The 118765-nt window shown below is 47.8% G+C and overlaps 2 protein-coding genes and 1 non-coding gene across 3 annotated transcripts in view; all 3 read left to right on the top strand.

Annotated features, from left to right (window-relative positions):
- The window catches only part of TMEM108 (transmembrane protein 108), a 381281-nt gene extending 341150 nt beyond the window's left edge, over positions 1-40131 (top strand). Inside the window, exons 4-6 of the mRNA XM_024131877.1 lie at positions 24261-25694; positions 34723-34877; positions 39784-40131. Coding sequence (XP_023987645.1) covers positions 24261-25694; positions 34723-34877; positions 39784-39906 — 1712 coding nt within the window. The 3' untranslated portion in view covers positions 39907-40131. The remainder of the gene's footprint in view (positions 1-24260; positions 25695-34722; positions 34878-39783) is intronic.
- Positions 40132-43687: 3556 nt separating this feature from the next.
- BFSP2 (beaded filament structural protein 2) lies at positions 43688-113556 on the top strand. The gene is made up of 7 exons (XM_007118144.2): positions 43688-44313; positions 82893-82975; positions 88727-88883; positions 89876-90037; positions 104301-104432; positions 111028-111248; positions 113266-113556. Exons 1-7 carry the CDS (start codon positions 43825-43827, stop codon positions 113267-113269), a joined length of 1248 nt encoding a protein of 415 aa, XP_007118206.1. The 5' UTR covers positions 43688-43824; the 3' UTR covers positions 113270-113556.
- On the top strand, positions 70419-70491 carry TRNAE-CUC (transfer RNA glutamic acid (anticodon CUC)). The gene has a single exon. It is a non-coding gene; the product is annotated as a tRNA-Glu (tRNA).
- Positions 113557-118765: the final 5209 nt, after the last annotated feature.

The following is a 118765-nucleotide window of genomic DNA, read 5'->3' as shown; positions in this document are numbered from 1 at the left end:
CTGATTGCCATGGCTAGGACTTCCAATACTATGTTGAATAATAGTGGTGAGAGTGGACATCCTTGTCTTGTTCCTGATCTTTGAGGAAATGCTTTCAGTTTTTCACCATTGAGAATGATGTTTGCTGTGGGTTTGTCATAAATGGCCTTTATTATGTTGAGGTAAGTTCCCTCTATGCCCACATTCTGGAGAATTTTTATCATAAATGGGTGTTGAATTTTGTCAAAAACTTTTTCTGCATCTATTGAGATGATCATATGGTTTTTATTCTTAATTTGTTAATATGGTGTATCACATTGATTGTTTTGCGTATACTGAAGAATCGTTGCATACCTGGGATAAATCCCATTTGATCATGGTGTATGATCTTTTTAATGTGTCGTTGGATTCTGTTTGCTAGTATTTTGTTGAAGATTTTTGCATCTATGTTCATCAGTGATGTTGGTCTGTAGTTTTCTTTTTTTGTGACATCTTTGTCTGGTTTTGGTATCAGGGCAATGGTGGCCTCATAGAACGAGTTTGGGAGTGTTCCTTCCTCTGCAGTTTTTTAGAAGAGTTTGAGGATAGGTGTTAACTCTTCTCTAAATGTTTGATAGAATTTGCCTGAAGCCATCTGGTCCTGGACTTTTGTTTGTTGGAAGATTTTAAATTACAGTTTCAATTTCATTACTTGTGATTGGTCTGTTTATATTTTCTAATTCTTCCTGGTTCCATCTTAGAAATGTGTACCCAGATGAATGGATAAAGAAGATGTGGTACATATATATAATGGAATATTACTCAGCCATAAAAAGAAATGAAATTGGGTCATTTGTAGCGATATGGATGGACCTAGAATCTGTTATACAGAGTGAAGTTAAGTCAGAAAGAGAAAAACAAATATCGTATATATGTGGAATCTAGTAAAATGGTACAGATGAACCTATTTGCAGGGCAGGAATAGAAAGGCAGATGTAGAGAATGGACGTGTGGACACAGCAGGGAAAGGGGAGGGTGGGATGAATTGGGAGATTAGGTTTGACATAAATACACTACCATGTGTAAAATGGATAGCTAGTGGGAACCTGCCGTTTAGCACGGGGAGCTCAGCTTGGTGCTCTGTGCTGACCTAGAGGGGTGGGATGCAGGCGGAGGGAGGGGATATATGTACACATATAGCTGATTCACTTCCTTGTACAGCAGAAACTGACACAATATTGTAAAGCAATTATACTCCAATAAGAAAACAAAAAGAATGACATGCTGGGATGGGGATGGGGAGCACCTCTTTCCAGAATACCAGAAGGCCGAGGACAAAGATGTTGCTCAAGGGATACCAGGGTATTGATAATTCTGCCTTCACCACCCACTTCCGTGAAGTTAAAGTTATGGGAAGCAGTCTGATGCTGATTGTGGCTCAAGAGTTAGGAGAGCCTGTTTTTGTAAGGATTCCTTAAATGGAACCACATACATTGTTAGTCTTAGTTCTTCCAAAATGAAGATGTAAAACCCAAGGCTACCAGAGCAGTGACATAGCAAGAATCTGGTGTGACTTCAGACATCCTAAGGATCCTATCCATCAGGGAAATGGAAGCCAGGTGTCCCATGCCCAGGATTGCCAGATCTGCTTCTGCCCTGTGCAGTCTCCATCTCTGGCAAATCAGGACCTTAGATTATCTGACTCAGAGTGGGCATGTGGGGTCTGCCCCAACTCTTACCTCCCTCCTGCTTCTAGATTGACAGAGAAGTACTAGGTGTGAGATGTGAACTGGGAAAAAGGTGGTGCAGTGGGAAGAAATAATCACCTCTTACACACATGGAGGCAGCTTAAGAGCCAGCCAAGAACCTTGTTGCTTCCCCAGTTGCTATGTTCAGGTCCTCCCCTTCAGAGAAAGAATAGTGTTGTGTCTTGCCTACTATCCGTTTTAATCATACAGCCCATTTCCCAATCTTTGCTTCCCAAGCACCAAGCAGGCACATGATTTCTCCCAGATATGGTTCCTTGACATTTGGGAGAAGCAACGATTTGCTTTAAGGTTGCTTAGCAATGAGACCACGGGAAGCAGGGCGAGCAGCATGGTATTTCACAGGTGGCTCTTGCTTCCCCTGTTGCCTTTGTTTCCACCCTCTGTTTCGCCTCATTTTAGTCTTCTTACACCTCTGTAAAGTTTTGATCTCAGTTTTTATGTTACAGAGGCTTATGTTTGTGCCCATCCTGTTGTAAACAACCTTGAAGCCTTTTTGAAAGTGTGAAAGGCATACGTCAGAAGCAAATTTTATCATTTCAGACTTCCACGTCTGTGATAGGAGTGTGGCGTACACCACATCTGGTGTGTGCCAGTGAGGCTCTGAGCTGGGGACACATCTGGAGATTGACTCGCACGGAGGCACCCAAGACACCTGTCAGGCATCTGACAGACCCCTGCCGTGCTAGAGAAGCACAGAAGGATGAGCTGGTACCCAGAACATCATGTCACTCAGCCTCATCTCCAGGGGAGCATGGCCAGGAAGCTTGTTTACTACATTGGGTTGTACAGAATAGAAATATTAGGGTTTTGATATTGGATTCTAGCAGCACTTTTGTGAAACAACATAAGGTGGAAAGAATAGGAGATTGGGTTAGAGAGACCTGAGTCTGAATCTCAGGCAGGAGAGAGACACAAGATCCATAACCAAGAGAAGAGACCCACAGTACAGCATGTGCTTTCCTCACCACACCAACAAGCACCCACGCCTCCCTAGATCCCTGCACCCCCTCCCCACCAAACAGAACCTGGCAGGCCCAGCTAGGAGAAGGGCTTAAAGGAGCCAAGCAGCCTCCTTAACTGTAGCAGTAGTTGTCAGATCTTACTTTAAATGTCATATAACCATTTTTTACACAGATATAAATTTCTAATTTGGCTTTTTCCTTTACACATTTCTTTGGCATATGTGCTAAGCACATGTTTGGGAAAAAAACTAGTTTAATTCTGATTTTCTTCCTTTAAAATGATCAGCGCTTCACACTCCTTTGCACAATTTATTATGTAAACCAGAAGATTTTTTTTTGAGCTCACGGGGCGGGATGAGGGCAAGTGTGAAGATACAGTTTTTGTGGGTCATTTCAAGTTAGCACCCGCAAGAATACCATAGTTAGACCTGTTTCCATCCAGGTGACTTCCAGGGCACAGATATTCGGCTAACGTATCTGAATATCACTACGCAGCATTTGGAAATGGTTGCAAAGAAGGAAGATGCTACAACATGCTGCTTCAAGGCAGTTGGTTTTTTTCTTTACCTCCTAAAGTTTGAAAGTAGGACTTTGTTTAAGCACACATCTTCCTCTAGGTTTATATTGTTCATTTTAACACCTCTGTGACTGGGATGCATCTTTTTTTTTTTTTTTTTGCGGTACGCGGGCCTCTCACTGTTGTGGCCTCTCCCGTTGCGGGGCACAGGCTCCGGACGCGCAGGCTCAGCAGCCATGGCTCGTGGGCCCAGCCACTCTGCAGCATGTGGGATCCTCCCGGACCGGGGCACGAACCCGCGTCCCCTGCATTGGCAGGCGGACTCTCAACCACTGCGCCACCAGGGAAGCCCTGGGATGCATCTTAAGGTCACTGTCAGCCAGACAGCACTCCAACAGTGATCACAGCCCACGCAGGCGAGTGTCAGCTGTAGTTGTTCACCTCGTCATCTCTCCATTTGAGGCACATGCATCATTGGAACTATGCATGTTTAACTGCTATTTTAAATTCTTCCAAAAGATTCACTGTGACTCAGCATTGACTCAGAAGGTTGCTTTGTGTGCAGAGGGCATCAAAGCAGAGCAGCAGGGCAGAAATTTGATATTTTTGGAACAAGTGTACATCATTGTAAGAATAGTTTCCATTCCATATTCCAGAGCAACAACCAAGTTCTAAATGGGACTAAAGGAAAGAAAACCCTCACAGAGCAGTTGAAAATGGGTTGTGTTTTGTTGCTGAAATGCTTGCAGAAGGATTGACAATTATGTACTGCATGATGTAAGTGAAGGGATGCATGATGAAAGTGTCTGGATAAGTCTAAAGGAGCTCTCTCAATAGTATAGAATAAAAATTGTAAATTTAAGAAAGCATTGTGTTATAGTGGAATTGGCAGTATTTTTTCTTTCTTACTGGTACATAAAACAATAGTATGTTGCTTCTTATGTTTGATGAAATATGGTACTTAAAACAGAAGAGCTAGAATTTCCTTAGATAAGTATTGTATCTATTGCTTGGTTGTTAGCATGAGAAAACTTATAAAATTCACTCCCAGAATCACACGTCTGGCCATAAGCTGACACATCCTCAGATGGTTTCAATGTGAACAACAAAGATTTCGTGGAATCCTAGAATAAGGAAGCTGTAAAGGAGTCTTGGGGATGCTATGGTCTTACACATGGAGCTGCTGAAGCCCAGAATCCAGAAGCCTCCATTCAGTCACTGGACGTTTATCTAATCAAGTGGACCATGAGAATGTGAGGCATGCATGCCCTTTTCCCAGTGCTCTAGGTGGACATTTGGGGCTTAGAAGGGAGGTGAGGAGAGGGGAGAAGTGGGAAGGGATGAGGTTTCAGGTTGGGTGGCTGTTCATTCAGCCCTTATAGGGTTTGTTTTCTATGGACGCCTTCTCAACAATTCCCCTCTCACCTTTCCCTCTCCCTCCACCCCCATCTTCTTTCTTTGCTTTTGGCCACTCCTCTCCTTCCTTCCTGCCCTCCTTCTAAACCTTGAGGAGACAGATTAGTTGGTGTGGGGAAGGGAAAGGGACATGTATGGAGGAAGCAGCACAAATAGGAGGCCTTGAAGAAACACTTTAAAAACTTAACTGGGGGAATTCCCTGGCGGTCCAGTGGTTAGGACTCCACGCTTTCACTGCCAAGGGCCTGGGTTCAATTCCTGGTCGGGGAACTAAGATTCTACAAGCCATTCAGCACAGCCAAAAAAAAAAAAAGTTAACTGGAAACTTTTCCATCTCAAGTCCTACCGTACTCTAGAGCAGGAGTTGGCAAACTACAGTCTTCTGCCTCTTTTTGTAAATAAAGTTTTATTGGATCACAGCTACACCTGTTCATTTACATCTTGTCTATGTCTGCTTTCACATGGCAATAGCTGGATTGGGTGTCCTCAAAGCCCAAAATGTTTACTAGTTTGGTCTAGACAAATGCTTCCCCAAGAGTTTTCTGCAGAATTCTACTTCTGCAAAATGTTAAATAGGTATTGCTGGAAAGAAAAAGATTCTCAGGTCAAATCATTATGGAAACTCTGCTTTTTAATCAGAGGACTTCTTAGAGCCTTTAATAAGCTAACATGCACTCTGAATTTCTGAGAGGTAGCTAAAGTATACAGCATTTTCCCAAGTTTATTTAGGAACCCTTTTCTTACAGAGCACCTAATGGGTATAGAGTTCCTCAGGAAACTGGAAAATGACTCTCTAACAGTATCCAAGGTATATTATTAAGTGAGAAATCAAGGTGTATGCATTACCCACCCATCAGTATAAAGAGTGAAAAGGGAAAATGTAGTTAAGTGTTTGCTTGTGAATGTTTCAATCATCTCTTGAAAGATCCGTCATGAACTGGTAACACCATTCAGCTTGAGGTGCATTGGAACTGGGAGGCAGACTCTTCACTGTATTGATTATCCACATTTTGACTTTGGGATCATGCCAGTGTACTTCATTACCTAAACAATTGGTCTGTCAATGAACATAATTAAATTTTAAAACAAAAATGTAAAATGGTAAACCACTTTGGAAAACAGTTTGGTAGTTTTTAACAAAGTTAAATATACACTTACCATATGTCCCAGCAATTCTACTCCTAGGTATTTACCCAAGAGAAATGAAAACATATGTCCATGCAAAGACTTGTAAACAAGTGTTCCTAGCAGCTTTATTTATGATCGTCCTAAACTGGAAACAACCCAAATGTTTATCAGCAGATGAATGAAGATACGAATTGGGGCATAGCCAAGTGATGGAATACTACTCAGCAATGAAGAAAGAGAAGACCACTGAGACAGGCAGCAAGTGGATACATTTCACAGAAGTCACACCAAGTGAAAGCCAGACACAAAAGATTCTATCTAAATTCACTTATGTGAAAATCTAGAACAGATGAAACAGACCTATAGTGATAGAAATCAGATGGTTGGTTGCCTGGAGTGGGTGTAGGGGAGATCTGACTGCAAAGGGACAGGAGGGAACTTCCTAGAGAGATGGGAATGTTCTATATCTTGATTATGGTAGTGGCTAAACAAAAGGTTTCTTTCTAAACAGAAAGAAACAAATGTGTCCCTGAATCACTCCAAAGGGAGCAGTGAAAGAGGAAAGAGTGTTTGATAATGAGAAGATAGAGTCAAGTTAGCCCTCCAGGGTGGTTGTAAACAGGATATGTCTCCATCCTATAGTGCAGGAACCCTGGAGAAATGGAGACAATTGAACATACTCTGCCTGCCCCAGTTCTTTGTTTGCCAGCTGTGGGTTCTGGTCTGGAAACCAGACCAAACTTATTACAGGTCACCTTTCCTGAGCTCATAGTGGAACTTAGAGCTCATAGTGTCACAGGTCTGCCCAGATGCAGGGGGAGGGAATATAGACGCTATCTCTAAATGAATGTCAATATGACATTGTAGGAAGAACCTGTGGGGTGAGATATTTTGGTGTAGTCACGTTTGGAAGATATAATCTAGCACAGTAGTAAAATACATAACCTAGTACCTGGAACATAGTAAGACCAAATAAACAATACCTATCTGAGCATTACTACCACCACCAGCACTGTTACTGCTATCACTTTTACTGTTAATATTATAGGTTACTGCCAGCAAACCTGATGTACCTGTCACTGTTGGTGTTCTGGTGCTTGCCCTTCCCATGGTGGTTGAGAGCCCCAGAACCAAAGCTATTTCCAGGAAATTGTTTAATGGAAACCCAGCTGCTGGCCCAAAACTTCTGCATCATAATTCACAGTGAGTGAAGGTGGTATCGTCATTGTGAGATGGCTGTGAGTACACAAGCTGTCAATAAAATGAAACCTGGGGGTCAGAGAGCAAAGACAGGCTTCCATATAAAGATGTGTTTGTTATATACCTGCAGCCTCCTCCACAGTGACGCTGCCCCATGGAGCGCCTTCTTCCCAGCTCTCCCGTCCCACTCTCCTAGGGAAAGAAATGCGGCATGAGCCTGGCAAGTCCTTTAATTCACAGTGGGTCCTACCCACACCACAATCATGGACATCTCTGGACTGGCAACCTCTGTACAACCCCACTGAAGACTAATAGCAGAATTTGGACTTCATCAATTAAAAGGCATTCATTTGGTAGGAGCCCGGGAGAAAATAAAGACCACAAATCCAAAGTGCAAGATCATGAAGTCAGCGTAGAATATTTTCCTAATGGAAAAAGACCTCTGCAGCCACCCCTAATCCTCCACTGGCTTATGGTGCTCTCCGGAAGTGGCTGTATTTAGAAGCTGACCCACTTGGTACAGGCTGACTCTGGAGCTGCTGCTTCTCTCTTGCAGTCTGTTTCTGAACCTGGGCTACGCAGTCGGCTCCACATCCACAACCCAGGGAAGAACAACCACCGTTTGAGGTTGCGCTTTACAAATGCAGATTAATTTCACTGCTGGCAGACAGCTCAGATTCCATTTGTTCTTGGCTCACTTTATGTTAAAAAGCCGCATAGCACAGGGAGATCAGCTCAGTGGTTTGTGACCACCTAGAGGGGTGGGATAGGGAGAGTGGGAGGGAGGGAGACGCAGGAGGGAAGAGATATGGGAACATATGTATCTGTATAACTGATTCACTTTGTTATAAAGCAGAAATTAACACACCATTGTAAAGCAATTATACTCCAATAAAGATGTTAAAAAAAAAAGAGGGGATGTATGTATATGTATAACTGATTCATTTTGCTGTACAGCAGTAACTAACACAACATTGTAAAACAACTATACTCCAATAAAATTAATTTAAAAAAAAAAAAAGGTACAGAGGACGAGGAACCCAGCCAGGCCAGAGGACATTGTTTCCAGAAAAAGCAGCATCTGAAGGAGCCAAGCAGAGCAGAATGAAGCATTGCTGTAGCTCACCTGACTATTTTTATTTCAAATTTACTAACTTCCTGGACCATTTTCTGGGTGGCCTCTGCACCTACCTTTTCTCCCTTACTATCCTGTGGACAACATGGTCTCCTCCACTGATTCCTCTGCACTTCCTTCGGGCAGTACCTTTCAAAAACTTTGTGATATTGGAATCACCTGGAGGTTTTATTTAAAAAAAAAAAAAACGCAACAGATTGCCTAGGCTGTTCCCTGAGTTTCTGATTCAGTAGGTCTGGAATGGAGACCCAAGAGTCTATTTCTAGCAAGTTCCCAGGTGATGCTGATGCTGCTGGTGGTCCACACTTAGAGTAGCTCTTCTGGCGGCACCTATACCTCTGTCATGGTACCTGTTATATTCTGCTTTCATTGTTATTTTTACAGGAAAGACTTAGATCACTATTGTCCAGTGGAAATGTGACCTACATATACAATTTTAAATTTTATACTAGCTACATTAATAAAAATGATGAAATTAATTTTAACAGTATATTTTATTTAATCAAATATATCCAAAATATTATCATTTCAGCATGTAATCAATACCAAAATAAATATTAATGGGATAGTCTACATTTTTTGTACTAAGTCTTCAAAATTACGTATGTATTTTACACTTATAGCACATTTCAACTTGAACTAACCACACGTGGAGTGCTCAGTAGCCACATGTAGCCAGTGGCTACCATATTGGGCGGTGTAGACTTAGAGCGTGCTTACTGTGTACTAGACAAGGTTATAAACCCTTATATATTAACTCATTTAATCCTCACAATAATCCTAAGAGGTAGACAGTGTTATTAATCTCATTTTACAGGTAAGGAAGCTAAGGCACAGAGAGCTTAAGTAACTTGCCCACGGCCACTGAGCTAGAAAATGGGGACAGCGGGGCTGAAGCTTGGTAGTCTGGCTTCAGGGTCAGTTACATTTCCACAGGGCCCTCCGGCTCACCCACAATGTAGGGAGGAAACATTATCTTTGTGCATCCCCATAACACAGACCATGCTTAGCTCTGATAGGACACCCAGTAAATGTGTGCTGAATGAATTAAATGAGACAGAGAGGAAGGTTTTGTCAAACATCCAGCCAGTAGGATCAGGTAGCCTCTAACCACCACTGTATGCAAGTGGGTGAGAGGGAATATTTTAAAATTAAATTTGAAATTGTCTATTCCCAGGTTGCTCCCAGGCTAATAGAAAGATGTGAGAAAATACACAATGACAAGAATAAAGGTCTTACATACTATCATTTATAGTGGCATTCACGATTAGGGTGACTGAAACCAGGAAGGGGTACACTGAGAGAGGCTACCCAGAATCGGTGAATCTAAAGGGGTGTCATGTGAAATGGAAAGAATATGGTGGAGTAAGGCACAGGAAAGGGATGATAAAAAGGAAGAATCGTCATCAGCATTGATTGGATACTGTTTGCTGCAGACCTAGATCCCAGGAAACAGACTATGAGCTGCAGATTTGCATACAACATCTTTTGGAGGGCTTCCCTGGTGGCACAGTGGTTAGGAGTCCGCTTGCCAATGCAGGGGACATGGGTTCGATCCCTGGTCCGGGAGGATCCCACATGCCCTGGAGCAACTGGGCCCGTTTGCCACAACTACTGAGCCTGTGCTCTGGAGCCCACGAGCCACAACTACTGAAGCCAGCGAGCCACAACTACTGAGGCCCGCATGCCTGGAACCCGTGCTGCGCGGCCGGGGAAGCCACCACAGTGGGAAACCCGCATGCAGCAATGAAGATCCAGCGGAGCCAAAAATTAAATAATTAATTAATTAATGGGGGGTAAAAAAAAAACACCTTTAGGAGAGTAAGGGCATGGAAAGAAGTGGGGCTGTGATGTAGTCACACCAAAGGCCTCAGCCAACCCCAAGGAGAGCTCCCAAGCTGGGATGGTCCTCCCAAATTGAGGCAAGGGCACCAGTCCTTTTAAGCCCACATGAACAAGTCACTGGATGCAGGTTTCCCAGGAAGGAGGTGTCACCTTGACCTGAGAGCAATTCCTAAAGAGAAACTCGGCTGTGTATCCTCAGCTGCTAACACTCCTAGCAGCGATGGAATGAAGACCTCCTTGTTGGGGGCAGAGGAGGACTCTGGGTGGTGGACCACTGTGTTCACTATACCAACTCAGTGCAAAATCTAAAGAACCAACAAGAGAGCACCACGGTGAATGGAAATCATGGGACAGAGTCCCAACATAGCCAGCTTGTGTGGGAAACTGATGCAAGGCCATACAATTAGTGAGTTTACACATAGTTCTGTTTGGTTCCAGTGTCTGTGTTCTCTCCATACCTCTCCAGGAAAGAGGAGAGAGGTAAAGAATAGAACTTAAACACCCTTTATTACCAAGTGTCCTGTTCCGAGATCTGTAGTATTCAAACACTGTACGTTCTAGAGTCTAAAATCTGGACTACGTTTGGGGGGCCGCATTTCCCTGTGTGCCTTGGGTACCTGGCTTGTTGGCTGCAGTGGCTGGAGTGAGGGAGAGAACAGCTAAGGAAATTTCAGTGACAAGAAACCATCTTCCCTTCTCCCCCTGCCTAGGAGGTAGGGGCAGCTTCCTTTCTCCTACTAAGCAGGGTGTCTACAAAAGACAACATCCCAAGTGGGGCTTTGATGGCGGTCCCCATGCCACCCACAGTATTGACCTGGGGATCGGAGCCTTTGACAGATGTACCTCAGTTTCGATCCTGACCTTATTTTCTTGGGTTCAGATCAAAGGCAGGGTTTGAACTGTGTGCCTGGAGTGGAGCCAGACCAGAGTGGAACAGCCTTTGAGAGTCCAACGCAGCATAATCACCCACTTGTCCACTCCAAGGCCTGCTGAAGCTAGGAGTCCTTTGATCAGGTGGTGAGCTCGCTGGGAACAAAAGTAAGCAAGTGTTACCACTAAAGGGCTTTTGCAGCTGGCAGTGTCCACTGAAAACAGAAAAAGAGAAGGAAGGTAGAGAAAAACAGAAATATTACGTGTGTATCACGGGTCCCCCTTGAATGTGTGACCTTGAATAAATCCTTTAACCTCTCTGAACCTCAGTTTTAGAGAATGAGACCCACCTCGCAAAATTTAATGAGTATTAAATTAGTTTGCAGGCGTGAAATACTCACAAATATAATATGCTTAATAAATACATGTTCTTATTCTAAACATTAGCACCCTATAAAGTGTTTCCCACCTGTAGATAAACTTACCTTTTCAGAATTTGCCAGAATTTTCTCTGCCAACATGCATTTTATTACCCATGGTGTGGAATGGGTAATGACAGCCATCTCCATGGCTGAGACCAGGATGCCAGTTTACCCAAGAAACACAAAGCCACACTCAGCCCTCAGTAGATGTTTGCTGAACATGTGAATGAAGAAATGGATGAATGGTGGAATGATAGTAGGAGGCTTTGGGTTTTCCTCCAGGAAGGCTTCCTGGGTTCCTCCAGCTTTTGTGGGTTCCCTGCTTTCCCTGCAAGCTGCTGCCCATAAAATCTGCTCCATCCAACATAGTCCTGGATTACAGCCCACCTTCTGTTCTCTACTTGTTCTGTGCTCTCATCTCCTTGGCTTGATGTGGACAAGATGATTTTATTATTTTTTCCTCCAAAAAACTACCTCCAAGTCCACACTGAACTATTCAGTTACCTAAATTCACAAATTTATAGTCCAAAAGAGAATAATAAAGAGGTGGAGGGCAAGTAGCAAGTACCCTTATAATTATATAGGACATGGGTTGAGATTTGTTCTTTTTTATCTCATAGGGTTTTGTGAAGTTTGAGTAAGATGACATATAAAAATTTTTTAGTAGAGTGCCTGGCACATAGTATGTGCTCAATAAATGGAGATTTAGAATTAGTGACAGTATCAGTATTGGTATTGGGGAGAAGGAGGGACGAGGTAGGAGGAAAGCTTTCATCCCCAAGCATGCACAGCCTGGAGGGCTGACTTTCAGAATTCAATTGTGAAATCTAACTCGTGCCCCAAACCTAAATTATACCTTGGAGTATGGGCATCCTGCCTTGAAATGGGAAATTGGACAGTTTCACAAGGATGCACAACTGTGTTGCCTGAGCCGTTTTGTTCCAGGCAAACTGGAACAGGTGGTGAACCTTTGGCAACCGAGGAGAGCAGTGCCAGCTGGCCTGCAGCCTGCCCGACAGGACCCAGGCCAGAATACCGAGCAGCCTTGGGCTCAGGAGCAGCGGAGCCAGTGCCGGAGAGAGCAGGCGCTCCTCTTGACGTCAGCCACTCCCCAGTCGCCCCAGCCTGCCTGCCCTTCCCCCCAGGCACCTTGCTACCTCCCTGCCAGCCTCCTTCCTCCTCCTGTCCTCTCCTCTCCTCGAAAACTCTTTTGTGAGGAGGGGCACGTGCTGAGAGATGACACTTCAGACTGTCAGTAAGCCCAAGAGGATGTCAGGTCGAAAGCCCCAGTGCCCTTTTTAGGTAAGTGACTCTTAGGCGTGATCAGGCCTGGACTCTGTCTTTTTCTTCTCCTCCTAGCTTTGGAGAATTCTGAGCTGAGGATAGGCAGATGCCCCTGTGCTCAGGCAGGTACCTCAGCCTCTTTAGGCAGGTCCTGGGACTCCCCAGGGCTTCCTCAGGGTCCGAGAGGTCCTATTATAGTTGCTGAGGCGCCCACTGGACCAGACCCCAGGCTGTGGGGCTAAAGGCTCTGGGGGAGTCATTTTATTGGATTTGTAGGAGCCACAGGTTCAGAGACACCATGGCTGTCTAGGGCACACCAGGCCCTCCATGGGCTGCCCTGCCAGTAGCCGCCCAATACAAGTCCTCCTGTTTGGCCTGCTTCCTTTCTGGTTGCATCCAAACCTCCCGAGAGCACACGCCTTGAGTTAGCAAGCCAAATCTGGGACTTGTCTGTAAAACCCAAATCCTGACAAATGCTCTCACACAACCCGTTAGAGCTTTGGAAGGACAATGCAGGCCGATTTGCTTAGGTAATGAGGAGTGGAACTGGCAGTGGCGGGTGTGGTTGTGAGAGGGGTCCTGGCAGGGATCTGCAGGAAGCTGGTTTCATCCACCTCAGCCTCTCCTGCCTCCCTGTCTTATGGGATTTGTGTTCATTTGAACCTATTAATGTTAATCATTAAAACAAGCAAAGTGAAAACAAGATGCACACACACACACACACACACACACACACACACACACACACAGGACTCACGTTGCTTACTGTATTCTTTTGTTGATATTGTCTTCGAAATAAATATCTGTAATTTTGTGGCAAGCATTCAGCTGCAAATACCTCAAATGCGTGGAATTCTCTAAGTCTTCTTTCATCCTCACATCTTTTTCAGAAAACATTATTGTGCTTCTAGTATGAGTCAGCCAGTGAACTAAGTTCTGGGGCTCCAGATGCTGAAGAAGCTCACGGGCCCAGGGGACTGTGCTAAATGTAGCAGAAGCTAAAACAACAGTTTCCACCTGTTGCATCCAGGCCATGTGTGGGGCCTCTGTGCCTCTTCATGTCCTGTTCCCACCCCTGAAAGCACCCTGCCATTAGGCATTATCTTCCTTACGTACAGCGAGGAGAACAAAGCTGAACTAATCTGCCTGAGGTCCCACCACTAGGAAGTTCCAGAGCCAGAATGGACCTAAACCCACTGACCCCAGGTCCATCCCTGCCCTCCCACCACGCCCTTGGCTGAAGGGCTGCGTGGGGAGAAGGGCCACATATGAACGGGAGCAGAGTGCCCTGGGAGCACTGGTCAGGGAGCCACCACTTCCAACTGGACGAATTGAGGAACTATGATCTCGTCAAGACAAGGTGACAGTCAGGTTGGGTTTTTGGAGATGGATACATGGTCACCCAGCAGGAAAGGGGTATGGGCAGAAACTTGGATAGGTTGGGTATCCGTCTGTATCCAACACCTCATACCTTTCATGTTTAGATGGCGGGGCAACGTAGCCCCGTGGTAATGATACATAAGCTTTGATTTTCATGCAGCCTGCTTCCTTGGTCAAGAGTGTTTATATTACATGTGTGGCATGTAACATAAACTGAATCCTCAGTTGGAATTTGCACAGGTTAAAAAACTATGTGTTCAAGCGGTCAGTCTCCCTGACGATTTCACCTCCAAACTCCACACTCTGAATGAGAACACTTTAAATGGTGAGAACCAGAGGGAATATATACAGAGGCAGCAATAGTCTCTAGTCTCTAAGTGGACTCCAAAATGTGTCTGTGGGCACGTGATCTCACACCAGGGTGCTGGGAAAGTTGCCCACAAACCTCCTTCCAGGAGCCACCCTCACACTGTCCCTGCTATCTGACCTCCGTGGAACTTTTTTTTAATCTCACAGTAGCTTTGAACTTACAGGAAAATCACAAAGGTAAAGCAGAGAGCTCCTATATAGCCTGCACCCAGTTCCCTCTGTAATCAGCATCTTACATTACTAGTGTCCACTGTCACAATTAATGAGCTAGTATTGATACATTATTATTAACTGAAGTCCATACTTTATTCACATTTCCTTCATTTTTCCCCAATGTCCTTTTTCTGTTCCAGGACCTCAGCCAGGATTCCACATTATGTTTAGTTGTCATGTCTCCTTAGGCACTTTTGGCTGTGAGTTTCTCAGACTTTCCTTATTTTTGATGACCTTGATTAGGAGTACTGGTCAGCTATTTTGTGGAATGTCCCTCAATTGGGATTTTTCAGATGTTTTTCTTATGGTTAGACTGGGAATATAGGTTTGGGGAAGGAAAGCTACAGAGGTAATGTGCTATCTTTATATCCAGGGTGCATACTATCACCATGACTTGATCACCTGGCTGAGGTAATGTCTGTCAGGTTCTCTCCTGTAAAGCAGGGAACATTTTTATGAGTCTTTTCCATTTAGTTTGGGAGAGTACAAAGCAGTCTGGACTGGTGCATTTGTGTTCTTTCAAATGATGTCAGCGAGATGTTACCTGAATATAAATGATCCTGTTATTTTATTAGAAGCTGAGCTGACCTTTTCATCCATCTAATTCTGATTTTCATTGTTGTTTGGAGAAAGTCTTTGAGAGAACATCTTTGGTGTGTAGGTTTGTTCCCCTGTCACAGCTGATTTTCTTCCCTTCTAGAATGGCAGCCCCTTGAAGGAAATGGTCATGTCTTCAATATGTGGTCACATAATACTAGTCTCCACCTTTATTCCATCTGTGCCCCCAGCCCACAAAGTACATGCATGCCAGGAGCTTCATGCCACTGCTAGTATGCATTTATTCATTCCTTTCTTTAGGGGAACTTGTAGCTGTAGATGAGAGAAATCATGATGCTGTAGAAAGAGCCCAGAAATGAGATGTTTCCCTTTCCTTGAGTCTGGGCAGGAGAGGACAGTAAGGGACCCCAGGTCAAGATCAGCCTGTTGAGCTCCAGCACTTAAAAACCCTGATGTTTAAATCCAGAATGGTCACTGAAAGAACTTTAATTTCACTTCTACAAAGATGATATTCAAGTTACTATTACTGCCTAACAAACCACCTCAAAACTTAAAACAACAGTAATCATTCATTTTGCTCATAAATCTTTAGTTCGGGCAGGGATCACTTGTCTCTGCTCCACCCAGGCTCGGCTGGGGTAGCTCGAGTGGGGCTGAAGAAGGCTCACTCCCCTGGCTAGCAGGTCGCTGCTGGCTTCATCTGGAAGTTCAGCTGTGACTGAAGGCCTGGGACCTCAGCTCCTTTCCACATGGGCCCCTCGGTGGACTACTCAGACTTCCTCACAGCATGGTGGCCGACTTCTGAGAGTAACACCCAAGAGTAAGGACTAGGAAGAAGTTGTACCATCTTTTATGACCTGGCCTCAGAAGTCACGTAGCATCACTTCGGCCATAGTCACAAACCCGCCCAGATTCCAGGGGATGGAACACAGACCTCACCTTTCAGTAGGAGTGCTGAAGTCACATTTAGAAAAAGAGTAAGCTGTTTGGGGTGTGTTACAGTGGTTATTTTTGGAAATACAAGCTGGCTAGTGATTGATTAAGAAGAGGGTTTTTTTCCAGTTTTATTTAGATATAATTGACATAAAACATTGTATTACATCATAATGATTTGATATGTATGTATATTGTGAAATGATCACCACAATAAGTTTAGTTAACATCAATCACCTCACATAGGTATAAATTTTTTGTGTGATTAAAACTTTTAAGATCTGCTCTCTTAGCGACTTTCAAATATACAATAAGTATTGTGAGCTATAGGCACCATGCTGTGCGTTATGCCCAGAACTTATTTATTGTAACTGGAAGTTTGTACATTTGACCACCTTCCCCCATTTCCCCCACCGTCTATTCCCCACCTCTGGTAACCACCAATGTGTTCTCTGTTTCTGTGAGTTTGATTTTTATTTTAGAGTCCACATATAAGTGAGATCATATGGTATTTGTCTTTCTCTGTCTGACTTATTTCAGTTAGCATTAATGCCCTCAAGGTCCATCCATGTTGTTGCAAATGGGAGCATTTCCTTCTTTTTTGTGGCTGAGTAATATCTTTCTCTGTGTGTGTGTGTGTGTGTGTGTGTGTGTGTGTGTATGTGTGTGTGTGTAATACCACATTTTCTTTATCCATTCATCCATCAGTAGAAACTTAGCTTGTTTCCATGGCTTGGCTATTGTAAATAATGCTGCAGTGAACATGGGGGTGCAAATATCTCTTCAAGATAGTGATTTTTGTTTCCTTCAGAAATCTGCTCAGAAGTGGAATTGCTAAATTAGTTCTATTTTTAATTTTTTGAGAAACCTCCATCCTGTTTTCCATATTGGCTGTACCAACTTACATTCCCGACAACAGTACACAAGGGTTTCCTTTTCTCCACATCCTCACTAACACTTGTTATCTCTTATCTTTCTGATAATAGTCATTCTAATGAGTGTGAGGTGATATCTCATTGTGGTTTTGATTTGCATTTCTCTGCTGATTAGTGATATTGAGCACCTTTTCATGTACCTGTTGGCCGTCTGGATGTCTTCTTTGGAAAAAGATCTATTCAGACCCTCTACCAATTTTTTAATTGGATTATTTGGGGGGTGTTGCTAATTGAGTTGAATGAGTTCTTATATTTTGGATATTTAGGAAGGTTTCTTATTCTTAAGCAAAGATTTGTTGTGGCTAAGGTGCTGGACTAGATATGGGGAAATATCATTGATCCAGACACAGTCTTTGCCCTCTGGCAGCTTAGAGTTCAGACGGGGAAACAGATATTTAGACATTTAGAGAGATAGGGGCTAGAACAGGGGGTAGGCTTAGTGGTTGCAGGCACAGAAGGAGGGGCTCCTAACAATGGCTTCAAGGCCCAGGAGGAGTTCTAGTTGGAAAATGCTTGTCCCAAATGGAACTGAATGACTAAGGCAGAGGAGCAAAAGCTGAGGATAAAAGGTGGTGTGGTTACCAAGTGTTTCCGCTTTGGAGGAAATTTTTTTTTAATTGTGGTCATCACAGCCGTTACTGTTGTTATATCACTGCCTGTCTTCACAAAGCGTTCTTCTGCTCACGTAGGACATTTTCCTGGATCAAAACTTTCTCAGTACCGAGGTTCTGGAGCAGCCAGGGTCAGAGAAAACTGGGTTTAAATCCTGGTACTGCTACATGGTGGCCGTTCTGACCTTAGATGAATGACTTAACTGTATGTTAGCATGGAGATGATGGGAGGACTCACATTTATCATTCTTCCCTAGTTCCTGCTCCCAGGAGAGGACCTGTACAGTGCTTGTCTCTGTGTGCGTGTGTGTGCGCAGGCGCGCGCGAACTCACACATGCGTGCACATGTTTTTGTTAGGAAGCTGTGATCTGTCAGCCTCCTAGAGTTGCAACACGAGGTGAGTTCATAGGTGTGTCTGGGGCACCCAGGCCCATCTCGCGTGGTTTTCTTGCTCACATGTGTTCTAGAGATTGTACTCTGAGTAATAATTCCCAGTGGAGTCATGGACCTCATCAGCCCAACTGTGAAACCCGTGATCTCCAGACATTTCTGGAACCCACCAGGTGATGGCCTCAGGTATCTCTAAGAACTAAGCAGAACCCTCTGTGCTTTAGCCCTGTGACCTGAGGTGTGTCCCCAGCAGGACTTGATGGGAGGGAACATTTGGAATGTGGCTGCTTGGAAAGAGGGTAGCGGCAAAGATATGTACCCAAAACTCCTTTTTTTCTTTGTGAAAATAATCTCCCTTTCATAAAGAAGCCCAAGGTCACAGGCATGAGTACCTCTTCAGAGCAGTCACCCAGCTCACCCTAAAGTCAATGATGCATATTTATTTCTGAGTGAGGGAAACCATGCTCTTAGGAATGAGGAGGTTTTTGATCTTTAAAACAAAAGGGAGGGCTTCCCTGGTGGCGCAGTGGTTGAGAGTCCGCCTGACGATGCAGGGGACACGGGTTCGTGCCCCGGTCCGGGAGGATCCCACATGCCGCGGAGCGACTGGGCCCGTGAGCCATGGCCGCTGAGCCTGCGCGTCCGGAGCCTGTGCTCCGCAAAGGGAGAGGCCACAGCTGTGAGAGGCCCGCGTACCGCAAAAAAAAAAAAAAAAAAAACAAAAGGGATCACTGAAGTACGGAGGATGGAGCACCAAAATACCGGGCCCACAGTGATTTAAAAAGAACCCTGTGGGTTGGTGCATCATAGTGGGGCTGGCGGGGCAGTGTGTGGCCCAGGGCAAGGATTCCACTTTGTTGGGGCTCAGCCTTCTCATTGTAAAGTGAATTAGATACCAGAGAACCCTAGCGCCCCTTCCAATTAAAAGACAATAATCTTGAAATGTAAAGAGCCTGTTTCCTGGCAAGATGGTATGTTATTGCCCACGTAGAAAACAGACTCCCTGATGGTCAGACTTGGTGTGCATGGGTTCTCTTTCTCTTTGTCATTGAAACATCAGATGCAGAAGCTAAATTCCCAAGTATTCGATTACTTATTGCTGCAAAACAAACCCCACCCAAACGTGGAGTAAGGCAGTAACAATTGTTTATTTTGTTCATGAATGTCCGGGTTGACTGGGCTCAGATAGGTGGCTCTGTCTTGGGGTCTGTGTGGTCGAGGTCCGGTAGTGGCTGGACCAGGCTCATCTCCGGGGCTCCGCCTCTCTCATGTCCAGTGCCTGGCTGGGGCTGGAACAGCTGGGGCTCCTCAGGCCTTTCTGTTGCTCTTCACACGGTCTCTCCACATGCTGGCCTCGAGGTGGCTGGACTTTTTACATGGGCCTGAAAGCCCCCAAGAGAAACCTGCAGAGGCTAAATGACCTTTTCTTCCCTGGCCTCAGAAACCACGTGGTGTCACTTCTTCCCCATTCTGTTCATCAAGGAGGTCACAAAGGCCCAGCTAGGTTCAGATTCCACCTCTTAGTGGGGGCAGTTTTGGAGAACTTGCAGACCCAGTTTTAAATCACCACACCAAGCATCTGGGATGGCCATGCTGACATCTTGCTTAGTGATGGGGGATGGCTTAGAAGACTTCTCAGACTCCTGTGGTTCTGTCACAGGATTTAGAGGCAATGGAAGAATATCTGGCAGTGGAAACCTAATTTAACTGGGAGGGAAGCTCTACTTAGCAGATATTTTAAATCACGAGGAAAATGAGATAGGATTCTATTTATATGTGCAAGGGAAAACGTATACATGTAATAAATGTGCATGTGTGTAAGCAATTTTACGATAAAAATTATACAGGTAAGAGGAAAGAAAAGTCAAAAAAGCAGTAATAGAAAATCAATTCCCAAAAGATAGTGGACCATTGCTTTTGAACGTGCAGAGCAGAGTGATGAGTGAACACGGCTGAGAGTGTGGACTCCGGGGCCAGGCTGCCAGGTTCAAATCGCAGCTCGCCGTTCCTGGCTGTGTGGGAGGAGGCAGCTTCCTGTGCCTCTCTGTGCTGCTTTTCCTAGGTTGCAGTGGTGAGCTAATGATAGTACCTGCCTCATCAGGTTGTTATGAGGATTAAATGTGTCAGGACAGGCTCAGCCTTGGAGCGGCATGTGGCATGAAGGAAGCACTCAGTACAGATTAACCATTTCTCTCTTCACCAATTCCCTCCTTGCCTTTGCCAGATGCAAACATCATGCCCAATATGGACTGTGGGCAGCCAACCAAATAAACAGAAGGAGGAAGGCCTTTCCTTCCCTTGGGTCCTGGGATCATGTATGCATTGGAATTCTAGGTAGGGGGAGGCCTTCCTGTGATATCGGGGCACCCATCAATCTGTGGGTTTCCACCCCCTACACTTGTCCTTATTCTGACATGCATTAAAAACCGGTTCCACATTTAAAACACATCAAGTTAGATTTTAGTTATAGTCTCTCCTATATATTTGGAATTAGAGCCTCCAGAGCATATTGTGCAAATATATGCAAATGATATGCAAAGAGAAAGTAGCCCCAGATTGTGGGGAGGGGAGTGAGCAGGCCAGCACAAAGGACCTGGAGTGGAAATTTGCATCTGTTAGGGGAGCCCTGGGTTGAAGGCCTTGCACAGTTATTGTGCCAGTATGTGCCCTTGCATTCAGTCCTTAACCTTTTGTGCCAGAGAGGAGAGACGATTTCCATAGTGAAGGTGACAGTGGATGTTGAAGGAGGCATTTGGACAGTGCAGTGTTGTAGCAATTTTTATGATACAAATGAAAAGTTGCTTTGAAATACTGGCCATGATCCACGCTGTGTCCCTAACCAGCTGGGTTCCTGGACAAATCAGTTCACTCCTTCCGTTGCCCCCTCTGTGAAATGAGGGGATTGGACTAAGTTGCCTCTAGTGCCCTTCTCACTGTACCAGCTAAATGTCATCCTCCAGGTGAAAGCCCTCTGCACCCAGGATAGCAGTATCCATTCATTGTACCAAAGTTTTAAAGCCTAAAGAAGAAAGCGCTGGGAGGTAATTTGCCCTAACAGTCCTCCTAGAGAGAAGAATAACTTCAGGGGATGCTGGCAACTAAAAAGAGCCGCAGCAAGGGCAAACATGTTTACTTCCACTGTTAGTCTTGCAGGAAGCACTCCTGTCGCATATTTCCCAGCTGGGAGGATTTTAGCCCCTGAAATGCTCGTGGTGGGAAAGTCAGGGGAATTTCTTTCCCTGAGTATTTTAAAGACCAGGTTGCATTAAGCCCTCTGCCTCTAGAGGCTGCAGAAGTTCTCCTGGAGGCCAAGCTGCTCCTCTCCCACCCGCGGCCTGTCCCTGGGGTCCATCAGCTCCTCTCTGAAAGCTTTGCGCAGCCCCTGACACTAATGCCAGAAGGCAGCAGTGTCCTTGGTCTTGGGCCTTGAATTGTATGGAACACATCTGTGCTCCACCCCAGAAATCCTCTGGGCTCTTAATTGTAACTCCAGCAGCCTCCAGCCAGGCACAGGTGTGAGCTGACAGCCCCATCTGGGGCGTCTCTGACTCAGCCACTTGGGCCTCGAGGAGGAGGCAGGAGGCGGGGTGGAGTACTGGGCCACAGGAAGGAGGGCTGCTGGCGAGAGGTGCTCCTCTCACAGTTGGACATGCGCCTGCTCAGCTCCTCAGAGACCCCCAGTGGATTTGAGTTGCACCCTGATCAGCTGATAACCTGCCCTGGGATTGACTTTCCCTGTTTCACTCATCTCAGACCCCCACCGCTGTCCGCTACGGTCACTTCCCAAAATAAACCACCTGCACACGAGCCCCAGTGTCCGCCTCTCCTTTGTCAGGAATCTCTAAGGTATGACAGGTATATCAGTGTGGTCAGTCTGCCATACAAGTTACCACAGGCTGGGGGCCTTAAACAACAGAAAGTTTTCTCCTCCCAGTTCTGGAGACTGGAAGCCCAAGATCCAGGTGCCCGCAGGATTACAGTCCCCTGATGCCTCTCTTATAGGGTTGCAGGTGGCCAGCCTTTCATGTGTCCTGCCTGTGTACAGGCATTCCTGGCATCTCTGTGTCCTGAGCTCCTTTTCTTACAAGGATACCAGTCAGATTGGGTTAGGACCTACTCCAACGGCTTCATTTGGCCTTAATCAGGTCTTCAAAGGCCCTGTCTAACATACAGTCCCATTCTGAGGTGCTAGGGTCAGGGCTTCAACATACGGATTTGAGGGGGATGTGTTCAACACTTACAGTGAACCAGGGTGCTTATGAGCCAAACAGAGGCTTATAAGAGAATGTCCCTTAAAACCTCAGTAGTCACGACCACCAGCTCTAGGAGTAGCTTGTCCCTGTTGTGCTAAAATGCCAGGAAGGAGCTGGAATAACCCTGACCCGGTCAGAGCACGAGCACGTTGTTCCTTCTGTGGCTGCACCGTTCCGTCCTCTTCTCCTGCCTCACTGCTGGTGGGCGACCAGGAACGCCTGGGTGTCATATACCCCTTCTGCTACTGAGGGGCTTTGAACACGTGACTTAATCTCCCTCAGCCTCAACTTCCTGCCCCTCAAGTGGTTGTGAGGGTTAAATCGAGATTGAAAGACAGGGCCAGAGCCGGTGCTCAGCGTTAAACAGATTTTAGGATTGACCCGGAGAAGGAGAAAACACTGTTGGTGTATGGGCTAGACTATGAATGAAAGTTAGAGAAACTAGGTCGCTTAGGGCAAAATGTTGGTCCTGGAGATGTGGGTGCTGCCGTCTCTGCTCAGTCTGCAGTCCCTCAGCCTCCCCCACCCACTAAGTTAGACACGCAGGGTGAGGGGACACTGGTCCACCCCACCCTCCCCTAGTTGGAGGAGGCCTCAGTGCTGATCCTTGTTTCAAAGGAGTGTCAGGAGGTCTCCTCCTCCTCTCTGCTTCCAGAAACTCACCAGGGCCCCAGATGTCCCCTGTCAGCTTTGCTGACCACCGCAGGCTCCCAGGAATCACTGCCAGGGCCCCTGCTTTGACCATTCATCCTGCTGGAATCTGGTGGGGGAGGGAGGTGCCAAGAGAGTTACCAGGCAGAGGCCCATCTCTACCATTGTCTGGGTGGCTAGCAGGGCTGAAGGAAGGGCATGCGAGTGACCAAGCAGGGGCCTCATATGAACAGGGCGAGTGCTCAGGACAGAATCAGGCCTTAGAGGTTTGTCAGGCGCTCCTCGGCAATATGGAGCAGCTCTTCCCGGCCTGTGTGTTGTACGGGGTGGCCAGTCTTCCCGTCTATAATCTGGATAGATCCTATGTCTCACATTGATATGAGGTGTTATTTTTAAAGATAGGCACATACTGTTGTGATTAATAAAATCCATGCATATTTAGAAGAGTTTTTAAATGTATAGGTTTTTGTCCTTGTGCATTTTTTCTCAGTGAACTAAAAGCACACACACTCACCATCATGCACATTCCATGGTTTCCTTCTAGTGCTCAGAAGGGCTCCTCCTGCTCTAAAAGGCTGGGCACCACCGGTGGTTTTCCACAGAGTTCAGCCTCATGAGCACATAGGACAAGCAGTTAACATGACAACAACCATACAACCAGCTGGTGTTCATGGAATGCACTTGTCCTGCAGGCTCTGTGCTAAGTGCTTAATAGGCACCAGATCTGGTCACCCTCTGAACCCCTGTCCCTTTCTGCCTGTCAGTCTCCGATGGCACTGAGACGTCTCTGCCTTGTTTTAGGATTGTTTGTGGATCTGTATGAGCTCACCCAGGGCCAGAGACTGCCATGTTCATTTTTGTGTCTCCAGGGTCAAGGAGGGGCTAGACCCTCCTTAATCGTTTGATGGGTGGTCCTGAATGAACAGAGGTCTGTCGTTTGTGCCTTTGTCTAGTTCATAAATGGAAGAGTCAGAAGAGGCATGGCAGCTGGTCTGCTCTGCCCACCCAAGCCCTACTCAGTGGCTCAGGACAGCCCACACAGAGCTGCTGGCTTCCTTGTGGCCGCGCTGGCCTTGACTGCTCCCTGGTGCAGAGGGCCAGCAGGCACTCAGAGGCCACAAGGCTTCTTCCATGCCCTTACCCCCAGCCTGTTGTGAGCAGCTGCCCTTGGGCGGAGGGCCATGGCATTTCAGAGGTGTTTGGGAAAGGACGGGCCTGGCTGGTTTAGCCAGCTCTGCTTCCCCTGTGGCTGGGTTCTCTCTGGGACAGGTGCTGGGTGGCACCCACCTGCTGAAGCTTCCCCACGTCCCCATGGTCCTGTGTCTGATGGGCGTGGACCTCAGGGATGCTCCCGATGTTTCCCTTGAGTTCCCAGGCATTTCAGTTTCGTGGGTAAGGAAGGCCCAGGGCCAAGCTGCTCCTGGGCATTTCACCTCTCTGCTCTCTGTCTCCCTTGCAAGGCTTCCTCCTGACCTTGGCACTGACTGAAGCACTGGTATTTGCTGCCCAGGAACCATCTCCCAGGGAATCTCTTCAAGTCTTCCCCTCAGGCACCACCCCAGACACCATGGTGACAGCACCCCTCAGTTCTACCAGGCACTCCTCCGTGGTGGCTGCCCCCGCTTCCATGGTGGCACTGACCCCTCATCCCGACGGACCCTCCTCACAGGCTGCAGCTTCCATGGCAACGACAACACCCCATCCAAGCGGACACCCTCCTAAAAACGCCATCTCCACCATCATGGCGGCGGCAACCACCCCCCATTCAGAAGGCCCCCTGTCCACAGGGCCACTTCCTGCTGCCATGGCAACCACGTCCTCCCATTCAGAGGGCCGCCCCCCGGGCCAGGCTGTGCCCACCATCCTGCTGACAAAGCCAAGGGATGCTACCAGCCGTCCCCTCACGGCCCCCTCCCGGGCTACCCCACGCAGGCCCCCCAGGCCCCCTGGCTCCTCCCGAAAGGGAGCCAGCAGTTCACCACGCCCTGTCCTGCCTGCACCCAGCAGTCACTCCAGAAGGAAGGAAGGCCAGCGGGGACGAAATCAGAGCTCCACACATCTGGGGCAGAAGCGGCCCCTGGGGAAGATCTTTCAGATTTACAAAGGCAACTTCACAGGGTCTGTGGAGCCTGACCCCTCCACCGTCACCCCCAGGAACCCACTCTGGGGTTATTCCTCGTCTCCACAGCCCCAGACAGTGGCCGCAACCTCGGCGCCCAGCAGGACCTCGTGGGTACGACCCAACACTCCCCTGGTGTCTGCAGAGGACAAGCCCGGCCTTAACAGAGCAGACCAGGGGGGTGGTCCCACCTTCACCAGCCAAGGAGGGGAGCCGGCCACCACAGCAGCCTCAGGCACCCCCGCCAGTCCACATCCTGCCCCAGTGCCTTCTCAGCACCCCCGCGGTGACCCACACGATGGCCCCAGCCACAGTGACTCCTGGCTTACTGTCACCTCTGGCACCAGCAGACCTCCATCTGCCAGCTCTGGGGTCTTCACGGCCACCATGGGGCCCATTCAGGCTGCCTTCGATGCCAGTGTCTCAGCCCCTTCCAAGGGGCTTCCTCAGGGAACATCCTCAGCCCCGCAGGCCCCAACCCGCCCCCCCGGGGTTTCAGAAAGCACTGTTTCCCTAGCCAAGGAGGAAGCTGCGGCCACCCCTACGCCCACCATGACTGGCAGGGTGCCCAGTCCTCTCTCCACAGTGGTGTCCACAGCCACAGGAAACTTCCTCAACCGTCTGGTCCCCGCTGGGACCTGGAAGCCTGGAACAGCAGGGAACATCTCCCATGTGGCCGAAGGGGACAAACCCCAGCACAGAGCCACCATCTGCCTGAGCAAGATGGACATCGCCTGGGTGATCCTGGCCATCAGCGTGCCCATCTCCTCCTGCTGTAAGTGCCTCAGCCTCTCTCTCTCCCCCACCCACCCACCACACCAGCTTGCCCGTCCCTGGAATCCCTTTGCCCCACACGTGGGCAGCCCCCACCAAGTGGGCTGCAAGCTTCCCAGAATCCTGGGAAAGGAGGTAGTAGAACAAGAATCAAGGATTATCCCCACCCCTGGTCCTTGGCTGGTCAGGCCATGGCTCACATGCCCACTGACGGTAAATGCACAACTCCAGGAGCTGCGGAGTCCAATCCGACTCTGCATTTGCAGAAAGAAACACCAAGCTGGGGAGGGGATGTGGTTCTCCCAGGACCCCAGAGTTACTGAGAGGCAGGGCTGGGATGTGAGCTCCGAGCACCTGTCTTCCAGCCCAGGGCTCCTGTCGTGACACCACCCTGCCTGCTCTCTCCTGTAGCAACATGGCACCAGCACACCGCAGGTTGAAAACTGGTGCTTCCAAACTTACGGCCTCTGAGTAGCAGAGCCCTCGCCTTACTCCCCACCTCCCTTCCATCGCCCTTCCTGCTGTTCTTCTCCTCTCTCACCTCTTTTCCTCCCCCTCCTCTGTCTTCCCCTGAGAAAGAAGAAAAGATGAAGCTTTGATCTTGCGGGGAGTTCTATTAGCCTTGATAAAAACAGAGTTCTTGTAGCTAAATTGAGGCTTGAGAGTTACATGTGAATTTAGCAGTCCCTTCCCCCTGTTTGGTTTGTTCATGGGTGGTGTGAGCTGATGCTTTGCGGACCTTGTCGTTGTCTTTTGCTCTCACTGGTATGTGGGCAAGGGCTCCCCCAGGCCACCAGCGCCTCCTTGCTGCTGCCCATCACTCCTTTAATGAAGAGTCGAGGGGATTCCCCACTGAGGGCTCCATGAAGAACCTGATGCAATCACTCAGGACCCAGGGCTTCCTTTTCGGCTTCCCCGAGTATTCGATCCTCAGTTCTTAGCATTCCTCTGATGGCCCCACAGGAATCCACTCTTTACCCGCCACTCCCCAACCCACACGGCCATCATCCAGGTACCCCCTCAGCCCTTCCAGGGGTGAGAAACCCCCTGTGCTCCCCACTCATCAGCCCCTTCTCCTGTGACCCCTCGGGTTGTTTCCAGCTCTCCTGGGGGCCTGAAATTCACCTTTTGTAATTCCCACTCTTTGGTCCTAACCTGTGCCCTCTGAAACCATACAAAAACAAGTCCATCCACCAACCCCTGAGATACGTGAAATGGCTCTCAAGGGCAGGTTTCCCTTTTCCAAGCTGCTTATCCCTGTTCCTTCGAGTCTCTTCATAGGGCCGCCTGGCCCTGGCCCTGCCCCAATCTGCCCCTCTGACAGCCTCCAGTTTACGCCTGCTTCCCCAGAGGGAGCACAGCGTTGCACATGCCCTGCCATGACAAAGGAGAGCAGGTGGCGGTTGCTCTGTTCTGGACACTTTGGTCACATCCAGGCAGCCTGCACTGCGTCAGCTCGGTTGACTGTAATGCCTCATGTCACACCATGGGCTCAGCCCAATCTCAAGGGGAACGAAGCCCCAGAAGCTTTCCACAGAGGAGGCTGTTAAGCCAGGTCTCCCAGCCTTTCCTGTTGTGGGTCGATCGAACGTCAGCAGAGGAGGTGTGTGCCTTTAACATTAAGCTGATGTCTGCTTGGCACTGTACTCTGGCAAGATCCTCTTTAATCTGGAGTCTGGACTCTTTCCAGGAGCCACATCTCTCCCAGCTCCCCAGCTCCTTCTAGTTGATAAGCAAAACAAACTTTCCATGTCAGGGGTAGGCAGCCTACATCTGCTCAAGGCCTCAGTGCAGGAAAAGTGAAAATGTTTGCAGGTTGCATATTTCATTCTTTCATTAAGCAGCTGTATTGTCACTCATGGAAGCACAGAGGTATTCATAAAGCTGTAATTGCCCACGTCTAAAACAGAAGAATGATAATGAGAAAATGTAGTGCTGTTAGCCAATAAATTATTAATAATGGTCATATTTGAGAAGTAACCACATTAGAGACAGCTTTCTAATTTTCCATTCTTTCCATGTGTCTAGAGGCTCTAGTTTACAAAGGGAGTTCCTATTATTTTTAATCATTCATCCTTAAAACAGACTAGCCAGAGGAATAAAACAAAACAGAAAAAGCAAACATACCATACAGGTGGGGAGTAAATCATCAAGTGAAGTAACTTGCCCAGGGTCCCAGTCACACATGAGTCAGCCCAGATCTGGTGGTGGAATCCGTTTGACTCAGCACAGCATTTCCTGAGCGCCCACTGTGTGCCAAGCACTGTTCCAGCACTAGGGACCCGGAGGTGGCTGCTGTGGCTCCCCACACCCCCAGCTGCCAGAGCCCTCTCCCCACCTGTACCCCCACGGGCCACACCCACCTGCGTTTGCAGTTCTAAAAAGACTTCTCCAGCCCTTTTGCTGTGTCTGAGGTTGAGATTAGATCAGGTTTTACTGCAAAGTGGAAAACCCATGGGCTGCCAAGACAGAAGCAAGGACGCAGCCTGGAACTGCACCACGAGAATGCTTCTGGCCCTGACAGCAGCCTTCAGCTGTGGGCATAGAGCATATTACTTCATAAAGGAAGATTGCCCCTGGGAACTGCAGCCCCCGCTTCCTTTGGTGTCTGTCTTGCATTTCCACCATCCTCAGGCCACAAGGTTCCAGCCTAGCTGCCTCCACAGACAGCTCCCTGTCCTGTGGGACCATCATTGACCCTGTGAAGGTGATGATGAGAGGGGCATTGAGAAAGCAGACACTTGTCCAACTTGAGAACTCTGTGCTCTTTGGAAGCACAGATGAGTAACTAGCCAGGCTGTTTTCATAGCCTGGCGCCACTCGAGTCATCAGGCAAGCAGACGTCTTCCAGGGCTAAGGGCCCTTGTATTTCAGACTTTCCCAGAAGCTACATTTATCCTAAAGCAAACTCTCCAGCCCTCAAAGAAGGGTGTCCTCCTTTGCTAGTTTGCCAGATATTTCAGGTGATCTTTGTTGGTAGCACAGTGTGTGCATAGATTTCCTCATCTGGCTTTTCAGAGTAGCCCTGGCCCTGGTCCTGCTTTTCTGCATTCAGCAGAAGCCAGGCTTCAGAGGCCGGGGCTGCCAGGCAGGCTGGCAAGTCCCCAGTTTCTGGTGGAAGCAGAGGGTGATCACAGCAAGTCTCAGGCCTGCCCAAGAAGGGATGTCACCACTTCCACCCTGTCCTTACAGATCGTGAGCCCCGCCCAGTGGCTGGATGTATATTGTGCCAGGTCTGAGAAATGCTTTGTCTCCTGAGCCACACTGGAGACAGCTACACACAGTTTCAGATGTGCTGAGAACCGAAATTGATTGGATCCAGGCCACATTTGGCTGGGTCCCGGGAGCCATGTGGCTCCTGAGCCGGTCTCTGCTGCCACCATCAGGACATACAGCCCACCACCTCCTACTGGAAGCCTCGGCCTGGCACTGAAGGGGTCCCCGCTCTCAGCTGTCAGTGCTCTGGGTTTTCATCAGCAGGTCAGTTGTGTGGCTCTACCAGGTTCCCTGGCCTGTCCTGCACATGCCACATCCATTCTTGAGAATGTCATCATCCAGCCTCCTTGAAAGAGATGGGGGTTATATGGGGTGAAAGCAGGAAGCGAGGCCAGCTACGGATGTTGTTAATCATCAGTCCAAGCTGAGCTGTCCAAAGCTGAGTAGCGCCTCTCGCTGACCCTGGACCTGTGAGGGTCCACGTGCACCTTGCCTAGAGCAGGTTGGCTTCCTTCCAGATGCACAGTAAATGCCGTTGGAGCATCAGTGCAGTACTCAGAGAACACATCCTTGTGCCCATATGGCTCTTGGCTATATTACCAGCTGTTCTGTGAATGTTACTGAAAGCTGAATGTATCTGTGTACCTTGTACTCACAGACCCCAATGACTTTGTAGTTATTATATTAAAAAACCTGGGTCAGAAGTGCTTTTCCTGTAAAAAGAAATAGAAGGGATTAGAACAGAAAGGAAGTTTGACCAGGAGGTTGTCTCCTTGGGGCTTATGAGCCAATTGAAGGAAGTGGGGAAGCCTTTGGACAAGGCAGGCTTGTCCGGGGGTGTCCCGGAGGTGGGACCAGAGTGCCGTGGCCATGCTCTCACAGCTCTTCCCTGTGCTTCCTGACCAGCGCCCCCTGCAGGAACCTCCTGGAGCTTCCTCAGGCACATCCCTACCCACCAGGGCGGGGAGTCAATGAGCCCCCAAAACTGCTTTCCCCAGGCCCATGGCCTCTGTCCAGCCTGGTCTCCTTCTACATCCTGAGGGCCCCCCTGGCCTCCTCCCCAACCTCCAAAGCGGGGAAATGACTGTCCACAGCTGGGCTGGCACCACTGGACTAATCCCCCTTAAGGGTCTCCGGTTTCTCATCTACCTAATGAGGGCCCAAACTGAGACGTCAGAGCTCCCTGCCCTCTCTCACTTTCCTAACTTTAAACCCATGTGAATCACTTGAGAGGGAGCCTGCTGTGATAGGAAGCCTTGGCTTGGGAATCAGACACACCTGGATGTAACCCCAGCTCTGCCATTCGTCACCTGTGGGACTTGGACAGGTTAAGCCTTGGGCCAATGTTTTCTCACCTGTGAAAATAGGACTAGCGTCCGCTGTGTTAATTCAGGGCCTTCAGGAGGCAGATACCAAAACAGAATTAGGCCTGCAAGAGATTTATTGGGGAAACACCTGTGCAGTCTTAAGGAAGGGGCTGGAGGAGGCAGGGAGAGCCTCAGACCACAGTGCAGGTATGACACCTGAGGACGGAGAAGGGGCCAGAGGGCTGGGAAGGAAGAGGCTTCCCAGCAGTGCAGTGCAGTCCTAAGGAAGTTTCTGCCAGGTGAGGGTAGTCCTCAGTCTGTTAGAGGAGTCTTCTGTCCTGCAGGAACAGGCCTGCATAGTCAGCCACGGCTGGGAGCAGCCCGGGAAGCGTGGCCCCGGCACACACGTGGTGGTGAGTCCAGGGCCCGGTGGGCGGAGTGGTCCCTCGGCTGTGCCCCTGCAGCAACAAAGCTGAGCAGGCACTCCCAGGGCTGCAGCAGCCTCCCCAAAGGCTTGCTGCGCACAGCAGAGCTGATGCATCTGAGGTCCTATCACAGCATCTGCCACGGAGAGGTGCCGGATGAGGGCAGTGGTCAGATAGTGATTATATTCATCTTGTTGTCAGGATTTGCCACGCATTCTCCAGCAGGCCATGGAGAGCACTTTCATCAGGTATTTGAAAAGCAACCTCAGGGTCCTGTATGCTCTCATTTCCATTTCCCATCACACAACAGGTCCCATCCCTGAAATGAGGCCCCTCCCAGAAACGTCAACATAGTACCTGGGCTCCATCTTCACATCAGCAACCCTCCTCCTTCCCGTCGTACATCTGACAAGCTACAGCCGATTCCCCACTGACATGCCTGGGAAGCCGAGAAAGCTTGCTTCACCCTCACTCCAGTTTCAAAACTAGGAAATAGGGATCTCATTGACCTCCTTGAGAGTCTTGACAGCTGTTCCCTCTGGAGAAACAGAGCAGTTGAAGCTTTCAGTGGCATGGGACAGGGGGTGGCTTACGCCCTGTGTGTGCACAGAGCTGTGTGGTTTACGCAGTGCTTCCACCTGCCTCAGGCACACCCCGTCCAGTGCTCAGGATGAGCTAGGACAATGACCATCAACGTCAGGGTGGCAGAGACCTGGGTTCAAGCTCCAGTAATTAGCTGGGTAACCAGGATCAATTCTGTCAACCTCCGTGAACTGCAGTTGCCTCTTCTGTGAATGGGAAGAGTGCTAGCACCTTCCTCAGGCAGCTATCTTGTGGGTTAAATCAGACGGTAGAGCACCTGGGAATATAGTAGAGATTCCATAAGTCTGATTGTACTTTTCTTTCTGGGATGAAAGTTCAGACCCCAAAATAATGAAAGCGCTAAACCACATTTGGGGACCTGGCCTTGAACCACCCAACAGTCGTGCAGCCCAGTTTTTCTTTCAGGATGTCTCTTTAGGGATGATGCTGAGAGAACAAGAAGGAAACTCTTATTAGTTAAGCACCAGGCAGTGCGCTCAGCATTTTGCATTCATGATCTCTAACTCTCCTTACAACCTGGCGGAGTCCGTAGTGATCAGCGTGATGAAGTGACACCTAGTGTAACTCACAGCAGAGTCAGACTTGAACCCAGGTCTTTTGGACTCCAAGCCCGTGCTCTCCCTGCAGCTGGGCTGGCTTCTGGTATGTAAGCGAAATGGTGTTTGAGAGGCACCAGGAACTCCCTGATAGACGTGTAGTCAGGCCTGGGGCACTAACAACATGGGAGGGGGACAAAGCTAGGAACAGAACTCCCCCGTTCCGACCCCCAGCCCTTCCCGCAGGGCAGGATCCTGGTCCTGCGTCCTAAACAGGCCCAGGCCCTGGAGCAGGGACAGTGTGGGCTCAGAGGACCTGGATTCTACAACCTGCACCCGCCCAGGTTAGCAAGGGGGTTCATGCAGCCTAGCCCTCTCCCTGTGGCTTAGGTTTGCCCAGCTTGAATTCCCCTGGGCTGCTTCACCATCCCAGTCCTGGAGCAGGGTGAAAAGTAGTGACCCTGAAGAATAAAGACTCCAGAAACGGGAAAGGGGACCTGGGGCCTCTCCCCAGTCCCACCACTTGCTGTGACCTGTGGCAAATCAGCTGGCTGCTTTGGACCAGAGTCTTCTCATCTGTAGAACAAGGAGGTGAGCCTGAAGCTAGCAGATTTTCAGGCTGACTCTGCAGCCTCCCTCCTCACCCCTTCCTCCTTCAACCAGTTGAAGAAAGGGCTCTTTGGGCTTCCCTGGTGGCGCAGTGGTTGCGCGTCCGCCTGCCGATGCAGGGGAACCGGGTTCGCGCCCCGGTCTGGGAGGATCCCACATGCCGCGGAGCGGCTGGGCCCGTGAGCCATGGCCACTGAGCCTGCGCGTCCGGAGCCTGTGCTCCGCAACGGGAGAGGCCACAACAGAGGGAAGCCCGCGTACAAAAAAAAAAAAAAAAAGAACAAGTTCAATAAATAGAAAACATTTACAAACATAGTAGATATCCCACAAAGCTTGAAGGAATCTCTGCCAGCCGGTCTAAAATTTCTTTTCGCTCGAATATTCAGAAATCGACTTTCTATTTTTAAAATTTTTTGTGGGGACCTGGAAAAATGGTAAGCAAAGTAGAAGTCTTTTTGATCAAAGCAGATTGGCTAGAATGGAAATTTGCCCAATCTCTTGACTTTGCCTGGAAGCCTATTTAGGTTGAGATACCAGCAAGGCCAACAGCAGAGAAGAGCTACAGAATTCCCCAGTCAGCCCGCAGGGCTCTCGGTTCTGGGCCCTGAGGTCTCAGCCTGTGTGGATGCCAGCTTTTGCATCTTCCCCACACCCTGGCGTTCACAGGCCCCCAAAGCCAACCAAGCCTTCGGGCTGTGGTAGACAGAGATAGCCTCCACTGCCCCCCGATGGCCATTGCCACCACAGTACCAGCCTTTGTGGGCCGCTCAGCATGGGCGCCCCACAACTCCCCAGTGCCGATGATGGGTACCCGCCAGGTTGTTGGATACAGCCCTGCCCACCCCTGTCCGAGAGTTTCACCAACCCTGTGGGCTCTGGTGATGGGAGCCTGGGCAGGAGGTGCCCAGTCTTCATTTACCGGTTTCTCCCCAAGAGGGCTCCTGTCATCCTGGTCATTGCATCACCTGTTCCCCTGTGTGACCCTGGACAGGCCACCCCACCCTCCGACCTCGGAAGCCTTCCCTGTCAGCATGTCCAAGCCACTCTGTTCATACCTGGTTCATCAGCAACATCCAAACATGCTGCTTCCTCCCGGGGCCCCCGAGTCTCCAAGACTGAACAGACGATGTGGCACATCGAGCTGTGTGGAGGCCGCATCAGGCCCGCCTGTGCAGTGCGGACTCCACATCAGCGTTTGGCTTGTCTTTGTGAGGCAGAATCGTAGATGGTTGAGAGCATGGACTTGGGAGTCCAGATGTCTGGGTTTGCTCTTGGGCAAGTCACTTCACCTCTCTGAGTCTCCGTTTTCCTTTCTGTAAAATGGGGACCTCATGGAGTTACGTAGAGGATTAAATGAATTAATGTTTCTAAAGTGCTTGGAGCCACCTGGCACATAAATGCTATAAGACTGTTAGAAGCTATTTGTTTTTGACGATGATGATGAGGCCAGAGCAGCCATTTTATCAGGGTCCAAGACCTCTGCCCAGAGATTTACTCTGTGAACCTCTGCCCTCTGTGGAAGTCAAGGCTCATTTTGTAGAATTCCCTGGGCTCTTCCCGTCTCTCTGCCACGCTCTCACTCTGACTGAGAACACTCCTTATCAGTCCCACGGTGCAACTTGGTGCACACATGCCATTCTCTGCAGCCAAGCTCTGGGGAGCCCTCCCAGCGAGAGAGCAAGGCCTTTCCTTGGATCAAACTCACTGAGTGGCACTGCAGCATGCACAAGTATCCAAAATTGCATCCACGCCTCTTGCCCCTGAGCCTATGGAGGGAGCCTCCAAAAATCGCTCCGGCCTCACCTCCCACCTCACTCTCCCATACCCACCCCACTCCAGCCATGCGACTCTTTCCTCACACACAGGCAGCTTGTCCCCACCTCAGGCCCTTTGCACATGCTGTTCCCCCCCACCTGGGACACACTGCCCCTGTTCCAGACATGGCCAGCTTCTTCCCCAATTCCAGTCTCAGCTGTAAGGTCACTGCTCAGGCAAGCCTTTCACGATGGAGCCTCTCCCCCAGCTACCCCCTGCTGTCCCTCTCACGTTTTCTTTTCTTTGAACAGTTCCCTTGTATATTGTCTGACCCCCGTGCACCCCTCCATCCACAAGCTAGGAGGGAAGCTTATGAAAGCAGGGCAGTCTTGTCTTTCTCTTCTCTCCCCCTCTCCCCAGCACCCTGCACAACGCAGGTGATCAGCGTTTATAGATATTTGTTGAGCAGATGAACAAACGAATCAACGAGCAGGGCAAGTGGCTGGATGTGTAACCGTCATGGCCTGCCTGGCCCTGCTCGCCACCCTCCCGCTCTCTAACGCGGACCCTCTCGACAGCCGTCTTGCTGACCGTGTGCTGCCTGCGGAAGAAGAAGAAGCCGGCCAACCCCGAGAACAGCCTGAGCTACTGGAACAACGCCATCACCATGGACTACTTCAGCAAGCACGCCGTGGAGCTTCCCAGGGAGATCCAGTCCCTTGAAACCTCTGAGGTAACGAGCCCCAAAGCAGGGGCTGCCCCGGGGAGGGCTGCCGCTGTGGGAAGAGCACAGGCTCCAAAGGGAGCAGAGCAGCTGCCCGCCTCTTAGCACCCCGCTCCTCCGGGCAGCGCAGTCCTGGAGGCTGTGAGCCCGCCCCAGCCCTGCCAAATGGGCCCCTGCGTTAGCGAGAGTCCCCGGGGACCTTCTGCTTACGTTGACGTTTGAGAGGAATGGTACTTGGGACTTGGGGTTTCTGGGAACAAGTCAACGACTGTTCACTGAGGATCGTTTGGGGGCAAGCACTCTCTGGGGACTGTGAAGGTGAAAGCTTGCTCTCAAGGGGCCCAGTTTCCAAGATTTGGGGTGAGGTACAAACCCTGACATCATTCAAAGCAAACTAGGGGGCTACAGGGAGAGGTACAGAGCTGTGGAACCCAGTGGAGGAAAACTTCACAGTGCAGGTGCTGGGAGGGTGAGTATTTGCCTGGAACCCCCAGCCGGCCAGTGAGAGAGCTGCGCTTTGACCCAGGTCTCCCTGACTGCAGACCTCTTTCCACTCCCACCGGAAGATAGGGCAGAGGCCAGGGTGCAGCTGGAAAGGTAGATGGATTAGGCACGGCCTTGGATGGGGTTGAATGGAGTTTGTGCTTTAGTCTTGGGCGGCGGAGGGTCATTGAAAGTTTTGCCCTTTTTGTGAACTAGTTGTAGAAAGATCGTGCTGATGGTCTGGTGAGGGCACGTCGTCAGTGAAGGGATAGGGAGGAAAGGAAGGGTGGTTTAGTGGATGGATGAATGGATGAGAGGACAGACAGACATACAAAAAATAAGTAGGTCACCTGGGACACAGTTGAGATGGCCCTGGAGAAGGATGGCAGACGTCTGAGTAAAGGCAGGGGTAGCTGAGAGCTTCTGGAGGAACCGTCCCCTCTCATCCCTCCAGCAGCCAGATGAGCTTTTATAAACAGGCATGTGATCACATCACTCCTGTACTCAAAACCCTTCAGTAGCTTCCTGTTGCTGGTAAGTTAAAGTTCAAAGTCTGTTCAGGGCCTGCCGGGTGGACTTGTCCCCGCCCAACTCTCCAGCCTCACCTTATGCCCTCTCCCTCTTGTTTGCTAAGCTCCGGCCACATTGCATTTCTTTTCATTCCCTTATGGCACCAAGTTACATCCCACTCCAGGGCTGTGCACGAGCTGTTCCCTCTCCTGGCATGTCTTCTGTCCCTCCCTGGCACCCCCTTCGCTGTTCGCCTCAGTGACTCCTACCCACCACTCAGGGCCCAGTCCAACCGTCACTTCCTCAGAGAGCCCTTCCCTGTCTGCCAGGCTGGGTTCACTCTCCTGTCATATGGTCTCAGCTCCTGTGCTTTTCCACTTATCAGGGTTGTCATTGTGCAGCTACTGGTCTGACATTATCGGTTAGAATGTCCCTCCCCCACTGGAATAACCAGTTATCCCCACATTGCTAACGCCAAGGGCCATTCTGGGCACTCATTCTACTCCATCTACCAGCAGCATCGGCACAGTCGGTCGTCTCCTCCTCAGAACGTTTCTCCGCTGGCATCTGGGCCCCACCCTGGCCCGTTCTCCCCACCCACCAGCAGCTCCTCCTCAGTCTCCGTCGCTGGCCCTGTCTTGCCCGGCCTCCGGTCACGGGAGGGCGCGCTCAGTGCTTCCACTGCTTCTCTTCTCTTTCCTCTCAGCTCCACGCCTTTAAATCCCACTCCTCACCGTGACTACCAAGTTCTGCTCTAGCCTGGCCGTCTCCCCTGAGCTCCAGACCCGTGTGCCCAGCTACAGATGCACGTGTTTCTAACAGGCATCTCCAAGCCAACAGCCCGAGACTGAACTCTCGGCTTCTCCCTCCTGCCCCGACGCCCAGAAGGCCCCCTGGTGTTTCTCGTTATTAGATGGCACCGCCGGCCGCCTTCTCCTCTCGCACACCCCACCTCCCGTCTGTCTGCGGCCCCGTTGGTTCTTCCTCCACGTGAGCAGGGCTCACCACTTGCACTGCGACCCCTCGCCCAGGTTGCCATCATCCCTCGAGTCGTGGATCACTGCCATCGCTCTGCAAACAGCTCTCCACGCTACTGGCTACCCGCCACGGTCTGTCCCAAACAGAGCAGCCAGATGATCTTTCCAAGGCAGGACCTCCCGTCAGCCATGGCTCCCAAGCTTCACAGGGCCCTCTTCACACTTTGGACAGAATCCAGATTCCTCTTAGCAGGCGTTTCTCGGGCTGGCCCTGCCCACCTCCTCCCCCTCTGCCGGAGAGCACAGGCCCCAGCCCAGGAGTGAGCTCGTCCTGGCACCTGTCTGAAATGCTCTTCTCCCGGCTGCCTCCACCCCTCACTTCCTCCAGGCCTCTGCTGCAATGCCACCTCCTCAGGGAGGCCTTCCCTGACTGCTCTACACAGGTTAGAACCCCACCCTCCAACCCCTGGTGCTCTGTCCCCATCCCTGCTTTGAGCACTTCTCGCTGCCTGCCATTGCACCCTTCTCTCTCTGTTGACTGGTGAGTCACCTCACCTACTAGAACATAAGCTGCCTGAGGGCAGGAGGGTTGTTTGCTCTGTTCACTGCCCTATACCTAGCTCCACGAACAGTGCCCAGCACATGGTAGGTACTCTGTAAATGGTTGTTGCATGAGTGAACTTTACTCACGATTTACCCATTACCCAGCCCAAAGCCTGACACACAGTGGACGCTCAGTAAGAAGCTTTAGCTGAAGGACAAACAGAGGGACAGGCCTCACAACGGCATTGACCTTTAGTGTGGCCGGGGTGTAATTTGGTGGCAGAAGTGTTCCTGAGAACTGTTAGAGTGAGTGAAAAAATAGGTAACTTGGACAGGGGGCTGGCCCACTTTGAGTGTGGGCCATGCACCCCTAGATCCTAAACTCCTCATATGCTCTTTACAGATTGGTAAATGAAAACCAAAGCTAGAGGACGGTGCCGGTGAGCGTACTGTCGCAAGGGCCCTGCTTGCAGAGGCCGCAGTCAGGACCCCAGGGTCAGGAGGCTGCAGCCGCACCAGCGGCAGGAAGCTCTGCCGGCTTTAGAGTGGGTGTCTCACCCTCCCCTCCCAGCCAGCCCCCTCCTCTCGTTCTGCTGTATTCTCAGTAACAGCAGCTGTCCCCTCCCTGGCCGCAGACGCCCTGCTGCCCACCCACAGAGCGACCACAGTCACAGGACCATGAGCTCACCGCCGGGCTGCCAGAGTTGGAGGCTGCCAAGTGCTTTGCCTAAGCAAGTTTCCCCAGTGCCCTGCTCCCCTTCTGGGCTGATGAAAGCCACAAAACCGAATCCGGGCTGTATGGGCAGAGTTGTGATGCCCAGAGGCGCCCGGAAACTTTTCCATGCTTTCTCTTCTTTTTCCCTCCCCTCCTTCTGTTGTCTTCTTTCCTGCCTTAGTTATTTTCTACATAACTTCCTCTTTTCTACGCAGAGTAACTTCTCCCACGTGGTTCACCCTTGAACGCTTGCGTTGTGAGAACTGTAAAGCCGCAAGCCAGATCTCAGGCTCCAAATTTCCCGTCCGCAGCTCAACCCCAAAGCCCAGTGGAGAAAGAGGGTTTCTGTCCCCTCGCTGACATGCCACCCTATGCTCCTTACTTAGACGGCTGGTCCCACATCCACCCTTTGGATGGGCACACAGCTGATTCCAGACAGTGAAGGAAATTCTTGTCTTCTGAAAAGACATTTTACAACAAATGACCTTTCTTCCTGTCTCTCCTTATTACCCAAGTAATACATACTTGTCAAAAATAACATGTTTTGTTTAAAAATAAACTTCAGAGTATTCATCGTGGCTTCTTAAAACGAAGCCCTTTCTAAGCTGGTCTGGCCTAAGCCGGTTACATCTAGGCCTGCTGCTGAGTCTTTGCCCTGAAATAGCCTGCAGGCTCTGAGCCTTCCGTTGTGTAGAATTGGAACAAACTGTGGCTTTTTTCTCTACGTTAACACCTGGGCCTGAGTCTGAGAACAGCCATTTTGTGGCCCCCAAGTGCTTGCAGTCCTTGGTAGCTGCAGCCGAAGCCATTCAGATGACCCGAGCAGATTATCTGTTTCTAGGCTTTTCCACTCCTCAGGCTGTGTAGGCGACTGAATTTTTCACTCACCACCTATTGTGCAGTCACACAGAGAGTCAGATCCCTTCAGCTCAGCACATCTAGTGCTACGAGAAATGGGCCGAGAATTCTGACCAGGCTATGGGAGGATTCGGGAGGGTAGAATTAGCCTTGGAGGCTCTGACAGGTGGGCGGCAGGAGAGGAAGGAGGTGGGCAAGCGCAGGGTATGTTCAGGAAAGAAAAGTGGTGAGGCCTCCCGGAGGTCTGTGAGAGAGGGGCAGGAAGGAGAGTCTGGGGCCCAAGTGGACCCGGTTTTGCCCACCAGAGCAGCGTGGAAAGCAATGCCACCTCTGGCAACCTGAGGTGGAGGTGATTCAGGAAGCAGGAAGTCTTCTTTGGAAGCTGCTATAAAAGTCTGAAAAAAGAGCAGAAAGGGCTCTGTACCCCGGCATCAGCAGTGAGGGTGGTGAAAAATGGTTGTGGTGGGGAGTGAAATAGGTGAAGGGGATTAAGAGGAACAAACCTCCAGTTATATAATAAATAAGCGTCAGGGATGTAACGTACACCGTAAGGAATATGGTCGATAATATTGTAATAACTTTGTATGAGGACACACGGTTATTAGACTTATCGTGGTGACCATTTCATAACGTGTGTAAATGTCAAATCACTATGTAGTACACCTGAAACTCACATAATATTGTTATGTTGGCTATATTTCAATAACTTTTTAAATGTTTACCAAGCACTCCCAAGTGGAAGTAAACGTCCCCGTGGGTCCGTTTCTTTAAGAATGGCCACCTGATAACCCCTACCCAGCTCATGCCATCTGCTCCCTGTGTCCCCCAGGACCAGCTCTCGGAGCCCCGCTCCCCAGCCAACGGTGACTACAGAGACACGGGGATGGTCCTCGTTAACCCCTTCTGCCAAGAAACGCTGTTTGTGGGAAACGATCAAGTGTCGGAAATCTAACTGCAGCAGCCCTCGCTTTGCCATTCCCTACCTTTCGTCTCTAAATTATCAATATACAAATATATATTATAAATATAATCTTTGTGTAACCCTGACTTGATGAGAAACATTTTCAGCTTTTTTTTCCTAAGAATTGTCAACATCTTTTTTATAAGTGTGGTTTAAAAAAAAACAACTTGACAGAACAATCCGTGGCTTTATAAAATAAAGGTATTTATAAGCAAAGCAGTTGCATTGATTGCTTCTCTTCATAACTGTCCTTGAGCATGTGGGGGTCCCAGCAGCCGCAGGCAGGTGAGGGGAGAGACCGACTTGTACAAGTTGATGTTAAAACGGCCAAGTGCACGGCCTCTGAGGCTTCTTAAAGCTCTGGTTCCTCTGGATTCAATGTGACGGACCCCATTTCCGCCCCCTCCTCCACACACCACCAGTGACGGAGCTGGGCCGCCGCCTAGAGGGACACCGGCGGACAAGGAAAGAGGGAGCACCTCATCCTCCCAGGCGCCCCGAGCCTTGCCACGGCACATGGGATTCGGAGGCAGGCAGGAGCCGGAGATCCCGGAGGCATCCTCAGGCCACGCCCCCTGACCTCCCACACAGGGAGCGTCCAGGAAGGACTGCTTTCCCCGGGCGACCGAAGGCTCCCCTCCAAGCACATCCCTGCATCCTCCCACCACCCACAAATGCATTAGACAGCGTGCCTTTCTCTGGAGAGGGTTTGGATGCGGATCCCAGCCCTAGAGCTTCGGAATGCTTGCTCTTCTCCAAGGATCCAACGTTTGGGGGTTCACCTTCGTTTTCTCAAAAGGCCATCACATCACACCGCTGAGGAACGTGTTTGTGGAAGAAACCTTGGAGTGTAGAGCTGTAATTTTCTAAACCTTCCTCCCAGGATCTTAAAATAACAAGATTGCCAAAGCAGATGGCTCAGGAGGAAGATGTCATTGTATTCTTCCTCAGCCCTGCAGGCCTGCCTGGGGGTCACGGGGACTCACCCTCACTGCTGTCTCCATCGGTGGTCACCTGCTGCCCCGTGGGCACAGGGCTCAGACCCCCAGAGATGTGAGAGCGGCTTCCAGAGATGGCTGCTTCTCCATTTTATCCCTACTATATAGTGGCTGGGAGAGAAGATAACTGCTTTGACCTTCCTTTCTCTAAAAGAAAAATAGTTTGATAGTATATTTTGAATATAGATGTTCTTATAGTCAGATTGGGACCTGAACTTGAATGTTGAGTCATATGTTCGTGTTATTGCTGTGGTCTCTTTATCATAACTTTTTCCTTTCTTCCTACATTTTCCTTTAAAAAAAAAAAAGATGGCCTTCAAAAGTGTGTGTTCTCAATGTCCTATGAACCTACTTAAACGTGAGTTTGGTGATTGTCTGTCTTCAAAGACTCTTCAACCCACAAAGAAGCAGGTTACGTGTTGCTCTGAGATTCATTTCCCAGCGTGTTACTGTCTGATCTTTCAACCTTATCATAATATTTCTGTCGGTGATTGCATTTAAAATATCAATGTGTGTGTGTATATAGAGAAAGAAATCTGTTTGAAAAGTAAAATTTATATATAATATATGTAATCAGAGATACATATGTTATATATACATATGTGGGATGTATGACTTATTTTTCCTTATCCACAGAATTCAGCTACCATGTATATATAAATAAACTTATTTTATTAGCCAGAGGATTAAGTTGCTAATACATTTTGCATTCTTTTCATTTTTAAATAACGTTTAAGTCTCCCTTCAGTACCAACACTACCTGGTCCATCTGTATTTTTTAATCTGTTTTAACAGTAAGTTGGATTTTTATCAGAGTGATGAGCTAATAGCCATTTATCATTTGATAAAACAAATTCTTTAGAACATGTTTGGGATTTCTCCTCCCAAAAGTCATTTGTCTTCAGGTCTTTGGAGATACTGGTGTCAAGACACACCCTCCTCCCCTTCCCTGGGCTCAGGACTGTATTGTAAATATCTTTGGTCAGAGAAATCTGAAGTTAACCTCGCCACTGAGTGTCACCATTCTGTAGAGTAACAGTGCCTAAACATGGCACCTTTGCAAACAATGTAATCAGTGGCTTGAGCTCTTCATTTACCCTTGGATGATGCATCCTAGAATTCCTGCAGCTCCTGGGACCCATCAGCATCACCTGTTTTAAGAGGATGTTATTATAACACAGACTAATGGGAGCCACGGGCCTTCGGGGTGCACCAGAGGTGGTGTTCTCAGCAAGAAAGCCACATCTAAATAAACAAGGGGCACTGCCAGCCTTTACTTGATCAAGTTGGTTCCTTAATCTGATAATCATATAACCAACATTGATATTTATAAAGTACCTTCCATGTCATTTCAAATAGAAAAAGTAGAAGGAAGAAAGAAAAAGGGAGGAGCACATAGAATATTCCAGAATATTTAACTCTGCCTGTGTGACATTGGGAGGTACCCTGTTTTTTGGGTTTACGGAGACAGAGGGGGTCCTAGATAAGTCACTGGACTGGGAGTCAGAAGAGGCCTTCTCATCCCGGCTCTGCCACCTCCTGGACAGGGGACCTTGGGTGAGTCACTGCAGCTCTCAGGTTGTCATCACACAAGGGAGAATAGGTGATCATAGGACACGTGAAGATACTTCTGGAGTTGTACACTGCGCAGCCAAAATGTCAGTGCATGTCAACCCTGAACCTACCTCCTGAGGTCAAATTGAGAACTCAGTGAAGTAAAGCATGGAAATCTGCCCAGCGCTGGATGGATTCAGCTGACCCCTTCCCCTTCTCTCCTCAAGGTACATTCCCACATTGCAGGATCTGGGGTAAATATCCAGCTCTGGGTTTTGGATACTTCATTTCTCTAGGGTTAAACTTAAATGCAGTGGGTTTTAGGTCCATTTTGTTATCCTGGGGGCTGCAAGATCCTTTCTGGATACTGAGGGCCTAAGTTAAAGTCTAGAGGGTGTCATCCAATCCTAACTTGGAGCGCCCTTAAAGATTACCAGAAAACCTCTTTGTTTTTATTTACTAGTTTTCTGGCAGTTGGGGAAACAGGTGTGGGGAACATCTGGAGCATAACAGGTGGCCGACATGTGTGGGACCTGAATTTGCCCACGGTCCCTTGTCTAGTGCATGAGAGAGTTAAGAGCCCAGGCCAGTGCATGGAAAATAAGGTCCAGAGAGGTGAAGCAGTGTGGCCAAGGTGAAGCAGCGTAGCCAAGGTCAAGCAGCGTAGCCAAGGTCAAGCAGCTGATGAACACAGTGCGGGGGGGAGGGCGGCAGGAAGGTGCCAGGGAGGGACCTGAAGCTGCTGCCGGGACTGAGGGAGGGGGTGTGAAGGAAGCAACAGGCGTTCTTTGTTTCTCTGGAGTCCCTGGGGCTGCCTCCCACCAAGGCTGGTTCACAGCCATCTCCAGGCACACCTCCACAGTCACACACGCAACACAGGTAAGGCTGGAGAGCCCTGACATCAGCCCTGGAACACCTGGAGTCAGTCCTGACTCAGCCAGTCGCTGCACTTGTGATCTAAGGTCTCTGAGCCTCAGTTTACTCACCTGTGAAGTGGGGCTGCTGGGTGCCTGCCTTGCCCTCTCAGGTAGTGAAATACACAAGCCCAGATGAGCCACCTTCACAGCCTGCACTGATCCAGCCTCCCCACTACCCGCAGAAAAATCTAGGAGGTCATGTGCACAGCCTGCACATGACCCTGCGGAGAACGCCTGAGGGCCTCTCTGCACACAGCCCTGGGCGGGCCGTTTCCCTTTCAGCTTGGTGAATGGTGGAAACTCATGGAAAACAGCAGACAAAGCAGCCCTGGCACAGGGAAGCTGCCAGAGAGGCCAAGTCACGGGGACGCTGTTGGGGCTGGAAACCAAAAGCCACTGGGCTCTGCAAACCCACTAGGCACAGCAGAGGCAGAGCGGTGATGAGCACAGGGCGAGTGGTGGTGGACGCGCCCGCGGGGGCCAGCTCCAGCATGCCGCTCCAGAGGCACAAGGCATCCTTCAGGGGAGCACAGTCATCGTCCTCCCTGGATAGCCTCCCAGCCTCCAGGACTATTGCCGTGGGTGGTCTTGCCCGAACACCCAGGGTCTATGTAGGGATGACACCCAGTGGGTGCACAGGTGGCCTGGGTGCCCGCGTGACCCGCCGGGCCCTGGGCATCAGCAGCGTCTTCCTGCAGGGCCTGCGGAGCTCAGGCCTGGCCACGGCACCCACTCCAGGCCTGGAGAGGGACCTCAGTGCCGTCGAGGACCTGGGGGGTTGCCTGGTGGAATACATGGCCAAGGTGCACGCCCTCGAGAAAGTCAGCCAGGAGCTGGAGGCACAGCTGCGGATGCACCTGGACAGCAAGGCCACGCGCTCAGAGAGCTGCAGTGCCCTCCGGGCCTCATGGACCAGCAGCTGCCAGCAGGTGAGTGCCTGGGAGAGGATGCTGACAGCTGCCTGCTGCACCTCTGGAGGGTCATTATCAGAGAGCAAGGGTGCCAAGGCAGGGGGCAGGGAAGTGAGTGGTCTGAGGCCAGAGAGACTGACCCTAACCCCTTACGCTTCCGTGCTAAAAACGTTAATGACAATAACAATAACAGGGGCCACCATTTACTGAGGTGTACTCGGGGCCAAGCCCACGCCAGGCCCTGTGCAGGCACTACCTCCTCTAGGGTTCAAAGCAATGCTGTGCAGAGGCTCATTCACTGATTGCATTCTTAGATGAAAAAACTGAGGCGCAAAGAAGTTATGTGCCCAAAATCACACAGCCAGTCGGGAGATGGAGCTGAGATTTGAACCTGAATTTTTCCAGGTCCAAAGCTTGCATTTGTCCCATCAGCCTGGGCTGACTCTGTAACCTTTGTGTTAAGAACGGGTTTTTACAGCCATCGTCAAATGGAATACCACTGAATGGATGTGGCATTAAAAACAATGGAGGTGTGTTCCTGTGTCTGTTTATACAGGGCTGTCCCGTAGAAATCTGAGCCATGCAGGTAATTGACAAGTTTACTACCCACAGTAATAAAAGTAAACAAAAACAGGTGAGGTTAATATTAGTATATCTTATTTAACTCAATATATTTTAAATGTTATTTCAACATGTAATCAATATAAAAAGTATTAATGAGATCATTTACATTCAAAGAGAACTTCTGCAATGATGGAAATGTTCTATATCCTCACTGTCTAGTCTGGTAGCCACCAGGCACCTCTGGCTATTGAGCACTTGACCTGTGGCTAATGAGACTGAGGAGTTAACATTTTTCTTTCATTTTCATTCATTTAAATTTAAATAGCCACATGTGGCCAGTGGCTACCTTATTGGCCAGGGCAGGGCACAGAGGTTTCCTCTCTGTCCCTCACTTGGTCAGGACCTGCTCTCCAGGGTGATTCTGCAGGGTGCCAAGCTCATCCGTCACGTCTGCCTGCAGCCTGTGGTTCTGACGCTGGGGCCGCAGCCAGCTTTGCACAGCTCATCTGTCTCTTTGTGAGTGGCTGGCTTCTCTCCTCCCCGCCTCCCACAAATGCTGGCCTTGGCATCCCTCTGAGCTAAATCAGCCTCTAGCCCAGCCAGGAACTGCCAGCTCAGACCCTTTGCACCCTGGGGCACCCAGCATGCAGCCCACGGGGGGAGCTCACGGACCTTCATTCGTGTGTGGCTGGGTGATGCTGGGCAGACACACTCAGGGGCTCCCCATTTGCCCCTCCTGCCTCCCACTTCACCCCAGGATGCTTCTCCCCCACCACCAGCTGGTGCCTAGCTGACAGCGCAGTACTCATGACACCCAACACTGTCCTCTTGGCTTTTCCCCAGAGCTGCTGTTCTGCTTGCATCCATCTATGCTGTGAGGAGAACCATCTTAGAGCAGTCTGGGGCCTTAAAGCTGGCAAATCTCAGACAGCCATTCCTCCAGAGTTCCCTCCAACAGTGCTGATTCCAAATATTTGTGTCCTGTAAACCACCAGAACGCCCCTATTCCAATATTTTGATATTGGAATATTCCAATATTTCAGCATTTGCCAGGCAATTTCTTGTACTCAGATGCCACAATGACTTTTCACGAGAGGTCAGGCATCCCAATTTCTAGGTCAAAAAGTATGACCACAAAACTTAGTCCATACTCAACAGAGACTGACTTGGTCTGGCTCCAGAGGTTTGGGCAACTTACCCAACTTCTTTGAGCCTCAGTTTCCTTATCTGTAAAATGGGTATAATAATGCTGTGGGTATTCCAGCAAGTCCGTAGATAAATAAGTTGCATAGGTCCTGCCTGCAGGTAGGCTACAGACCAGAGAAGTGCACAGTGAGAGCAGTACAGGCACAGTGCCGTGGGCTGGATGCCAAGACAGTCAGCCCCCGAATGGGGGTCATTTTCCTTTCAAGTGAGTCTAAGTGAGATTCTAGGTATGAATACAGAGTTCTCTTTTTCCTCTTTTATAAAACATGGACTTGAAGATACAGTTAGAACAACCGATAAAATGGAGTTATTTCTGTATCGCACAGCCCAGTCCTCCAGCCATGTTTAGCTCTGTTCCATCAAAGAGAACAAAAGAAAATTCTACATATCTGAGATGATAGACACGATTTTTTTTCTGTTGCTGTTGCAAAACTGACCCACATTCGGCTCTAAGATGGCTTTGCTGATACCTGCTCTCCACCCTGTATTCTCCGCCCCGTCATCAGAATGATCGTTTGGACATGCGCGATTTGACTGCATTATGTCCCTGCCCAAAACCCTCTGGGCTCCTCCTCACCAACAGGACACAATCCACAGCCCTGGGCTCAGTCCACAAGGCCCTTCCGAAGCCACCTCCATCCTAGCCACACACCCCCCTGGGAGGCTGTGAACACACCACATGCCCTCGGCCTGGCTACTCCTCTGAGCTGCTTTCCTGCTCCTTCTGTGATCGCTTGACAGCCTGCACATACATCCACTGCAGCAGTTACCATGTTGTCCCGTGTCATTTGCGTGTCTAGACCCTCACAGTCCAGGATCACTTAGGCAAGTGGAAAGGGCACAAGCTGGGGGTCAGGGGAACCTGCATTTGGCTGTTGGCTCTGCTACATACTAGCTGGGTGGCTTTGCATCAGTTACTTAACTTCTCTGAGCTCGTTTCCTCATTTGCAATTTGGGGATCACTTTATCTACTACACAGGGCTGTTAGGGGGTTAACTGAATGTAATGTATTTAGTAAAATCAGTGACTAACAGCCTAGAAAGAAAGGTTCGTTCCTGGCACTGCAGATACCTAGAGCCATGTACCCGATCGAAGCTCAGTGGTGAGTGGGACCTCCCTTCAAAGCCTGGTTCTGCCACTCACGTGGACCATCCACTCATCTGCTCCATGTCTCCCTTTCCCCGTCTTTGAAATGGATGAACACCTCGCCAGTAGAAGGGGCCACTATGAGCATGGAATGAAATAAGATGTGAAAAGGGGCTGTGCACGTGCAGCGTGGCACCCTCAGTCAGAGCACTTGCCCCCGGGGGCTGGGCCTCTGGCCAAGGGCTTGCTGTTGGAGCCATGGCTCCCTTCAGGGCCTTAGCAGGACTCCTTCCCCCTGCCACCAACAGTGTCCTCTCGTCACCCAAGAACCTGGGGAGACAGCTCCCTCCTAAGCCCTCTCTGTCCCCAGACGGTAGAGGCCCAACTTCTGGGCACTGAGAATCAACACCCTTCCCACTGAGGGGCAGGCCCCACTGCCTCCCTGGGTGCTGGTCAAGGAGCCCTAGACCCCCCCTGCCGGCCAGTCCCCTCAGAGCTCAGGAAGGACCCAGCACCCCCCCAGGCCCTCTCCCCATTCCCGGCCTAGAGCTCAGCCCCCCGCACCTCCACAGTCTTTGTTTCAGGAAGGGCCGCCTTCTCCTCACGGAGTCTCCGAGGCAGCCACACGTGCTGGGGGTTGCTGGGATCCAGAAACCGAAAACTCTTGTTCCTCTGCCCTCACTTGGACTTCTTGGCCTGGAGCTTCCTGCCCATCTTTCCAAACACCTGCCCCAGCATTCCTTACCCTTCACAACGCTCCCTTACCCTAGCCCCTTGGAAGCCCATTTTCCTCCATCTGCAGCCGCCTCCCCACCCTTGTGCATGCAGCAGAACTCCTCCTCACCCTTCAAGTCCAGTTCAATGGCACCTCCACTGTGAAGCCCACCCTGATCTTCTTTGACTCCTCAGGACCAGCACTGTGCTTGAGGCTTGGGATCAAGCTCTCAGTTACTGAGCCCTGAAGGGGCTGAATGGTGGTTGGGCACCTAGAGAGAAATGTCGCCTGCTCCTTAGCCTGGGCCCCTAACAGAATCCAACAGGGACCTCTGTCGCCCAAGTGCAGGTTGGGCTGGAAGTCCATTTCAGCGGCACATTCTCAGACCAGGCTGCAGGAGCCATGGGGAAGTTCCAAACAAGTGACAAGCATGATTTCCTTTTATGTCCAACACTTCTGTAGCTGTTTGTGAAAAGAGAACTAAAGGTTGGAAAGGGACAGGGCAGTGTTAACTGAGAGCTCCCAGAGCCTTTCTGGGAAGGGGCCTCTCCCATAGCCTCTCCCATCCCCATCAAGAGCTTTCACCCAACAATCATGAGGAGACAAAGGTACATATTCAGAAAAACAAAGGGGGGCTTCCCTGGTGGTGCAGTGGTTGAGAGTCCGCCTGCCGATGCAGGGGACACGGGTTCGTGCCCCGGTCTGGGAGGATCCCGCATGCCGCGGAGCGGCTGGGCCCGTGAGCCATGGCCGCTGGGCCTGCGCGTCCGGAGCCTGTGTTCCGCAACGGGAGAGGCCACCGCGGAGCGGCTGGGCCCGTGAGCCATGGCCGCTGAGCCTGCGCGTCCGGAGCCTGTGTTCCGCAACGGGAGAGGCCACAGCAGTGAGAGGCCCGCGTACCGAAAAGAAAACAAGAAACAAAAAAAACAAAGAAGGGGTTGAGAGGGGGAAAGAGATTGTTTCCACTGTGGGAAAAGCCACAGCATAGAAAGCAGCCCAGAATGGGGACTCAGGGGTTCACACCACAGCAGGGTCAGGAAAGCAGCCTGAGGGAGGAAATTATCTCCATCCTCTTTCACTGTATAAGTTTGTGATCCTTGGAAGAACTAGGGTCAGAGTCAGGGCCAGCTTCACGGGTGTGGGCCGAGTACAGCCCTATGGAACCTGAGCTCTGAAGGCCCCCAAAGTTGGGATTTAAGACTCAGTAGCCACCATCTTGAAACTCTCACTAGCTGTATCTTTGAATCTGTATTTTGTAAGTGAAGTCCAATGGCACGATGAAGCATGTGTCAGGAACTTGGAGCCTTGGCTCAAACGGGGTCCCTGTCTCCCTGGGACAGCCAGGTCCCATGACCCCTGGAAACCCAAGGCCTCTCCTGACCTCCCCTCCTTGCCCTACCCCCAGCAGAGGCCTGGTCACAGGGGCAGGGAGGGTCAGGGTGGCATGTTGGGTGGGGCGCAGATCCAGGGCTGGCAGCACCATGGTGCACTTAGCTGGCAACTGACAGGGAAAGGGTGAGCCTCTTGCCTACACTTGATCCAGGTGCGTACAGAGTAGCACTGAGGTTCGGTACTCTTGGGGGTCTCCTGTCCTCCATGGATTAGGGTGGCCAGTCTATAGGAAAGGGAGATGCCTGGCTGGACTTCCCCATCCCTGGCCAGGGCCTGGCACCTCAGTCCAGTGGCTGGCAGGAGGGGTAATCCCTTAGTAGTGGGCCACACTGTGCCCCAGATCATGTGGCATAGCCCCCTGGGTGCCTGTGAGGGTTGTACCTGCCCCTTGACTATCCCTGTGCTCAAGGGATTGCAAGATTAATCAGCAAAAATGACCATGCTAGGTCAAGAGAAAAACCAGGAAGAAAGGAAAATTTTAGTATCTTTAAAGGCCCCCTTTTTCCTGCTTTTTGAACACGGAGCTCTATATTTTCATTTTGTACTGGGACCCACAAATTATGGAGCCAGTCCTAGTTAAAGTTAAATGTATATGAAGTTCCTTTTCAAGTCCAAATCTCTCTCTCTGTGACTCAGCTGTGTTAGAACCTCTCAGCTATTGATACTTCTGCTAAGCAGTAAAAACAGATGGAAGAATTCCCAGGTGGTGGCCACAGAGGCCAAGGAGGACCTGGGCACCAGCCCACTGCTCAGGCAAAAGGTGGTCCTTTCCCTCTCTGGCTTTGCTGAGTGCTCTGACTCTTCTTGCCAAGTGAATAATACTGATAATAAGCTCTGGCAGCAACATCAGGCCCTTTCATCCTCAAACAGGCCAAACACAAGGTTGGAATTAGCAGCCTCCCTTCCTCGGAGCTGCGGATAAAAGGAGAGAGGGGACAGAGGAGGTGCAGCCACAGAGTCTCAAAGCACAGGGAGCGGGCGGAGGCCAGGTCCGCGGAGATGCTGCCTGGGGAAGAAAGGGGAACGTGACGGCTTAAATCTCCACCGAATGTAGGGGTCTCCATGGGAGAAAACAGTGGCCTACACCTCCAACAGCAAAGGCTGTCAGCTGGAGTACAGGAGAAATCAAAATTACTGAAAGGCAAGAGGATTAGAATTTTAAATGCGCCTGATCTGAATATTTTCCCTGCTCTCACAGTCCCTGTTTCTGTCCCTTGCAGAGAAAGAGAGCCCATACTCTGGGGGTCTACCTATTTGGGGAAATAGCTGGAAACTTAGGCAATCTAGGTCTGGGCCAGGTTTCTCTCCCCACAGCACCTGTGGTCCTAGCAGGTTTTTAAATAAAAGATACGAGAAGAATCCTCCCCACTGAATAAAATGAAAGGCAACAGGGTCATTGTTGTGATTCACAACCTGGTGTCCCTGAAAGGGGGAGGGAGAAAGAACTGAGCAGTTTTAGAGCCTGCAAAAGCTTGAATGCATTTACCCAAGACAAACCACGGAGTCTACTGCTCAAGAAATACAATTTCTTTAGTGAGAGGAGGCCAGTAAGATAGTAACTCTGTTAGCCGGTCTATAAGGGACACTGAAGTATCATTAGAAATGTAACCATACAGAGAAAAATACATTGAGAATTCCTCTGAGGGAGAGTGCTGTGTAAGACTGAAAAGAATCCTTGGACGGAGCAGGGGAGGGGAAGGAGGCTTGAGGCTCTTGTCTGAGTAATACAGATGGTCAGTAAGCTGCTTTCTAAGAAAGGTGGTTTCCTGGGGGCTCTTGTTTTGCTGCATAGAGTGTCTGGGAGGGAGCAGAATTGCTAAAGAAATTAGGGGAGAGACTGAGCCCTGTTATTCAGGGCCTCTGTGCCCTTCCCATACACCGAGCTCAGCCACTCTTAAATCTCTTAAGATCTGTTAAAATATGAGGTCTGTGTTGAGGAAGGGGACAGAGGAATCTAGATAATTAAAAATAGAGGGTGTGCTGCAAAGACTGGGGATTATGAAACCAGAGAGCCCTGAGGTCAAACTCAGGCCCCACATGACCTCGAGGCAAGTTCTTCCTTGATCTCTCTGCATCTTGATACCTCATCTGGATAATGAGGATGTTTGGAGACTTTCTTGAATGATAAATTGTCTCTGAGAAGAAAACACTAGTACCCTTCCTGCAGAAATTAAAAAGAAAGGGATGTGTACTATCTCTACTACTATGTAACATTGGTCAGAGGTAGTAGTCAATGCGGATCAGAGAAGAGAAAGTGATCGGAAAGCACCAAGAACTGGAACAAAAAAGGGAAAATGCTGGTCTTTCTGGAGAGTCCAAAATGTTCCATGTGACAATTTTACAACAAACAATAACATGATTTTAGTAAAGTAGCAGGTTATAAAAAGAAAGATCAATGCCCCTCATATCTATAAACAACAAAAAAAGATATAACGGAAGAGAAAATCTCATTTATGATAGCAAAAAATAAAATGAAATACCTTTAAATAAACTTAACACGACATGTCCGGGACTCCCCAGGTGGTCCAGTGGTAAAAACTCCGCCTTCCAATGAAGGGGACACAGGTTCCATCCCTGGTCGGGGAACTAAGATCCCACATGCCGCGGGGCCAACTAAGCCCGTGCTCCACAACTACTGAGCTCGCATGCCTCAACTGAAGGGCCCGCATGCCGCAACTACAGAGCCCGCGCACCCTGGAGCCCTTGCACAACAACTAGAGAGAGAAAACCCACATGCTACAACTAGAGAGAAGTCTGCATGCCACAGCGAGGAGCCCATGCCACAGCTGAGACCTAATGCAGCCAAAAAAAAAAAAGAAGACAATAAATGGGACTTCTCTGGTGGGGCAGTGGTCAAGAATCTGCCTGCCAATGCAGGAGACACGGGTTTGAGCCCTGGTCTGGGAAGATCCCACAAGCCGCGGAGCAGCTAAGCCCATGCGCCACAACTACTGAGCCCGCATGCCACAACTACTGAAGCCCACGTGCCTAGAGCCCATGCTCTGCAACAAGAGAAGCCACCGCAATGAGAAGCCCACACACCACAACAAAGAGTAACCCCAGCTCACTGCAACTAGAGAAAGCCCTCGCCCAGCAACAGACCTAATGCAGCCAAATAAATAAATAAAATTTTTTTAAAAAAGAAATGAATAAAATGAATAAATATTTTTAAAATGTCCAAAATCTATATGAGACTACTATAAAACCCTCCTGAAAGATACAAATGGAAAGAAATACCATGTGCTCAAATATAAAGACTCAATAGTATAAAGATGTCAGTTTTCTGTATTAATTTATAAATTTAATGCAATCTTAATTTTTAAAATACCACAGTTGTTTTTTCTTAGAAGTAGATGGGCTTATCATAAACTTCATTTGTAAGAACAAAAAGGCAAGAAGAGCCAAGAAGAAAAACTAAAAAAAGAAGAGCAAGGGGAAGGGAAAGCACTCCCAGATAATAAAACATACTAGAAAGTCTCGATCATTAAAGCATTAAAGTACATGAGGGATAGGAAGGCCAACGGAACTTAAAACAAAATTTAAAAGTAGGAGCCACTGTATATGGAAATTTACTATTGATAAAGGCAGCATTTGAAACCAATGGAGGACTTTTCAGCAAGTGGTATTCAGGAAACTGGATAGTCATAAGGAAAATAATAAAATAGGATCCATCCCTCACTGTACTCTAGGATCAATTCTAAATGCATCCTAGATTTAAATGTAAAAGAGGAAGCCGTGGGGCTTCCCTGGTGGTGCAGTGGTTAAGAATCTGCCTGCCAATGCAGGGGACACAGTCCGAGCCCTGGTCCAGGAAGGTCCCACGTACCGCAGAGCAACTAAGCCCATGCGCCACAACTACTGAAGCCCACGCGCCTAGAGCCCGTGTTCTGCAACAACAGAAGCCGCCGCAATGAGAAGACTGTGCACCGCAATGAAGAGTAGCCCCCGCTCGCCACAACTAGAGAAAGTCTGTGTGCAGCAGCAAAGACCCAGCGCAGCCATAAATAAATAAATTAAAAAAAAAAAAAGAGGAAGCCATACAAAGCTAAATTCCTTTATAACTTGGCTGTGGGTACATTTATTCTTGATACAATTCAAAATCGAAAAGCAATTTATTGATTTTTTAAAATATTGATAAATTCGATTACCAAAAAGTTTTTAATTTTACATTGCCATATAACACCATAAGCAAAACTGAAAGATAAATGGCAAACTAAAAAAGAAGTATTTGCAACTTAGAATATAAAGTGCTAATATCCCTATTCTATAAACAGCATTTAAAATTTGAGGTTTTAAAAAAAAAGCCAGCAACACTCTTATTTTTAAATAAGCTAGAGATATAAAGAGACATTTGAAATAAAAATTAAATGAAAATGGTTCTTAACCATACAAAAGTTTGCTCAACTTCACTCATGTTAGAGAAATACAAAAATAAAACAAAACAAAACCTACCTGAGATACCATTTTCACCTATCAGATTGGCAAAACTCCACAAATATGTCAATCTATTTTGTTGGTGAAGCTCCAGGGAAGTTCATACAGTACTGATGGGAATAGAAAATGTTGCAACCACTTGTAGAGAAGAATTCGGCAATTTCTAGACAAATTTATATGCATTTATGTATATTGAATTTGATCCAGCAATCCCACTTCTAAGAATCTCTCCCAATGACACATTGGCAAAAACGTGAACAAGAAGTATGCATAAGACTATTTATTTCAATCCTGTGAATAATGGCAAAAGACAGGAAACAACCCAAATACCTGTCAATAGGGGACTAGTTGAATAAGCAATGATAAATCCACAAAAGGAATGAGGAATAGCTCTGTAACTATTATGGAATGATCACTTCCAGGATATATTGTTGAGTTAAAAAGCAAGTTGGAGAGAATATGTATGTCATTCTACCACTTATCTAAGAAAGAGGAAGGGATATAAGTCCCTTCATGTCATATGTATTTGCTTATAATGGAAAAAAATACCATAAATGTTTTTAAATGATCACTTACAGGAGGAGGGTAGAGGGAAAAGGAATAGACACTAGAGTTGTTTTAACTTATCTTTTTATGTGGAGATGACTTTGGAACCATGCAAATATTTTACAGAATTATAAAACAAAATTAAATCTTAAAAAGAAAACCCTAAAAATCAAAAAGAAAAGGAAACAAATGAATCCAACTATGTATCAAATTTATGGTACAATTACCCAGAGAAGAAATATTCCAAGTGACTTTTAAAATCACAGTAATTTGACTGTACATCCCTAAGGGGGATACAAAAGAGTACTGCAAAAAGAATCTTAAATCATTTCAGAAATCATGTTGTCGGTGATAGGTTGGTATTATTGTGACCCTGCGGGGGCGTGTGCGGGTGCGTGTACTGTGAGATAAAGCAAAAGAGTAACTATATATTTGTGTGATTGAGAACTAAGACTTTTAGTGTAGGTGAAAGGAGACACAGCTATAAGACTGATAAAGTTTAGTGACAATTCTTTAGTCCTGAATTTGAATTGGAATTATCAGTATAAAACCACGGTGTATGTCAACATAAAATAAATATATACCCATTTCCTAGCTCTGGTCAGTGAAAAGACCTAGAAACAATGTCCAACGCAGAAGTACTGAGCATTTTCAGCCTCAGATTTTGGTCTCTAACCACCATCTTTCACTACAAGAACAGAAGCTCCTTAGAGAAATGGCTAGATCCAGGTTTGGGGGCAGGAAATGTACAAGATGAGTCTGAGAAACCAAGGAAACTATAAAGAACTACTAGAGTCACATTAAAAGACTTAAGAGCCAATTTGAATAAGCTCCCACTAATCAAAGATGGCTAAGGGTCAATAGGAATATTAACTACAATAGATTGAAACATATCAAATATGTTTAAATCTATGAGTTCAGTATTAAACCCCTCCTTGCCAAATCCCACTAATTTGTTACCTTGGAGTCTGCTGGGGAACCAACTCATTTTTTGGAAACTGGTAGATAATGAGAAAGAACCAGGCATTCTTCCTGTCTTTCCTACAAGACCTGTGGGTACATCATGGTTTAAAAAAAAAAAAGAAGAAGAAGAAGAGAGTAAGTGTCTTTTTGTAGAAGTATTACAGCTAAAAAAAAAAAAGTAATTATTAATTTTATTTATATTATCACTAAAAAGAATTCTTAAAACAGAATTTGAATGTCACCACTTTGCAACCATAATAAAATAATGGATCTAGGCAATAACAAGCATCAAATAGCTACGAATCTCACAAAAAGAGAGACCAGTAGACATGTACCTCCTGGTGGAGTTCACAACACCACCTGTGAAGTAGTCTTGCCAAAAAAAAAAAAAAAAAAAAGAAAAAAAGAAAAGAAAATTGCAAGGGATTAAGCCTCAAGATAGAACTACTAGTTTACAGGAAATACAAAAGGTCAGATGAACATGTTAAATGACACCATGGGGATGAAATCAGCAAATCCTGACTGTGGGAAACTACAGGGTTAAACATCCAATTTTTTCAACAAGCAAAAATTGTGAGGGGGGAAAAAAGAGAGATGGGTGGGAGGAGGGGGTATCTATAAGTTAAAAGAGATTAAACTGACATATCAACCCATTGAAATGGACATTATTTGAACCATTATTCAAGGAAACTGTTAAAAAATACATCAGATAATTGAGGAAAGAGGCACTGGGTATTTGACGATATTGAGGAATTGTTATTAACTTTTAGGTGCTATGTTATTTTTAGCTTTGTAGAAGTTATGTAGTTTTTTTAAAGCATCTTCATAATTTAGCAATACCATACTGAAATATCTGAAGAAGAAATAATATGATATCTAGGATTTGTTTAAAATAATCTGGGGTGGGAAGGAAATGTGAGGGAATATTGGTGAAAATAGGCCATGCATTTATAATCATTGAAGCTGGTGATGGTTATATGGGGGTCCATTATACCATTCTTTCTTTTTATAAATGTTTGAAATTTTCATAATAAAAATGAAGATAGAATATCTACCTCATAGAATTGGTCCGTAGGTATTAAATGAAATAATGTATGTAAATTGCTGGGTGCATAAGCAATACCCAGTTAAAGTTTGTGGAATTGAATAAACAAGAAGCTAGAGACATTGAGTGGGTAGTAACATAAACAACTGTGTTTATATACATGAATTCATGAGTGGTTCAAACCACAGACACTGCAGGAGTTTAGAGAATGAGTGGGGTACTAACCAGCCCTCAGAGGTGCCCCAGGAAATGGAGATGAAATGTGAGACCCAAAGAACCTGCCAGAAGCTCGGCATGGACCAAGTTGGGAGTCAGGACCAGGCATGACCATCTGCAGGGCAATCTGCATGTGGGGTTGACTCCCCAGCTGTCAAAGGGAAAGTCTGCACTGGACACTTTGTTAAAATCAGCAAGACAGGTTTTATTCAGAGTACAGCAGTAGGGAGAGAGACTTCAGAATAGAACTGAGAACACTGAAGGAGGTTGAGGGAGGGTGGTCTAGGTAATTTGGCCATACGTGTTTGCTACCTGGAGCTTATCCAGAGGAGAAACACTTCTCATATCTTTATGACATGAGCAAATTGGAGGAAGTGCCCCCCAAAGTTAGCATCATACCCTCCTACAGGAACCCAGATGTTTGCATTTCACAGGTCCTGGAGGAAACATTCTGGGTTGTTGGAGATTCATATCCCGAAGGAGTAGAGAAAGCATCTACAGTTCCAAGTTTCCTAAAGTAATCGTCTAAGAAAAGGTAGGTCAGGAGCCTCTTGTCAGGTTTTGGCTGGAACAGTAAATTCTTTTGGCAGCCTAAGCTTTCTCAGGCAGGCATTTCAAGAGGGCTGGGGTCATCCTAGGGACATGGCCTGGAGCAAATGGAAGCCATGCTAGCGTCTGGTCAGGTCCCCTAGTGGAGGGAGGGGGTGGCTGGAGGGTGTCGTGCAGTTTTCAGGTCTCACCTCCAAGCGCCAAGCTCTCCCGGTCTGTGCCCCACCTCCCTCAGCTCTCTGTTCCAAGAGTGGTACACCACAGCACACAAAAGGCAGCCCACAGGGGCTGGGCAGTGAGGGCTGAATACAGAACCAGGCAGGCTCAAGGTTTCAAATCAGAGCCCTGCAGAGAAATACTGGAAACAGGCCGAATGCTCCATAGGCTAAAAAATGCAGCAGAATCCTCTGCAGTTGTAAGAAAGAAACAAGGAAGCTCGCTATGTACTGATGGGTAGCTAGCACCAATCTATATTTTTTTGAATAAAAAGGCAGACTGCAAAACCTGTCTGTGCTATGCCACTGTTTGTGTTTAATAAAAAAAAAGGAAGGAAGGAAGGAAGGGAGGGAGGGAGGGAGGGAGGAAGGAAGAAAGGTGGGAGGGCAGACCCTCTCTGGAGCACACACAAAGTGGTGGCAATGGATGCTTCTAGTGTGGGGCTGGGTGACTGGAGATGGAGGCAGAAGCAGGCTTACTTTGGACTCCTGCACTGTTAGAATGTTTTATCTTAAAAGAAAGTGAAGTTATAAATAAAACTCCTGCCAATGACTTGTCACTGAGGTCCAGGGAGGGGAGGGGGTATTCCAGCCAGGTCCAGGGCTGCTGAAGTCCCCACAACCTCACAGAAGCACCAAACCAGGTAGGAGGAGGAAGTCTTCTCCACAGCCTCCTCTCAAGACAAAACCCCTACAAAGTTCAAGAGCCGTGTACAAGAGCAATAGGAAGGACCTCCTCCTGGCCTGTACTCTCCAGAAGAACTAAGTTAAAACTTAACCCAGGCAAGTGCCGAGGACACACGTGGTGCCTCTGTACGGGGAGTTATTGAAAGAATGGCTGAACCCAGCAGAATGTAATCCAGGGCCCCCGGCGCTGCCCCAGAGGGCTTATGCTGATCCACTGAAGTTGAGGACTCAATTTAGGAAAATAAAACCTAGTTTATTGTTGTCTGGCTGGGGAAAAGCACATAAAGATTCATTTATCTGGCTGTAAACGAGCTGGTAGAGCTGACTGTCACAAATGCATTATTCAGGAGAAATGAGAAGTTATTTCAGCCATTATCAGTAAGGAATGAAGAGCATTGTGCAAGGTGTGGAAAACTCCATCACAAAACCGACCTGCTATCGGAAAACTGGTAATTTTTATTTATTTATTTCAGGGACCAGTGAATAACCATCTAAGTAAGTCTTAGGGGAAACAAAACACTACAGCATGGAGAGAGAAGTGACGTTAGAAAGGCCGCCTCTCAGCAGACTCTGGGCAAAGTTACATTGGAGGCAAAGAACCCTCACCCTCCACCCTCCACGCCTGCCCCCCACCCCATCCCAGAGCACCCGAGGCCCCGCCCTCACTCGCCCTCCCTGGCTGCCCAGCACAAGGCCTCACCACCAGCCTTTAATCGTGTCACCTCTTCATCATCTCCCACCCCTCCTGGTAAGGGCCTGATCTCGGGTGGCCTTGGCCTGCAGTGGCTTGAAGCAGGATTTCTGTTCCCAGCCAGAGATTGAAGTTGGGCCTCGGCAGTGAGAGCGCTGAATCCTCGCCACTAGACCACCAGGGAGAGTGGCCAGTGACAAGGCCCTGGCCCGTCAGCCTTGTAGAAATGAATTTTCATCAAGAGACGGAAAGTAGTGAAACAAGTAATGTGTGTATCAGGAGTAAAAAGAGTACGTAGTGTAGTGTGAATAGACTCACATGGGCGGGCTCAGAGGGAGAGTCGTGCCCTCGTGGTAGTTTGAATCACCTGTATGGGGCATTTCTTCCGGGTTTCCTCTGGCCAATCATCTTGCTTTGCCTGGCTCTGAGTCCGTATCTGGTATATCTGCTATAACTCAGGGTCCTCCCCTGTGTGCGTACGCATCTCTTAGACAAGATGGATTCTAGTTAAGAAGCCTATGGGAAGGTTGACATCACCTACTACCGGATGATGCCCCCTTCCCTTTTGGTCCCCGAGGAGCCTTTCTGAGCATGTGTAGTTGTAGTCGGGAGGTCCCCTTGACCTCAGAACGAGGGGTACATGGTCTCTTTGTCTCTTCTCTGGGCAGGGCCCAGCTCCTCCTCCCTCTGCTATTATCTTTATCTTGGAGTATCTGTCCACAGGGGACCAACTGCAGCGGCTCAGCCTGGGGCCCATCTATCTCCTGCCTCAGGCCCGCTGCTCAAGCCTGCTCCCAGTCACGCCGAGGAGGAAGTTTATCTGATAAATGAATTGACTGCTACCTGGGGAGGCATGTGTCTCTTAACTTACTAGCACTGGTTCATGTACATAATGAAGGTGGAAACAGCTTTTGGCCCATCGGTGGCCGTGAGGTATGAATGAGACAAGGGAGTAAAGTTCCTGGCCCTGGCCCCAGGGAGCACTGCCTGCAGAGCAAATTGCTCCTGGTGGGATTTCAGTGCCCACGGGTGCCTGGGAGGGAGCCAGGAGGCCCCCAGCACACCCAGGGCTAGCCAGGCCAGTCACTCACTGCAGAGGGCAAACCCCCAATTCCCGGGGGCTCTACCCAGGTCCCAGCCAGCCTCTGGAGCAGGCACAGGTGCCCTTGGGGCTCTACACGGTTCCCTCCTAGCAGAATCCTGCTCTCTGATAAGACCCATGGAGACGAGCTGTGAGCGCTGTCACTATGAGCCGCTGGCCTCCGGTAGGACCCTCATTTCTGCGTGACACCTGCAAGTATTAACAGGAACTTTTACTCACTGTCTCAACGGATTCTCTCGACAATGTCTGTGTCACCCAGGAAGATGGGGGAACGCTCACTGGATCAGTCTGCGAGGGCCGCCTAACAAAGTAACACAGACTGGGTGATACCTCAGGGCTTAAACTACGGAAACTTATTTTCTCACAGTCCTGGAGGCTGGAAGTCTGAGGTCAAGGTGTCTGCAGGATTGTTCCCTCTGAGGCCTCACTCCAGGCCGTCTTCTTCCTGTATCTTCTCGTGGTCTTCCCTCTACCCCCGTGTCCAAATTTGCGCGTCTTATAAAGACACCAGTCATATCAGACTATGGTGACCTCATTTTAACTTACCTCTTTAAAGGCCCTCTCCCCAAATGCAGTCACATGCTGAGGTGCTAGGCGTTAGGACTTCAACATGTTCATTGGGATGGGGGACACAATGCAGGCCATAACACCCATTTTATAGACAAAGAAACTGAGGCCCACAGAGATTACGTTCCTCATTGAGTTAGTGTCCCAGCCAGGACTAAGTCAGTATGTTGTCTGTCCCCCAAAACTTATGAAAAGCCTCCTGTTAAACTCATTTGAAAGGCCCCAGACCCTAAAGGGTCAACGGGCCAGGGATAGCTCGAGAAGATAGAGTCGTGGTCAGCCAGGACCGTTCTCTGAGAGGAGTTTAAACTCTGGGATGAGCCTCCTTTTTCTCCGTTTCTCTGCCTCTTTCAATTTGGGAGAAACGGCCAGAAACAGTGATTGATCCTTACCCAAGCTCACGCTAACCGGAACTAACGGCTTTAGCGAGGATGCGTGAGGCTGGGTGCCTTCCAGCTGTCACACCACTCAGTACTGGGACTTGAAAGTTTAATGGCTTGGCTGTCAGGAACGGTGCAGCCCCCCAGGGATTTCTATTTTCCTTTTTCAGTGATTTTTAACGCTCAGAAAACTGTGCTGAGCAGTCGGCCCTGGAGGCGGAACCTCTCTCTCTGAGCAGAGCTGTGGAGCTCCCCGTGGCGCAGCTCCGCATGGGCGGTGGGCGCCTGCGTGGGGTGGTAGGAGTGCCCCTCGGAAAACGCGCACCTACATCACAGGCTCCCACAGACCACTGGGCTGGGGCCCCGGTCCCCTGCGGGGGTGATCGTCTCCCACCACACCTAGATCCACGAGCCCCTTGAAGAGCTGAGGGGTCTTCCTGGGAGGTGAGAGGCCACACCCAGTGGGAGGCCCCCAGTGCTGACCCCCAAGGGCCTGGATCTGGGAGTGAGGCAGGCACCTGTTACAGCCGCGCAGACCACCAAGAGCACACGGCTAGGGGGACAAAGTCAGGTTTATCACTTGCTGCAGCAGGAGAGGAGCTCTGGGGGAACCTGGGACATCTCAGGAAGAGGGATTGGAAGGGGGCTTGTTGTGAGGTTTGGGTCTGTACTGGGAGATCTGGGGGAAGTTAAGAGTAAGGACTTGTTCTGCATTTGATGCTGCCAGGAACCGGGGGCTCTGGGACGACTGGGTAGCTTATAGTTTGTACCCAGTGGACAGGAGTGAAGCAGGCCTAGAGCCGTCAAGGGTAAACAGCAGTCCCTCACGGAGCTGCTGGAAGGCGCATGTTGAGTCTGTGTGGCTGCAGAGCATCCTTGCCTCTCCGTTCACATGCAGTCATGGCGTGGTCTTGTCTCTGTGCCCTCCCACCAGGATCACAGAGTACCTGTCTGCCGGTCGCTGATACTCTGTGAGCGTTCGTGTGCAGGCGACAGTGCCGTGGCCCAGCTGTTAGCCACCGCTGCCCGCTGTCAGGGCCAGCGATTTGCTTCCTCCAGCCAGACTGGGCTTCCTGAGCCCTGTCCTCAGAGGCAGGAGGGAGGGCTCGGGACAGAGCTGGCGCATCAGGGTCTCTGCCTCACAGTGGCTACGCAGGGCTCTCCAGGCTGGGACTGAGGTGCAGTTTCTTTGGGAAGCACGACCTACTCTGACCTCAGAAATGCTGGATCCCACACTCCTGCCTGTGTCACCTTCTCCCCTGGGACTCAGTCGCACGCCTCTGCGGCAAATGAGGTAGAACAGAGTGACTGAGAAAGGCAGAGTGGTGGCCTCAGACAGAGCCACCAGCTTTGTCCTTCCCCCACGGGAGGCCCTTACCTCAAGTTGAGGGGGGTAATCCCTATTTCATAGAACTGCTGTGAGGATTCTGGCAGATAATGCAGGGGAACTAGAAAGTAAGCTTCCAGAGGGCAGGAACTTCGCCTCTCTATTCCCTGATCTTTCTCTGGCGCCCTGGACAGTGCCTGGCATATAGTAGATGCACAACAAATAGTGGTTAAATCAACGAAGACGTGCCCAGCAAAGTAATTAGTTAATAAGAAGTTTTCTATTTCTATTATATTCGTTTTCTAGGGCTGCCATAACAAAGTATCACAGGGACTTCCCTGGTGGTCCAGTGGTTAAGACTCCACACTTCCACTGCAGGGCGTGTGGGAACTAAGATCCTGGTTGGGAACTAAGATCCCACATGCTGTGTGGCACGGCCATAATAATAATAATAATAATAATAATAATTTTAAAACAGAAACAAAGTATCACAAACTGTGTGGCTTAAACAACAGAACTTGATTCTCTCCCAGTCCTGGAGGCTGGAAGTTAGAAGTCTAGGTGTCAGTAGGGTTGCCTCCTCCTGAGGGTTCTGAGGCTCCAGGCCTCTCTTCTACCTTCTGATGGGGGCCACATCCTTGGCATTCCTTGGCTTGTAGATGTATTAGTTCAGTCTCCACCTTCTTTCTCCCTGTGTGTCAGTGTCCAAATTTCCCTCTTATAAGGACACCAAGTCACATTGGCCTAGGGTCCACCCTAATGACCTCATCTCCACTTAATTACATCTGCAAAAATCTTATTTCCGAATCAGGTTGCATTTACAGGTATTCAGTGGGGGTTAGGACTTTAACATATCTTTTGGGTGGTACACAGTTCCACCCAGAACAATAGCTATTGTTTTTATCACCTTATAGTCCTGATTACCAACATTTTATCCGTTTTCCTCAAATGTCGTTTTAAAGGTTCCAGAAATGCGAATATTTCTGCACCTAATCCACCTCACCCTCACTTCCTTTTGCACTTGAAATCAGATCCCAAATCCTATGAAACCACGCAGAGCTTGGGGTTCAGAAAGGAAAGCCATGGTACAGAGAGCCCGAGAGAGTACTATTCATATAGTTGAAACAGTAAATGCTACTAAGTTGCTGTGTGATCTTGGACAAGTTACTCCACCTCTCTGAACCTCAGTTTCCTTAACTGTTAAATGAAGAGATTGGGTCAAACTGACATCTCCTTGCAGACGCACAGGGAATAGGCCAGATTCCCTTTCATAACTCCTTCAAGCAGGTGGTCACTTTACCACACTATCCATGGGCATGAAGATTCCAAATACAGCTGACTCCCATGTCTGTCTTCACTTTGTGCTGCTAACTGGCTGCGTGCCCAGAGGCAAACCCCTTTCTCTCCAAGGTCCCTCACCTATAAAATGAGAGGGTGGAATTCTCTGCTCTCCCAAGCCTTGACCCTAGACCTTTCTGTCACAGTTCCTCATTATTCCCAAGCAGTGGAGGACGTCTAAGGGAAGAAACTGCCCTCCCATGAGCCCAGTTCCCTAATCTTTCGTGGCTCTGCTAGTTGGCCAGCTGGGATAGGAACGTTCAGCACATATTGGCCGCCTCCCTCATTTTCAAGGGTCAGGTGGTGGCCCGTGCCCCAGCATTAATGAAGCAGTTTTATTGACCCCCCCCAACACACACACCTGCCAGAATATATCCCAGGCCTTGCTAACTGTCAGTGAAGGGAGACATTGTTAGTCAGAGGGTTACTGAGAGATCCCAGAGCCCACACCTGATCTGAGATCACAAAAACCCAGATTAAATGTAACCAACAGACACCTGGAATTTCCGACTTGAACAGTGCCCAGAATCATGCCTGACCTAAAGGTGGTACCAGATACAAGTGAACCTTCTTTCCTGTTCTCCAACATGCTCTCATGGCCCACTGCTGTCATTCATCCCCAAGAGCAGAGGTATAGTCCAACGGGTCCTGAATCTACCCACCCCCCACCCCCGGCGCAATGCCAGGTGCACGGAAAGCATGGGAGGGAGGGAGGGAGGAAGAGAGACGGAGACAGTGCATCACAGTGATTCATGACACAAGCTACAGAGTCCAAAAGAACTGCATTCAAATTCTGACTTTGCCATTGACTGGATTTGTGACCTAAAACAAATTTCTTAGCCTCTATGAATTTCAACATTCTCATCTGTAAGATATGAATAATAATATTTACTCTACAGGATTGTCATGGGAATTAAATAATTCACTTAGAGCACTTGGCTTAGCGTCTGGCCGGGCAAGCACTCGATAACTGTGGTAGTAACTGATGTCACTGTTTGCAGTGGTTAAAATGATAATAACTGCTTGCATTGCAAGGCCCTCCTATTATTACCATCTGCTCAGCCAACTCCGCAGTACCCCAGGGAGAAGGAATTAGCAGTTGCACAGGGGCAATTCAGAGATGGACCCTTGGTGTTTGGGAAGCATCTCACCTTGTGGCAGAAATCCAAGAGTGGCCTCCAGGCCAAATCAGAGTGGTGGAGGAGCCCCAGGAGGCTGCCTCTGACTGGGTTCCCTTAGCAAGTGGCGCCACCTTCTGGCTGCTCCAGGAACTGTCTTGTACCCCTAGTCACCCAGCTGCAAAATGTGGTTTGTGCCAAGTTCTGGACACCTAGAATCATCCCTTCCCTGCCGGAGCCATCCTGATCCGGTGAGGCCAGCCACGCACTTCATGCGGCCCCGCAGTCACTCCATTCATGTCAGAATTTCCACAACAGCTCCCAATTTCCTGAGGATTCTACATCAACCATAAAATTGCACTTTACCCTGAGACTTTGCATACATTATCCAGCAAGTCTTAGTCTCTCCTGCTGCCGTTTGTGGTGGGAGAAACCACCCCCTTTTCTCTTTCAGTTGCATTTTCTGTGGCTTTGGGTTTTAGGTGAGAGCTTGAGTTTGGAGTAGGGGTCCTGAGTCTCACCTAGTCTCAGCTCACCAAAGGCTTTGCCTGGGTCCCTAATCTCTCCACCTTCAGCTTCCGCATCTACAAAAGGACAGAGATAATTACACCTGCCATCATGGCCCCGACTCTTGAAATTTAAGGAGAATAACGAGTGGGAAAAGCCTCTGTCAGTGTCAGAGATTAGGCTGCAGCTCCTCAGCCTGTGGGTGTAATTAGTGTCACATGTAACTATAGGATCTTAGTGATGTTGGTGCCAGCTGGCCCCACCTCCTTCCTCACCAGCAGGCTCGACAGTGTAACCTTTGTCATGGTGGCTGCTGTGGAGCTGGCACAGAATTCTTTTTTATTCTGTTCATTCCTCAGGCATTGATGAGTTGACTCTGCACCAGGCACTATGGAATTCAGATATTAAAGAGTCAAAATTCTTGGCCTCCAGGACCTGGAGATCCAAGAGGGACGAGGAGTAAATAAATGAATCCACACATTGTTGAGAGCCTGCCGTATGCCAAGCACAGCGTTGGGCGTGCGATGGACGTCAACTGTGTGTTGAACAGGAGGGACTCACGAGGTCCACTTACAAAATCAGCTTTGATTTGAAAGGAATTTCTTCCAAGGTCCATTTCAACGTGTTCAGTGGGAGATAAATACTGTCTCCTGCCCCTGGTTGAGAACATGGATGGTCTCAGGATTTTTCTGATCACTTATAAGTAATTAAAAATTCTGTGCTCATTCTAAGTCACAAAACACGGACTCAGTCCAGTAAACAGCACAGCTAGTCAACTATTATTCAACCTGTGGACCCTCGTTCTCCCCCTCAAGGTGGGGACCAGCGCTCTCCCACCCCCATTCCCCCTGCTGTTTCTAACGCAGCCAGAGTGTAAGCAGGAAGGAAGGCGTGGAAAGGGGGACAGCAAAGTCCTTTCCAGACACGCTGCTGTAAGGTGGCTTCCCAGCGTCTGGGTCTGGCTGGAGTTCAAACCAGATTCCTTCTCCTGGGGACACTTTCATGAGCTCTGCTGAGACCCCCGCTCCCCCGCCGGACCACCCACTCCTCGGCTGGGGCCCCAGGGCCTCCCCCACCCCACAGGTGTCCTCTCGCCGGGACCCCGCTCCGTGGATCCCAGGCCACCATGCCTGTCGCGGGTTCCGCCATTGCTACCGGGGCGGGTGCACCCTTGGGCACTGAAAGAGGGGTGAGTGGCTTCCCCGTCTGAGCTCAAGCAATTTCACATTCTGCTACACATGCGCATCTTTTAATCATCTTGCTACTCTGGGGAGAAAGTTTCCTCATCCCCGTTCTACAAACAGGGACTTCGTTTAGCGCACACACATCCCCAACTAACCAAGACAGGGTTTGAAGCCCTGCGTCTCTGGTCAAGGCCCACGGTTCTCCCATGAGTCCTCGCTGCAGTCGCTAAAGAGAGAAGGGCCTGCTGTGAGGCCTGGGGTTGGCCGTCACGCCTCTCTGTGCCTTGGTTCTTCACCTTGCATGATCTCCGAGAGCTCTTTGCATTCTAAAACTTCGTCATGATATTTCTGAGTTGAGGCTTCCTGGAAGCTGACGGCAGAGAAGTCTGCAGGGCCTCACCCCCCAGCATGGAAAGCAGCCCGGCAACTCGGCGCTCTACTTCCTGCTCTAATGCCCTGCATCTCCTACAGGCCTGTACCTTAAGCAAGCGTAGGGGAGAGAGACACCATTTAACTGGTGCTGGCGTTCTGCTCCCTCAGTGAGGATGTGCCCTGTGCCCAAGAGATGGAAGGCGTGAATTTGCTTCCTCTTCAGGCAGGCTCATTTCCCACGGGTCCCTCCTGGTGTGAGGGATATGCCTTGCTGAGCATGATAGGTGTTTCAAGAGAGGAGCTTTCCAGATAGCATGACTCCTCTTTTAAGTCAACTGTTTCATAAGAAGAAAAACCCCATCTGTGCTGGATGGATTGACTGTGGGTCCCCCAGAAGGCACCCTCCTAAGGGATTTCCAAGGATAATTTCCAAGAACATGCACTGGCCGTGTTCTCCTAACACCTTGCTTTGGCGCCGTCTGTAGGACTGCAGAGCACAGCCGCGCACAGTACCCTGCATGTTCTCTGCTGTGTCCCCCTAGATCCTCACAGCCTCTCTGTGGAGTAGCAGAACTGGTGTTATTACCCCCTTTTACAGAGGCGGAAACTGAGGCTCAGAGATGAGAAATCCGTGTCTAGTGATAACCAGAGCCAGGACTGGAACTCGGTTTCCTGTTCTAAGTCTAATACTTTGAGTTCTGTCCCCTCTTTCTTGCTGATGTTCACACAAGAATGAGTGAGCATTTCTCTGCCCTTCCCTAATTGTCTCCCTATCCAATCCCATTCCTGGACACGGTGTCCAAACCCACCTTCCTGCACTTCAGCCAGCCTCGGGCGTGGGAAGTGGGGTGGAGTCTCAGGCAAAGGAAAAGTGAGGATTCTTCTAGAGTTCTTTCAGTAGACTGTTAGCCCCACACCCACCCTGCCAATCTACTGACCGGTCCATTCTACACCGTCATAATAAGTTGAGGTTATGTGTCCACATAACAAAAAAATTGAGGTTATTTGTCCCCTTCATTAAATTAGCCTGGGTTAATTAAATTAAATTAGCAGACACAGGCTCAGGGGTAAAGCATATTAATTCCTGATTGCCCTTAAGTGTCCCTTAAGTTCCAGTGAAGGGTAACAAAGGCAACGTTTATTGAGCACTTACTATATGCCAGGATTTGTTCTGAGGTTCTTGCATATCCTAACTCATTTGACCTCACAGCAGCTTTATGAGGCCCATACTTTTATGACCCCCTTTTTAAAGATGAGGAAACTCACGGACATAGAAAACAAATTTATGATTACCAAAAGGGAAGGGGAGAGGGAGGGATAAATTAGGAGTTTGGGATTAACATATACACACTAATATATACAAAATAGATAACCAACAAGGACCTACTGTATAGCACAGGGAACTCTACTCAATATTTTGTAATAACCTATAAGGGAAAAAAATCTGAAAAAGAATATATATATACACACACATAACTGAACGACTGTGCTGTACATCTGAAACTAACACATTGTAAATCAACTATACGTTGATAAAAAAAATAAAATTAATAAAATAAAGATGAGGAAACTGAGGCACAGAGCAGTTAAATAACTTTTGCAATGTCACACAGCTAGGAGGTGACAGAGACAAGGCTTTCAGCTTGGGTAGTTTGATTCCAGAGCCTGTGTGCCCAGCAACCCTCTAGATGGACGACGGCTCGCAGCATCCTGACCCTGGAGAGTTTCTGGGATGAGAAGAACACTTGTCTTAGATGGATTCCCAAGAGGCAGACCCCAAGTCTAGGACTCTAGCAGGTGGCATATTATGGAGGTGTCCCCGGGAAGCCTGTGAGGGAGGAGGGGGCAAGCAAACCATCTCAGGCCAGGGGCCAGCTTCAGGGGAACTCGGGAGGGAAGTTCCACCTCAGAGTTGTCCCAACCCCCAAGCAAGGGGCTTTCACACCCCACGCCTGTCAGTCATTCCCAGAGGACTCGCCCAGGGAACTGAAAAGTGGGCTCTGCTGGCCGGAGGGCACTGCTCCACAAAGAGCCCCGACTGCGGACCCCGGGAAGTGAAAGCACAGGGAACCCACAGGCGCAAAATGGGTGGAAAAAACAATCCAAGGGGATGTGGCCGAGCGCTGACAGTGTCGGCTCTAGCAGCCGCACCTGAAATAGGAAAGAGGAGTTCGCAATCCGGTTTAAGCCTCAACAAGTACCCCACGTATTTCTGAGCAACACAAATTCCTCTGATGTTGGCAAGCGCCCAGGAAACAAATCTGGTCAGAGGGAAGTCGAGGATAACTACTTCTGCAGGGCCTCCTCCCGGTAAACACAAAGTGCCTCTCCGAGCCCACGTGACCGCGGCCGTGTCCACGGGGCCGGCCCACGCCTCTGCAGCCACCTCCCAGCCCGAGCACACGGGCCGCGATGCTCCGGCCCCCTCCCACGCCGGGAGGAACCCGCTCCATCTTCATGCCCGCTGCCCAGGAGCCTCTTCTGGAGCTCTGGAGGTCCCCCTACGCTCCACCTAGTGGTCTCCCACCACCGCTGACCTGCCTTCTCCATCCACTGTTCCAGCCACTCTCGCTCTACATGATAGGGGCCTAGGGCACGCCAGTCACTGCACTGATTTTCGTTCCCTCATTGTTTTGTGACGTTATCTCATTCTTCTTAATCATGAAATACGTCAAACACATATAAAGGGGTGCCCAACATCCAAAAGTGTCCACCTTAATGTTATTTGCTACACACCTCTTTTTTTTTTTTTTGGCTCCGGACGCGCAGGCCCAGCGGCCATGGCTCACGGGCCCAGCCGCTCTGTGGCCTGTGGGATCTTCCCGGACCGGGGCACGAACCCGTGTCCCCTGCATTAGCAGGCGGACTCTCATCCATTGCGCCACCAGGGAAGCCCTACAGACCTCTTTTAAAAACATAAAATCAAAGATTCCAGATACAACTGAAACACCCTTTGTGCTGCGCCGTCCTGATTCCATTCCCCTCCCCAGAGGCCACCACTGCTCTACATTTGGCATTTATCATTCCCACCAGTGTTGTTTCAATTTTACTATATATGTATATAAATCTTTTATAGGATTGTTTTGCATGATTTTAAACTTTATATTCAATTGTATTACACTGTGTATTAGTCAGGGTTCTCCAGAAAAACCAGAACCAATAGGATGTTTTGAGAGAGAGAGAGATTTATTTTAAGGAATTGGCTCACACTATAAAGAGGCTGGAAGTCCAAAATCAAGGTGCCCGCGGGTTGGAGATCCAGGGAAGAGCTGTTGTTCCAGGTCAAGTCCAAAGGCCATCTGCCGGCTCTGGGGACCTCAGTTCAGGATAGTTTAGAATAGTTTGTTCTATTCAGGCCTTCAGCTGACTGGATGAGGCCCCACCAACACTGTGGAAGACAATCCACTTTACTCAGTCACCAATTCAAATGTTAGTCTCATCCAGAGTAATGTTTGACCAAATCTCTGGGCACCATGGCCCAGCCAAATTGACACATCAAATTAACCATCACACACTACTTCCTTCAGCAACTTGCTTTCTTCACTCCTCATTTTGATTTTGAGATTTATCCATGTTTATACATAGAGCATTTCATTGTGTTTACACCATAGGTTATGAATTTTTCTGCTGATGGATAGAGGCTGCTTTCGGTTTCACTATCACAAACAGGAGGGGCATGAACCTTCTCATGCACACATGGGAGAGTCCCCCTAGGTCCGAGGTGGGCAAACTATAGGCAGAAATCTAACCAGGCACCTGCTTTTGTAAATAAAGTTTGACTGGAACACAGTCACACCCGTTCATGTACTAATTGTCTAAGGCTGCTTTCATACTCCCAAGCAGAGACGTGTAGTTGCAACAAAGACCACAAAACCTAAAGTATTTCCTCCCTGGCCCACTATAGAAAGTTTCTGGGAATTCCCTGGTGGTCCAGTGGTTAGGACTCTGCACTCTCACTGTGGAGGGCCCGGGTTCAATCCCTGGTCGGGGAACTAAGATCTCACGAGCTCTGTGACGTGACCAAAATTTTAAAAAAGAGTTTCTTCCCCGGCTCCAGGTCAGTACCTAGGAGCAGAATGGACTGTGCCCATCACCAGCTTTTATCCGGCATTGTCAGATGGCTCTCCAAAGTGGCCGTACCAATTTACCCTCCCGGAAACAGTGTGCGAGATCCCCACTTTCTTCACATCCTCACGTCCCAAAGGTTTGCCAGTCTGATGCTTGTGAACTGGTTTCTCATCCTTATTTCACGTTTGGCTCTTTAAACACGTATCACTTATTCATTCAACAAACATCTATTAAGGGATCATTGTGTGCCTGGTACTATCAAGATAAAGCTGCCTCTTTTACAAGAGAAAACACTGAGCTACTTAGTGTGAGAATCACAGCTCAAACATGGTGGTAAGGCAAGATGGTCGCGTGTGGGTATTGCAGGCATGCCCTGGGGTGGGTAGCACCATGAGCATAAAATCAAACAGCTGACATTGCTCTGCAGGCCTGAGGATGCTCAGTTGGAAAATAACACAACAATTTGGCTCTCTGCCCACAGCTTCTGACAGGGGCACCTCCATCGCAATCCTTAGCAGAAAGGACCTATATTTCACACAGGCATCAGTAGAGTTGCTTAGTAATTAAACTGGTTTTCTGTCTTCTCTTTTGACCTTAGAAAATAAAGCGTCTGCAATTATAAGAAAGACTGAGTGTGAGAAAGAAACTGTCCATAATTTATACAGCAAGACATACAGCTTTATTGTTTAAAGTTACCAAGATAGCCAATAAACAAAGGAAAAGGGAGGTGGAGTGTGAGGGAGCTAAATCTTCATTTGTCCGCCAGGAAGTCAATAAATAATGCCTGTGGCTGACAACTCAAACATCAAGAAGTTTGTAGAAATATGGGGCAAGCTCTGGACAAGAGAACAGCTGGGGACTAGGACATGGGGAGAGAAAAATGTGGGAAGGGGAACGCTTTTCTTTACAAGCCTTTATAAGCATCTCTTTTTAGTATTGGTTAATTTTTTAAACCAATGTATGTATTGCTTTGAAAATTTTTAAATTGAAATACAAGAAGTACAAAAGAGAGCATCTGAAATAATTATAGATGAAGTGATATGTATGTAATAATCTCAGAGATAGGAGTAGAGGTCAGTGGGAATAGAGATTTGTTTAAAAATTAGCCGTGAGATTGTCCTTGTTAAAGTAAGGAGGTGAGTCTCTCTCTACCTTTCTATGTAGTTTGATGGAGTTGAAATGTCCCACAATAAAAAGTTTTTTTGAAAAAATAAAAAAAGAGCAATGAGCTGTGAGTCAGACTGATAACAGATTAAATTCAGCTGGGCCACTTAGTTCTGGGGGCAAGTTCCTGAACTCTCTGGGCCTCAGTTTCCCCATCTGTATAATGGAAATTATACAGATGCACCCATTCTGAGGGCAGAGATGAGAGACTGTACCTGTCTCAGGTACATGTTAGTGGTGGGGAAAGACAGAAAGATATCACAATAAAGTCTAACATGACAACTACAGTGATAGAGGTATACCCACAGGGAATATGGGAAGTACAGAGGATGACTTAGTTGTCTCTCTTCTGGTTCAACCTGATAGTTGTTACCTGAAGATGGAAAATACGAAGCCCACGCAGTGAGTTAAGGTTGCACGTGCAAGTGGAGTTAGGGGACGTGTCATCAGGTAGTGGAGAGGGTGCCATGTCCCAGACAGCTCCCCCCAAGCACAGTCACAGCCACTGTGGGTCCCTGGAGAATCAGGCACACTGAGGGCTAAGGTCGGGTCTTCCGGGCAAGTTCAGGATGGTGGGCACTTCTGAGTTGTACTGCATGTAAGCCTTGACCTCATCATCACACTGCGCTCTGGCTGAGGGAAGAAGGTCTTAGTAGGAGAGGTCAGAGGAGTGTGGAGTGAGAGGCCAGAACTGGTGGGTGCTGGTGTTCACAGTGATGGGTGATCAGGAGCACCTGGTCCCTAGAGGCTGCCCTCTGTCTCGAGGAGGACAAAGTTCCCTAGGCTTCATCTTCTGCGGAGGCCTCCCTCATCCTGTTCCCACAAGTTCTGGCTCTGGGCTCACCCAGTATCCTGTCCGCAGCTACCTTGGATGGTTATAGGAGGGCTTGCTTTGGGCACAAAAGAGTTTAACTGCCACGGTACACCAGTATGTAAGCCTGGGTGTATGTGTCATGACCCGGCCCTTCAGGGCCTAATTTTCTACACATGCCCTAATAAAATCTGAGTTTTGAGCACCAGGCACATCAAGATACAGTGACCCTGGGAGGCTCTGTTTGGGCAGCCAGCTGGTCTCCCTCTGTGATATCTCTGTCTCTCTGTCTCTCTTTGCTTCCTAGATTTGGAGCAACTGCTTTCCAACTTCTCATTCCCCTTTCTACTGGAATGAACTTACTAAGATGCAATTTGAATTTATTCAGGGGTGTGCTCGTGAATAAACCCTCACAACTTGTCCCTGCTCTTCACTCTGGCTTTACCTCTTCTTCTCTCCCCTGCTATAGGCTGACCTATTTTTCTGAACAGATGTGGGCCTCTCCAGCTTCCAGACCTTGACTCATGTTGCTACCTCTGTGTGTCATGACCTAACTAGGCCATCCAGCCTCCATGCTTTCCTCATCTGCCAGGTGAACTCCTACCCATCCTTCAAAACCCAGATCAGGAATTAACACAACATTGTAAATCAACTCTACTTCCATAAAATAAATTTTAAAAAAACAACTCACGCTGCTCTGGTCATCCTCTGTACTTCCCATATTCCCCATATTCCCTGTGGGTATACCTCTATCAGTCACTGTAGTTGTCATGTTAGACTTTATTGTGATATCTTTCTGTCTTTCCCCACCACTAACATGTACCTGAGACAGGTACAGTCTCTCATCTCTGCCCTCAGAATGGGTGCATCTGTATAATTTCCATTATACAGATGGGGAAACTGAGGCCCAGAGAGTTCAGGAACTTGCCCCCAGAACTAAGTGGCCCAGCTGAATTTAATCTGTATCAGTCTGGCTCACAGCTCGAACTAAGGCTGGAGAAGGGACGGGAATGGAGTGAAACTTATCAGTGTGAGGAATTGATATGTTCTGATTTGGGAGTGAAGGGGAGGGCGGTACCAAAGATGATTCTCAGGTTGGAACTAGGTAGGAACCTGGGTGTCCCTGGAGGGTCTCCCCTTCCTGGTTGTCCATGAAGAAGCAGCACTATTTCTGGGCTCATTAATCCAACTGTATGTCCTGTACTAGACGCTGTGCTGGGGATGGAACAACAGCAGGACAGAAAGGCGGTGCCTGGCCTCAAGGAGTTTATATTCTGGCAGCAAATACAGAGATAACAACTAATAAACCAATAAACAAAAATTGGTAATAATTACAAGCTGTGGTGAGTGTTTTAAAGAAAGTGAACAAGGCAGAGAGGGGCAGAGTGGAAGGAGGTCCTATCTTAGGCAGGGTGATCAGGATGAGGGAGCCACCCAAACACAGCAAAGGGGAGAGCAGTCCAGGCAGAGGAGTCCGCACGTGCTGAAGCCTCAAGGCAGGAGAGAGGCCCGCGTGGTCCACAAAGACCCGGCACCAGCAGGGTGGAGCCTGTGAGAAGTGGGAAGATTGACACACATGCAGGGCCTTGAGGGCCACTGTCAGGAGCTTGGATTTTATCTTAAGCACAGGAAACACCTCAGAAGAGTTTTAATTTAATTTAATCAGAGTGACATGATCTGATGTGAAGAGTTGAAGAAAATCACTCTGGAAGCAGGATGAAGAATGTGCTCAAGCAGGAGGGGACGGAGGGCTTAGGAGGATGTTGCCGTGGGGTTGGAGAGCGTGGTGGGGGCTTGCACCAGGGTGACGTCAGTGGAGATGTGAGAAGTAGATCGATTTGAGATACATTGGGGCGGTGCGGGGAGGGGGGGGAATTGACTAACCTTGGTGTTGGATTAGATGTGGGAGATGAGAGAAAGCGTGATGTCAAGACTCCCTGGTTTCTGTTAGTACTGTTTACTGGCATGGAGTGGGGTTGGGGGGCGGTTTGCTTTTAGAGGGCAAAAATTCCATTTTGGTCACGTTAAGTTTGAGACATCTGAGCCAAGTAGAGAAGATGTCAAGGAGGGAATGGTACGCAAGCCTAGAGTAGAGAGGAAGGTTCTGAGCTAGAGATATAAATGCAGAAGTCATCTGCACATACATTGCAAGCCATGTGAATGGATCAGATAACTCAGTGATTAAAGAGAAAAAGCCCCAGGACCCAGTCCTGAGAACGCTAGCATTTAGAGGTCAGACAAGGGAGACAGACTTCATGCAGGAGGAAGCAGAAAGATGGCCAGCAAAGTAGAAGGAAGAGCAGGGGAGAGTGGTCCATGGAAGCCAAGAGAGGAAAGTGTGTCTCATGACGGATGTAGCGGCAGGTCAGGATGAGCACAGAGAAGCATCTGGCTGGCTGGTGACATGGTGGCCTTCACCATCCTGGTGAAGAGGCAGTAAGAGTGGGGTATAGGGACAGATGATGATTTCTTGTTCATTTATTGCTGGAAGCAAGTCATGTTGAGCATTTATCCTAAACTTGAAAGTCAAACAAATGTGAGAAGTGTTTCCAAGGCTCTTGCATCGGCCAGTGCACCAGCTGAGTCTCATTTCCCAGGGCCCAGTCTTACCCACCTCCTCCCTCACCTGCAGCGCTTGTTGCTGGGATGCCAATATCATTAACTCCAAATAAAGCTCTAATCATACCCTTGGGCCCAAATGATAACCCTTTTGAAAATGCTGCTCATCCTTGCCTTTTTGAAACAGAATGAAGGTTAAATGCCTCACGGGCCACCACCAGCTCCATTTATTTTTATAACTGCATCCGCAGTGAGGATGGCAGTAGGAAAGGGTAAAATCCTCATCATCGTAGTACCGGGGACCAGGGCTTTACAAATGACTATGGATGGACAAACTGAAAGAAAAATAACGTGAAGCCGCTAGATAGAAGCCTTCATTCAGCCAACTGTGCATCCAGAAAAGGCAGAGTGGGGACAGTGCCAGACCACACATACCCAGCAGACTCACTCAGCAATCACTGAACAACTGCTCTGTCCTAAGACGAATAACAACAATAAAGATGGCAACCATTCATAGTAACTGCTCCAGGCCTTCAGCCGAGTGCTTCGCATGCAGTGGCTCATTTGTTTCTCACAACTAGCCCAGGGGACAGGGAGTGGCATTATCCACATTCTACGGATGAGGAAACTGAATCTTAGAGTCACTTATCCCCGTAACTGGCCCAAATTGGTGAGGGAGGAGCCGGGGTCAAGAATAGGCCAACGTGGTCATTGCCTGCATACTGTTTACACTGCATGGAGAGAGGGGGACATGCTCCGCTGTGGGGGGAGCGTGGCTCAGATGCAGGATGATTCAAGGAGGGAGGTAGGGAGACAGCTAGGGCCCATGTGCAGCCAGTAGCTCTGGCTAAAAGCCTAGGGGCCATCCTCAATTCCTCTCCCTCACTCTCCCCACGACTGCTCCATCCCCAACATCCCTCAACCACCCTAGTCAAAGCCGCCATCGCCTCCCCTGGATGAGTGCAGGAGCCCCCTAGCTGGGCCCTCGGCATGGCCCCCTGTGTCCCACAGGAGTCAGGGGGCTCCACTTACCACGCAGGTTACCCCTGTGCCTGCTCAAAACCTTCCACTGGCATCCCAGCAAATGCCACTTCCTTCCCACTCTTCCCAAGGCCTTCCCCCCAGGATCTGGTCTTTGCCTGCCTTTCTAACTGCATCTCCTGCCATAGCTGCTGATTCCCCAAAACCAGCACAGAGCCTGGCACAGAGGAAATAATAATCACGTGCTGAAGACATGAAGGCAGTAATGGATGAGCGAATAAAGAAGCTTCGTGGAGGAAGCCATGTTCAAGAGGAGCGTTAAAGTGGGGAAGGGTTTCTCAGGTGGCCAGGGCCAGGGAGTGTCAGGTGGTAAGACCGGGTGCTCTAGGCAGAGGCAACGGCGTGGGTCAGGACAGCAAGGAGGTCCAGGAGCAGCCCGGGGGCGGCCTGAGCAGGACCGGAGGCAGGTCTGTGCAAAGCAAAGGCTGTCAAAGTCAAGTGTGCGTCGTAAGCCCCTGGAAAGCGTGTTAAAACACAGATCACGAGGACCCACTCCAGAGATTCTGACTCAGACATCTGAGGTAGGGTCTGCGAATGTGCATTTCTCACAAGTTTCAGGTGGCGCTGATGCTGCTGGTGCAGGGACCACACTTTGAGAACCACTGGTGTAAAGTCTGCTAAGGAAGCGTCCACGTGGAGGCGCAAAGGAAGACAGCTCCAGGGAAGTCAGATGAGGTGGCTGCCGGCCAAGCCGGGAGCAGCTTGAGCCTCCACAGCCAGTGGGCAGCGCCCCGCCCTGCACCGTCCCTCATAGAACACACCCCTGCCCCCCATGACCTCTGACTGCCATTCCCCTGCCGCTCAACCCCAGCTACTCTCATCCACAGCATTTTAGGCTTTGAAGGGGAATTTTGTTTCTGGCTCCAGCAAAATTAATGGGTCCTAATCCCTCAAAACCAGCTAATCTCGCATAGCGATTCACACCGTTGCTGCTATGACAGTACCTCTTTTCAGCAGAAGACCTGGTGTTAAGTCATGTAGCCTTGATGGTAGGAGTCCCAGCTCTGTTTGGGCAGGAGGACAGAGAGGAGAAGATGTCATCTGCTGGTGTCCCCAGCACACCATGTGCAAGCTGCTAGCCTGCCCTCCCTTAAATCCGCCCTTGAGTGCAAATGTTACAACAGTTTATACTTTTCTCCTACTAGAAAAGTGGGCAGGAGTGGTCCCAGGGTCACGGGTAAGTATGTTTGTATTCACAGCATCAGTCAGGGACTGTACATTTGGTATTTTTATCACCTTCTCCCCTGGAAAGAAAAGGTGATCAGAGAAGTGAGGCTAATTTGCATCCACTTCAGCCATAAATCCAAGAGGACCAGATAGCTAATGTACATCTCTCGAAGTTTTAAACACAAGTGCCCTCTCCTCTCTAGGGCCTGACAGCAAAGTTCGCAGCCCCGGAAGCCCCCTGGGCCTTCAGAGTCGGACCGCAGATCTGCCTCAGCTCTCCTCAGCTTACAGGGCTCGGAAATGAGCGCTCAGGGACTTGGAGTGGGAGACGGTTTGGTTTGATTGGTCAGGGTCTCACACCCAGTAGGGAAGATGCCTCTTTGTCTTTGTGATGCAGCCCAAATAGGAACCAGGAGTCCTGACTGTTCTGCGTTACAGCAAAGACAGAAAACAGTCCTCCACAGCAGTCTCTCTTGATTCTGATGTGCCTTTCAGTTTCCAAAACTGATGACAAAGACTTGCACACTTTCAAGTCACATTAACCTGGTTTGGCCTTCTGGCTCTGCCACATTCCAGCTATGCGATTTGGGCAATGATCCTATGCTCTCTGAGCCTCTCGGCATCCTCATCCATAAAATGATATCAGCATTAGAGGAGGGCCGTGAGCATTTAGTGAAGTCATGAATATTGAGTATTGGGTGGAAGGTGGGGAACAGTCAGTGAGCTGGGATCTGTGTAACAATTGGGTCTCCATGGATGAAACGCTCTGCTTTATGGTGTTTGCCAATTTCCCTAGTGTAGCTACTCTCACCACAGCTGACATCAAGCTACCAGCATGAATGCAGAGTTGGGAAGAGATGCATTGTAGGACAGTGTTACGTAGCGTTCCCACCTGTCGACTGAAGAAAAACACACAACTTAAAAGTTGAGAGTTAAGTTTTATTAGGGAACCTTACTGAGGACTATAGCCCCAGAGACAGCCTCTCAAATAGCTCTGAGGAACTGCTCAGAAGAGGTAAGGTAAGAGGCAGGATATATTGGAGTTATTTTCTGGAAAACAACATGTGTTCGAACATCAAAAGATTACTGCTAATCACAAGAAACTGACATCTCAAGTTAATGATTTTAGTGCTTTTCTATATAAAGGAAGATGCAGAGTCTGGGTGCATTGAAATTATTTCTTCAATATGCATCTTAACTCTCTGGGGCCAGTATCCAAAGCACAGAAGACTTCCTGTTTTTCTCCACCCTGAGTTCTCTGGGTGCACCATGGGGCTGGGGGCAGCTGCAGGGGCTGATGGCCTGGTCCTTGTAGAACTGGAATGGTGGGCAACATTCTTTGTCTACTGGAATGGCAAGAAATGTTCCCTGTCCACACATCTTTACAGATACAATAGAAGCAAATAACCTCAAAAGCAGAGATAACCGTCAAACATAGTAAAACAATTAGGAAATGACGAGTAGTCATTAACTTTGTATTTTGAGTATTTGTTACCTTTGTTTTTAGTATAATTTATGTAATTGTAAGTTCACATAATTAACATTTTCACCGTGGCTGTGTTTAACAACCGGCTCACGAAGCTCCTGAAATATTTATTTAACAGTCTGTCCTGGCAAGAAGGTACAAGCCAGTACAAGCCAGCTCCAGCATGTGAGTGGGCCAGACCTGTAGGCAGTAAATCCAACTTCTCTCACTCTTCCTTTCCTGTCCTCAGTCCCTGGGAAGGTTTCATGGTTTTCCGAGATATAGAGACAAAGATGGTCCCTGTCCCACTGCAGGCACCACACTTACTTTTGGCCTTGGCCACCATCCCAGTCCTCAGCCTATGCTAAACCTCAGCCAATGTCCCAGCCCTGGACCCGCCGCCTGGCCCTTTCCCGGCTGGGGGCGCTGAGCCACCCCTGACACCCAGAGGACATGGCGTCTGCGGGGCTGAGGGGCCGCGGGAGGACAGAGGAAGGCTCTCTGTGCTCAGCGATGGCCTGGAGGTCTATTTTAGGATCCAGTCTGTGGAGATGGGGAAGCACGGCCAGCAAACTGTGCTTTGGCAAGTCAGAGCCTATAATTAGCCTCCACTTGAGGGTCGAATAAACCCCTGGTTGTTACTAAACAACAGCGAAAGCAGGAACCTCCAGCTTCCCTGAGCCCAGAGCTGCCCAACCTCCTTGGACAGACATTGGACAGAATCTCCCCATCTGCTGGGCAGCGTCCAAAGTGTCCCAGGCAGCCTCCTGTCCTCAACCCCAAGTAAGGAGAAGCAAGGACAGAGCCCTGGCCTCGCCTCCCATCAGCCTGTATCTCCTACCGACTCCTGCACCGTTGCTCCCGGCAGCCTCTTACTTATGAAGAGTCTGCAGTCCGCTGGGCAGATGTCACCGATTCACACACAGGGGACAGTTGCTGCTGGGCAGAGCAAAGCCCAAGTCAAAAGGCAGCACATGCAAGCGCTAGTGTGTTTGTTCTGGACGGTGGGACATAGGTGACTGCATCCCCAGGCATCTTTCTGCTTTTCCAGAATTGTGTGCCTCTGAATATGGTACATGTATATCCCCCCACGCCCCAGGGTTGGGGTTTTTTTTTTTACTTTTTCTGTCCACTCCCTGCATTGCATGTTTTCAAAGCAGAAACAAAGCAGAGCTGTACCCACGTGAAGAGTTTAAGCCTCAAGCTCCCTCACTTGCACGTCCCCCTTTGTATTAGTAATTTTTTATTCTTTTTCTTAAAGGCAGTCTCCCAACTTGTACAAGCTCCAGGCCCACATCTGCCTGCATCTGGCCCTGCATGGCCACCTACTCTAGAGCACTTTGGAAGCCATCATCTCTGCAGCTGGGGTTTTTGAGCCCACGGTCTGGACACCTGCTATGACTCAAGGTCCCGTGCTAGGGTGGAATATTTGCCATGAGCACCATTGTGAGAAAACTAGCAGGGTAATTGCCCTGGGCTGCAAATTCATCATCTGCAAAATGGCATCACGGAGCATCCAAAGACAAGGAAAGGGGCTCCTAAATGTGGGTGCAGCAGCGTGTGAAGGAGGATGAATAGAGGGCTGGGTCAGAGCAGCCAAAGCCAGTCCTCAGAGGCCTCACATAGCCAGAGCCTTTGAATGAACGATATTCAACGATATTAACTCTATGTTCTTATTTTTTGTATTCTTTTTTTTTAATTAATTAATTTATTTATTTATATTTATGGCTGTGTTGGGTCTTCGTTTCCGTGCGAGGGCTTTCTCTAGTTGCGGCGAGCGGGGGCCACTCTTCATCGCGGTGCGCGGGCCTCTCACTGTCGCAGCCTCTCTTGTTGCGGAGCACAGGCTCCGGACGCGCAGGCTCAGTAGCTGTGGCTCACGGGCCCAGTTGCTCCGCGACATGTGGGATCCTCCCAGACCAGGGTTCGAACCCGTGTCCCCTGCATTAGCAGGCGGACTCTCAACCACTGCGCCACCAGGGAAGCCCCATTTTCTGTATTCTTGATGCTGTGGCAGCTGGGGCCTCACTGACAGGGAGAGACGGCCCCATTGCAGGGCTAGTGAATCCTAGAGATAGGAACCACTTAACTGTGAGAGTGCCTGAGATGCAAACCAACCCATCCTGAGTCAATACCCCAACCTGCCTCCCCTTGCTGGGGCTCACACTCCAAGAGGCAATATTCCTCTGCTCTGACCACCCAGGGCTGGGTACCAGACAACAAGGGTCCACCCCTATAGCCCAGAGACCACTGAAATTATTCAAACCAGCCAATACCAGCTGCTTACACTGCTGTGCCCATCTCTTCCCATGAAAACCACAATAAAGCCTTTTGCCCATGCTTTCCCCTCGCCCCTTCTGCTTCCTGAACAGCCCTGGTTCTTCTCTGGGTAGCCCTACACGGTATGGCTGCCCTCCTCTTGGGAACTGTGAGTAACAAACAATCTTTGCAACGGCAGTTGTCTCCTGATCTGTTGGCCTCTCCATACCAGAATAAAAACAAAATCCTGGGTACATCTTACAATACCCTTCTTGGGGGCTTCCAGAAAATGACCTCCAGACCTGGGACAGGGGAAGACTGGGAATGGCTCTCCCATGGTCACACAATTCATTCATGCAGGCATTCACTCAACAGGTGTTGATGGAATGTCCACCACAACCAGAGCTTGGAGACACAGCAATGAACAAGGAGTTGACCCTGGGAAGGGCCGCTTCAGCACAGTGGGATGAGGGCTTTGCTGGGGAAACCGAGGGAGCACAGGCATGGACCAAGTCCCAGATCTGGGTGGAAGGGATGGTGCTCCCCTGTTCCAGTAGGGTCATCCTGTGTTGTTTGTCCACTTCATTGAATTTCCCACCAGCAACCTCATCTTCTCTCTGCTCCAGCCCTGCCCTGACGCGCACTGGGGAGCAGGCAACTGGGGTCTCCCCCTCCCCGTTCTTTCTCATCTTACTCCGGTCTCTGACCTCTGGTGCCGGAAGTCCTCCACCAAGTTAGCGAGGAACTTCCAACTCATTTACTTTCAAAAGCAAAGGACTGATAAGAGCTTAAAACAGTGATTTGCAACCTTCTTTTTTTTTCAGTTTTATGTATTTTTATTAAACATAATTTACATATAGTAAAATACACAAATCTTAATGGTACAGCTTAACAAATTGTTACCTATTATATATCAATGTAATCACCAGATCCAGATATGGAACATTTTTATCACTCCAGAAAGTTTCCTCAGATTTGCATCCTTATTTTAAAGTAACAGTTAGTTTATCCCCCATCCCAAGCTGAAGATTATCCGAAAGCCAATATGTAAAAAATATATTTGTTTTAAAAAGAAGTTTCTCAGGTTAAGAAGATGACTATCCTCCCAATCCCCACCTGTGGGGAACCCTGAGGGGTTCTGAGGGCCAAGTTTGAAAAATCATTCTTCCCGAACTGTATGTACAATGTTCATGTACATACATAAACTGTATGTAAAATGTTTATGTTCACATGTATGTTCTGAGGGTGGACAGAATTCTAGAGCCGAGCTGTCCAGTTCTGGAGCCACCTGTGGCCACCTGTGGCTATTGAAATGTAAATTAGTTAAGATTAAATAAGAGTAAATGTTCAGTTCTTCAGTTGTCTTTGCTACATTTTGAGTGTTCAGTAGCCACGTGTGGCCACTGTGTTGGACCACACAGTGTAGAACAGTTCCATCATCACCGAAAGTTCTATTGGGTAGTACTGGTCCAGAGATTTCATCAGCTTCCCAAAGGCATCCATGACCAGAAAATGTTAAGAGACACTAAGTCAAGCCAGTGAAACTTCATTTAAGGAAACAGAAGTTTCACTGGAGAGCCGAAAGCTCATCATTGTGACAGAGGCCACAGACAAGTCTGCATTGAGTAATCTTGTTGCTCCAAAAATCCAACCCTAAAAGCCCTTAGAAGACACCCAGATTTTATGCTTTAGTGTCTATCTCGCCCCCTCTTTCTTAGAGAGGGACACTTCAATTCTAAAAATATTTGCCATGAGAAAGGTGCTCTCAGTGCCCCAGAGCCTCTGTGCCCAGCGCGAGGCACCATTTGAAGTAGGAAGACGTCGCAGTGACCTTGTCCTTTGGTGTGTGGTCGTTCTAGGTGGGCGAGGCAGTCCTGGAAAACGCACGGCTCATGCTGCAGACGGAGAATATCCAGGCGGGCGCGGACGACTTTAAGGAGAGGTAACGCTCCACAGCCAAGGGGACAGTCCCTCCGTGCCCCAGACTCCTGGGCCACTCGGGTAATGAGGCCCCAGAGTCTGCAGCATGCACCCCAGCCTCATGGAAGGCTGGGTGGGATAACAGCATCCCCAGGAGAATCCAGAGCCAAGAATAGCTGGCTCAGACCCTCCTTGTAAACACAAATAGGTCCCAAGGCCTCAGAGATTTTGCCAGTGTCACTTGGCTTAGAGCAGAGGTCTCAAAACCTAGTGTTCACCAGAATCACCTGAGGGACTGATAGAAAACGCAGATTGCTGTGCCCACCCTCGGAGTTTCAGATTCAATAGACCTCAGGTGGGACCTAAAACTTACATTTCTAACCAGTTCCCAATGATGCTGATCCTGCTGGCCCTGGGACCGCATTTTGAGAGCTACTGGTTTGGAGCAATGCTTCTCAATCCTGGCTGCATATGAGAATTACCTGGGCACTTAAAACTGCCAGAGCACAAGCCCCACAGACATTAGTGGGGGTGGGTCCTGGCCTCTGTATTTTTAAAGTTCACCAGGCTTTCTTGATGTCCATCCAGCCTTGAGAACCACCTCTTTGGAGTCTAATAGTGTTTCCTATAATGTGACTGATGAAGATCATTTTAAGCGGTATAAAGATAAACATTTTAATTTTAATAGTCATGTATTTACTTATTTATAAATTTATCTATTTATTTATTTATTTTTGGCTACACTGGGTCTTTGTTGCTGCACACAGGCTTTCTCTAGTTGTGGTGAGCAGGGACTACTCTTTGTTGCAGTGCACGGACTCCTCATCATGGTGGCTTCTCTTGTTCCAGAGCACAGGCTCTAGGCGCACGGGCTTCAGTAGTTGTGGCACAAGGGCTCGGTAGTTGTGGCGCACGGGCTTAGTTCCTCTGCGGCATGTGGGATCTTCCCAGACGGGGAATCGAACCCATGTCCCCTGCATTGGCAGGCAGATTCTTAACCACTGCGCCACCAGGGAAGTCCCAGTCATATATTTATTTTTATAGTAACCTTCTGTTTATGGCCCATGAAACTGTTTTTCCAATACAGTACTACCATTTATAGTTGCAATTTAAAATTTATTTAATATAAAGAGCTTTTAAAGTTTATTGAGTTAAGATTTACTCTTTAAGTACATGAATTTAAGGAACAACATAAAGTAAATAATGATACAGAAGATACACATTTAGTGCAAAATCGTGTAGGTGAGTGGGGTTTGCACAACACTGGCCTAATGGAGAAGCAAAATGAAGATTCCCCTTTTATGGATGACAGTGATTTTGAGAATATTTTGAGGGGAAGGTGTCCTGGGAGTTGAGCAAATGGGTGGATGATGGGATTGTTGTTCCCTAAATTAGCAAAGATGAAGAGGAAAGGCATATAGTTAGGAGTCTATGGGGAAGACCATGATCCCATGGCCATTCTTATCTTAGGAATAAGAAGGGTGTTGTGATGAAAAAGGGAATCTCCACCATCTCCTCAGATCCCCAGTCATTTCCTTTCTTTGAGACCAAGCTTCTCCACCTGCTAAAAGGCCTCCATTGATGCCGCTCTGGAGTCAAGGGGACTCTCAACCAGCCAGGGTTGCCGTCTTGCTCAGCACTGGTAGCCAAGGTCAGAGGTGCACAAAGAAGTGCAGCCATCATCCAGCCACTGACAACTCTCTGCATGATTAAAGACAGATGCCAACTGGGACTTCCCTGGTGGTCCAGTGGTTAAGACTCCACACTCCCAATGCAGGAGGCCCAGGTTCGATCCCTGGTCAGGGAACTAGAGCCTGAATGCTGCAACTAAAAGATCCCGCATGCCACAACTAAAAAGATCCCGCATGCCACAATTTAAAAAGATCTTGCATGCTGCAACTAAAGATCCCATATGCCGCAACTAAGACCTGGCACAGCCAAATAGATAAATAAATATTTTTTTAAAAAAAGATGCCAATAGACATCGAACTATTCACACTAAATTTAAGGTAGAATTTAATTAAGTGTGATTAAGGTAGCATCTGGCTGAAATGTTTTTCACTCATTCATTCATTTATTCCTTTTGGCATGAATTCATTCATTCATTCATTTATTCATTCATACATACCTTTGTCCTGCCATTCAACAGAGTAGAAGGTAAACTCACCGAAAGCAGGGATGTGGTCTATTTTGTGCCCCAGTGTATCACCAGCACCTAAAAGAGTGCCAGCACAAGATAGATGCTCAAAAAATATTTATCGAATGAGTGAATGAATGAATTCAACAAATGTTTGAATGTCTGCTTTGTGCCAGGCTCCTTGCCAGGTGCTGGGAGTGAAGTGAATCAGGCATGGTTCCTGACCTCAGTGAGCCCACAGGTTAGTGGCAAAGACAGAGGGTGAACAGACAGTGATTACTGAGCAGCTGTGCCATCACTGAGATAAGCCCAGATGAGGGGCGTCATTTAGCCTGGTTAGGGAGTGTTGACAAGAGATGATGCCTGATCTGGGTCCTACACTCATGTAGAAGTTGAACAGGCAAATAAAGTAGGCATGACTTTCCAGGCAGAGGGGACAGCGTGTGCAAAGGCGGGAGGACATTAGAAGACATGGTGCGTTAGTGGAATCCCAAGCACCCCAGGATAACGGGGGCATATAGAGTGAATGAAGGGGAGACAGATCCTGGAGGACCAGCCATTCCAAAGGGCTTGAAATTATCTGAGAGCAGAGGAGACCCATAGAAGGGGTTCGAGCAGTGGCTCATCATGACCAGATTTTAGCTTTAAAGGAAGCTTTGTAGGGTGAAGAGGACAGGCAGGCAAATGAGCAGGAAGCAATGGGAGTGAAGGTTTGGACTGATGGAGAGGCAAGGTCTGGATTGGGAAGTAAGTTGAGATCAGATTATTGAGGATGACACTTAAGGCGTCTGAGCAGAGGAGTGTCTCCACGTGGTTAAGGAGAGTCACTCTGGGGGCAATGCTGTGGGCCTGGGAAGACAACGGGAGGCGTAGTTCAGGGCCTGCCTGGGATGGTAGCAATGGGCAGACTTGAGGTGTGGGTTGAAGAACTAACTGGCTGGATTTGAAAATTATCTACATAGACAGCCTAAAAAGAGAAGGTTAAAGGTAAGTTCCAGACTTTGAACTTGGGTAATTTAGAAGGTGATTCTTTGAATGAAATAGAAAATTGGGGAGGGAACGCTTACCTAAAATTCCAGGTTTGATAATAAGTTTGGTTTTGAGGAAGCTGAGTTGAGCTGATGGTGGAGCAGCCAAGCAGAAATGATGGGATGCCATAGACAACGTTGTGTTAGAGTGGCCTGCAGGTCAAGGCAAGGCAGCTCTGGGCGTCATGAGTACCCAGGGGTTCTGACTGAAGCACCATTCAAAATGGGGCAGTGAAAAAAATGCTGAAAGTTTCACAGCAGCCTTGGGGGATGTCACAGAGTTATCCCTCAGAGGACTGCCAAGAAAACGGTCCGTAGGAGACCAGAACCTCCAGTAATGCTGAATGGATCGTGTGCTGAAAGGGACCAGGCTCCCTGGAGAGGTGAGCAAAATAGGACTCCAGAGGCACGTGGGGGATTCTTCCAGCTTGGGTCAAAAGAGACTAATCCCCGTCATATGAGTGGGTTTCCATTTCAGCTGGAAGGATAGGACTTGTTTGCAAAAGAACTAAACGTTAATAAGAACGCAATCCTTCAAAAAGAATACATTTGGGTAGAAAATCTAATTCCACATGTAGAGCACAGAAAAACACTTCAGAAACCAGCCCCCAAGTGCTGATTCAAATGTACAGGTCCAACTCTGAGGGAAGTGTCTGGTGGTATGCCACAGGACTCTGTTCTCGTTCCTTCATTTACTATTTTTAACTGCAAGGTGCTTGAAAGCAGGCGTGGCAAAATAGCAGATGATACAAAGCCAGTTGGGGTGGTGAAGAGTAGAATGACAGAATCACGATTCTGATCCCAATACACTGGAACAATGGACCAATGACATTGAAAGAGGATAAACATAAACTCCTATTCCTGGGTTCAAATACCAGTTGCACCCAGGAGGACAGGGAAATTGGGCTGAAAGTAGCTTTTGTGAAAAATGTTCAGGATGTCTACTTGGCAGGAGACTCAATATTAGTTAGCAGCAAATACAGCTAATCAAAATGACATGAACAAACAAACAAAAACCCACAATACAAATCTTAGGATCCGTGATGAACAGAATTAAAGGGTTTAAACAAAGGAGCAGACAGTCCCACAAGACCCTGAAGTAATCAGGTAACATCTGGCGTTTTGCATTTCATTCTCTGTATCACATTTTAAGAAGGACACAGACCAATTGGAGCATTTCAAGTCATTCCAAAAATATATCTTAAACCTGCTGCTGCAAAAACAAAAATGAAAGGGTCATAGTCCCTGCCCTTTCTAATGACGAATATGAAAACCCATTTACATGAAAAATGGAGGAAGGAAGTAGGAATGCTTAACCTGAGGACAAAAAGGCTTGGAGGGGTGTAGGGGATGGAGATGGGGGACAAGAGAGTGACATAAGAGAGTGTCTCCAAATATTTGTAGGACTGCCAGTGGAAGGATTAGACTGACTTTGGGTGTTCCAGCGGGTGGGACTCAGACTCTTTCAGGAATAGAGGCTAAAGCTCTTAAAGGAAGCAATTTGCAATAGTTAGAGCTGTCCAAAAATGTCATGATGGCCTTGGGAGATGATGAGGTCCCTGTTGCTGGAAGTATTGAAGCAGAGCCTGCGTGATCACCTATCAACAATGCCATCAAGGGATTGTCACCAGGCAAGAGTTTGGATAGTTGAACACGAAAATCCTTTAAAATTCTAAGACCTTAAGAGGCTTTCTGAAATGAGAGGTGTGAGATTTCTCCCTTCTGTGGATGGATGAAGGTAAGGTGTGAAATTTGGCTGAGTGGAAGGCCATGGAAGAAAGGAGTGCCACTGAGAGAAACTGCCAAAGACGTTGGGTAGTTGTTAGAAAAAAGGCCCTGTGCAAACCAGAGATTGAAACAATGCAGAAGGGGCAGTTTCAGACTTGTGTCTGCGTGTATATGCGTGCCTGTGTGTTTTTGCATATTTCGCATCCAAATCCAGGTTTCTGGTTTCTCAAGAGAAGGGCATACCCCTTCCCACGCTTCAGTGATGGGAAGGGCTGGGCAGCAGCGCCCCTTTAGGTGAAGCATGTGCTGTCCTACGCGTGTCAATCCCCACCTCTTGCTGTTGCCCAGACCTGGCCCTCATCCCTCATCTACATTCCCCACTTGGTCCCTGAAGGCATTTGGGTTTGCAGCCACGGTCCTGAAATTTTACCTGGGCTTTTTGGGAGAGGAACCATGCACGTTCTTCATCTGGGGATCACCAGCACACAGCCTGGGACTTAGCAGGTTCTCAGTAACGTTCGTTAAAGGATCCCCAGGTGAAAAGGATGACAGATCAGCATAACGATGACAACACTGGTCCCCTTACCTGGATCTGACCTCTTGGAGAAGCTTTCCCTAGAGCTCTATGCTTCCAGTGCCCCATGAGGATGGCACCTAATTAATCCATGTGCCCTGTTACCAGAAGTTGGCTGCAATCGCTTTCATTTTAATAAATCAACAGGCAGCAATTGCATTAACAGTGTCCTCAAACCCATTGGAACAGTGACTTTTAACATTCATTGCCTAAGTATCCCATAATTGGTCTGTTGGTCACATTTATAATCTGATTATTTTTCTTTGGGGTCACCCAGCTCTGCTGATTGAGTTCCTTTACCTACAGGTATGAAAATGAGCAGCCGTTTCGAAAGGCGGCAGAAGAGGAAATTAACTCTCTGTATAAAGTCATTGATGAAGCGAATTCGACAAAAAAGGATCTGGCGAGTCAAATAGAAAGCCTGAAAGAAGAACTTGGCTTTCTGTCAAGGAGCTATGAAGAGGTAGGTGGGGGCCCTCACCTGTTGGGCTAAGCTTCACAACACAAGTGACGCTCTTCATCACTTGCCCAGGGCTGCAGGCAAAATGCCAGTAAAATATTTCCATCTTCTTGTAGTGGGTGAGGTTAACCTGAGTTTCAAACTCAAATGGCTTCAGGGACCAGGCCGGTACATAAATGGGGAGGCAGCAGGTCCAAGCAGCAGTGAGTGATGGAACGTGTGTTGAATTGGAGGGAGCATCCCCTGAGCTTTCTAGTTCAGACTTTTTTTTCAACACTGTACCGGGCAAACAAAATAACTCCGAGAGTAGACCCAGGCTGTGGTTTAGTCACACTCAATGAAATTAGGTCAGATCGTTGAGTGACAGGACTAAAGTGGACCGCCTGTGGTGATGTTGTCCAGTGTCCTGCAGAACTGCAGTGATTCTAAACAACCTCACACCGGTCAAGATCCAAACATCCAAGATCCAAAAAGTGCTTGCAGTTGGAAAAAGTCAAAACCCATTTAACCATGTTCACATTGGGAAGTTCCTTCTTTTGTCCAACTGTAAGCTAACCAGGAATCAATAAGCCCACTTCCTCCTGTCCTTAGCTCCATAGTTTGTCACCACTCTCCAAAGGTAACGCTTTAAAAACTCCGCAGTTACCTTTAAATCTCTTTCCGCCTCCTCTGACTTTATGAAATTCATAAATTTCATCTTGCTGTTATTGCTTACTCTGTGTTGTTGTTTTGTTATTTATTTATTTTGATCTTTGCTTTGGGTGGGCATGGGTTTGTGAAGAGTAGCCTAAGAAATGCATCCTGGGGAAAAGAGAATATAGCGCCCACGCTGGGAAGAGGACCAGGGACTTTTCCTGTCTTTGTGAAGCCCCATGTTTGGCAGCAGCAAAATGAGAAGCAAAGTATTGCCCACAGAGCTGGGCTTCGGCTGGCTAGAATTCTGTGTCTTTTCTTTCTCCTCTGGAACTCACTGAGGTATATGTTGTCATTTTCAGGATGTGAAAATGCTATACAAACAGCTGGCAGGGTCTGAGCTGGAACAATTGGATGTTCCCATTGGCACGGGGCTGGATGACATCCTTGAGACGATCAGAATTCACTGGGAGAGAGATGTCGAAAAGAAGCGGGCAGAAGCGGGGGCCTTGCTCCAAGCTAAGGTAAGAGGCAGGACCAGCATCCTCTCTCTGCCCTGTGCAGAAGGAGGCCAAGCAAAGATGAGTAGCAGCCAACCTGCAAAAGAAGAAAAGCAACAATTTCAATCTCGTTAGACAGAAAAGAAATGCAATTTAAAACAAAGCTTTTTGTTTATCTGTCTAAATGCAGAAAAAGTTTAAAATGGTAATACTCAGTGCTGGCAAGCATGTGGAAATGTGGGGGCTCTCCTGAGTTGTTGGGGAGCACAAACCCATGTGACATCTTTGAGGAAGGGATTTGATGACAGGTACCAAGAACCATAAAATGCTCCTGCCTACCACTTGAATAATCTAGACCCCATCCTAAAGGTATAACTGAAAATACAGATAAAGTGTACATCCAAATACACCCACTGAAGCCTTTATTATTATAAGGGTGAAAAAAATGGGGAGGAAAACTGGATAAATATTTAATAACAGGAGAAAGACTAAGCCACAGCCTAACCATGTAATAAAATATCAGGCAGTTATTAGAAATGATATTTATGAAGCGTTTATAGCAATATGGGAACTGCTCAGGCAATAAGGTAAAATGGGGAGAAAAGAGAGAGTACAGGTTGGTATGTACCAGGGGTCAGCAAACTCGTTCTGTAAAGGATAAGATAGTAAATATTGAGGCTTCCTGGGCAAGATGGTCTCTGTTGCAATACTCAGCTCTGCCACTGTGGTGTGAAAGCAGCTGCGGACAGAAGGTAACCAGTGAGCATGGCTGTGTTCCAATAAAACTTTATTTACAGAAACAGGAGGTGGGCTGGATTTGACCTTCGGGCTGCAGTTGCCAACCCCTGCTATACACAGTAGGTAAAGCATTCAAACAAAGAAACTAGGCATCAAGAAAAGGTCAGAACACGGTTTATTGTACTTCAATTATACCTTAATAAAGCTGTGAAGAAAAGGTCTCCCTTAAAAAAAAAAAATCAGAAAGAAAACTCTAAACTGTAAAGGTATTAGCATTAGCAGTGGTTGTCTTTAAGTGTGGGACCCATTTCATGTTGTGATGTTTTTTCTTTCTTGTTTCTGAGTTTTTCTTAAGTTTTTTTTTAAGTAGTATGAATTATATTCATGGCGGGAAAGCATCTTTTATTAAACCTCATAAATAAGAAAGGAATTAACCAGAAAATAGAATGCACAAGGTTTGTTCTTCCCTTCCCTTCTCCCACCCATTCCTGATTCTGGAATTCTGAGGCAGAGGATTGAAAGAGCAGCAGAGGAAGGGAAGCATGAAGGAAGTGGGGAAAATAAAATAGAATTTGAAAGAAGGCAAGAGGGCTGCTCCTGGTTTCTCGGTGACCATTGAGTGGGTCTCAATCCTGACTGCACAACAAAATTATTTCAGTGCACTTTCAAAAACACCCAGGCCCAACACCAATTAAATCAGAAGGAGGAGAGGGACTTCATGGTTTTTAAGCTCACTGATTATTCTAATACACAGTCAAGTTTGGGAACCACAAGAGTTGATAAATACTCCCCAGAGGAAACCGGGAGGACCTTTTCTGCTCTTTCTTCTCCCAGCCCTCCTCAACCCCTGCCCCCAAGTATCAACAGGAAACTTCCCCGCAGGGTCTTCACAAGTCTGGATCCCCCAATGTTCTCCAGCCCAGAAAACACCTTCCACTCCCCAATTCTCCACCCCCTACCCCTTTTCAAAAGCTCTTCTTTCTAACCTTCAAATCCTTGGGCCAGGTCACTACAAACAATTTCCACGGCAAATAGTGCCTCGTAACTCCATGAAATACAGCCCCCATAACCAGTGAGAGGCAAAACCACACAAAGAGAAAGTGAAACCAAAGCATAGATATGGTTTGGGTCCATTGCTTCTTAGGGGACTCATGAATATTTATAATTAATGACCCTAGAGACCATCAGTCCCATTCCCTCATTTTAGAGGTGAGGAAACTGAGACCCAGAGAGGGCAGTTGATGTCCTGAAGTCGCACAGCTGGTTGGAACACCACAGTTCAGCTCTCCTGGCTCTTGATCCGGGATTTTTTTTCTCTGTATTAGGCTGTCACTTCTCCTTGGCTCTGCTTCCAAAGCTAAATCACAGTGGCCCAGGAATTTGCAGACTTGTTTCTGTCCCAACCCCCCTGGGGTCTACACCACACCATAGTGATTATCTCTTTGGGAAAGGGTGGAGGGGCATTGTAATGAACAGAAATTAATTCTGCATAGTGTGAAAAAGAAAAAAAAAAAACTTCATTATTATTCACCCCTCACCCTCTTGAGAATCATCACCAGCCCAACAGTCATTCAAACATTAATTCTGAACAGATTCATTAGTGTTTTTTTAACAGAGTAATCTGAAAGCTACATCTCAGAGAAAACAGACAGTACTTGTTTCAGTTTGGCCGATGCTCCCTGGGCCTCTAGCAGAGAGGTGGAGCTCAGAAAATATTTGCAGAATGAGTGAATTCTTCTAATCATCAACAGAGATCAGAACTGACAGCCAGAAGTCCTCCAATAAATAGTTTTGTCAATTGCTGTCATGCCCTCCGGGGCTGACTTTTGTCCAGCCTGAACGTCTCTTGTAGGTTTCTTGGCTGCAAAGCACAAATGTGAAATGGTTTAGCACACACTGCTTTCTAAACATTTTGCAGAGAGAATACAGACATGTATTTAATTACCTCTCAGCTTGGAGAGGCTAAAAGTTAATTGACATGATTAATTTGTCTTCATTTAAGTTCCTCCAGAAACTGATCCTGAGACAAATATTGAAGTGTAGGTGGTTTCTTTGGAAGTTGCCGGAAGCAGAGAAGCGAACAAAGAACACGTTATCCAACCAGCTCCCACTGGGGGAGACTGGAACATCCCCATGGGGGCCTGGGGAACAGTCCAGAATACAGGAGAGGAGAGAGGCGAGGAAGCTGGGGTAGGAATACCCTCTCCCCTCAGCCATCTGCCATCTGCTATGAGAGTGACCTTTCAGAGACTTCAGAGAGAGCTCCCAGGGAGACGTGCAGAATCTGACAGTGGGAAGGAAGCTGGGGAGAACTAACACGTTATGGCCCAAGGAGTCAAGGTGGATGCCATCAGCATCTGCTATCACTTTCCTGCCAACTCTTTTTATTTCTTAATCAGTAAAAGCTTATAACACTAGGTTCTCTCCAGCCACGGTGTTATAGATGTAGGGAACCTCAGTGGTCCAGTCTTTGGAGCTTCTCAGGTTTCATGATTCAGTGACTGGGGGATCACGTTGGTCCAGAGAATTTCCAGAGTGTTTTAAAGTCTGGCCCTTCCTTTTCTGTTTGATGTGGTTACCCAACTCAGGGTATTTGGGGATACTTCAAGAACCTCCAACAGCACGTCATACCACCCTCCACTCCTCCTGGCTAGCCATGGAACACACTCCCCAGTCTGCAACTGACAGACCTTAGAAAGACCACCTTGGGAAATACTGAAGGGTCACTATTATTCACCTGTTTCCTGGATTCATGTGCTGAGACATTTCCACTCTGTAGAGTGACAAACAAAAGAGAAAGTCCTGAGTGCAAGTATGCTGTACACTGACGTTGGCTAGATTAAGATTTCTCAGTGCCCTTCTTTCCTAAAACTTGCGGAACTTATGGATACATCGAAATCATCTGTCAGTCATTGTTACAAGACCTAGAATTAAAAAATAAAGCTGATAACCATGTGAGGCCATTTGTGCTGGCTAGACCTCTGACATCCTTTCTGCTCATTCAATTCTCACAACAGCCTCAAAAGCAGGAACTCTTGTTATTCCCATTTCACAGATGTGTTTTCTGCTACCAGGAAGGAAGGAAGGGAGGGAAGGAAGGAGGAGAGAGAGCCAGGAGCTCCTAGTTTCCCTGCAGCCAGGCTGTTTCTACTAAGTTTTTCTTTCACAAATGCAAGCATTTCAAGCATCATATCATCAACAGGAAAATGAAGTTCCAGGTAGCCAAAAAGACACTTTCAAAAATATTACGCAGCTAGAGTCTTTCATGTCCATGTCAGTCCATCATGATACATATAATCCCATGTTTCTTCCAACTGACCTTTTCCTTACAGTGCGCGGTCCTCCTGGAAACGGGGCCACCCTGAAGGCTAAGGGCTCCCAAAGTTTCAGAATCAGGCTGCTTAGGGTTTGAAAGGTTGACCTACCCCACTTCAGTTTCCCCTTGATGGGATTGGAGGCCCTCCCCTCAATTCCCAGAAGCCAAATCTCTGTCCCTTGTTCACTGCAGCTGGGTGACGTGCACAGTAACCAAAGGCTTATTCAGTCACCAGCGTGAGCGGGATGGGGGTGGGTGGCAGCTCCTATGAGTCCCTCGGGGCCAGGAACTCCACAACAAATAGATTGCTCCCATGCTCCCTGCCCTGACAGTAGGTCACACTTGCCTCAGATCAGTTTAAGGTATTTGTGGTCAGAAACTTTATCTGAGCTGTAACCATCATGCCTCAAACAGTCAGGATGACAGATTGTGGAGATGGTTAAGAATGAAGAGAGGTGAAGAGATGGAAATGAATTGTGAGGTTTCTGGTTATTGATAGTCTTAGAGCTGCAGGAGGCACCAGACACTGGCTGGAGCAGCGCCCTCTAATAGAAATCTCTGCAGTGATGCGGCTGTTCTGTAATCTGTGCAGAGTCCAGTGTGGCAGCTCAGCCACGTGTGGTTTTGAGAGCTTGAAATGAGCCTGATACACCTGAGAAACTGAATTCTTAATGTTATTTAATGTTTATGACTTCTTACATAAATACCGACATGTGGCTAGTGCCTACCATACTGGACAGCATAGGTCTAGATCTACCCATGAGAGACTAGAAGACTTGGATAACATGTCACCATGTCATCCGTATTCACAGACGATTACTTGCTCTGTGAGGGCAAGTATTCTATACAGGCTGCTGTGTCTATGCCTTTTCTTTGCTTGCTTTTACCAAGAAGATTCAGTATTTTCTAGGATATATGAAATTAGATTAAATGAATTTCTGGCACTGTCACTTGCTCTAGGCTCCAAGACAGCCTAATATGGTCCTGCCATGATAGCCAACTGGGAGAGTTTCTTTGAGAGAGCAGAATGCTGAGAGCATCTGTAATCTAGGGGTCCCTGTGTGCTGATGAGTTGGCTATAATCTCAATGGCTCTTCTGTGAAATAAGCACTGGCTTATTCCTCCTTGTGTGCTCACAGCAAGCACTGAAGATGAGTCACCTAGCATTTCTAAACCTCAAAATAGTTTTGCAAAAGGGTCCCAGCTTGCTTTTATTTCTTTTTTTTATTTATGCATTTTAATATCTAATACCTTCACTTGGTTCAAAATTCAAAATGATATACAGTGAAAAGTGTCATCCCACCCAGGTCCCAGCCACCCAGTCTTTGTTGTAGGGTCAGTCAATGTTTTCCTTTTCCTATGTGCCCTTTCAGAGACATTTTATGCATGTACAAGAAACTATGTATATATTTTCTCTTTTAACACAATTAGTAGCATTCAGAACATATTGCTTTTTAGCTGCACAATATTGTACCACAGGGGGCAGCAAACTATGGCTCACAAGCCAAGTCTGACCTGCTGCCTGTTTTTCACAAATAAAGGTTTATTGGAACATAGCCATGCTCATCATTTACATATTGTCTATGGCTGCATTTGCATTACACCAGCAGAGTTGAATAGTTGCAACAGAGACCATATGGCCTGCTAAGCCTAAAACATTTACTATCTGGCCCTTTACAGAAAAAGTTGCCAACCCTTGTTCCAGGTAACAGGTATCCCAGGGTTTCTTTAACCTGTGCCCTGGTGATGAATGGTGGCTTCCAATCTTTAGCTATTATAAATAAGACTAGTCACTGACTTTGTATGTCCCTCATTTCCCAATATAGAAATGTATCTGCTGGATAAATTTATAGACATGGAATTGCTGGGGCAAAAATTATGTGCATCAATAATTTTGATAAACATTGCCAAATTATCCTCTATAAAGGTTATAACAATTTATATTCTCATCAGAAATGTTTGAGAGTGTCCATTCCCTGCATCTTCATTGATACTGTGAGTTCTCACAGTTTGTGATCACTTTGTGATCTTTGCCCATATTATAGGTAAAAAATGTTTTTTCAATATACTTTTATCTTGCATTTGTCATATTATGAGGAAGATGGAACATCTTTTTACATGCTGAATTTCATCCATATTTGCTTCTGTGTGTACTATCGGATCATATCTTTTGCCCATTTTTATTAGGTCTGGGATTCTTTTTTACTGGTTTGTAGTGGCTCTTTGTAAATTAGAGAAATTAGTCCTCTCTCCGTGATATAAGTTGCAAATATCTTCCCAGCTTGTCACTTGTCTTTTTTTTTTTTTTTTTTTTTTGGCCACAGCGCGAGGTTTGCAGGATCCTAATTCCCTGACCAGGGATTGGACCCAGGTCCTGGCATTGGAAGCTCAGAGTCCTAACCACTGGGACACCAGGGAACTCACTGTCAATTTATTTTTATTTTATTTATTTTATTTTTGGCTGCATTGGGTCTTCGTTGCTGCACACAGGCTTTCTCTAGTTGCGGCGAGCGGGGGCTACTCTTCTTTGCGGTGCGTGGGCTTCTCATTACGGTGGCTTCTCTTGTTGCGGAGCACAGGCTCTAGGCGCGTGGGCTTCAGTAGTTGTGGCACGCGGGCTTCAGCAGTTGTGGCTCGCGGGCTCTAGAGCGCAGGCTCAGTAGTTGTGGCGCACGGCCTTAGTTGCTCCGTGGCATGTGGGATCTTCCTGGACCAGGGCTCGAACCCGTGTTCCCTGCATTGACAGGCGGATTCTTAACCACTGCGCCACCAGGGAAGCCCCTGTCACTTGTCTTTTTTACTTAACTTATGGTAGTTCCAGCTGGCTTTCAAAAGATATTGTTAACCTGTAAGGAAGTGCTAGTATAGCTGTGTGCTACGGTGGTGTGCCCCAGCTGGTGTGGCTGGGGGCAGGAAGGTAGAGTATCAGACTAGGGAAAATAAAGAGACTGTCTCATCAAGGGGGCACTGCCAGTCCTTTACCCAACTACCCAGCACAGCCACATGGGGGTGGCGCCCAGGTCCTCATCTCCTATATTGTGTTTTCAACCCCGCGACTGGTCAACACCCATCCACCATTGCAACCTCATCCTCATACCTTCCACCAAGGAATCTTCACTCACTCATTCAGACTCCATTTGTCAACCACAGACCAGGCTGCAGGCCCCATGCTTGGTGCTGTGGACACAACATCCCTGGCTTCAATTCTTGCTCATCCCCAGCCACTGATTCTGACGATCTCAAAGCTGTCTTAGATATTTCTTAATAGTAACTCTTTCCCAGGAAAAGCATAAGAATCTTACTTCGAAACTAAGAGTTCTGCAAAGACAAAACAACCCAAATCCCTGAGAAATTAAGGTAAGGTGGCTCGTATCCAACACTTAGTCTCCTGGCAGGGACAGAGCAGAGGCGAGCCTTCTTAGGAATGGGATGGTCTCCATGAACCCGAACAAAAATGCTGTCACTTAGACTTCTCCAATAATTACTTGCGGGTGAAGAATATATTTTTCTCCTCGGAATATCCCTCCTTGCTGAGCCCCTTCTGCCTCGCTCATCAGCAGGGTGTGCTCACTCACGACCAATAGGGCAGTGAGTCTGCCAAGCCACACGCTCCTCTGTGTTTCCTTTGGCAGCTTCGACCGAGGCTGGGAATTGGTCCTACACCCTAAAGAGAGCCGCTTCAACAGCCAAGCAGCTCTCATGTAAGTTCAAGGAGAGACATGGCTCAGCCTAGCCAGGCCAGCTCTTCTGCCAGTGTTGATGTTTCACCGAGTGAGACATGCACTTCTTTTTAATTCCCACTAAGGAGGACCCATGTCTCTGGTGAAGACTGGATGGCATCCAGCTTTCTCCCAAGTGAATCTTACACCTGGCTGGGGTAGTTCAGGTGTGTGTGTGTGCTGCCTATCAAAATCTATCCTCAGCTAAATAACATTTATATGACACTGGGTGACTGGAAAGTGCCTTATAATCATTACAATAATGACAGCTGATCCTCCGAATGAAAAGGAGATTGAATTCCATTCCTGGTAGATCTTCCTCTTCCGCAGTCCCGAGCCTGCACCTGGAACACGTTGTAGACCTCCAATAAACATCGTTGGGCATGTTCTAGGGGTAAAAACCATGTTAGGTGCCCGGCGGGTTTCGAGGGGAGAGTAAGAAGTTGTTCCTGCGCACAAGGTGCCACAGTCTAGTATGAGGTTGGCTGGGGTGCAGGTGGGAGACAACGGACAGAAAGATCACGCCAGGCAGAGTGAGTTGTGCTGGGAAAGCAGGGCCAGGGGTGCATTTATTGAGGGTTTACAGAGCGCCCGACAGTGTCCTGAGCACTTGACAGGTCTATTCTCATTTCATCTTCCCAACACTAGGTATTGTGATTTTATCCATTTTATAGAGGAGGAAACTGAGGCACAGAGAGGTTAGGTAAATCACACAGTTAGACCATGGCAGAGCTGGGATTCAAACCACATGTTCTGACTATAGAATCAACACTCTTAACTGCTACTCTGACCCAGACAGACCTCCTGGAGTGGGCGGACCTTGATTCATCCTCTTTGTTAAGGATGAACACACGTGACATCTTGTGTGAGGTTGGGAGGGCTTTGTCTTGAGGGACCAAAAGGTTAGGCCAGACTTCTGTCAGGATCTTTCCAGACCACAAATCTGTGCCTTCCCTGCGGATAAGCTTCCTCTATCATGCAAGATCGGGAACCCCTTTGTCCCCAAGGAGCCCACTGCTTTCCCTTTCTCCATGAAAGTGACCATAATGAGGTCCGTGTGATCCTGTGAGATCTGAGAAGCTTAAGAGAAAGGCCATTATCTGTGCTCTGCAGCAGAGCAATACTCTCATAAAGCTGTCCCCCAGCTGCAAAAACCAGAGAGCCTGTGACTTGCTGGAACCCACGCAGCAACTGCTCGGGGAAAGGCAGGCTGCACACGTCCACCCTTGAGGGCTCAGCCTGGACACGTGTTCTGCTAAGAACACACCAGCATCATTGCTCTCCACATTCTGCCCCCTCCTAAACTCTCACTCTCCCCTCACACCACAAAGTGGCCATTTTTTCCAGTCGCCAAGGGTGTTTTGGGGAATGGCAACGCTAATCAGCCAAATGGGTGGGGTATGGAGATGCCTCTTTTCCCCTCCATTTGGAGACCCTCCAATTCTTCATTCTGACTTACTCAACAGCCTGCTGCTCTTTGTCTGTCACATCCATCCTTCATGGGCAACACTGTGCCAATTTGTAAATTTTAATTTGAAAATTTTTACCATATTTCAAAATGCCAACATGCTCTCCTGCCCCAGAAACACAGCTGGAGTGCAAACCTGGGTGGCTCGGCTCGTGCGGAGTGGAGCCCAGAATTCAAGCTGGTTTGCAAGCCTGGGAACCAACATATCTGAACCTCAGCACACATCCCAGGAATGGCACTGAGCGACAGATCAATCCTCCCTTCCCATGCTCAGGAGCTAGAACCACACACCTCCTATTTGGTCTGTGAGGAGAAATCTGTAGGCGTTGGGCTGAAATGGAAACAGAAGTAGAGTTATTATAATAATGAGAAAACATAAATCTAAAAAGCCATTGGAGAAGAACATGTAATACTTTTAGGTGAGTTAAAACAATTAACTGTCCCCAGATGAAGGGCAAGTATCATTTGTGGCAAGCTGACTTAAGAAGGTCTGGGACATGATATAAAACAAAATTGAAACCCACAGTGATCAAGTTAATTTCTTTTTCTCTTTCCATCTTAATTAACAAATGGTGCAAGAAAGTTTCCATTTGGTGCTGGGACGTCATTAACACTTCTCTTATACTTATTAATTTTGCCTTTCAACAAAGAGAAAGCCAGCTTTCAGACTCAGCAGCTTGGCAAGCAACATTTGCTAGAATATAATACAGTGGCTTGCTTTAATTTTATTGATTTTTTTTCAATTATCTTTTATCTATGGCAAGTAATACAGTTTTATCAGTTTCTGTAGCAATCTAGAACTTTGCTTCCATGAACCAGGCATCTCGTGGAAGTTTTAAATGCAGATTCCTGGGCCCCACTCAGGATCTCCTGAATCAGAATCTGCATTTTCACAAGGTCCCCCAGATGATGCTGATGCACTTTAAAATCTGAGAACTTAACTGTAGTTTACATTTTAAAGACGTTTATTTACAAAGAAAAAGTGAATTGCTTCAAATAAAAACAGTTTGAACTAGTATTAAGATATATGACAAACCGTGCTGGTTGTCCAAGAATATTTGGGAAACACTTGGGTACAGCATTTTGCCAATAAAACTAAGACCTGGGGATTCATCTCTCCAGAGATCAGTGTGTGCCACTGAACTACCAAGTACATCATCTGGGTCGAGAGGAAGGACAGTTCATTCAATGCCGGGGCTATGGCCTTGGCCAGCAGCTTTACCCCAGACCTGCCCACCAAGCCTTTAAAACATGCCTCCATGGGACTGGACTTCCCCTCGTGCCCGGCTCTTACCCATTCTGTGCTGGTGATGTTTCCCAACTGCTCTCTGCAAGGAAATGTAAACATATGTTTTTATGTGCCAGTCAAATTCATAACACTACCTAAAAGGTAACATAAAAGTTTCTGTTGATGTTTTCTTTATGTAATTTTAGAAATAACACATTTTAAGATAAAATACTTTGCTTTTCCATTTGCATCTATAGCTTCAGTGTGACTTGCTATTTCTTGCGAAATCCACCAACCATTTTTATAATTCTGTCATCAACAATAGTGTCACAAAGTCAGATTACAGAAAAATGCTTGATTATTAATATCTGATTAAGCAAATAGTCACTCACGTCAATGATGAATGAGGATAGCTCTACTATGAATTTTGGTTACTATTTGGATGAGTTCATTCATCAGCGTTGTGAGTGACTTCTTTGTGAATCACATGATAATTTTCAGATACTGGAAGAATAGTCCCTCTAATTTTTGTGACATTCCCAGTGCAAAAGCTACAGACATGACCCACTTTTAAGTTTAATATGCATTATTAACATTTTCCGCATCCCTTTCTTAAATCTGGACAATCAACAAAACAATAATTCAACCCCTGATTTGTAGTGTTTGCCAGTTTCCATGGTGTAAATACTCTCACCAGGGCTGATTTCAAACTACTAACATGATGTAAATGAGCACAAAGTTGGGAAGAGATGTGCAGGAGCACAGCATTATGTGTTATTTCTACCACACAAGTACCATTGATGTAAATTACCTCAGTAGCATAGATAATGATAAAATGCAAAATAATTAGCCAGGAGGGAGGGAGACGCAAGAGGGAAGAGATATGGGAACATATGTATATGTATAACTGATTCACTTTGCTGTAAAGGAGAAACTAACACACTATTGTAAAACCGTTATACTCCAATAAAGATGTTAAAAAAAAACAAAACAAAAAAAACACAAAATAATTAGCCAGTGATGTGTTTATTTATTATCCTTTTTCATATAACTTATTTGATTGTAACTTGATATAATCTAATGTTGAATGATGGCTACATAGCCACCAGATCATAAAATTCCTGAAACTTTAACACTTGGCTTTTGTGAGCTTATAGGAGCCAGCTTCAGCTCACGTCTGCCCCTGGCCACTCTGACTCCATTTGTCTGCCAGGGTACCCCTCTCCCACACAGCCCATCTGGCCAGGCCCCGGCCCCAGAGGGAGGAAGAAAAACCGGCCTGTTGATCACAGGACTTGGTGAACCATGAGGGTATTTTAGAGGGATCCACCTTCACTTTGAGGGAGACAGCTCTAATTTGGAGGGTCTTAAGTTGAGGCATTGGTGGAACTGGCAGCATTAAGTACTGGTTGTTAAGAGCACAGCACTGGGGTCAGCTGCTGGGCTTGAACCGCAGCTCTGACCCTCATGGGCCATATGCTCCTGTTTTTAAAATTTTTAAAAATGTATTTCTTTTTGGCTGTGCTGGGTCTTCATTGCTGCACGCGGGCTTTCTCTAGTTGCGGCGAGCAGGGGCTACTCTTCACTGCGGTGCGTAGGCTTCTCACTGTGGTGGCTTCTCTTGTTGCAGAGCACGGGCTCTAGCCGCCTGGGCTCGGAAACTGTGGTGTCCCCGTCTTAGTTGCTCCACGGCATGTGGAATCTTCCCGGACCAGGGCTCGAACCCATGTCCCCTGCATTGGCAGGCGGATTCTTAACCACAGCGCCACCAGGGAAGTGCGGGCCATTTGATTCTGAATAAATAGCTCAATCTCTCTGTGCCTCAGTTTCCTCATGTAAAATGGAAATAACAATGACACTTGCTCCACAGGGTTGTAAAGATTAAATGATATATGGACTTAAAGCAGTTAAGGGAATTCCCTGGTGGTCTGGGGGTTATGACTGCTCTTTCACCACTGTAGAACTAAGATCCTACAAGCCACATAGCACAGCCAAAAAAAAAAAAAAAAAAAAAAGCAGTTAACAAAGTGTTTGGCACAAAATGCTCAATATATATTAGTTATCGTTAGTAGTATTCAACTCATAGTGGCTTTTTACAAACTCATTTGTTGGGTACTGCATTTCTTGTTACACATAGAAAATATATATAGCCAATATTTGCATGATTTTAAGGTTCTAAAAGCCTCCACATGCATAACCTGATGGGAGCCTCATAGCGATCCCAAGAGGCAGTCATCATATGATTATTGTTCCCCACTCAATGTCATCTACGGGCGGAGACTGAAACTCAGAGAGGCTGAATGATGGCCCGGAGACACACAGCCGCGGGCCAACCAGTCAGAGCAGGGTTCATGGGTTATGCTCTCCTTCAGCTGCTCCCAAGCCTTTAATGGACATTTTTGTTGAGCTCTTTATAGCCCCCAAACAGCAAGAACAGGCAGAACTACTACTGAGATGTGAGCCTTTTGACTTGGGATTTCTTAGCCAGTCAGTTAGGTTGGACTATTTGCACATAATTCTGTAAATAAGTATTCATATGTGGTGAAGATGGCAAATTCAGAAAGCCAGTAACTTAGGAGAGAAAGCAGTTTATTTTCTCCTATATCACTGCCTTGTAGACATTTTCTCAGACTGCACTGAAGATAAATGAGGGAGAGCTCTCGTGTTTTCCCTTTTCCCCAGCAAAGAGGAGTAATCAGAATATGTCCATCTTGCTCTGGGGAGAAGGTTCAAAGCACAGACCTTCCCCCTAAATTCACAGTGTGGTCAGATTGGTTTTTACAGGGAAACAGGGACTATCAGGTCAAGTTTGTTCACTCCGTGTTTGAGCAAGGTGTGGGGCAATTGGAGCACTGGAGGGGGTTACAAATTCCCAACATTTATCAAAATTACAAATGCCTACTTTTTTTGGTAGGGGGGCTGCATTGGGTCTTCGCTGCTGCACGCGGGCTTTCTCTAGTTGCAGCGAGCAGGGGCTACTCTTCATTGCGGTGCATGGGCTTCTCACTGCGGTGGCTTCTCTTGTTGCGGAGCACAGGCTCTAGGCCCGCGGGCTTCAGTAGTTGCAGCACGCAAGCTCAGTAGTTGTGGCTCGCTGGCTTAGTTGCTCCGTGGCATGTGAGATCTTCCCAGACCAGGGCTCAAATCTGTCCCCTGCATTGCAGGCGGATTCTTAACTACCGAGCCACCAGGGAAGTCCACAAATGCCTACGTTTTTGATTCAGCAGTTCCACTACAGGAATTTACCCCTCAGAGATCCTCCCATGTATGGAAAATGAGGGACTGCATCATTGTTCATAATAGGCCAAGACTGGAAACAAGCTAAGTGTCCATCAGTGAGGAACTTCCAAATAATCATAGTACTTCCAAGCAAGGCATTACCATGCAGCCCTTAAAAAAAATGTAAGTGATCTATATATACTGCTATAGAATAATTTCTAAAAATATGTTAAGTACCAAAGCAAGGAGGGATGCTCATACGCATTTATTTATAAATATATGAAATATTTCTGGAAGGAGATATGAGAAACTAGAAACAGGAGGACAAAGTAAGTAGGGCACAGGAAGAAAAGGAGACTTTCTACTATATATCCTTTAGAAAATCTTTTGAATTTTATTCCATTTGCATGCATTATATGTTCAAACTAAATAAATGTTGGAATTTAAGCTGGTGTAGGCGCCGATAGAAAAAGAGTGATTTTTAAATCAAATGGCTGTTTCCTCTGCGTTAGAGGCTGCGGAGTGGTGACTGGAGAAGGTAAAGAGGGAAGGACGGGTTCAGGCCCTGGTTCCCCCTACTCACCCCTGCCTCCCCACAGCAACAGACGGAGGTGGCCCGCAGGGCCCAGACCCACGAAGAGAAGCTGGCTGCTGCCCTCAGGGTGGAGGTGCACAACACTTCCTGCCAAATCCAGAGCCTGCAGGCTGAGACGGAATCCTTACGGGCCCTGGTGAGTGGGCCGGGAACAGCCTTGGGCTTTCCTGCATGAAGTTTTACTCTCAACTGTCTACTTGTAGTCATATGTGTTTCCCATCTCACAGCACATGAGTTTTGAGGCCTGCAAAGGATCATCCGATACCAAATGACAAATGTAGTAGACACAGTTAGTGGCCCAGCGAAATCCCCTTCACCAGGCTGCTGCCATGACTGTTGGCTGCTGACGCCACAGGTGCCCAGAGACTTGCCCTCCGCCAAAAGGAAGACCTGGCCTAGGATGGTAGGCGTGCCCCCCGCCGCAAGTCCTCAGCCGTCGGCCAATGACTGACTGACAGTGGGGTTTAAAAACCCAGTCCACTTGCTTCAAAGTGGACTCCGCTCTGTGGTGTAATCCACACTCCAGAGCTCTCCAAGGGATCAGGCTGTAGCCAGAGGCCAGCCAAGACCACCTCCTGGCTTAACACTTTACATTGCCCTGAACTGCTTTCCTTCTCCCCCTTTTCCTGAAAGGAACTCCTTAATTATTGGCATGTACCAGGATCCCTGTGTCTGGCTCAGCTTCTGGGGAACCCAAGCAAAACTAGTAAGCTAGGTAGCTCTTCAGACTCACTGTGGTTCGTGGACAGATCTCTTGCATTATTAATTATTATTATTTAGTTAAAATGATTATTAATAATACAGTAATCCACCCTCTGATCTCTGGGATGGACTGAAGTTCTATTAGGGTCAAGCACGGCTCCTCCTGGATGCCTCCAGGGGGCCATGTGTACTGAATCAAACCACAAGTGTTCATACACACCAGTGCACGAAGGGGCTGGGTTGTATAATCCCTGCGCAGCTGAGGTAGTCTGGACGTCGTTGAGGCCCAAGAAGCCCCTCCCTCCCATCAGCCTCAAGTCCTGGGCTATTTGGGTACCCGTTCTTCCACCACCCCCCGTACACCTCATCTCAGTATTGCCACCCATGACAGCTCCATCACAAACCGCCAGCCCCACCTCCCACTGTAGCCACAGGCTGCCAGGAAGTTAGCTCAAGTATTTGTTCTAGTTGGTTCCCCTCAGAAACAACTTTTCCTCTGCCTGCTGCCAAGATCACCCCGTCACCCCCAGTTCCCTTCCTTCAAGGGTCTTCAGTTCACTTGGTCCGTTGTCCTCGGCAACAAGGTCACACGGTGCCCAGTCAGCTCAGGGAAGATGCTCAGTCTTGCTACAACACGACACACGTCTCATTGCTCCACTTTTCTCCGAGTCGTCCTCTGATGGGATCTGGGTCAGTGCAAGGGGGTGTGAGGAAAGGATCTGAGGTGAGAAAGATCAGGAAACTACAGCCTAAATCACTGCTACTTTAACTAAAAAGTTGTCTGAAAGAGATTGCGTTGTTCAGTGTTATGTGGATTTTATGCTAATCAGTTTTATTCACCTGCCATAGCCCTTGATAAACATCCTAATGTTGGGAATGCAGTTGCTTTAGACACAGTTAAGAGGCTGCCATTTCTCCCCCAGATGTCCCTGTGGCTGCCAAAATTGCCACTCTTCTGGTGATAGAGAGTTCCAGGCAAAAGGTGAGGGATGTATCCTCAAGCCACATCATCAAAAACAAAGCCTGGAGAAATTGCAGCCTAAGTAGCTGGTGCACACCACTCAGCTCATATTCCACACACAGGTATTGGGAGCCTACTACGTGCTGAGCCCTCCCTTAGACTTGGGAGAGGCCATCAAGAATTAAATGTTTCCTGTCTTCTAGAGACTCATAACCTGATTGGTAAAAGAAAACCGGTACACAAATGACAGAACAAAGCAGGGGTACTTCCTGTGTTCCCCAGGGTGGTTGCTTCCAGCAGTCTCCATCCTCACAAGCCCCCAGCCCGCCCTTACCTCTGCCCCTTGGCAGATGCTGTCACTGTTCTGCAGAGAAGATGAAGGTCCTCCAACTTGAGGTCTCCAGCTTCCATTTCCCACCTCAAAATATCTCTGAAGCTTTATCCACCCTCTCCTCCCTTCGAAAGACCCCACCTGTCCCCTGTTGCACCATCTGGGACATTCCTCTATCTACCGTCCCCTCTCTCCTGCATTATCAGTGTCCCCACCCCCTGGAATTGCCTGTGGGTAAAATAGAAAGTCTTCCTTTGCCAGACCTTCCAATACCACCCAACTCGGGCTTCATTTTAATGCCCAGAACTCATCCTTTGCTTTCCTACACTTGAGCCCTTGGATGTGTTCTCCCATGTCTAGAAGGAGACTCCTCCCCCTGCTCTGCCCCCTCTACCGGCTCCTGTCATCCACACCCTGGGCACAGGTGAGGTGGAGCTCGCCGAAGGGAGCTTCACGCCCACCGTGAAGCCTAGACCCTGACTCCAGAGCTGGGGTGATCCCTTCCACCTGCCACCCACTCACACTCAGAGCCCCCTGGTTCATGTGGTTATATCAGCTCATGCACTGAACTCACATTAACTCCTGGAGGGCAGGGACCATGTCTAATTAGTTTTATGTCCCCAGAGCACTTGGTACAGTGCCCAAAACACAATTTCTTCAAAGTGATAGAAACAGTAATAAGAGCACACTCACCTGCATTACCTCATCAGAGCTTCATGGAAACATTAAGTAGGGTGGACTGTGACTGCATCCCATTTTGCAGAAGAGAAAACTGTGGCTCAGGAATTTGCCCACTAACATGAGTCATAAGTAGAGAGGCAGAGCTCTCTGGCTCTATCACGCACTAGACGGCGGTCGTCCTGTGGAGTTGGGGACGGGCGCTCAGACCCTGGAGTCTTGAACCCTGGCTCCTCTACTCACTAGCTGTGTGCCCTCCCGAAGTTGCCGTTTTCTCCCTTGTACAGTGAGCATCTATTTTGGTTATCACATCCATCTGCTGTGTTGGTGGCTTAGGACAACAGGAAATCATTTGTTCATTTATTCAGCAATTTAGGGAGCGCTCGGCAGAGATGGCTCTTCTCCATCCCATGTGGCATCTGCTGGGGCTGGCACGTCCAAGAACAGCTGCTTCAGCTCACATGCCCGCTGCCTCAGCTCTGCATCTCTTTTTCTCTCTCCACGTGGCCTCTGCACGTAGCTGGCTTTGACTTCCTCGTATCATGGCAGTCTTACATTATTGGACTCCTGACATGGCATCTGGCTTCCCTCAGAGGGTGAGCCCAGAAGGTACCAGGCCTCTTAACACCTGGGCTTGAAGGTCCCCGAATATCATTTACGCAGCATTCTGTTGGTCAAAGCAGTCACAGACCAGCCCAGATTCCACAGGGATCTGCCTCTTGATGAGGCAGTGGCAAAATCACGGAGAGAAAGTGCAGGTGGGATGGAGATCATTGTTGCAGCTGCCTTTGGAAACGTGATCAACCACTGAACCATTGTAGAATTTTCCTCATAAAGTCATTGGCATGATTAACTAGATAATGCAGGTCAAGCCCTTAGCACCGTACCCGGCACAGAGTGAACAGTCAATAAATGGTATGTGTTATTAATTATCATTATAAAATTATTATTGTAACCACTAGTATAGTAGCCCCAAGTTGGCATCATCTGATCACCACACTTAAACCCCGTGGTCCTGACTATTGGGACAAATAGGACAAGAACTCACCCCCCAACCAGAAGATGGAGCAGTGACGTGCTGACTGGGCTCGGAACCCAGGATGGGCTGCCTCTGTCCCCTGTGGCTCTAGCAGGTCAGAGTTCTGGTCGCTGGGCCTTGCAGGCAAGGTTAGGAACACAGGTGAGCCAGAACAGGTAGCACACACGTCTACGGCTTTCCGACATGGCAGAGTTCATCCAGCCATCCTGCTACCCTCAGTCACAGCACCCTGTGTGCACACAGGCCCTCACAGCTATGTAAGCCTCAGACAGCCGAGCTGGTGACATTTTCAGCTCCTTTGCCAACAAGGCACTGTTTATAGTGGCAGCCAGGCATCAATAGTGGTGTCTGAGGGCCCCTGAGCTCTGTGTTCAGTCAACTCAGACCAGGAATGGAATTCAGTCCAGAAATCACAGAAGGTCACTATTTTACTTTCCGGAGGGCTTAGCAATTTAAGGAAGTCCCTTCAGATCTCTAGAGACAAGAGCAAGCATGCTTTTGTGATCTCAGTTTGCTTGCTGGTGCTGTGTCGTGAGCGGGCCGGGGCAGGAGACCCACAGCAGTGGCTGATCATAGAGACTCAAGCACAGGCATCTCTGTGAAAACCAGGCCAAGATGTCAGGGACATAGGTGCAGAAGCTTGACTTGGACTCTAAGGGTGGAATGGAAAAGACGTGGCACCTCTGATAGGTGTTCCCATGAACCCACCTTGGGCAGTGGGTCCTAAGTCTTCAGCGAAAAACCCCAGGCCACATGGAAAAGTCACCACGTACACAGGGCAAAAACTATAGACAGATGATCCAAACCTGATTCCACGAAAGGTATTTCCAAATCACAGGTGTTACAGGTCCAATGTCAACAACCACCACTCACAAACCAAGCAGTTTCCTGATAAACAAAGGGAGAAAACCCAGAGAGGTTGGAACGAATGATTCTCAAAGTCCAGGTGGCCATTTCTGCATCCTCACTGCCATGGAGGGGTTTTCAGATCTCACCAGCAAGATAATAACCAGACCAGACACTGATCTAGATTTATTTCCACTAATCACATTTTGCCACCTGTAGACATACCTAGGATGGGAATCTGACTCAACTTCCTCATATCCTGTGGAATTGGGAAGATTTAAATAAGATAATATGGTGGCCCCTGCTTAACAGTAGCCATGATTCAAGATGACATCATGACCAAGAATCTTCGATTTCAGCCACAGTGGTCAAAAAAGGGTATAGAAACTTGTTTCATCAAGACTTGACTCAGTCCAATTTAGAAAGATATTTATTTGTTTCTTACGTGTTATATAAAATAAAAAGCCAGATGCTAAATTATAGAACTACATAATTACTACTACTGAAAGATGTTAAAGAGAGAGGCATACCATTTTTTTATTGGTCAGCCCTACAGTTTGCAGGGCTTGGTGTATGGGAAGATGAGAAGAAAGTTTCAGTCTAGTGGGGAGACAGGGCAATAAGTGCACCATAATACAAGTGCTGTCACTTGGGTAACACACACACACACCTATTCTGTGCCAGGCCCTGTCCTGTCGCTGGGGTTACAGAGACTAGGTTCCTGCTCTCAAAGAGCTCAGCATCTGCTAGAGGAGACATGCCCCTAAGAAGCTCAGCCCGCTATGATAAGTTCAAGGGCATGCATGTGCTTGGGTAGCTGTGAAACCCAGAGGAGGGACACCCTAACCCAGCCTGGTGGTGGCAGAGGCAAGAGGGCATCAAGGAAGTCTTCCTAGGAGAGGTGACCCCTGAGTTTGGACGTGGGGTGAATAAGAGTCAGCCAGGTGAGGAGAAGGGGAGATACAAGCCCAGATTTGGACTTTAGACAGTGCACTGTGGCTGCTGCAGGGGGATGCAGAGGGGGAGGAACCACAGGCAGGGAGATGAGCTAGGAGGCCACAGAGGTTACCCCAGGTGAGAGGTGATAAGAATCGATCTGGGGCATTGGTGGCTGGACAAGAAGGGGCACGTATGGGAAAATGTTTCAGAATGTACAAGAGGTAGGACTCAGTAATGATTGAATTTGGGAGGGAAGCAGGACCAGTGACATATCTTTCCCTGGTTTCTAGCTCATGTGGGTTCACCAGCTGGAGCACAGGAGAGGAGGGGCCAGCAGGTTCCAAAGGAAGCCAATGGCTCCATTTTGGACACCTTGATTTGAATGGGGCCCATGGCCTGCATATATTTCCAGTAAGAACCTCAGCACCGAGTCTGCTTTGGGGAGAGATCTGTGCTGGACGCATCAACACAGGAGTCATCCACAGAGATGACCAAGCTGCGATTGGAGTAGAGACCAACCTGCACAGCACAGCTCAGGGAGAGGAGGGGGCGAACGGGCAGCAAGGGGCAGAGGAACTAGCAAGATGTGCTACTAAAACACTAAAAAACCACAGTGAGTGTGTAGAGGCCAGAGATATTCGTCCTGACTGTGGGAATCTGGGAGGAATGCAGGAGGAGACTGCGTTCCAGCTGGACGGTGGGTGGCGGTTCACCAAAGAGGGAGGTGGCCCGGGGGGTGACAAGTCAGGAGCAAAAAAAGCCCCGAGGTGGCTCAGGGAGCAAGATTTCTTTCAAAAAACACCTGCAAACTGCCTCGTGTGTGTGTGTGTGTGTGTGTGTGTGTGTGTGTGTGTGTGTGTGTGTGTGTGTGTGTGCGTGTCAATCTCTCTCTCACTTGTCCTCTCTCATTCTCTCTCTCACTCATCTGCCTCTTCTCTCATCATTCTCTCTCATCCGGCTCTCCGGTTCCTATCTCTCTCCCCCTCTTTCTTCCTCTTCTCCCTCCCCACCTCCACCCCTGTCGGAAGGATCAGTGACTCAGACGAAGCAAGACTCTGGCCTCCCCAGGAGGATTCATTACTTCCCCACTGAGCCACGTCAGCCCGTCAAGGTCATCGTCCTGGGAGAAACAGACAGCCAGGCCGATGCCAGCCCCTCCCACTGCTCTGCCCATCTCCCTCTTCCAGGGCCCTGCCTATCAGCCTTGGCTCTGGACCGTATCCCCTCTCTTGTAGAAACGAGGCCTGGAGAACGCCTTGCACGACGCCAAGCACTGGCACGACATTGAGCTGCAGAACCTGGGCGCCGTGGTCAGCAGGCTGGAGGCAGAGCTCAGGGAGATGCGCACGGAGGCAGAGCAGCAGCTGCAGGCCCGCGAGCACCTGCTGGCACACAAGTGCCAGATGCAGCGGGACGTGGCGTCCTACCATGCGCTGCTGGACCGCGAGGAGAGCGGGTGCGTCTCTGCTCGGCTTTGTTAGGAAAGGAGTAGATACTCATGGGTTTAAACTAGACACTTTTTCAAACACTATAGAAGCAATTAGTGTAAAAAGGAGAAATCACCTCCCAAACTTCCTAACACCCAGCCCCACTCCCACAGCCTGTGTCCTTCCAGGATTTTTCTGTTCATATATACGCAAATATATAGACAAAAATATATTATGTACTTATGTATGTATACATATATGTGTGGATGTATATGTATGTATACATATACATACATATACATATACATGCATACATACATGTATGCATTCATAGATGCAGACATACAGCCACACACCATAGACATACCTATATGTGTTCATGCATACTTCCTACCATACATGGTAGCAGTTAGGAATGCTTTCAGCTGCATGTAATAAAACCTAATTAGTGGAGCTATAAACCAATGCTCCTGAAACTTTAATATGCACTCAAAACGTGCCAAGCCTGGCACCTTTTTAAAATGCAGATTCTATTTCCAAAGGTCTGGGTGGGGCCTGAAACTCTGCATTTCTGACAAAACTCTCAGGGGACACCTATACTGCTGGTCCACAGACCACACTTTGAACAGCAAGGGGATAAACCCTGTTTACCTAAGAGTTCCAGAAATGAGGTAGGCCAGGCTGCTCCGTGATGTCAGTCAGGTCCCAAGCTCATTTCATCCCTCTGATATACCATCCCTGTCTTCATCTTTGTCACCCCCAATTGCCAAATGCCTACCACAGCCCCAGACATCATAACCAGACATCACGCATGGCCAGAAAAGGGGAGGCAAGAGGAAACAGCAGAAAGGCTTTTCCCTGCATGGCTCACTCCTTTTTTCAGTGAAGGAAAAATGTTTTGTGAAGGCTGCAACGGACTTTTCCTTCTATCTCACATGACCAGACCTACCTGCAAGGGATGCTGGGAAAGCAACTATTTAGCTTTTCCAGCCTCCATACTGGAGAGAGGCAAGAAGTAAGGAATGGCATGTATACCTCTATGTATGTATATGTGTGTATGTGGTATATATATATATATATATATATATATATATATATATATACACATGCACATAAATATGTAGTCTTTTTTTAATGGGTAAGGATTCCTGTGGCATATGCATGAGTCTTGGGGCTTAGCTTCCTTGCCAGCTTTTTAAGGAAATTGAAGCCTTTATCACAATTCTATAACTTCATATTGCCCTCCAAGGTCCCTTCTGTGGCATACATTGAATGAGGAAGAGAATACATAGTAGAATAGCAGCTCTAAGAGACAACTTATCAATTACATAGTACAACCCCTCCTGATTCCAGAGAGAATAAGAAGGCCGGAGCAGAAAAGGATTTGCCAGTGATCAAAATAGGAGGAAGAGGCAGAGCTGGACCAGAGCCTAGGTCTCCTGGGTCTCCAGTGTGCTCTGTACCATCCCTTTCTCAGAAGGCAAGAGGACCACATGGAAGCAACCTAACCCTTCCTCTTTCAAACAAAAACATGTCATCCAGCTCCTTTCCAGCTGTCTTTTTATTGGATTGATTTCTGTTGATTATAAAAGCTAGAGGTTGGTAACAAAGCTAATTTTTTCAGATGCCTATGAATATCTAAGTACACAAAATCGTATTAAACAAATACAAAAAGTAACAAGATAGACTGAATTTACTTCAAGAATATAAGGACTCCATCCAGTGAGTGCCTGCTATGTGCCAGCACAGTCTTAAGCTCTATGTTATCGTCATTTCTCCACAAAACCCTGCCAGAACTACATCATTATCCCCACTTTACAGACAGGAAACAAAACCTCAGAGAGCTTAAATCATTTGCCCAACGTCACACAGCTAATTACCATGGAGGTGGGATTTGAAAGCCAAACTGTCTTGTTCCAAAGGCCAAATTCTTTCCATGAGACACCTGCCTTTCGTATAATTCTGTTGTGATTTCTTTACTAATTTTCATCATCCATTGCTTGTCTCACTCAAATGTGTTTTTTGGGTTTTGTTTGTTTGTTTCAGCTAATGGAGAAACACCCTCTTTTCATGAAGAAAATGCTGCCTTCCTCACCGAGTGACCAACGAAGTTCCTTGAGGAGTCCCCACCCCCTCACAACCCCCGACCCGCATCTTCCCTCACCCTCCCCACCCCCATCCCAAGCTGGATTCCCTGCTGGATTCCCCAGTTGCCTCAGCTTGAGCTGAAAAGCTTCCTGGAAGTGGAGAGTGTCCTGCTGCCTGAATTCAAATAGTCTGTAGCTTGAGCAACCTCCCTTGCCCCTCTCCAAATAAATGCTTCGTGTGTGGCTTCCAGTCTGCCCACCTTGTTCAATCCACTGTCTGATGGAGATGGATATCACTTTACCTGCCTGGCTTTTCCTCATGGGGCCATTCTTAAAGGCTTCTGGAAGGGTCCTTGAGAGTGGCACCATCTTCCTTGTTGTTCAAGGGTCAGCTGCTCTTGGGTTTCTCAACATAAATGTGCTTCTTGGGCGAGAGTTGTGCTCGTGGCAGGCAAGATTGCCACCACTGGAGGCAAAAACAACGTTCTTGCTAGAGAGGGGGTCTGTGTGTATCATAACCACAGGCATCACAAAGCATCTGGGTGTCTTTAACGTGCTCTTCGTGGGTAGTTATGCACAGACACACCCACTTCACTGCTGTTGGCAGAGCACTTCTCGATCAGCTTAAAGGGAACTTCAGTTTAAATCTGTGGGGGATGAATTAGGCTGTGGTTGCCTACACTTGCAGCCTCAGAATATACTTCCAGGGTCCTTCCTCAGCCCTCTCAGGGCCCAGGCCAGCCAAATATAGTTCATGAATCCTCCACATACCCAGCCAAGACTCCCCTGCCTTCTGATTAAAACTGAAACCACCACCTGTGTCCTAGCGCAGTCTCTCATGCCTCCAAAACCACACACACGCAGCCCAGACTTAAGTTCTCAATTCTTCCCCCAAGCTTCTGTCAGTCCACCTGTCACACAGAATTGCAGACCAAAATATCCAAGCTGAGTCTCTGTCCTCACGTAAGCTGCCAATCCAGACAGGACGATGTGTCCAATATGGGCACATTGGAAGACACCCTCCCTCAGTACATGGGCTTCCAAATACCTAAGGCCGACATAAACAAATGAAATCTTATTTACCCTTAAGAAAGCTGGAAGGAGAAGCAAGGCAAGACATTAGGTCTCCTGGTTGAAATTGCTCAAGCTGCTTTCCCTTTTTGGCTTCCAGGATCAAAGACATTGTAATAATAAGTCCCGTGGGCAGGACAGCTATTTACAGTTTGTATGGCACCTTCGCACAATTCCCTCTGTTGTTTGAGGCACAGAAATCATCAAGACACCATCTAATGCTGCATTTCAGCAAAGCACCAATCCCCTCCGCAGCTGCACACCCCAGGGGTGCCCATGACTGAAACACTGGGTACCAGGGCCTCCCCAGAAGAGAGAGTGTGCGCCTGGCTATATCAAATGCCCATTCACTGAGGTCTGTTTCTTTTCTTTCTTACTTGTTACAGTGAATTTTTGCCCCCCAGCCAAGACCTGAATCCCTAACCTAAACACAGCTGGAGGGCCTCAGAAGGAGGTACTTCTGTGTCTGAACGGCTGTGCATTTTCCAGAACCTGGAAGCTGTCTCAGCCACGGGAGGAAGGGGAGAATGGATTTGCACACCCTCCTGAGTTTCCACCAGACGCACGCTGTGCTGGGCCGCACACACTCGGTCGCCTTGGCTCCGTAATCTCAAAGAGCAGCTGCCTTAAACCATTAAGTTAATCATCGTTTGGCAGGGAGAGCCCAGCAGACTGGTGCTTCCAGTTCTCAGCACAGTTTCTTGCTGTTTCTAATGAGGCTTCATTAACAGGTAAGAAAAGGCACTGCTGACCCCCTGACTCCTCTGGGGCCTCATTTAACTCAGACTCCCTCTTACAACATCCAGTACAATTACACTCTGGCGGCAGCTCACTGACAGGTGGCAGGGAGGATGCTGCTTGTGCTGGTCTCGAGGACAGAGCGTTTGTTCTGGGGCAGACCAGAGAAGGGCTCCCGACGGACTTCTCCGAAAGCACAGACAGACTCTATTTCCAGACAAGGTAACGAATTCCACTGGCCTCTGGCCTGGCTCCTGGAGCACAGTGTAAACTCCCACTGAGATTGCTGGAACATCCACTGGATTTCAGACCAAAGTCCTTAAGTCTCACCTTCATTATCATCTATGACACTTCCAAGCACCTGCTGGTGCCCAGACATTGTGTTGGACTTTGGGGATCCCAGTAAAAAGAAGAGACAGTTTCTGCCCTGGTGGGTTTACAGTCTCTTTGAGGAGTTCACATGTGCACATAAAAGGAGAAACAAAGCAAAGCAGGCAGAGCAGCACATTACACTTTGCACAACCCCTTCACATAATTCAGTTTATCATAGGAAACATGAACATAGACATTCAGATCTGATCTCTGTTGGTTTCGGTAAGATGATTCAGCAGGAATCATCAAGCACCATGCTGGTCTCTGATTATCTCCAAATAGCACACAAATATTTTTTCCAGATTTATTAAGATAAAATTGACATACAACACTGTATAAGTTTAAGGTATACAGCATGATGATTTGATATATTGTGAAATGATTACCACAATAAGTTAACATCCATTATCTTAAATAGAGAGCAAAAATATTTTTCTTCCTTATGGTGAGAACCCTTAGGATTCACTCTCTTAATAACTTTCATCTATACCATACAGCAGTGCTAACTGTAGTCATCATGCTAACTATGACATCATGTATGTTACGTCCCTAGTACTTATTTATCATATACTAGAAGTTTATACCTTTTGACCACCTTCATCCAATTTCCCCTCGCCCTACCCCCTACCTCTGGTAACCACAAATTTCTTTTTCCATGAGTTTTTTTTTTTTAAGGTGCCACATATAAGTGAGATCATACAGTATTTGTCTTTCTGTGTCTGCCTTACTTCACTTAGTATAATGCATTCGAATTCCATCCATGTTGTCACAAATGGCAAGATTTCTTTCTTTCTAATGGCTGAATAATATTCTCTGTGTGTGTGTGTGCATGTGTGTGTGTGTAGGTGTGTGTGTGTGTAGGTATGTGTGTGTATAATCTCACAACTTCTTTATCCATTATCCATCAATGGACACTTAGGTTGTTTCCATACCTTGGCTTTAGTAAATAAAGATGCTATGAACATGGGGGTGCAGATATCTCTTTCACATAGTGTTTTCATTTCCTTTGGATATAGTCCCAGAAGTGGAAATGCTGGATGATGTGGCAGTTCTATTTTTAATTTTTTGAGGAAACTCCACACTGTTTTCCATAGCGATGGTAACAATTTACAATCCTTCAAGGGTTCCCTTTTCTCCACATCCTCTCCAGCATTTGCTATCTTTTGTCTTTTTGATGCTAACCATTTTAACAGGCATGAGGCGACATCTCATTGTGATTTTGATTTACATTTTCCTAATGATTAGTGATGTTGAGCATCTTTTCACTTACCTGTTGGCCATTCATATATCTTCTTTGGAAAAATGTTTGCATGCCCTTTGCCCATTTTTTAATTGGGTTATTTGTTTTTTTTGTTATTGAGTTGTGTGAGTTCCTTATTATAATTTGGATGTTAACCCCTTATCAGATGTATAGTTTGCAAATATATTTTCCCAATCCGTAGGTTGTCTTTTCTTTTGTTGATTGTTTCTTCTGCTGCACAGAAGCTTTTTAGTTTGATGTAGTCCCACTTGTTTACTTTTTATTTTGTTTCTTGTACTTCAGGTATCATCCAAAAAATCATTTGTCAAGACCCATGCCAGAGCTTTTTTCCTATGTTTTCTTTGAGGAGTTTTATGGATTTCCATCTTGCATTTAAGTCTTTAATCCATTTTGAGTTAATTTGTGTGAGTGGTGTAAGATAAGAATCTAGTTTCATTGTTTTATGTGTGAATATCCAATTTTGCCAGTTATTGAAGAGACTGTGTTTTCTTCATTGAGTATTTTTGGCTCCCTTGTCAAATATTAGTTGACCATATATGTGTGGGTTTATTTCTGGGCTCTCAGTTCTGTTCCATTGGTCTATGTGGCTGTTTTATGCCTATATCATACTGTTTTGATTACTATAGCTTGAAATCGGGAAGTGTGATGCCTCCCACTTTGTTCTTCTTTCTCAGGATTGCTTTCACTATTCAGGATTTTTGTGGTTCCATGTAAATTTTAGAAGTGTTTTTTCTACTTCTGTAAAAAATGCCATTGGAATCTTGATAGGGATTGCATTGAATTTCTAAATGGCTTTGAGTAGTATAGACATTTTAACAATATTAATTCTTCTAATCCATGAACACAGAATGCCTTTCTATTTCTTTGTGTCTTCTTTGATTTCTCTCATCAGTGTCTTATAGTTTTTGCTGTAGAGATCTTTCACCTCCCTGGTTAAATGTATTCCTAAGTATTTTATTGTTTTTGATGCTATCGTGCTATAGATATCCTTTCATAAACACATCATCTTTTTGTTTTGAAAAATGGTAAAAGAGGATGGTGCCTCTTTGGGGCAATTCTAGCATCTTATCTGGGGTTTCTGGACTTAGAAAATAAAAATACAAGGTGCCCAGTTAAATCTGAATTTCAGATAAATAAAGAATAATTTTTAATAGAAGTATGTCCCACATATTGTTTGAGACATACATCTACTAAAAAGTTATCTGGCAGCACTAATCATATCAGACAGAAACACTCCATACTTCATATCCCCAAAATAGTTATCTGACCTCAAATAATACATGAAGTTTTGTCCGGCATTTCTAGCTCGGATATTCCAACACACAAGAAGAGGAAGGGGTGACCCAGGCCATGTCCTTGCCCAGTCTTGATTGAAAACTCCGTCTCCTGACACAATAGCACAGCAGGTCCAGTCATGTTCAAGAAATTAATCTGCTAGATGAGTGATGAAATAAAGCAAACTATTTTCTCCGCGGACGCGACTGGCTTAATTAGATCATATAGACTGGTTATCTTGAACAATAGATTGAGCAGGAACCAGAACAGATCCCAGCATAGATGTGCTGTGCTGCAGAGTCCACAGAAAACCCAATTGTCCTGGTCATGCACAAGAGGAAATACTCCATTTTCTCCAGCTCCTCCTGAGAGTGAAAAGTAACTCACACCACAGGGAGTCAAGCTTTCAGTGTAGTTCTAGGATTGGACACAAAAGCCATGTTGCATTTTAGGGGAAGGCATTTTGCAAAGTGGGTGAGCAACAAACTGCATAATTTCTTTGGACAAGTCATAGATACTTTGTTGGCTTGTTTTGTTTTGTTTTGTTTTGTTTTGTGCAGCAAAATTTCTTATTGACTGCCTGGACAGGAAAAATGTATAAACAAGGTTCACAATTTTAAACTAAAAAGCATACTTGGCAAAAAAGCATACAAGTTGTTGCTAACCAGTGGTGCTCTGTGTGCTTTAAGAGGGAATCACAGGAAGGGGTTGGGGGAGGGGGGGAGGGGGGAGGGGGGAGGGG

Source organism: Physeter macrocephalus, chromosome 1, assembly GCF_002837175.3.
Source record: "Physeter macrocephalus isolate SW-GA chromosome 1, ASM283717v5, whole genome shotgun sequence".
Taxonomy (NCBI): Eukaryota; Metazoa; Chordata; class Mammalia; order Artiodactyla; family Physeteridae; genus Physeter; species Physeter macrocephalus.
Note: the sequence above shows the minus strand (reverse complement) of the source record. Positions and strands in the feature narration are given on the sequence as shown.

Coding starts and splice junctions, on each gene's coding strand:
- BFSP2 (XM_007118144.2), top strand. CDS start 43,825: ATGAGCACAGGGCGAGTGGTGGTGGACGCGCCCGCGGGGGCCAGCTCC. Junction 44,314..82,892: donor GGACCAGCAGCTGCCAGCAG/GTGAGTGCCTGG, acceptor TGGTCGTTCTAG/GTGGGCGAGGCAGTCCTGGA. Junction 82,976..88,726: donor GCGGACGACTTTAAGGAGAG/GTAACGCTCCAC, acceptor CTTTACCTACAG/GTATGAAAATGAGCAGCCGT.